This window comes from Netta rufina, assembly GCF_964035555.1.
Source record: "Netta rufina genome assembly, chromosome: 3".
In the NCBI taxonomy this organism is placed as follows: domain Eukaryota; kingdom Metazoa; phylum Chordata; class Aves; order Anseriformes; family Anatidae; genus Netta; species Netta rufina.
Window position 1 is genome coordinate 58469535 of NC_140125.1, and position 144179 is coordinate 58613713.

The 144179-nt window shown below is 37.1% G+C and overlaps 3 protein-coding genes across 3 annotated transcripts; 1 reads left to right on the forward strand and 2 right to left on the reverse strand.

Annotated features, from left to right (window-relative positions):
* Positions 1 to 4262: 4262 nt before the first annotated feature.
* VTA1 (vesicle trafficking 1) lies at positions 4263 to 45011 on the reverse strand. The gene is made up of 8 exons (XM_084285415.1): positions 44830 to 45011; positions 30805 to 30899; positions 27433 to 27560; positions 26694 to 26769; positions 20261 to 20372; positions 13946 to 14119; positions 12743 to 12823; positions 4263 to 6786 (listed from the first exon to the last, which is right to left on the reverse strand). The coding sequence occupies exons 1-8, from the start codon at positions 44939 to 44941 to the stop codon at positions 6641 to 6643; spliced, it is 924 nt and encodes a 307-aa protein (XP_084141541.1). The 5' UTR covers positions 44942 to 45011; the 3' UTR covers positions 4263 to 6640.
* A 13014-nt stretch (positions 45012 to 58025) lies between these two features.
* Positions 58026 to 63861, reverse strand: GJE1 (gap junction protein epsilon 1; the record flags this gene model as incomplete). Its single annotated transcript, XM_084284427.1, is given in 6 exon segments — positions 58026 to 58283; positions 58287 to 58421; positions 58841 to 58996; positions 59000 to 59018; positions 63436 to 63534; positions 63827 to 63861. Coding segments are annotated over 6 exon segments (702 nt in total).
* Positions 63862 to 65886: 2025 nt separating this feature from the next.
* Positions 65887 to 84928, forward strand: NMBR (neuromedin B receptor; the record flags this gene model as incomplete). The annotated part of the gene is made up of 3 exons (XM_084283508.1): positions 65887 to 66302; positions 81893 to 82241; positions 84527 to 84928. 3 exons carry the CDS (start codon positions 65887 to 65889, stop codon positions 84926 to 84928), a joined length of 1167 nt encoding a protein of 388 aa, XP_084139634.1.
* Between the last annotated feature and the right edge of the window lie 59251 nt (positions 84929 to 144179).

Sequence of the window (144179 nt, forward strand, 5' to 3'; positions counted from 1 at the left end):
TTTTGCATTTCTCCTTTATAAAGGCTTGAACATGAAATAGCTTTTAAATCGGAAGTCATAAACAGATGTTTTTTTTCTTTGTTGCTCTAGAGACCCCACACTTTGTGTTGACTGAAGATCAAGAAATTTCTAGACAGAAGACTAACAGCAGTAGTTATTGAGAGTGAATGCTTGCATAAAGTCACTTATTATGCAATCTAAGACTGGAGCTGTGTGAACAAAGCAAAAAAAAAGCAGCTGTTTTGTGGCTTGTCCTGAAGATTTGCATAGTGCAACATCTGTCTCTACATTGACTAGAAAGACTCAAAACCGTCAGAATAAGCAAGATGACCTCTGAAAACTGAACTGTGACAGAAGAAGCTGCAGAATAGTGACTTGGATTTCAGTAGTCTTGGTAGATATTTCCATTGTCACATACTAAAGAAATGTGCAGGTGCTAGCTGTGCAGTAGCAGGATGCTTAGCATATTTCAATGTTCTTAAATTCTATGAGCTTAGACATTTAAATAAATATGCATGATCAGTAAATTTGGCATATACCGGAGTAATCATTTACAAACATTGCTTCCCAGAAAGTTGACTAAGCAGTATCAAGCATCAGTTACTATGAAAAGTGGGCTAAAGAAAGAAACTTCACATTTTACACTGTATCTCGCTTAAGCTGCAGCAAGGGATAACTGACTACTTAGTATCCCAGAGCCTGCAGGAGAAATCATGTAAAGCTATGTGGTATAGGGAAGAACATTTCAATAATGCTATCTTCAAAAGAGATTAATGTTCTAATTTAGGTAGGTGATCGAGAGTGAACAAGAACAGAAGTTGCTCTCTTTCATGACCACCTCCTGTATACATGGCAAGTCTGTTATTGCATGTGCATGTTCCTGCAGATGTTGAGAATAAAAATTTCTTTCTAATAGAAGCTGTGTTTAGATATATTTGGACATAAAACAGACAGAGCCCTCAACAGAGGGCTTTTCAGCAAGTCTAGAGCAATTATGTTCAAAAAGATTTGTCATTATTGTTTTATTTAAGTCCACATAAAATCTCACCATTTCCCAACATAAATAGAAAAAAAGTTGGACTTCTGTCTCAAAAATATGTCAGCATAAAGATTATGAGACTGGGACCCCCACACTGGTAGAACTAGAGGTATGCCAGATTTAGCTCCATTAAAGCTGTTGCTATTGTTCTAGCTATACTTTACTGAACAACAGGCAACATGCCTCTTGCCAAAGCTTTCTATCGTAATACAGCAAACACTTACATACACGAGTACTCTTATTGCCTCAATAGGAACATTCAAATGGGTGAAGTCACTCACACAAATAAGTGTAGGATAAAGGCCAGATGTGTGTAAAACTTCTATTATCAAAGGGTTGCTGAGCTGAAGTGCAGTGATCATGAGCACTTGCACACTTGTTGCACAGAGTTTTAATATGTGCACCGAGTAAGGTATATTTCCCAATACTGTGCTGATATATCTGACTACCTTGACTACCTTCAGCAAAAAGTGTTTTTTTTTTGTTTGTTTGTTTGTTTGTTGGTTAAACAAAACAACACAGAAAAAAACACTTTACAGGAATTTTATAAGGAGTAGGTCCTGCAAAGCTGTATTCACATAACAGGTATGGCCTCTATTTTAAGCAGCACTCTATCATGGCAATATGCTATACATCTGAATCTTTGATAAGCTTCTCATATGACTTCTCATATTTCTGCACTCAGACACATGCTCAAATAAAATACTTTGCATCACAGGGATATTTACTCACCATCACAAGTAAACACACAATAGGTATTGAATTCATACAATGCATAAAGATATTTTCATTCTGTCCTGTATTCACTATAAATCACAAAATGCTTCCAATGCACCATAACAAACATTAGATCTAATCAAGACAAAATGATGCATGGCTGGAAGGTACTGAGATCAGGTCATCACAGTATCTCAGATTCTGCAAAACATGTTTTTCATGGGTAACATTTCCAGGTATTTTTGGTGATGGACCATGGTCCAGAAGCCAGGAAGACCTCCAAAACTCAGTGACAAATTGAAATTTTAACCCCAGAATAATTTCAAACTTATAACGCAATCCCATCTATAAAATTAATAAGATGCCTTAAAATAAATTAATCCTTTGTCCATAATGCCTTAAGAAAACCATTCCATAACTAGACTCATTCTATTTTCAATACTTAAGAAATTCAATTTTTCTTTATCATCTACTTAAGAATTTCAATTTTTCTTTATCATCTCAGTATCCCTTCTTTTTATTTCTTGGCAGTTAGTAACTTCCATCAACAATGATCAGAATCAAATCAAGTATTTTAAATAACAGTTTACTCTCTGGACTGAAAAAAAAATCATCCTACGTGTCTACTCAAAATCAAAATGCAAGTAAAAATCATGATTATGTAACAATTGTTAAATCTAAAGAAGCCCATTTTACAGATGGGTTAATTAAGGTAAGCAAAATTGACAATTTCAACAACCTGTTAGCTGGAGGTCTCAAAACTTCAAGAAATCCATTTGTTGAGCTATGATTGAAGAGCTAATTTCCACACAGCCTTCTGCAAATATTATAGTCATATTGCTGCCAAAGATTCTCTGAAGCTCAGGGTTGGTGGAAGTACAATCCCCACTTTTTCTTTATAGCTCACATCAGGTAAAAACCCAGACCTGTTAACCTTCCCAAATTACCTGTGAATGTCTGAATACGTAGGCTATCACTGACACTTAGAACTGTAATAAAGCAAAACAAACTCCCCTGTACCTGTGGGAAAACTACAGAATAAAAACAGCAGAAAAAAATAGAGGTAAACCATCATGCGAAGGACAGCACAAAATCAGGAAACATTTTAAGGACAAACATGCATCTTTGCAGGTCTCTGCAGATACTATGTTGTTATTTATGAGATGTCTTACATTTTCCAAAGGGGACACCCCAACCCAATTTTAATAATTTACTAAACATGATGTACTTTAATGAGCACATTGGTCCCAAGGATGAAAAGTTCTGCTCCTCTCCATTTTCAGAATACTAACGACTTTTTTCCCCCATTTTTCTTTCCTTTTAGAGCTAGACTGTCTCTGCTGTAACTCACCTTTTCCACCCTGTTGCTCATAGCTTCCCCCCCCCCCCCCACTGTCATTCTAGTGCTTACACTTACATACTTACCTATCTTCCTGTAATCTTTTGCCTTTATGTCCAGCTTCTATCCCATCTCTTCCAAGGCCCTGAAGAAATCTTACTGCAGACACTGTGGGATTCTAAATATTTCTTCCATTCTCTTCTCCAATCATTTCTGTGTCCTCTCCAATTTTGTGGAATGTGAGATTCCCCCAATGTAAGAGATACCTCTACTCTCTTTCAAGTTGGTTTTCAATGCTCCTATTTATATCCCATTTATAAAGTTCCTATTCTGAGATCATCGCAAGCATTATATTCAGAAACATCTTTATCACCAGACTGTTCCAATAGACTTGCAACCCCAAAAGAGCTCCACTGGCAACTTCAGATTCCTTTATTTCTTGCTGATAGTGAAATATTTAATATAAATTCACGTTTTCTCCAATTCTCCTGTAACTACACCTGTGCACTGGAAAGCTGCAATGCAGTAAGAAAAAAAACTTCATTGCATCACCTACTAAACTGGGTAAAAATTCCAACTTAAAATTAATGACTGAAGAAAATTGTGATCACTATCGGGAAGCACCAATGGTTTAGAAGCTTAGCACTGAACTTTAGGTTTCCCAAATCCACATATCCGGGCTCTAATTCCATAAACTGCACAATAAAGGGCATTATAAAAGGAAGCAAGAATAATACTTTATAAGTCAGGGAACCTTGTAATCTCAATCGGAACATTACCACAAAAACTTTGAAATAACAGAGTTATTTTTGACCTCTTGTAAGTCTAATTTTCTCTAAATCTGTGTTCTTTCTCTTAACAGGCTCCTATTTTTACTGTTCAGAAGAAGAAAATCAAAGACCACTCATTTGGAACACTGCACAATTAAAAGCTAACTTTTGGCACTATAGTAGTATATTTAAAGGTCATTAAAAACACTTGTCAGAAGTATCTATATATTCATATCTGACATTTTTCCAATACTTGTAAACAAGATACAAGAATCCCTTTTTCTGAAGGCATTCTTATAGTTCACCATTGAATTTACATGCACATTACAGATGCTCATACACATGCACGTTGCCACCCCTTCCCCCCCCCCCCCCCCCCTCACTTTAGAGGGTAAGTTTCTCTGTTGTTGATTTCTGGTAGGTAAGTACCATAATACACCAAATAGTATAACTAAAATCATGATCATACTTAAGTCTGTGCTTCAGAAACTCCATTTACAATGGATATCCTTTAAATATTTCACCTGGTATGAGTGCAACAATTTGGAAAGTACACCTTCAGTATTACAAAACTCAGAGTACACATTTCATGAACAGCAACCTGATCTGCAAGACACTTTTCCAGAAGGAATCCTGAAGTATAATCTGGGAACTTTCCCTGCAGACATGTAAAAGCATAAAGAACTGTAAAAGCATTGAGCAACACCAAAAAGCCTTTTAAGTAACAAATATTGAACAGATTTACTGAAATTCTAGTTTACATAAACAGCACAACTGAACATGGAACATCTGAAAACTATTTTTCTTCTTTGCTAAACAAGGTTAAGATTGAGAGCTCACAATCCAAAGGAGAAAGGTGAGCACACATGGGTTGTAATCATCAGTGAAGAAGAGAGATCTGTTGGAGGTAGGTAGCAAACAACAGAAACAACACTCTCTTTTAGTTACTATTGTAATTGTATGTGTCGGGAAGTGGCTTAAGAGGAATTATGGGTTGGTGCTTTATCATTTAGAGCAGTTGTAAAATGAATCAGTCAACACACAGACAAGCTCACACAATATTTAACAATGGGGCCATAAATTCCAGTGCCTACCACGAATTCCAATTTGGAATAATTAGTCTATCTACCCATGTTCTCCTGACATTTTCAAATAATTACACTTTTCAAACTGTTCTGCAACACTAGTTTGAACTTAAGGGTATCTGTCATATTTAAAGCTGTGCCAGAGGCTGTACTTAATGGAATTGACATGTTTTGCTATAATTTACTTTAGGCATCAGTTTGGACAATAAATACCAAACATTACCAGCTTAAATATGTGGCTTCAAACAAAGTTTGGTGAACTGTTGTAAAACTCCTACATTAAAAAATAAATGATTCTAGCCATTAAATCTTGCTTAATGATACATTACTAAGTTTCATACTACCCTTTTCAAACTTGTTGTCAAATAGGTCTGCACTCAAAATGATACCACCAGTGACATTTCAATGCATGCTTATGTGTGTGTTTTTTTTTTTCCCCACCTTTTTGCTTTGAGTATCAGACTTATTTCAGACACTGAAAAAACAGTGCAGTTACAAAGAATATGTATATTTGATCTGGCAGGCTGGAAAGAAAGATGTTAAAAGTTATTACATAAATCGCACATGCTTTGTGGTGTACTTAATTACTATGTCACACTGGTTAAAAGACTACTTATTCTTTCTTTCAAAGACTGTGGATGAATTTTTAACAATCAAGAGCTCTAGAATTGCAAGGGTACACTTTATAAAGACTCAAAATTCCATTTCCAAGATATTTTAATTAATTCCTAAGTCCAAATAGTCTCCACAACAAAGCAGACAGGAAGAATATTAGCTGGAAATACAAAGTTCTATGACATTAGTACCAGAGATGAACCTGAACTGCTTTAATGGTTGAAGAACTGGTCTTTGATTCAGCCTATTAAAGAGATGGAACAGCCATGAAGTAAATCTCCCTAAAAGGTCACATTGTTTAGAACCTCTGCCTCTGGTTTCAGCCTCATCTCTGATAACTATTAGTACTTTCTCTAATTATCCATACATAAAGAAAATTGTAAGTGTTCATGTAAAAGGAGCAAGAACCAACGATCAAGACTACATATAGCAGCCCATGCAGTTGTAAGGAGTTTGTTTGGAACACTATCAAAATTATTTGCTCTGATGTATGAATAGATGCTTTTCCTGCACGTTTTAAAATTAAATACAAACATCCTCAAGACTCTCTTAACTTTATGTTTCAGATAATACCCAAATAACTTAGATATAGAAAAAAGTCCTTCCCACTGTTTATTTGTCAGTCTTCTCACATGCTCTCATTTCAGGAGGAAGCCCTGAATTTAGTTACCATTTTAAAGCTATTAAAGTTATCAAATAATTGTTTGAAATAATAAAATCAGCCAGAATTTTAACAGAGCATTCTTATGTTTAAGCTTTTAACAGATTCAGCGTTTTTCCATTTTGATAATCTAAATATTGAAACATGAATTCTAACTCTTGAGCAGTGTCCACAGTACTTCTGTATTTTGCTTACAACAAACCACCGCATTCATATGTTTCTAGCTCCACAATTTGTAAAATGAAAACAGAGATTCCTACTGTACTCTTAACTGCTAATCTGACACTGAAACAGTGATTTCATTGTCACAGGTGATGGAATTGAGAACTTCTTTATATTCCCACTCCCCTAATAGGTACAGTAATAAGCTGTTAGTTCTTTAGGCAAATGACATTAATCTGTTGAATAAAGGCTTCATTCTCTGCCCATAATCAGTAACTTGAGGGCCTTCTGTAGATTCTGCACAGCAGTGCTCACATCTTCATATTGCAAAGCACTGCCAGCATATTTGCAGTATTTCTGAGCTCTGGCAAAGTCCTCTGGTGTCAAGTGGACTTCCCCTGCAAAAATATAATTATTAACAAGTTACAAAAAGGGATATCTGAATGACACTTCCCTCTACTTGGTTTCTATGTTTTACTTATATTTGCAGTAATATTACAAAGATCAGGCTGATATCTGTGGCAATATTATGAAGATGAGACCATGGTCTTCTGTTCACTCTTCTTTCCATTCATAGAAAGCTTAACTTCTTTGCTGCTGGCATTTGAAAAAGTATAAAAGAACCTTTCAAAACACTGTTTTTTATATGACCCAGTGCCTTTCACAGGTAAGTCAATACCTTTGAGAAAGATCTGCTCTTCATCTAAGGCAGCAAAAGAGAGCATTTTAACAATAAGCTAGCTGTAATCATATCACAACTTGCAAGAGAAAAGGAATGTTTTTTGTGCTTACAGTATAATTACTTTGCTCTCTTCTTCAGGAATAATAAAATCAGTTAGAAACTGTTCACTCTCAACTGGACTGTTTAAGATTTAGAAGTATTTCTAACTGGGGTGTTTCTGCACATATTATATTTCTGTTTTTCTAAGTAATGCTTATATTTCAAATTTTATGTAAGGTGACCGCAAATGATAGTTTCATTAAGTTACCCCATTTTTTTCATATTGGCGAACTCTAGTAAAAATATTCTCATAATAAAGTATAAAACAGTTGTCACTTATTAATCAGTGTATTTCCTTGACATAAGGTCCAACATAATGACGTCTAATGCTCACACACATGCATTCAACATTCTATAAAGTATAGTGGAGACTTAAGCCTTAACTAGAAAACATTTAGTATGTAATCACTGATGTGTGCATAACATAAAGCACAGTTATGTTAGTATCCCACCTCCCACCCATGAATTCACTGGGAGTTTAAAGGCTAATTCCATGCCACTCCAATAACTTCTGGATAAATTATAAAGTCTTTACTCAAGTACTTCAGAACGACTTAATTTGTAAAAGACAATTTTTATGAACACAGATAATTATATGAAATAGTAGAAACTAATAGACATTTATTTAGTAGGTTTCCTACACTGCATTTTATAAGCAATAAAGAGATTTCATAGACTGTGAACAAATGAATTTTTAAAAGCAAATATACTTAAATGCATTTTACAGGGTACAATTCGAGTTAGCTGGATCAATTTCTTTCAAAATAAAGCTCTACTGTTGGTAATACTATGAGAATGTTTACTAAAGAATCTCAGTTCTTATCAAAAAATGTCTATTATATTTGCTTTTCCTTTCCCCAATCTTATTATTAAGCACAGTTCTTGAACAAATAAAATGGAAAACCTGGGAATATAAAAACTAGCCTGATTTTCTGGTTTTCAAAACAACCTTACCTGAATAAAAAGCATGAGGGTAATTGCTTTTAAGATTAATTTTATCCATTTTTAAAATACACTCTAGAACTTTATTTTCCCTTCAATAAATAAATCTAACCACAAAATAACTTTTCAGTACGTGACAATTTGCTGGCCTTGTTTACACTGCAATGTATATTAGTTTACTGTTGAATAAGTGAAACCACATTAAAATCTCTTAAAATACACAAACATGAGTAAATACGTGTGAGGGAGTGCATAAACATAAGCATATGCTTAAGTTATTTTGCAACCTAAATAAAGTCACAGACTAAAAGCAGATGGGGTAAATCTGTGACCACATTACTGAACATCTTTAAGAAATTTGAAAGACCAAGTTCTCCTCAAAGTGGCTTTATGCTATGATGCCAAAAGAAACTACAAAATGATTCTTTAAAACCTGGCCAAGGCATCAGTCCACTATTCAGCTAACTTACTGGAAGGAAGCCTAAATTCACCAGTCTAATCTTATTTTTACAGTATGAGCCCTATTAATGTTTTGCTGGCATAAAGCCTTATTTATTATGAAATCTACTTTAGATGCTATTATGACATAACTTGAGGGGAAAAAAATAACAATTTTAAATTTATAAACCAAAGTTTACACAGTAAGGGTGTTGCTCTTTTGATGTGTTCAGTGGGCTCAACTCCTATTGAAGTCAGCAATTCACAATGGACAAGTAGAATAGAAATAGAGCAGCTGTGTTGTAAAGTTTTCAAAATAATGAGAAATTTAACTATAACATCTGTGTATATATATGTGTGTGTGTGATATATATGTGTGTATATATATATATATTATACATACATATAAAATGTACTCACATCAAGAGTGTCACCTCAAAAGTTGGTAACTAACTTCAATTTATACTTTCTAAGGGTTAATTAAGCAGCTTTGCAGAAAAGGAAGGACCTGCAAGTCTTGGTGGACACCAAGATGATTGTGAGATGACAACGTGGCCTTGCAGGAAAGAGAGCTAATGGTATCTTGAGCTGCCTTAGAAGAAACATTGGCAGCAGGTGATCCTTTGCCTCTACTCAGCATTGGTGAGGCTACACATGGAGTACTGTGTCCAGTTACTGGGCTCACCAGAACAAAAAGAGCTAGTGCAAAATCCAGAGAAGGGTCATGAAGATGATTATGGGACTGGAGCATCTCTCATATGAGGAAAGGCTGAAAGAGATGCAACTCTTTAGCCCACAGAAAGTTCTTGGAGATCTCTGAAGGAAATCTGTAAGGAAGGTGGAGCCACATGCTCTTTTGGTGATGTCCAGTGACTAGACAAGAGGCACAAACTGAAACATGGGAGGTTCCATATGGAAATCAGGAAATGCCTTTTTGACTGTGAAGGTGACCGAGCACTGGAACACGTTGCCCAGAGCAGTTGTGGAGTCTCCCTCCCTTGAGATATTCAAAAGCCGTCTGGACATGGTCCTGAGCAACTGGCTCTAGGTGTCTCTCCTTGAGTGGGGGGGTGGGACCAGATGAACTCCAGAGGTCTCTTCCAACCTCAACCAGTCCGTGATTCTGAGCTCTAAAATTACTAACAATATTGAGATGGGAAAAAGTGTACTGAAACACACCACTCCTACGTTCATCTGAAATTATTAGTAGTTATATTTATTACTGAAATGTGGCAGACATGGAATCCATAACTAATGTCAAAAAGCATCATTCTTTTAAGAGAATGATAAAATAAAAAAACGAAAGATGATTAGACTGGTGATGCCAAATATCATGTTAAGAAAATAGTTTTAGAATAAAATGTGTATTTTACATATGCATATATATATACATATGTATATATGCCTCTCCTTGATATCCTTTTATATTTGTCAGATGTTCTTCCTTTTTTATGAAATTGCCCAAATACAAGGCAGATGATTTAAGAACAGTGTAATAAAACCAGTGCAAACTGGTATATAAAAATGGAAATGGCAAAGAATAAAAATGCTTTTTAAGCCACATGGTTCCCCACCTCCCCCTCCCCCCATTAAAGCAGTTATGACATTCAGGATACAATTCCTTAAAGATTTTTTTCTTAAGATTGTAAAAACATATGAAATGTGAAATTATTATTTTTATTTTCTGTGTGGAAAAACAAACATTATTATGAATGAACTAGAATGAACAAATGGTTTCTCTATACTATGCCACCTGTGGAGGGGAACATATGGTAATGTAAGAACATTTTATAAAAACTCAGTGTAATATAGCTATGAATGAATTTAGTGTTAGCAAAATCTAGAGGTAATAAAATTTTTAAACACCCTACCATCAGAGAAGTACATGAACTCACTATACAAAGTTGCTATATAGCTTTACATTCTGCTAGTAGACATTAAGCAACGCTTAATTGCATATACTTTGACACTTTCAAAAGCCAATGTTCAACTCTGAAACCTGTTCCCATAGGACAGGACAATTACTGAAGGTCTCGTGCTCACTAAAATCAAAGGACTACTCTTATTTTAACTAAATTTTCTTTTGATGAATATTCCAGTCTTCTCCACCAAAAGTTTCTTTCCCATCATAGCATTAATCAAATTGCTTCTCCCATGTAATGGGAAGCAAAGAAAATATATAATTTATTTTAAAAATATACATTTGATCTTACTACCACAAAGAGTCTTGCAGGAATATGTGGAATATCCTGTTTGGCTATGTCTATACTAGTACATTAAACAGTGCCAGGGAATGTGTCTCAACACTTAAACTTGACTGTCTACACTGTCAAAACTACTGGAACAGATTGCAGTATGGTTTTAGCCCATGACAACTACCATTTTCCCAAACAATTCCTGGGCACGATTCGTGGTTAGAGCAAGCTAAAGACCATTCAATATTGGCAGCCGTAATGAACTACCTTGTTTAAAAGGTTTAAAAGTTTAATAGTATGGATGTGAGCAGTTCTGTGCCATCTGTTCTCAGTGTCAAACAAATACTTACAGGCATATTTACTACTATAGACACAGACATTGTGTCTAAATCATGGAGTAAGTGTACTCCACACTAAGCTAGCTGTATCAATCTGCTGGAAAGCTATACCAATCCCTCTTTCCCTCCCATAGGAAACTTCAGTTCCATAGGAACAGAGCATACCAAGACTTAACCTCAATATGCAGTCAGAATATATAGCCTGAATATATTTTGTGACCCAGAAACTGGGGAGGACTCCTGGGTCCCACAGCTTAGTATGTATGTTGTGAAATACAGCCATTTCCTAATCTACCTACAGGACAAGGCTATTCCACAGCACAGTACTGGAGGTATAAAAAGGAATCCTCAGCAGTCTAGGGAGAATGAAGATATTATTCTGACTAGCTGAAGGGAGAATGTTTTAGGTAATGATCATGCATGTATGGCAGGATGATAATAAGATAAGGACCAATGCTTTTGACTTCTCATATGCATACAAAGAAAATGTTACTGTACTTCTACTGACTGACATGTCCTATATACCCTCTCAAGCTCCTGCATGACAGCTTATTTTCTAAGTTTTCAGCTAAGTTTTCACTTGTAGCTACCGAAACTTATAATAGCCGCCAAACTGCAAAACCATCACTCAGATTAAATGGTTCAGTAACAGGTTGGACTTTTTTTTCCCCAGTAAAAGATAACTGTAATAAGAGATGTTTTATTAATATGCCAGACAGAAAAATTAGGATGCACCTTTTGTTCTTCAAGGGAACACTAGAAATGGATTTGTAACTATCAAAGATGATTTTTATGATTTTTCTTTTTAAGACATCATTGACAAAATTGGCTTCTTAATATATTATGATGGACACATCCTTCAGGATTCTTATTACAACAGACTAGAATCAAGCTAAATACTAAATTTCTATTATAGTATTCCACTGATTAAAAATGCTTTTTCAGTAAAACTTATTTTAAAACAGAAGTAAGACCAGTGACATTTTAGAAGATAAAAGCCTTGACTAAATGGTAAATCAAAATAACATCACTAGCAGTGGTTCCTTATATTATTTCATTTAATACAGGCACTACTTACAATCAACAAGCACTGCTGGTATGTAACACAACTATGCTGCAACAGAAAACATCACTGGAATGTGTTTCTTGATTATTTATTGAAATGAGTAAGTAACTTACAGACTAAGCCCAAAGAAGAAATTTTAGGGAAAGGGAATGTGTGTTAATTACTGAAAACAGAATTTAGAAAGGCTATCAGGAATACAGACTTTGTTGAGTATACCAGAACCTCATCTGAGAAACAGCTATGCAAAAGCTTAATACAAAGCTAGCTCACTGGCTAAAAATAGTAACAATAAATAAAAATAAAAATCACACATTAAAAAACCTAGACAACACTAAGCACACACTATCGGAAAGATTTCAGTAACTATTAAACTTTCAGCAACACAACGTTGATGATGTCCATTCTTTTTAAAATCTGTGAATTTATAGTGTTCTGATAATAGTTATCATTATTATGGCATTCTTCTAATGGTAATGATTACTTCTCAAACTTCTTAAGTGCTGCAAATTAAGCTATGAGGAAGCTGCAGGGGACAGGGAGAAACACACAGGACAGGACATCCATGTGTGGACAATACAAATGCCACCACCTTACCTGCAGACTGAGCACTGTAAAGGGCAGGATCTACTAAAGGAATATTCTGAGGAGCAGGTTGAATGGTATTACTTGTCACTCCTGCGAATCAATGCAAACAATTGGAATTGGGTTATTTTTGTTTATAGGCTTCCACTTCAGATTAGGAATGTTTTATTAAATAATACTGAAGAATTTACAGTCTCATTTTATCACTACAGTACTTCACAGAATTTTAAATTTCAAGCATTAAACAAATTCAGAAAATACTAGTCCAAAAGACACCGTCTACCCTATTGTATCGAGGAAAATCTGCTAAGGAAGAGTATGAGTAAACTTTTTACATGGAAACTTATACTCTGCCTCTTCACATTAGAGTCTCTATTTTTAAAGCCCCATGTCTGCCATCTAACACTTGCAAGCTGTGCCCTTCCTAATTCCTTTGAAAACAGTTGGCGAGAATAAATAAGATAGATTTGAAAAGGAAATGCTGATGCTAGAAGAAACAGCACAGTGGGGTTAGAACTAAGTAATACACACAATTCATGTACTCCAACAAGCTACATATTCTATAATTTTCAGTTCTAGCAAAAACATAGAGCTAAACAATTTACCTAGTCTGAATATAAAAAAATAACACAAGCACCCCTGCCTCACCCCCCCAACTATCTGAAGGATTTCCCCTTGATAAAGCTGAAAAAAGAACATCCTGAATTTTCACAGATTGTTTCAGAGAAACATTCTTAAAATAAGAAAGTAAAAGAAGGGGAGGGGATGTGTGAGAAAAACATCTCATATATTCCCTAATATAAAAATACATCTGAACAATCAAATGATCATCAGGATTGAAGACAAGCTTCTCACTCGGTAGCCTTACATAAAACTATAAAAAAGGCAAAAGGAAGTGGAAAAGGTGTGGGTTCACAAATAATCTAAAAATACAACTTTTTCTTTTTAATGCAGCTATTGGGAAGAACTTCACATTTTTAAGAACTTCGTTTTGGTCCAAAAATTACAGAGAATAAGAAGGATGTAGGAGCCAATATATTTAGCAGTATTTTTCCTATGGTATTATTACAGCTTAAATTTATGAGGTTGCATCTGCCATAAAACATAACACATCTAAATGTTTTTTCTTTATATTTAAATGGAGGCCTATCCTAGCTAATCATAGAATTTGCTCCTTAATAAAGGTATGTTTTTTTGCATGTGATTGTGATATACCTGTGTTATGAGGTACTTCAGCTGGAGTGTTGGCTGGTGCATGGGCACCTGGTGGTATATGTATGCCAGTGAAATTAGTAGTTGGTGTGTTATTCGCTTCATATGTAGATGATGATGTTGGTTGAGTTGTTCCACTATGGAGAGATGACGACCCTGCTTCTTCTCTTTCAAGATCTGTTAATACAACACAAAAAAGGAATTACTCTTTTGTAAAAAACACTTGAAAAGTTAAGTGTTTCTTTTAAAATCTCTTATCAACTTTTCTTCGTAGAAAAAGTGCTACCACCACATTGTGATACAGAGCATTTAAACAAAACCACTTACCGCTGATTTTAACAAAGTTAAAAAAGCAACATAACACAGGATAAAGATCTAGAAACTCTCACACTCTCAAAGATCTCTTCTGTTTAAATTAATGAATCATTTCAGTACTGGTTGGAATATGAACAGTTTGGCTCATTAGTACAATCTTCCATGTACGACTTTTATACTTCCTTGTCAACTGATGCAGTTACTCCATCATAGGAGGCCACCAGATTGGTCAGGCATGAGTTGCCCTTGGTGAAGCTGTGCTGACTGTCTCCAATCACCTCTTCATGTGCCTTAACATTACCTCCAGGAGGATCTGTTCCGTGATCTTCCCAAGCAGAGAGGTGATGCTCTCTGGTCTGTAATTCCCCAGGTCTTCCTTTCTACCCTTTTTAAAAATGGGACTGATGTTTCCCTTTTTCCAGTCACTGGGGACTTTGCCTGACTGCCATCATATACGATGGAGAGGGGCTTGGTAACTACATCAATCAGCTCACTCAGGACCTCAGGACCTGGGATGCATGGCATTGGGCCCCATAGGCTTTTCAATTTCATCAGGTGGTCTCAAACCTGCTCTTTGCTTATAGTGGAAAGGACTTTGCTCCCCCCGCCCCTGCCTGAAGGTTCAGGGAAATGAGAGACATGACAAGCTTCATTGCCAGTGACGTCAAAGGCAAAGAACTTGTTGAGTACCTTAGCATTCGCCATGTTAAATTCCATCCATGCCTTGGCTTTCTTGATTTCATCTTTACACATCCAGATAGTATCCCTGCACTCTCCCTGACCACATGTCCTTACCTCCACTGCCTGTGCATTTCCTTCTTGCACCTCAGTTTGACCTTTCTGCAGGTCAAAAAAGTTGAAAGAGGCAACTGCACCTCAGTTGGTCATTTCTCAGCCATGACAGTTTCCTGCCTTCCCTGCTTGATTTCTTGCACATAAGGATGGAGAGCTCTTGCACTCTGAGAAAAGTGTCCTTGAAGAGCTGCCATCTCTGATCTGTTCCTCTGTCCCTACATATAGCATCCCGGAGGATCTTATCCACTAGGTTTTTAAACAGCTGGAATTTTGGTCTTCTGTTCAGGATACTGAGTTTGCTCTTTGTGAGGCCCATATTCCTTGACATCACAAACTCAACCAGGACGTGGTCACTGCCTCCAAACTTAATCTGTTTCATGAGTTTATCCACATTGGTGAGCACGAGATGAGCTTCTTTACAGGAGTGACTAATTAATGGTTTCTAGGCACTCCTGTAGAAGTGGAATGCTACGCAACAATTGTTCATTCCCATCACCTCCTAATTTCCTTGTCCAGGAACACCTAATTGCAATGGTAGCCCTTTTCTCCCTGTCCCTCCTGGTTCTCTGTCCCAACTTACCCTCCCCCTGCCATACCTCTCCCTCATTTTGGACTCTGCCTTTGAATCTGGAAGTTTTTTTCTGTGCCAAGCCAGTATGGAGAACACATAAAGCTTCCTGCTCTTAATTGCCAGTTTCCCACCCACAGCAGCTCTGAGATACAACTGTAGAAGCAGGAAACTCCCCTCAGCCTTAGGATTCTCCATTACATGGAACCTTTAGGGAATTCAGCTGTAAAATTCTAGCAAGCTCAAGAATTGAGCAAAGAAATTTGCTCAATTGCAAACTGCAATTTCTCAAAGGTACAAAACTTGGGCCAAACACAGTCAGATTTTCTTAGAGACAGGAAAAGCCCATCCCTGGGAACTAGGGAAAGAAAAAACATCAACTAATCTTCTGCCAACTTCCTTCTCCAAGTTTCAAGCCCTTGCTGTCCATCTCTTTCTCTCTGATCTCTTTTCAGAAACAATTCTGACTAAAATTAATAAAATGAAAAAAATCTAAAACAAACAAAAAAACCATCAACTATAAAGAGCTCTGGCCATAGAAGATAGGAATTCAAATGGTTAAAAGTCCAGCAGTGTTAGAAAGAAGCCAGAAGAAAAGTGTTGGCCACCCTTAACAGCAGTCCATGTAAGAGGCAAATTCACAGGAGGGCAATATACTTTTATGCAGGCACAAAGAGATCAAGCTCAACTGTTTGCTCATTATGCAACTGGCAAATGTTAAACTGTATTAAACATAAAAGTAGCTTTGTTTAAATTAACGCTTATTAAGTGTTTACAGTAGCCAAGTGTCAACAAAACATACTAAGTATTCTTACTGCAAAGAAAATATTTAAAATTTTATTAAATCAAAGATTAAATATTAAGACTATGTTGAGATATGTGCTTGCAGTATTCCTGAAGAGTTTTAATAGTAGTGGTGTAAATAAAAGGATTTCAGGCTGCTGGAAAAGTTTAATTCAACAAACTGTTTTATAGTTCTGTGATCAGAATATCCATAAGATTATTGAGAAATACATACTTTTCAGGGAATGAATGCTAAAAAATTAAAGACTTCATTTCTCATAAAGCAGTAATTACTCCAGAAATTTGAAAGACCTTTAAGTTTACTGAAATACTGTAAAAGAAGCCTGTAAAAAGAGTAACATTCACATTCATTTTTAGCTCCAGCCGAGTTTCTTGTCTTGGAGCCTCCTAAGCCTTTGTGCTATGATCTTAGTAGAATGGATCAAATCGGCTCTTTAGATTTTCCTCAGAAGCTGCAGTACTATGGCTATCACCAGCTATCTGTTTTGCTCTTTGCTTATTTTTTTACTGAGGGTAAGACTTTCTGGAATAAGGCTGATACCAAGCATTGGTGCTAAAACCATGTGTCCAAAAGATACTTATATATAAATAAAGGATTCTCAAGGCTTAACAGTACTCCTTGTTAACCACCTAGATTACATCTACTAAATTTCTGGTAACACAGGATGTTAGTGATTTTGAGATAAACCCTAATACACAGAAATAAGCAGATGCTTGACATGTAGAACTGTAATAAACCTCAGGAAGTTAACTTTTATGAATTGATATGAATTGTGCCAGAAGTTGCAGCAAACAATGTTTAACATTCTCAGGAAATCTTTTTTTTTTTGATGCATTCTGCATCACTTTAAAACTATCATCTAAACTAAATTATATTTTTATTATCTGGCAACATGCACATGCAACAAGTAACTTTGATCAAGACACTTACAGATCTAAAATTAGCCTTAGTAAAACACTATTAACATTAATAGTTGCTTTTTTTAAATTGCTATAGGAGGTTTTGCAACCACATGGACAGCAAAATCCATGAATTCATAAGTTTCGAAAATCTGTAAAGTGACTTCTTTCTAGAGTCTATGGGTTGACTGGGTAAAGTATGTAACTTAACCTACATTATCACTACAAATGGGTGCATGCTTTATATCAGAATACTGCATACAAATGTTTTCCCAATATTAACTTGATCACAATGGCTTTTTAATGTTACAAAGTATTATGCATTAAGATGTCAAGGAAAAACAAGAAACAGTGTATGGAAATGTACTGTCTAGTGTAAGGAAGTGGCAAACATAACTGAAATTCAACAGCCCAGAAGACTAAATTGAAAATTAGCATAATTTTTAAAGAGTCCAGAGATTTAAAAAGATAGTATTTTGGTCATCATCTTATAATTTTAATGTAAAAAAAAAATCAAGTCTTTCCTACCTTGAGTTGCTAGAGAGAAGGCAAGGTTCTATTGGAACACTGCTTATTTTATATATATATGTATGTATACATATATATTATATATTTTTTCCACCCCAGCATTGAGAAATAAACTATAAAAAAAAATCCACTGACACACTGACAGCTCACATACTGATCTTTCAGCTAGTTGGGACTATAAATGTTTCTTGGAACTCTGCAATATAAATGTAGAATATTTGTTATATATTGCAATGAAAGTAGTGACAATACATTTTACTGTAGCTACACTGTGATTATTCAAGAACTTTTTCCCATATGAAATTATACTTTTAATTTTTCCATTAGTATTAAAACTTGTTGGATGACCTGGGGCTACTATTAAGTGACCTTTATGTGTACTCTACAACTTGTATTCCAAATGCATTAATAAATAACGCATGTCACTTTAAAGTTTCCATGGTGGCAACTTGACAAAAGCATCCATAAATCCAACAGCAGAACCGCATAAAGCATGTCTATGTTACTGTAAAAACATCTCTAAGCGTTACAGTATAGTTTTCAAGGAAAATAACACTTTGGAAAAAAATGGTAATTTGTCAAGCTACAGAGACCTAGTTTCACTCTGTTTAAACAGACATTTTCCACTTGCAAGGGAAGGAAGAGAATGAGCAAGCAGAAAGGAATGGGGAAGGTCCAGTTGTACATTCAAACAATGTTTCTTTTCTTCTTATGATGCACAAAGCAAGTACTGACACTTCTTTATTAAACTGTATCTTCCAGTAAAATATAATTTCCAAGTTTTTTTTGCCTTTGTTTACAATTCATTTTGTATCAGGAGAACTTCGTAAATATTCCTATAGCTATGTGCCCAATCACTAAAGAATATTCATCTAAAGCTATAAACATTTAATTGGGCCATAATTAATGACATAATTCATAACATTCACTCTGAAAGATTTTTTTCCTCACATCTTCTTCATTGAATTCCTATCAAACTGGTGTAATTTGACTTAAAGATGTGGCAATACTTGCAGCTGGAGTTGCAACATAATTCTCTCCTTGCAGCTGCACCAGTAGTTAAAAAACTACCTTGAAAAAGATCATATGTTAAAAAAAAAAAAAAAAAAAAAAAAAAAAAACAGTTTGAAAATGCTTACAGTGGGTAAGATAGCTGTTCTAATGATGTAGGGCATCTTTAGGTACGCAAAACAAGAAGAATGATGAAACAGTAGCTTGGAAATCAGACTAACATACACATTACTTGCTCACAATTACTTGAACTTCGGCTGAATGGCTGAGGTTGGAAAGAACATCTTGAGATTATCTATTCCAACCCCTGTTCCAACAGGGTCATTTAGAGGAGGCTGCCCAGGACTGCGTCCAGCCAGATTTTGAAAATTTTCAAGGACAGAGATGCTACAGTCTCTTTGATCTTCTACCAGCATTTGATCAGATTCATGATGAACATTATTTTTTCCCCTAATAATTAATCAGCATTTTCCTTATTGCAACCTGTCTTGACTTTCTCTACACTTTCCCATGAGGTAGTTAAAAAGAGCATTAAGAACTCTGTTTAGACTTCTCTTCTAAAGACTGAAGAAACCTGCTTAACTCCTTGTACGTCATATTCTCCAGTTCACATTTGGAAGACAATAGAAAGAAACCTCATACCTCAAGTGACACACTACTTTCTAGCAACGGTGAGCTTGGAGGGAGTAGACTGCCTATCTTTTTTCTATATTGCTCACTGTCAGATAAAGGTGGTAAGCTAAATAAGTCACTGTTTTCATTCAAGCTGCTTTGTCGTTTTTATCTTCTCCTGTACATTTAAATTCTGATAAAGAATCAGCTAGTGGCTGCCAATTGGAATACGATGATATACCTTCTTGGAAGGGACAACCAGTCTGTAAAGAGTAGGTTATGCTCATCCTCTTTACTCACAGACAAACAGGAAAGAAGCTTCAAAGTGTGGATTGCATGACAAAAATTTGAGAACTGGAAGAAACGCCAGTTTTCTAATGTTTTGACGTGTATAAAACAAAACCAATGTAAAGGTGATTACAAGTCTATTTAGAACATATTTGGAATTACAGGTTCAGATTTCAAAATCTACCAAAGATCCAGGTACAGAGCCCAGACATGAATGAATAACAAATAAATATTTAAGTGTGTGTGTACACATGACATATAGATCATCTGTACCAATCAAAACTTTATTTACCAGTTCACTAAGTCCCATTTCATGTTTATCTCCGATCTGGCAGAAAGAAAAAAAAAACCACAACACTGGATAAATCAATCAAATACTGAAGTCCAATTAAAAGAGAAGATGACAAGAGAATGTAGAAAAGGGTTCATCATGAATGCAACTCTGCACAGGGAAGCTATGCTTCCTGTTGATGTTCATAGAAAAATGCAATACATACCAAAGCTCTCTCCTTCCATTCCAATAGGTCCAGGCTGAGGAGTCTCTCCATTCTTTAAGCAGTTATGAATGTATGCTGCCTTCCACCTGGCATACTTTCTGTGCTGAACATTCTGAGAAAGGTAAAAGGCCAGCTATTTTAACCACTCACTTCTGTGAATTAATGCATTCAAGAAAGAAACATAAGTAGGTTTTCCACCCTGACAAGAGATTTCTAAGCTGCTATCGTTTGACGCTCATTTAAAGATAAGGCATGTGAATCTAATCAGTGAATAAAAAAATATAAAAAGAACATCTCTAACAGGATCTCAGCATGAAATGAAAATGTAGAGATCTTCAATTAGTGCAGCATGTCAGGAAAAGGAAAAGGAAATAGTTATACAAGGACTATCTACTGTGAAAGACAGACCACCATGTAATTACTGACGTGAAATAATAAAGAAAACTTCCTTAGATGATTATTTACTTCAGATTAAAAAATCTGAAACAATGCTACTCTTTTTGATCAATAATATTATATTTTTTCTCATTATATTACTTTAAATTACTAATAGGTATTTAAAAGCATGAATAGAGAAAGGGTGGTGTAGTTGTGGATTAATGTGTAAGATATTCTAGACAAAATGTTTTAATTTTCTATCTTTACAACATTGCTTAAAATTAGATAAAGCACTTTAGCAATATATAAACTAACTGCAAAGAGACGGCTTATCATAATAATGACTTTAAATAAAACAATATTGCCAGGTCAATAGTTCAGTTATTTGTAACATGAGTATTTCTCGAAAAAAAATTACTATATTGGTACTCAATTTCACTTTTGCCAATTCTTATCTTGTGAAGCAGTATATTTATGAAATAATAAAAGTGAGAAGCCAATCTGCTACTTGCCTTTCTGATTCTACCTCCATGGTTTGAACATTAAAAACTCTGGTAGTAGCCAGATTTTGGTATTTTAAATTATTTTAAAGAAAACAAATAGTTTACAGTATTTTAAAGAAAACAAATATTTTTCACTATTTTCAGTTTCTGAAAAAAAAAAAAAAAAACACTGAGGAGAAGCATTTCACTTGGGTTTTCAGAGATTATTCTCTTCACGGGGTGGAAAACGAGTGACAAATAAATGTCAGAATCTCACCTAGTCTGAGGTTTTCCATTTCATTTTTAAAAATATACTTGACTTTTTTAACATACAACACTAACATTTCAAAACATGACAAGAGGATTGGCCATTTCATATTTCCTGGGGTTGTTACGCTAGATTTTTTTTTAACAATTGAGAACTCTTTCTGGATTAAGAGAAATCTTAAACTGATTATTCAAATCAACTACTCTGTCAAAAGTTGTAACAGTAGCAACCAGTCACATGTTCTGACAATTACAGGCTAATATATTTCATGGGATATAACTGAATGTGAACAGAGATGGGAAGTGTGGAAGGATGAATGGAATAGTTTAGCCATATGAACAACGCAGGTTGATAGTGTGCCTCATACCAACAGTAACATCTGCAAGGCACTGTTGAACTCAAATTTCCACAGTAACAATCACAGGTAGAGTCGTTTGGAAGCAGGTAGACACATTCATTTCTCTTTAAAAGTCCTGACTAAAATTACATCTGAAGTAAGAAAATTAGTAAACTGAAATGACAGATTTTACTTTACAAAGTCTACTGCACTATTACCTATGAAGGGAGAAAGAGCTATAGCATACTGGATAACTCCAGCAAGCTCCCTTGTTATCCACCAGAATGCTTATGCAGCTTAGTAGAAAGATATGCCCTTTTGTTTTTGCAGATGAAATGATCTCCAAAATAGCATACCCTGATGGCAAATGTTTAAAAATGCGTTCACTATACCTCAGAAAGGAAAAGCACAACTAGAAAGTATAACTTTCTGTTATGTACTTCCTTTGAAGCATCTTTCCTGGCCAGGTAGTGTTGCAGATTAAATTCTTTCATCATTCACAAATACTCTGGAAGCCACCAAATGCAGAATTATGTGTCCAGAACATTGTGCAATTCTTAACGGCCTGTACATCTCTCTTCTGTTTTCAATACACTGAAATTATTTCTTGATAATGTGTTCTATAAACATTATTATAGGGGTGTGGAAATGCTGTTGTACTGGGTGCCTATGTTAAGGTTTTGGCAGCTGAGGGATCATCTTTGAGAAGAGGCCATGCCAGACCAATTCAGAACAGCTGAGCCTACAAGCCACAGGCACAGCACCTTTAGGCCAATGTATTTAATGAAGGGCAAAAAAGCCCAAAGCTAAACCCAAAGAAGAGGGAACAATCAGAGTGAGAAACAGCGGGGGAACACCTAGGTCAGAGAAGGAGGAAGAGAAGGTGTTGCTCCAAGCACTATAGCAGGTATTCTCTGCTGCCTGTAGAGAGGACGGTGTCAGAGTAGAGATTCACACTGCAGCCTATGGAGGACAGGGGAAAAGCCTATGGAACAAGGGAAATGTGAGAGGGAAGGAGAAGCAGAGAGGAATCAGCATGTGCTGACCATAACCTGCCTTATCCACCTCTGCAGTATTCAGGGCAGAGCAGAAGAGGAGTAGAGAGTGAAAGCATACATTAAAGCCTGGGAAAGTAGGGATGAAAGGGATTGTTTTAATGTTTCTCACTACCTGAATTTATTTCATCTGGCAATAAATTAAATTAGTTTTCTTCAAGTCTAGCCTGTTTCTCTAATGGTAAGCTATCTCCCTGTTTCATCTCAACCCACAAGCTTTCTCACCCTATTTTCTCCATCAGTATTGTGAAGAAGAGGCATTGAGCAAGGGGTTGAGTTGGAGTTACACTGTTAACTAAGGTTAAGAACACCACAGCTGTACAGATGTAGTTTTCACTTATGTTTTACCTATAAAATTATATATGAAATGTTATTAACAGACTGAAATAAGAATATAAAAAAAACAAAACAAAACACTCCAAATACCAATATAAAACACTGCAAAGCATACCAGACTAGATTAGATTACACTTTAGGATCTCAGGAATTAGATACCATTTTCTTCCCTGGAATCTGCTTTCCTTCGTATAGGTCTGAAACCAGATCATCTATTTTCTGTTCTTTTATTAAATGGCCATTAAGTAACCATAAAATTCAACTGCAACAGTATACTTGTTGATGATCTTAAAGAAGTTATTGAGCAACACTGCACAAAATGATCGATACAGAGGTTTTGAAAAAACAGTTGAAAAGCTAAACTATATTGGAATTCTATCCTACTTTTTCAATATTGAATACAACATTTTCAGCATCATTTCTTGAAAATTAACTTTACATTTTTAATAAAGAGGTGTAATGTTACACTACAAAATATTTGACAAAGTTCAGTAATCTGTATTAAATACCAAAAGGACGTTCTAAAGATAATTTACCTAAAGAAATTTAACTGGAGTGTTCTGCCATACTGATGCAGTAAGACAGAATTCTTCAAGATTCACAGTTATGGGCTAGGAAAAACTCTTCCAAACGCCATTACTATTTTTAACACTCCTTTGAAACAACCTGAAGTTTACAGAAAACTTCCCTGAAAAAGTAAAAATTGCATTTCTCAGAAACTGTGAATGCTTTATTTTAATACAGTCTGTGAATGTTTTAAATACAGTCAACTAATTAGTTTTCAGTGGATGCTTTTCAGGAGTGCACGAAACACTGACATGCCCACTAATAATTTATCTGAGATTTAAATTAGTCAAAGTTATTTCCATAAGCTTTCTCCAAAATGAATAGAAGAAAATACCTAATTAATGGAAAGAACAGCTAGGGACATTTTGGACAGCCCACAATCACTGACTAAAATTAGTATTTTGGTAATGAACATTTCAGTTAAAGAAACATTAAAAAAAAAAAAGCATAATCTAGATTTTTTTTTTATTTAAAGGCATTTTTTTTTCTGGCAGTGATAGCAAGGCAATTTGAAGAATCTATAAAAGATCACAAAATTTATAGGCAAGTAAGTGAACCCTGTTTGACACATTATTATGCACCTAGATGTGTAACTCTAACGCCTGAACCCAGATGTTGCTTTTAGTCTGTTTTCAATGTGAATGTCTGTTTCTTTTCAGGCTGCCCTCTGAACAGCATTACTGAGGTAAAGGAAAATAACTCTATTACCACACAACTTCTTACCGATCTCATATGAGCTGTGTAAAACATGTCTTCTAGAGAACCCTTTTGTCTAGCTCTAATGCTGAGATATGGAATATCCAGCGTTTCCTTTAATATAATCCATTCCTACTAACCTACAATCAACCACTTGACAGTTAGAAATATACACATTATTTAGAATACTGAATTTCTAATTTTAGGTGTCAAGTATCTGCTTTCTATGCTTTTTGCTGTTGATTTAAAAGCATTTTAATAGTCAACATTCCATACATGTGAAGGCAATTACCTACTGAAAAGAAACATGGATAGTCTGAATAGTAAGAAAGGGTAGAAAAGTTAGATATCTTGCTATATAACCAGGAGTCAGACTGAGACTTCCTTCAGGCTAAAAGAGGCTTTTGAAAAAATCTAAGACAGTCACATCATACTTGTTCCACCATTCCTTCATGTGACACTGGATAAGGAAAATGGTGAAACTTAATGATGCTAACCAGAAGTGCAAGCCTTTTACTGTATTTCTTGTACACACTCTTTTAATGTCTTCACTAATTAAACAATCAAAATGAGGTAATTCTTCTTTCTAATTACAAAGCACTTCTGTACTTTCAACATAAATGAAAAAGCAGCATTCAGCAGTAAACATATCACTCCTAGCATTCCATTTCATTAACATTTTATTGTTTTTTCCTATATACATGACGGATTTTTTCAGGACTTCTGAAAGCTTGCTGAGTATTGGTAATGCACTGGATTCCTACAGTCTTTTTGGTCCATTACATTACTCACTCTCTGGCTCTAGGGACTGTTATTATTTCATACCATAAAGGATGTGAGTGTGCAGAGCAGCCAGTTTAAACAGAACACATGAAACAACACTCGTACTTGTTGCACTTGATAGATGAAACATTTAGATTAGTATATTCTCAGGTTATAGATGTAGAATCGTGAAAGAACATTTGTGTAAGTGTCCCCCTTCCTGCACAACAACTCGATGATTAATATGAGCATGAAGCACACCACCACCAAAACTATTCTTTTACTTGCCTTCCAATGTTTACAAATGAAAGTAGCCACAGTTACTGCATTTTACATGTAACAAATATGCCTGCAGATGAAAAATGTTTATCAGACCTGAAATCTACATACAGAATATCTAGTTTGTGTATTCCTAATATGGCATGGAGTAGTTTGGGACCAATATAACCACAGGTTTACATGATCAGTCCTTGCTGATTTTGTCACAAATTGTTTAGTATCACTGCTGTTTCTCATTTAAGGTATTTCAACCTTCCTTTAACAGCCTTTGAAACTTGCCTTCACCAGTCAGTATCATTTTTCTGTATATTTTTTTCTTTGTCAGAAGTTATCAACTATATCATTACATTTCCAAAGTGAGTTTATCATTCAATTAAAACCGAAGTGTTCATTGCTAAACTAATTCTCAGAACAAGAAATACATTAAGAGTAAAGTATCTTCTCCACCATACTGGAGAGTAACTCTCCTGTGTGGCATGAATAAACAGATAGCTGACTATACACCTAATTTAAAAGTTTTCTTTAAAACAGACCAAAAGATTGTTTTGGTATACCTTAATAAAATCATGATTTTGTTCAGCCAGTTCTGGAAAACTTGGTTGATCGCACATAATCTGCCATAAAGAATACTACAATGTGTCTGTGTTAGTTACTTTGGTAGACAGTTTTTAAAAATAAAATATTCATTTCCAAATGGTCATACAGCAAGCCTTTTTTTTTTTTTTTTTTTTTAAAGTAAATTCATATCCTTTCAACTTAATATTATCACCTTGTAAAGGTGAAATTTGTTGTGACAACAAAGATACCCATCGTAACTAAAAGTGTGTATAATTCCAACTCAAATGTTAGCACTGAAGTTCTTGCAGGGTGAAAAATAGGAAGATGGAAAAAGCCAAGAGCCTTGCATCATTTTTCCTATAATCATTCTCATTTGCCTGATATAATACTGCTGTTCCTCAGTAAAAATCTGACTTTGATATTCTAACTGAATACTTGTTAAGTCTTGCTTATTTGCTAAGTCATCTTACAGCAGATATCTAGTATTTCACATTATTTCTAATATTGTATTGCTAATGTTTATCTAATATTTTACATACAATTTGAAATGGCTATCACAATTCCTTACCATTTAGTGATGTGTATTTGACTACACAATTAGAACCTATGTTCTCTGAAGCTTGTATTCAAAGTTATATTAAAAAAAATATTGCAGAACTAGAAAAGTAACTTGCAACTCTGCTACGAAAAGCAATCATACATCCTTAGCACTTACCTCTTCAGAGAGCTCCCCAAATACTGTCAGAACATCTATCAGGAGGCTTGCAGTATAAAAGGACTTTATCATGTTTCTATTAAAAAAAAAAAAAAAAAAAAAAGAAAACACTTTGCTATCTTGGCAATGTCTTGTCCTAGGATCATGTTTTAACGGTTTAGATTACACTGTCTTGTTTCAAACAAATCTTCCCTCATTTCTTCTTTTAATCTGATGCTACAGAACTTCACAATGTTAAAATTCAGGTACATATTGACTAATACCATGCATACTATGCAGAAAGTCTTCAATATTTTTTCAAGCAGAACATGTGTTCTACACTTAGTTTCTATTTTGGAATGTTCAATACAGGACACCCGACATCCTGTACTATCTTTAAAGGGCCCAGCCAAATCATTATCATGCTGTAGTAATCTCTGTAAATCAAACAACATCATGCATCGTCACAACAATTTTGATATCACTGGACAGTAAAAAACATAATACGCATGACGGCAAGTTCAATATTAGTCTGAGAAGGCTAATTAGAAGGCTTGACAGAAGGTGAGCAACCACTTAAAGAGCACAAGATGGAATATACCAGTGAAGTTAGACACAGAAATAGTAACACTTGGAGTTTTCTGGAAGATGAATGCATTAAAGCACAATTCCTGCTTATAGTCAAATTGAAAAGAGTTTAAAATTCAAATTTTCTGACCAATATCTTAATTCAGACAACAAAGCAAAGATTTTCACGTACTTATGAAACTGCCCAGCTCTGTCTTCATTGTCTGCATACAAAAACATCTTCAAAGCATAATTCTCCACATGAGCAGAACCAACAATATCCTGAGTAATTGCTTCATTATCACCAAATTGCTTTTTCATCTGAAAAAAAAAAAAAAGTTGAAAAAAATACATTCATTACCTTATTAGACCCTAGGACTTCAATCTAATTCAAACACAAGAAGCAGCTGCTGATTTAGACAAACCTGAGTACAATTTAAAAAAGAAACCATATGCACTTCGATTATTTTTTCAAATCTCTACCTTCTAACGTAACAAACACTAAAAGCAGCATGCCAGAGAGAAGATACACTCTTTTGGAGAGAGAAATGTTAAGAATAAGTAGATCTTAATACTATCTTCTAGTAGAAAATACTTTTTAAAGAAAAATCACCTTAAAAACAAACACAAAAACATACAATTGTAATATTCTGAAGGAATATCTGCAGATATTTTCCCCTTTTTATCCAAAAGACAAAGCACTCTGAAGCATGCACTGCAATTCAACACAGCTCAATTGATAAAGTATTGCATACATTATTAAGGTACTGTAGATCAGAGTGATTAAGCATCTTCTTTCTTATAATATATTTCACTGCAGTGCATTACATCTTTCACCAAGTTTGAGCCCCACCTTAACTGGTCTAGTGACTTATGGATTTACTGGAGTTTTCAGTCTAAGCAGTGTACTGCAATTGAAAGACCTCTTTTCAAAGATGCTGGAGTACAAGAATCCTCGGGTTTCCTAATAAAAATCAGTAAAGCAAATAATCCACTAACAGTTACAACAGGTGGACTTACAGCTTCTGAATAGGCTTACTGTTTGCACATAAGGAAATCTCAGGTTATCCTTAGAGAACAAAAACAGGAACACGGCATGATACTAACCTGCAGCCTTTATTTTGCCAAAAGATTTAAAACCAGCATCTGAATGGCTGTTATTTTTCACTTTGAATGTGTGAGGAAAATTTAATCACACAAGCTACATTTCCATAATATTTTTTACCTTGCTGCCAACTTTTTAATACACAGAATATTTTTTTAAAAATGATTTCAGTAGTGAAAAATAAACTTTCTAAATAGTTCTTCAAATCTGCAGACTTGTCAAACTCCTACATATTTTTCAAAAAGTATTCATTTTACAAGTTATGACACACATGAAAAACAAAAGTTATACTTTGTAAACTGCAAGATATACATCTGAAATGAAATACTGAAGTTCACAGAGAAATCAAATTGCTAATATGTATTTTACCAGCCTATATGCATACCTTACGCTTGGAATATAATTTATTGCCATACTTAATCTAGTGTTCAATAGAGATAATTTCAAATGCACAAACGGCACTCAGATACATAAGCTCCTCAAAAATTCAAGTTAACCAAGTTATTTACTTCTGAAATTATCCTTCAAACATCTGAATTTGTGATTGAGTACAGTAGTGCCATTTTTTTAAAACTGTGATTCATAATTTGACCCTAAAATCAAGCAAAATTGTATTTACTAAAATTAAACCATTTAAATGAAATAGTTACCTATTGAAAAAACAAAACAATACAATCATAAATAAAAATATTTCTGACTGAAACAAGCATATTATATCTAAAATCACTGTATTTAATTAATTACACATACTTGAAATAATATGAAATTGCCTGCAAATTAACACACTTGGTAATTTCGAGATAAACCTATATTGATTTGTTCTTTGCTAATAAAAAATTCAGGATCACTTGTAAATTTCTGTCTTAACCTCTAAAATAATTGCGGTGAACCACAGAAAGCTGTGTGAACCATATAGCACAGACCTGTAACACTCCTTTGTGCCCCCTGGTGGTACGGGTAGACTGACAATGTTTGCTATTAAATTACTGCAGAGGCATTCACACACCAACTTACCAATACACTCAAGCTTCCTAGCCCTCAAATACTGTATTACACCTGCTTAGCACTCTCTCCAGTCTTCCACCACCTGGCTACATAAAAGGAATGTTGATACCCTAGCATCAGTTGTCACAGAGAGAATCTTAAACTGACAGATTAACCTGTGGGTTTTGCTGGTTTTCTATTTTTTCCAAATTTGAAACAAAAGGGGTAACTGCACACTACAGACAGATTACCGCAGTACCACAAGGGATCCAATACACCTTCAAGAATCCTTACGGAATGAAGGTGAACACCTTTCAGAGAGCATAGAATTTTATCTTATTTTATCTTTATCATAGAATTTAAATCTTATCTCATGCTACCTCTTCCCTTTTCAGCATGAGAACCGGACCCACTAAAGATGTCAAAAATTGATGCAATAACACACCAAGTCACTGTACACAAGATTTTCCATTGCTAAAAAAAATCAGTAATAAAACATAACATGAACAACAAGGTACGAATACAAGGCAAATGGTTCAAGTCTCATTTTTTCCCTTGAAGAAATGAAGGCTGTTACATTATTTTCACACCAATTCTTCAGGTATTTCTATGGTTAGTTTGTGGATGGAATCATTAACACCAAACACAAAAAGAAGTGCCACTTCATTTTTCAGTGTTACTTTCTGCTTCCAAATGAGCACTTAAACCTTAAAATCCATGCTCTACTTCCTCCCAGGCTATTGAAAACTACTCTACAGAACAGGAACACAAACAGCTCCTGGAATTTAAACCATCTGTACAATGACTACCTTTCTTACCTTAACTCTGTTCTTTTTAAGACTGTTTGCTTTTTAATACTACCAGGTCTGCTCAAAAGAGCAAGGCATAACTACCTCTTAACCACAACAAGTAAGACTATGCTTACAAAAAATTATAGTACAAGATCCCTAATCTCTAACAGAGGATAACATCAAAAGTACCTTTATCTTTTAGAGAACATTAAAAGAAACTCCCAGGATACAACTTAGGTCAAAGATTTGAAAAGCAGTAAGGACTAAGCTAATCACTCCTACAGCATTACAAATAACTCTTACAGACTTCAAGGAAAGGCAAATCAATAAAAAGGTCTCCAGCATATATTTCATATTTAATTATGATTTCTCATGATAATATAAAGTATCATAATTCACATTGTCTAATCAAAATCTTATGGTAAATGTCCACTGCATGAAGCTACAGTTATGCTTATGCATGCATATATATATACACACACACAAATACACACACACAGCTTTATCTCCTTCCAACCCTTCTACTGATTTATGACAGACCACTTAAATTCTTACATTAAGCCTGCATACAGAACAGCTGCTTCAAAGAATGATGATAGAGAAAAGACAGTATTTACAGAAGCTTAAATAGAAATTAAAATAACATCATGAATAATTTTAAAGGACAGCAATAAATTATACTTACAGCTTCCAACTGATCCATAAGCTTAGATAAAAATTTACGGCATTCTGGGGTTTTACTATCGATCTTCATGCCTGTTTGCATTGCATACAAACGACCTTAAAGGAAACAAAACAAGAAAAAAAAAATTACGTATCTAAGGCAAAACCCATAGCAATTCACCCCCCTAATATATCTGAAAGACAAGCTCATAAATCCAATACTATAGTGCTACTGAGCACTGACAGGTAATTTGAGATCTACTCAATCTTGGATAAATACTAGGAAATATTTTTTTCTAAGATTTATGCTTTATTTTTCACAATGAGTATCTCTGCTCATTTCAAATCGATGGTTGTATCACTGTAAGTGCTTTTCTAAATAATCAACACGCTACAATGCAACTCTCTAATACGAGCTTCAAGTTGATTTTTTCCCTAAGTGTCCACAAATAGTTTTCACACAACTCATATATAAGTACATAGTGTATGGATATACCTAAAAAAAGATGAAGTTTCCTGTAGCAGGAACTAGTAAACTTTAAAACCATTACTTCAATAAATGGAATTAACAATCTGTTGTACCCACATAAATGCATACACATCATCAAAAGGCAAACAAGACACAAATCTGATCTTCAAATCAGACAAAACAGACTTTATTAAACTTTCCCTACAAGTGAAGTTTACAGTTCTTTTGTGTGATCTTGAAAAGCTTATGATTACTACCCTCTGGTTGAAAACAATGAACAGAATTATCAAAACCTATGAATTTCATATATATACATGGCAAAACTTCATATGCTTTAGGAAACTGTGGATGTAACCAAACAACTAATATTTAACAGAATTACTACACGCAGAAAGGATAACGGACAGAAACATTCAGTAACCCAATGGAGACAGTAACATTTTTCCACAAAAACACTCTATTAACTCTCATTTCTGACCATCAGAGGTGTCCTGCAAAACACCTTCAAATGCAGAGTGGAAGATCTATACATTTTTTTAACTCTCCTGAACATTATCATGAACATTACAGCATATCCCAGTGCTATTTAAATTTAACGAGTTTATCTAGGTTTTAACAAGAGTATTTCCTGTTTCGTGTACAACTGATTATTCAAACCAGACAGAGCATATATATATATATATATATATACACTCCGTATTTAGGACTGCAAAACTGACACATTTTTGAATGTTAAAGCTGTTGGACTGCCCAACCATTTAAAGACCAAAACAAAACAAAAACATACACCGAAGTATGTTTTCTCTGTGTCCTCTCATCGAAGTATGTTTTCTCTGTGTCCTCTCATGTCTCTCTGCTCTTGCATACATATCTGATAGAACAACCTAGCAACTTTCTATTTAAGTTTCCAATGAAGGATGAGAGAGAGTGAAGAATGGGGAGATGAGGAGGGGGTGTTGCCCTTTATGTCAGTGAGCAGCTGGAGTGCATGGAGCTCTGCCTGGGATGAGTATTTAAGGGTCACTTCCTCAAAGTTCAGGAGCAATGCATCCCAACAAAGAGGAAGTCAGGCAAAAATGCCAGAAGGCCTGCATGGATGAATAAGCACCTCCCGGACAAACTCAAACACAGAAAGGAAACCTATGAAGGATGAAAGCAAGGACAGGTAGCCTGGGAGGAACACAGAGACACTGTCCAAGCAGCCAGGAATCACGTTAGGAGAGCTAAAGCCATGACAGAATTAAGATCTGGCCAGCGACATCAAGGGCAACAAAAAAAGCTTTTGTAAGAATGTCAGTGATAAAAGGAAGCCTAGGGAAAATGTTCACCCTCTCCAGAGGGAAACAGAAGACCTGCTTGGTTACCTGGGATATGGAGGAGACGGAGGTACTCAATGGCTTTTTTGCCTCAGTCTTCACCAGCAAGTGTGCTAGCCAGCCAAGGCACAGAATGCAAAGACAGGGATTAGAATGAAGAACCACTCACTACAGGAAAGGATCAGGTTCAAGACCAGCTAAAGAACCTGAAGGTGCACAAGTCCATTGGACATAATGAAATACATGTACATACAAAGATTCTGATGGAACTGGCAGATGAGGTTGCTAAGCCACTGTCCATCATATTTGAGAAGTCATAGCAGTCCAGTGAAGTTCCACTGACTGGAAGAGGGGAAACATAACCCCCATTTTTCAAAAATGGAAAAAATGAAGACCTGGGGAACTACAGGCCAGTTAGTGTCACCTCTGTGCCCTGCAGGACCACGGAGCAGATACTCTTGGAAACTATGCTAAGGCACATGGAAAATAAGGGGGTTACTGGTGACAGCCAGCATGGCTTCACTAAGGGCAGATTGTGCCTGACAAAGTTGGCAGCCTTCTATGATGGGGTTACAGCATTCGTGGACAAGGGAAGAGAAACTGATGTACTCTACCCGCACTTGTGGGAAGCATTTGACACTGTCCTACCTAACATCCTTGCCTAAATTAGTGAGATGTTGATTTGACTGATGTACAAGCCAGTGGATAAGGAATTGGGTGGATGGTTGCACCCAAAGAGTTGCAGTCAGTGGCTCAATGTCCAGGTGGAGACCAGTGACGAGTGGTATTCCTCAGGGGTCAGTAATGTGACCAGTGCTGTTTAATTTCTTTGTTGGCAACATGGACAGTGGGATTGAGCACACCCTCACCAAGTTTGCCAATGATGCTAAGCTGTGTAGTACAGTCAATATTCCGGAGGGAAGGGATACCATCCACAGGGACCTACCTGGATAGGCTGCAGAGGTGAGCCCGTGTGAACCCCATGAAGTTCAACAAGGTCAAGTGCAAGGTCCTGCACCTTGGCTGGGGCAATCCCATGTACAAATACCGGCTGGGAGAATAATGGATAGAGAGCAGCCATGAGGAGAAGGATTTGAGGGTGTTGGCCAATGAGAAACTCAACATGAGCCACCAATGTGCACTTGGAGCCCAGAAAGCCAATCATATCCAGGGCTACATCAAAAGAATTATGGCCAGCAGGCCAAAGGTGGTGATTCTCCCATTCTGCTCTCATGAGACCCCATTTGGAGTGCTGTGTTCAGCTCTGGAGCCTCCAGCACAAGAAGGACATGGACATATTAGAACAAGCCCAGAGGAGGGCCACAAAGATGATCAAGTGGCTAGAGCACTTCTCCTATGAAGACAGACTGTGGTAGTTGGGGTTGTTCAGCGTGGAGAAGAGAGGGCTCCCGGCAGACCTTCTAATGGTCTTCCAGTGTCTAAAGGGGGCCTACAAGATGGAGAGGGACTCTGTATCGGTACAGTGATAGGATAAAAGGTATTAGCTTTAAACTAAAGGAGGACAAATTTACATTAGATATAAGGAAGAAATTCTTTACTATGAGAGCACTGAACGTGGTTGTCCAGAGTGCAGTTGCCTAAACTGTGGATACCAAGTTGGATGGCCTTCCCAAACCATTCCATGATACTATGAACAACCATATAAAAGTCTACTCTGAGTCAAAATTCAGGAATGAGTAAATGCTATGAACAACTAAAATAACTGATGCAGACAAATTTTAACAAAAATTGTATTTGTTATGTAGTTATGTGACAACACTAAAATTAAACTAATTACTGATATATACGCTTAAACTCATTTATCTTTATGATCCTGTCACGTTAACATTTAAATTCTGAAACTACGACATGTAAATTTGAAATTATATTGGAAATAAATCCAAACAGAGAGATAAAGAGATCTTTATTTCAGGAACTCAAATTAATTTGAGTTTACTGCAGATTAAAGTCTCGTGATCTTACGTTCGTACTTAGTCTTCAACTAAATTGATCTTTAAGTACATATTTGATTGCAAGCTTCCCAGAACACGTTTCATGGCATAAAATCATAGAATATAATACATGCTCTACCTATATGAACACAGACATTCTACAGATTACTTATGTCATCTGAGCTAAGGTTAACTGTGCTCCACCTGTCACAGCAATGGCATTTCTGTATTGCACAACCAAATACATAGAGACATTTACCATACCTAGCCATCAAACTGTCTCACATTTACCAGCATCACAAGGGAGAACTCCTGCATCTTATTAGCTGGCAAAAGGTCAAAGCACACTTAAGTTAACTTAGCAAATTAAAAGAGTTTGTGGCAATCTTTAAGAACTTTCAAAGTTCAGAATTTTTACATGTTCACCTCTTCACACACAGTAATAAGTTCAAAAGGAATACTGCATATCAAGAGACACGCCTCTGATGACACAATCACTGAGGTAAGGGCAAAAGCTTTTCCTCCTTTCTCAAGAAAGTGGTGACCAAGATTATGACACTTATGTAAACTACTGTTGATGCTTTCCATTCTTGGAAGTGTTCAAGGACAGGCCGGATGGAGCTTTCAGCAACCTGGTCTAGTAGAAGATGTTCCTGCCAACGGCAGGAGGGTTGGAATTTGATGATCTTTAAGGTCCCTTCCAACCCAAACCTTCATCATATAATTCTATTAAAATGCTGCTAAGTACATTTTGGTGCTCTAGTCAAAATTCTGTTTGGAGGTTGAAAAACTATTATCAATCTTTCGATTCATTATGCAGAAATAAAATGAAATAGTTGAAAAACTGAAAGAATACAGAATTTCTGACAAAAACTGAATAGGACACAGAGGAAATAATATTCTTTTTGCCCCTACCGACAGTACTGAAATAAAAATAATATTCTTTTAAAATTTTGAATTTTTGCTTTTAAAATTATGTGTATAAAGAGCAACGGACAAGTAAATATGAAGACACTAATCACTGAAGTTGTACTTACTGCATTTTGACCTAAATACCTTACCTTGTAGACAGTGACGAAGTGCTCAGTTGTTCTACTTTTTACATTTCCTACAAGACTACACTGTTTTCAAAACTACTACTTTTGCCAATTAAAGTGACAGAAGTCTTAAGTACCTTTCACTTTTACATGTAGTTTATCACACAAACATTACTTTTGGTAAGCACAAACAATAGTAACTAAAGATATGTTTTGATCTAGTATAGGAAATCCATTTACTGTCCTTATCCTATCTGACTTACAGCAAATAGGTAAATTTACTTCATTGCTGAATTTTCAGCAGGAGTAAACAAAACATTTTTTCTATGTTAGTATCCTCAGCGAAATTTTAAACTAGTAATTAACGTTCAAAGAACTGTCCTCTATGTTTATGTTGACAAGTAATCTCCTGAGCAAGAAGCCAACTATTTATCACCTCCAAAATGTTTGCTGTGAAGGCCAAACACAAGTTAAGATTTTTTTTCTCTGTTTCTGAAAGAAAACAGAGAAATTATTTACATTCCTTTAAATACAGCTATCTTGGTTTCTATAATACTGTAAAAGCAATAGAGTGCATTATTACTGTGATTGCTAAATCACACATTTTTTCACATTTTAAAAATACAGCACGTGAATTTTTAAATGACTTGAGATTTCATTTTACATCAAAATGATTTTGGAGCACTTTTCTTCAAGAACCTGAGTTGTAAACGTTTAAAACGTCCTTAATGACCATAGTAATATTTCATAAAACTAAACAACTTGACTTATATTACCCTATGCTTGGTAATATTTGATATTAGGTTTCTTATGTGAGAAGCCAAGCCGCTAAAAATGTTGATATAAAAAGACAATGAAAACTACATCGTAGCCAGAAAAATTTCCAAGACTTTAAAGCCTAAACAAAGTATTTGGAGAACGCAGCCACTCTTGGAAATAACTGACCTATAATTGTCATCTCTATTCAATACTGTGATGAAGATCTGGAATACCTGCAAACACACCAATGAATGAAATTACTTGGTCTTTTTAATCTATATTTACAATCTAAGTTTTTGTCTCCTTTACCCAAACCAAGCAGAAGGAAAGATTTTTAATGTGACTAACAACAGGAGTATATGCAGAAAGTGAAGCACAAAAGAGGTAAAGACTACATCGTGCTTATGTCTAATATTATTAATATTTTAAGTAGGGCTAAAGTCACTTGTAATCTTTTATGCACAAAGACAGGACTGTTTAGCCAATTATTAACTAAAAGAGGGTTTGCTCTCAGTTTGCAGACAGGACATTTATCTTCAAAGTCATAAAGACTTGGCAAGCAATCATTCTCAGAAAAATGTTTTGCCAAGACAACGACAAAATTTATGTCTTGATTTGTTGCCCTTAATCTTTGTTCAGTAAATACTAAGTGTGGGTGTACTGGAAGGAATTATACAGTGAGCTTTACAGAAACTTCTCTGCTTTTATTTATGTCACGTAATACCACGTTATTTTTCCTTTGCTAATACACAGCACAATTTCAGAGCGAGTATTTCGTCTTCAGTATGTGCCAGGCATTCATTCCTAATACACAGTAAGTTATTCCAGATTTATGTTTGGATAACAACTGAAACTCCCCCTGCTCCCATTTTAAACTAACTCTGTGCCAAGTAAAAATACTGGATAACCAAGGTTCTAGCCAGCAAGTATGCACAATACACCGATTCTGTCTTCTCAATTCTGTCCTACTTATCTATCTTGATTTTTCCTGGTCTACCAGGATCAAAAGATTACAGTTCTTTTCCCCTAACACGTATTTAATTTTCTTCCAGTACAGAAAAATAAATTAATAAGAACTGGAATACTTTTAATACTTTTCATTCACATGTTCCACAATTAACATTAAATGGTAACAAAAACATTTCCATAACCTTCAGTCATATTTTGATTCTGATTAAGAACTGAAAGCTTTTTCACTCTGTAATTTATTATTCACTGATATTCTACACCTTCTTCTTCCCACTGCCAACGAACCCACTGGCAGAAAAATGTTTGTTAACTGCTTGTAACAGGAAAACAATAGCTGGAATACAAATGCGGGGAGTAGGGGGACACAAAAACATGAAAATTAGATTGTACTAAAACTACTGTAAAAGTATTTTCCTAAAGAAATCTGCACAGGAAACGAATTATTCTTTCTTCCATGAACATTAACGTATCATACCAATCACATAATTTTTGCATGCATATCATGAATATATGCTATTTCTACATGAAATGTTGGAGGGTCCTATACCACTTCTCCATTATACGATGCTGAAGGAAATTGGCACAAGACAAGAAACATATTAGGCTAGTAGCATCCACTCAAGATCTGAAATTTTCCACAGAATACAAATTATTTATAAATACTTTCAAGTAAAATTAGTTTAAGGAGAAATGCAAGAGAAAAAAAAAATCTTTCTTTCTGAGGAGAAAGGTCTGGTCTGGGATGAAGACAACACAAATTTCACTAGGAAACCCAAAACAATAAAAGGCTTGACACCCTCTTCAGTTCAGATTCTTTTATAATATTCTAAATCCTATATAACAGAATTTCAAGGTTATGTTACATGCGAGACAAACCTTGTCAGGTCAAAATAATCTCAAGAAAAATGTTTTAAGAAAGAAAACTACTGAAAGTTGCAGTGAGTTACATTAAAATTCACCATTATTCCAAGAACAGCAACTTGTAAACAAGGTAAATAATGAAAAAACCTGCAATTTCAAACAATTGCGTTAATTGTTAAGGTCAGATGCGACAACCCAAGTAAGCTAACAGTATCTATTATCTATGCTATGACTCAGTATTCTATACTTCATGCCATTCTTCACCACAGTTTAAAGACCACCTTTGCTCTCAAAAATTTGAATAAGTGATCTATATGTGGAATCACCACGTTTCTAAACTTTTGCACAATATTTAAACAATCTGTATTTTTAAAGCCTATCTAATATTCTAAAGCCTATTCTAATATTCTAATACAGATAACAAAACATTTATAATTGAAATAGAAGAACTACCTGAACTGTAGGATGTAGTAATTGAGCTCTCAAGAAGGCAAAAAAGAAGGCAGATACTCTTCACTTACGGACAAGTTCATATGGATAAAACAGCTTGTAGCTATTCGAGAGCAAATTTGAAGCATTCGTGTGGAACACCTTCTAGTTAAGTTTCAAGTGGAAGAAACCCATTTTGCGCTCTCAACTACTCTGTGAGGTGAACCAAAGCACTCTAGGTGAGCACGACTCAGATATGCTTCCTAACCTTAACTGCTAACAGCATCCTGCACTGCATTAGGAGAATGCCAGCAGGTTGTGGGAAATTATCGCTCTTTCCTACTCAGGTCCAGTGAGACACACCTGGAGTGCTGCATCCAGTTTTCTGCTCCCCGGTAGAGGAGACATGGGAAGGACCACAAAAATGATGAAGGACTAAGAGAATTTATCATACCAGAAGAGGCTGTTTGACCTGTGACTGTTTGGTGTTGATGCACAATAGTGCATCAATACCTGACCTGGGAATGAAGGGAACAAAGACAAAGCCAGACCCATCTCAGTTGTTCCCAATGACAGGACAAGTGGCAACAGGTGCAAAATAAAATATTAGAAATTTCACTTAAATATAAGAAAAAAACTTCTACTGCAAGGGTGGTCAAACAATGGAATGGGTTGCTCCCAGAAGTTGTAGAGTCTCCATCCTCAGAGACATTCAAAACCTGCCTGGACACAGTCCTGACTAACCTAACTAGTGACCAGGAGATTACACTAAAGGGTGTCCACAATTCTCTTCAACCTCAATGATTCTGCTATTCTGCAAATTGAAACGTTGACATTGATGCACCCCTTCTTCAGAAGTGCAGCAAATCTCAGGCAGTTCTTCATTCTACTTTCAGAGGTTCAAGTTGAACAGATCCACCAAAGGCATGTGAAATATTTGGTGGAAAAATGCATGTTAGTATATTCACACCATACAACTGAACTTTAGGATTTTAAGATAAATACACACACCTCAGAAATTAAGTTTTAATCTCTGAAATGCACTTTTATATTTTCATTCCTCTCTCTGTCAGAGTAGTTGCTTTTAAAATACTACCTCCGTAATCACAGCACATGCCAGAAACACTATACAGTAGTTAACATCTTTACTATTTAGTTCTACATACAGCTTGTTCTGAGGTCTGTGGATTTCATGTATTTATCTTTGTTATTCCCATCAGTTCTGCCTGTTCTTCTGTTTCTACAGAAAAACAGTGCACAATGTTCTGAGTACAGTTTTCCTACTGTCACAAAACAGTTTTCTCAGTACATTTTTCCTACTTACAAATCTCTGAAACAAATCAGAGCAAATAAACTAAGATTGAAGACAAAAAAAAAAAAAGCAATGGAAAAAAAAAAAAGAGAAATACTTTAAGTTTATACTCATAGCACAATCAGAAAAATTCTCCAGTACATTATGGAGATCTACTTCTTAAATATTTGACTTGATCAATTAACTTCTCATGGGTAAAGAACTGAGTAAATCTATTCTTCAGTACCTGATCTCTAATAATAGGTTTTAAATACTTTGTACTATTAGTAGCAAGCAAAACTGCTTTATGGCAACATAAGATTATGGTAAATGTACCCTTACAAATGGATTATATAAAACTAGTACAGAAGTATTTAAACCAGAAAGCTACAGAATTTGATTTTAGTAGCTAACTGATGTTAAGAACATTATTTCATGCATTTCAATTCTAGAATGTCACAGTTAAACCAAGTCAGTGAGTATACGCAGAGCCTCTCCAGTGAAATATAGCAAACATTAGTCAATTTTATTTCCATTTAATACTTATGAATTACATGCATCTTCCTAAATAATCATTCCAAATTAGGTCAAAATGCATCAAGACAAGTAAGAAGTTGAATAAAATAGAAGTTCAATATTGATTATTAGGGTTCTCTGCTTTGAGGAAAAATCATTAGACAAAATAGTGTTTAAGTTGTAAAATTCAAAGGTCATTTTATATTCCTAAAGTTCTGATTCAGGACATAAGTTCTACTTTGTCCTTCTCCCCCACAATATAAATTATAAAATTATAATTTATAATAAAATTATAATTGGTTTGTACTGAGAACCTTGCTTCACTGATGTCTGATTAAACTTGAAAGTAAAAAGACTGTCAAATTTAGCAGATGGGTATTTCCACTATGAGCTGAATGACTTCTGATTCAAGGGACTGTCAACTAGTTGTGGGGGAAAAAAATCACCTCTTTTTCTCTCCTGCTGTATCCCACGAAAACACAAATGTCAACACAAAAGTAAGATCCTTCTGAAATAATTATCTTGCACTTTTCTATTTGAAGAATTTAACAATTATGGGAGATCTTCACATCTTCTTAAACAGATCCAGTCTACTGATTTCACGTTAATGCTTTCTGATGCTTAGCTGACTATCAAAGACTTTCAAAAGCTACTAGAATCATATGATTTCATGCTGCATTTACTAGATATCCAAACACCACGTGGGTTTTAGGATGTCACTTCGAATATATATTTTTCTGGCAACTCACTAGCACTCTCTCAAAACGTTTGAATTAAAACATCAAGGAGTAACAGGTACAAAAGAATAAAATTAATAGCACTACCAACCATCTTTAAAAAGATGTACTACTGCAACACTACCGAAAGCCTGAAACAACAACTATTAAGGAAAAAACTGCTTTAAACATTAAAACAAAAGTCTTTAGAAGACAGACCTACCTCGCAAACAATGCAATTTATCAAAAAGTAACTTCGCAATATATCTGCCTATAGCACAACTTAGATTTCTTCAACTACTAAGCAGGCCAAAGATTTCTTATCAAAGCCTGCCTCCTTGTGTTTGCAATACAACATCTCAAAGTAGCCAAAGAGTCAAGTTCATTAAAGAGTCAAGTTCATTTAAGTGTTTTTTTTTGTTTGTTTGTTTGTTTTTTTGTTTAAACAAAAACAAAAACAAGAAAGTTACTTTATTGACCAACAATCACTTCCTTTCCTTTGCTGGGCAACCTATGTAGCATTCTTTACTGGTATTCTCTTACACCTATTGAAACAACTGCCCTTTACTGAACACAGAGTAACTACAGTAAGACTATAACAAAATTATATGAAATGTGGAATAATAGGGAACAATACAGATTTTAAAGGGAGGTAGTAGAGTATAACAGGCCTGAACATTTTATTAACTATAAAGCATCTCCTAATCTCTTTAAAAGGAGAATAGTGTCGGAAGATAGTCTTGTATGAATTAAAAAATAAGCATGGTATAATTGTTCTTCTTAGAACATAGACTGTAGAGAAACAATTTTTACAGACAAGTAAATTTACAGTACATGCTGTCAGAAACCAAATATATTTTTATTGTTTCTACCAAAAGTTGAAAGTTCTGTTCAGCTATTAACAGTAGCTATGACTAAAAAAAGTCATTATTTTCATACAACGTATAAAGCCGATTTGATCACATACCAATCTGAACACTAAAAACTGAGTGAAGGGCTTTTAAGGAATGTACAGAAACACAAGAAATAAAATCAGATCTCAATTTCTGTGGATTTTCCAGCAAGCACCACAACAAATACCACTTGTCATGCTGCACAAGGGCACCAATGCTGTTCAGTAACATTTGATTTTTCATGTGGAAAAGTACGTGCTTCTTGAAAAACACAAACCATCCCTGCTGCAGCTATCTGTATTGTGTAAAACAGAGCTTAACATCCATCAAATTACATTTTCTTTAAATTAACATAAACCAGCAACATCAAAAAAAGTCCTGCTTTCTCCCCATGTTACTGCTATTTATTCCTTGCCTCTGTGCATGAGCACAGCTGTTTAGGTGGTAGCAAACTGGCCTGGCTGAAAATGCCTGCTGTTCCTGTTCACCATACAATTACACCAAGGTTTGCTTCTGAAGTATTTTTGGTGTGTGAATGTGAGACCAGAGACAAACTACAATATCTTCTTGAGGTAGCAGCACTGGTTTATACTAGCTTCAGGCTTCAGATGAACTACATCTAAAAAAAGTAAGAGAAGAAAATTTAAAATGGGATATGCAAATGAAATGTGCAACTGCCATTGAAATTCCAGACTTTAAGAACACACCCCTGCCACCAGTAGATGCTGAAGAAACACAAAATATTAACGTGTAGTAAGTGGTTCCCTCTCACAATTTTATTGCTAAGGCACAGGATGTAATATTTTAGGCTGCAAACACATCTTACCAGAATCCATCTGTTTCTGGTATTCAAATTAGAATGTGGAACAGCTCTTACTATCGGAAACATGTAAGTGAAATTAAATTAAAATGCACGTAAATCAAAATCCTAGCCAATATATGTCTGTGTTCAAAGCAACAGTGCCATGAAGATGTTACTATTAGGATGAAAACTTTTGGCTGTGGACGAACCACTTCTGGCAATACACCAAAGCTATAAACACCTTCCTGGCATCTCTGCACTGACAGCTATTCCCATCATATTACCAAATGGCAGATATTCCCCCTCACACAGAGCTGTGCAAGCAGCCCCGTGACAGAACAGGCAGCACTGTCCCATCTCGTGACCACAGGCCCCCCTGGCTGACTGCTGCACCACACCACCAGCCTGGTCCCATGACAGGCATGTTTGCAGGCATACCTGTACAGACAAGGGCAGTGGAGGTGTGCCAATGTGTTTCAGCACACAGGAAGCTTTTCTCACACAATCCATTTCGCAAAGTATGTTATTGGAAATGCACAGAGTTCCTCTGAAGCGTATTTCAAAGGCTCAACAATGAGATGCTTTTAAGTGTTGTTTTTTTTTTTTTTTTTTTTTCTTTTCAGTAAAGCATCTATTAAGAAATATTGCTTTCTCTGAACACTAAATAGTATGTGTTGCTTTCAAAACATTACCTGAAAAACATCTTGAACATTCTTTGCATATCCAGTTCTACCTTTTTAGGAAAACCTTTGTTATTTATAATGTGGTAGAAGTAGACATTTGGAACTTTACATTTTTCTTTTGACAATAGACATATTTAATAATTATGCTTTGGGACCCCATACAATTGTTCCAAAGCCACAATGTTTAAAATTAATGGTTCATAAACTTACTTCAGGTTCAAAGCCAGAATTAAAATAATGTGGCAGAGACCAGCCACAAGAACATTTCAGTTTAAAATAAAAATAACAATGAACATGTGTTGCCTTTTTTTAATAGCCAGACACTCTGATAAAAAAAAGAACAAATAAAAACAAAACTGCAATGCATCTTGACCTAGCTGCTGTTTCCTGTCACACAAAGAACAATTTGTCCTATGTTCTTCCAGTAAAAACATGGCAAATACTACTGAGAACATCCAGGGTTCTCATATGTGGCTATCTGGCTTCTCTAGTGGTACTTTTCTGCGTTAGTTGTGCAATTAATTAATTAATTAGCTGTGTAAATTAGCTGTTCCTGTATAACATGTGAAAATTAAATCAGTCTTCTGACACATTTTTCAGAGCTTTCTAAAGCCTGAACTCTGTGAGTTCATCCTTTTAAAACTAAGACTGTTTATTACAAATCAAGCAATCAGTTCCACCCGTATTTTTTTTTTAACGTCTTGAACCCAGGCTATTGCCAAGTAAGCCCCCCAAATGATGTCCCAACTCAAAAAAAAAAAAAAAAAAAAAAGGTAAACAACATAAAGACACATTTCTAGTCAGTGCACTTTGTAACTCTTCATAATCTGTTTGTTTTAGGGATTGCCCAAGTGTGGTGGTGATCAACCGTGACACTAATTGAAGCTGACTAACAGGCTGCCATTTCTTAAACGGCAGCAGGAAGCTTTTAGAAAGGGTGACAGATCAGAACCAGGGGAGCAGACGGGTTTGTCTGAAAGATACATTGCTTCGTGCAGTTCAAGGAAACACAAACAAATGAAACAAACAAGAAGAATCAAAGCAGCCTCAAGAAGCGGCAACACGAGCTCGCTAGCAAATAAAGCGGACGTTGCTATGCAGACTGCCAAACCCAAACTGCTTCATCCGACACAGGACGGAGAGGAGGGCTTCTCAGTGGCAGGACAACCCTGCAGAGCCCCTCGGATGACAGCTCCGAGCGATACCCGTGGGCAGCACCCCGACACCCCACCGGGCCGGGGGAACGGGGGCGGCGGCGGGGCGGGCCCGGCCGGGAGGGGACGGGCCGGGATGGGAAGGGAAGGGATGGGAGGGGAGGGGAGGGTATGGGCGGCGCTGCCCCCGCCGCACTCACAGTAGTACGCCACCACCGGCTCTCGCTTGTCCAGCTCCTGCGCTGTCCGCAGGTGGTGCTGGATGCTCTTGAACTGCGGCGGCAGCGGGGGGAGCGCGGCGGCGGCGGCCATCTCGCAGCAACGCCGAGCGGGCGGCTGCCGATCCCCGACGCCGGCGCCGGAGCCGGAGCCTTCCGCTTCCGGCCCGCTGCGGGACGCGGGGCGCTCCCGGCGGCGCTAGGCCCGGGGAGAGCGGCCCCTGCAGGGCGGGAGGCCGCCCGCGGGACCCCTGAGCCGCTCAACCGGGGCCCGGGTGGCTCCGTCCCCCGTGCCCACACGCTGCCCCCGTAGCTCCCTGCTCAGAGAAACCCCCGGGGCTTTTCGTGGTTTTTTTTTTTTTTTTTCGAGAGGGGGTGAGAGCAGCGAAAGAAAGGGGAGCTGTTGGAGGAAAGTCGTTCAAAATGGTGCTCCCCCACGTTGTGATACTGTCGCACCTGTTGTCTTCTGGCGGTGTGGTGAAATGTTTTTTTTAATTTTTATTTGTTTTAAATAGCTCTGGTGCCAAGCTTCCCCTGGGCTCCAAATGGCTGTCTGCGAGGCAGGAGGATGTCAGTGCTCCAGAGCATAAAGAAAGCTGCGTGTTGGAGGGAGCCACGGGGCAGGAGAGATGGCGGCGTTGCCTCATGGCTGTCCTGGGAGAGTGCCGAGAGGAGACTGGAAGGGAAACGATGGCTGAGCAGAAGAAAGGAAGACAAAGAAACCAAGAGAACAACGAGTGGTTATAGGACTGGGATGTTGTGGTGGTGTAGAAGCCAGCTGGCCCAAAGCAGCTATGCCTTTGATGTAAAGGCAGCCACGTCACTTGATGGGTGTATTGAGCTTGTTTCGCTGAAGATCATGGAGGGAACAATTACGGCTGTTTGTTAAGAGAGAACTGAAATGGGTGTGATGTCTGGCTAGAGACGAATCTGACTTGCAAATGCATGAGCTGGGGATTGCTTTGAGCGCTGTCTGAGAAAACGAGGCAGCTAGAGTAGGGTGGAAAGCAATGAAAAAGTCAAAGAAGCACTTAAAATGTGTGCTTGATGTAAGCCACAAAAATACTTTGTATTGTGTACCGGGAGGCAGGACTGTATGTTAATTCTGTAAAAAAGTAGAACTGAATCAAAGAATCCCCAAGTTTATTATGTAATTCCTTTCATAATGAGAATAAAAGCCTCCAAGATCATCTCAAATAATTGCTAAGCATTTGAAGTAAAATCAGCACAACATTGAGAAATAAGCACAGGCATGCTATAAATCTCAGAGGGTGTGAGGGTGGAGGGAAGCTGATAGAAAGCAACATAAATGATGACAAAAGTGATGGGAATTGGGAAGAACGGAAGAAAGAAAAGTTGAGAGGCACTTAAGGATACGTTAAATGTTAGGAAAACAGATGACAAATATAGGAAAGAGAAGTTTTGACAGCCATGGGGAAAAGGTTTCTTTACATGGATGTAAAATCACAATCTGTTTGTTCAAGAAACTAATGATGGAATCAATAACAGAAAAACATTTGCACTAAAAGGCAACAATGCACATTTTGTTTGCCAGTGAAAAACTGAAACTGAGGAATTTTCATTTTACTGGAAATGTAGAAAAAAATCTACATCTGGTCTGATTTTGAACAAGAACAGGTTTTGAAAATTTCCAGACTTTGACCACTAAAGGAAAGGGCATGGTGATGGGTAGTCCAGCTCCTACACACGCCCAAAGGGACCTCAGGCAGTCCTGTGCCAGTCCTGGCTCTGCAATGCTCCTGGAGGTAATAGGAAAGTTCCCTGAGGGGCTGGGGACTTTGACACTCTTCTAACCTTTCTGAAGTATTTTGAAATCTGCAGAAGAACAACAAGCAATGGAAATATGAAGTACTAGGAAAAATAATGATGGGGTGGTGATAAAGCTACTTTCTTATTGAATGAAAGTCTGATTAAGTGTGATTTGAGTACAATATTTTGCCACTGTACTTAAAACATAGAAGTAATTCTTTTTAGTAGATGGTGTTATATATGTATATGTATACATATGTTATATGTATACATGGTGTTTTATTTATAAGTATAAAGTTTTTTTTTTTTTTTAACTGAAATTAAAAGTTTAAATTGCAAAAAGTAACTCCAGATGGATACCAATGCATACAACAAAAATTTAAATGTATTGACCAAAGCACATGACATATTATGCAAATAAGAAGTTAGCACAGTGATTGTTATTCCACTTGCAATGCTTATAAATATCAAATAACTAGTTTATCATTGCACAGATTTGATAGTGTTGTCTGCACATATATTTAAGACAACATATAAGTTATTTCCACAGGGAAAAATGTCACAACATTAATGCCCTAATACAGTGAAAGTACTGAAATGTATCTTGTTCTTGACAAACATATTAAAAAAAGACAGAGCTAGTTTTGAGCTACTTCAATGTCCATGGCACAGAAGCAATCAATTCCTAGAAATCTAAATCATGCAATTCCGTTTACATAAGGAGGACTACTTTTGTGGATGAGGATTACAAAGCATTTATAACCCAGCCTTGTTTGAGACTGCTTAACTAACAGCTGGTGCTAAAAGGTTTTCTTGTAAATTTTCCAGAATTTTTCAAATATTCCTAAAAGGACCCTTCCTCTCAGCAGGATCTCAACTTCATCTGCTTTTCTACTGGATGAAAGCATCTTAAATGCTTCTTTCCATTTCCATTTCACATTTTAGTTTCCTTTTCCCTTTTACCTTTCCCTTTCCATTCCCTTTCCCTTTTCCTTCTCTTTCCCTTTCCTTTCCCTCTCCCTCCCTTCCCAAAGCTACACTTAATTCAAGAAGTAATGCTGTTCTTATTTCCTTCAGTGTTACAGGCCTCAGACTGTGCTGAAAGACACTAATGGATTCTGTTTGACTTTGCTGGTTCCTGTGATAAATTAGTGGGGGTTTGTTCATTGTCTTTGAGGAATTTGGAGAATCTGCTGAGGGGATAAGGTTGCACAATTTAACGGCCTTGGTAAGGGGGAGGATTAAGCGAACAGATAGCAGGAGGGGGTGTTGGGTAAACATCCTTGAGTGAAACAAGACTCTGTGAAATCCCTTACCACAAGACATCCTGTCGACCCCCCTCTCAACAATAGACTGCGCAGCCTCAGCCAGTTCGACAAGTCCCGATAAGCTGGAACTCGACTGCTGTAAAACAGCAACCCTGGAAAGGGAAGTTGTGTGCTGTTGCGGAGCGGAGACTCCCCAGCCGCCCAGCGCTGTTTTGCTTGTGTCTGCTTACTTGATTAATAAAATAATTTCAATAGACCAGAAAATTGTGTGGTCTAATTTATAACAATTTGGTGCCGTGACTCAGATGAAGGCGGATTGATCAGGAATCCCTCTAGGGGAGGCGCCCTGCCGATTTCAGGGGCCCCAGAACCGGAAACTCCTGCTCGACCCCTTCACCGACGAACCCAAAATTAGAGACAAGCAAATAAAACCGGTAAACCCCTGGCAACCTTTGTGCACAAAGACCGAACGAAGACCCACGGGGTGGGTAAGTATAGGCCGGTGTTCATTTTGGTTGGGGTTGGGTTCCCGGAGCACGATGTGTGAGACGTCCAAGTGCGGACGAAGCGAGTGCGGACCCCTCAGTAGTGCGGTTCCCACCTCCCACGAGGGACTGGGCCACGAAAAGGGGGAAGCGTTGTGTGTGTGTGTGCGAAGGTGTTCCGGAAGATGGGGCAGAAGAAAAGTAAGCCTTCTGGCCCCATGAGGGGGGAATCCAGTGCTGTAGGGATACCCTCTGTTCCTTCTGATAGTCCGTTAGGACAAATGATTAAGAATTGGAATGATTCCCCTTCTAGGCGGGGAAAGAGTAAAGTTAAAATGATTTATTATTGTATAGAAGTGTGGAGCAACAAGCCCATCAAAGGGGACAGTGTTTTCTGGATTGGGTATGCCAAGCCCTCAATATTTATGTTAACTTTAAGAAGCCCTTTAGTCTGGAAGAAAGTGAGTATGCGCACCTCTGGATAAATTCAGATACGAGGACGCATCTATGTCCTCTAAAAGAAAAAGGAGGGCGTGATAAAAAGAGAAAGGACTTAGAAGTCCCGACACCGCCCCCGCCCTATATTCCACCGCCCGCACCAACGGCTCCCGTCCTTAATGGACTCCCCGAATTAGCAAATCCAGGAGAATTGGAATTGGATCATGAAACACAGGGGCCGGTAACCAGAAGCAGGGCAAGAAATCAGAAATCTGCTTTAAGGGAGGGATTATATCCCCTATGAGAAATAGCGATGGAGGGACCCCAGCCAGGAATGGGATATGTGGCCATTCCCATTAACTCAGGGGATGTGAGAGATTTTAAAAAAGGAAATGGGAAATTTACTAGAAGACCCATTGGGAGTGGCGGAACGAGCAGACCAATTCTTAGGCCCAAATATATATACCTGGGAAGAGTTACAATCCATCCTGGGAATCTTCTTTACATCAGAGGAAAGAGGAATGATTAGGCGTGCTGGGATGCGAATTTGGGATCAGCAACACCAGCAGGGGCTAGCTGCAGATATAAAGTGGCCAATGCAGCAGCCTAATTGGAACAATCAAGACCCCATACACCGGGGACATATGCAAGATTTAAGAACAATCATAATTCAGGGGATACGAGAATCTGTCCCCAGAGGACAGAACATAAACAAAGCTTTTAATGAACAACAGAAAAAGGATGAAACCCCAACAGAATGGTTAGAAAGATTACGAAAGAATTTGCAACTATATAGTGGTTTAGACCCTGGAACCCCGGTAGGGGAGGCATTACTTAAAGCCCAGTTTGTGGCAAAATCATGGGTAGATATTAGGAAGAAATTGGAAAAAATAGAGGATTGGCAAGATTGAGGTCTGGACGAATTATTAAGGGAGGCACAGAAGGTGTATGTTAGAAGGGAAGAAGAGAAGGAGAAAAAGCAAGTACGTATGATGGTGGCAGCAGTGCGAGAAGGACAAAGGGGGGCTGGACCGAATCTAAGGTTTGACCTGACGCATGGGAGACCTAGGAAGGAGGAAAGAGGCAGCCAAGAACGGAAAAACGTGACCTGTTTTTATTGCAACAAGAAAAGTCACATGAAGAAAGAATGCAGGCAAAGAAAAGAGGATGAGAGGATGTTTAAGAGCGAATAGGGGTGTCAGGGGCTCTATTTGCTGGGGATCCAAAACAAGACCGAGCCCTTGATAAAATTAAAAGTGGGTCCCCAGCGCGAGGAGGTAGAATTCCTCATAGATACAGGGGCTGAAAGATCAACAGTCCAAACCTTGCCCACTGGATGCAAGGCCTCCACGGAAAAAGTCCAGGTAATCGGAGCAAAGGGGGAGCCCTTTGGGGTCCCTGTTATAAAAGAAGTAATAACAGAATTAGATTCTAAAGTGAGTAAGGGGACTCTGCTCCTAGTACTGGAGGCTGAGTATAATTTGTTAGGTAGAGATTTAATAATAGAATTAGGAATAGGGTTAGAAGTGATAGGAAAGAAATTAGAAATTAAATTGTGCCCACTCCGAGTAGAAGATGAAGCAAACATCGATCCTAGAGTCTGGTACACGTCAGAAAGTGTAGGAAAATTGAAAATAAGGCCTTTCGAAGTGACCATAAACAAACCAGAAACACCAGTAAGGATAAAACAATATCCCCTCTCAGAAGAAGGTAGGAGAGGGCTAAAACCCAAAATTCAACGGCTACTACAGCAAGGGCTATTAGAACCTTGTATGTCTCCCTTCAACACTCCTATCTTACCAGTAAAGAAGGATGGGAAGTACATATTGGTACATGATTTACGGGAAATCAATAAGAGAACTGTTAGCAGGTTTCCCGTGGTGGCAAATCCACATACACTGCTCAGTCAATTACACCCAGAGGACCAATGGTATAGTGTAATTGATCTAAAAGATGCATTCTGGGCATGCCCCGTGGACTAAAAATCTAGGAATTATTTTGCCTTCGAATGGGAGGACCCAGACATCTATAGAAAACAGCAGTTAAGGTGGACGGTCCTGCCCCAGGGGTTTACAGAATCCCCAAACTTGTTTGGGCAAGCACTGGAGCAAATTTTGCAAGAGTACAACAGAGTGCTGGGCACAGCCCTGATCCAATTCGTAGATTATTTACTAATAGCTGGAAAAGATGAAGACATTGTAAGACAAGCTAGCATTAGCCTATTGAATTTTTTGGGGTCACAGGGATTAAAGGTGTCCAGGTCAAAACTACAGTTTGTAGAAAAAGAGGTAAAATATTTGGGTCATTTGCTAAATAAAGGAACTAAGAGGCTGGATCCTGAAAGGGTTAAAGGGATCCTAGGAATAAAGGCCCCAACTACCAAAAGGCAAGTGCGGCAACTGTTAGGGTTAACTGGATATTATAGACAATGGATAGAAGATTACAGTGGAAAGGTTAAATTTCTATATAACAAATTGAATAGGGATGGATTACTCAAATGGACAGAAGAAGACGAGGAACAATTAGAGAAATTAAAAGAAGAACTGATGCATCCACCAGTTTTAAACTGTGCAGCATTAAAAAAAAAAAACAAAACATTTTTCTTGTTCGTAAATAGCACAGAGGGGACTGCCTATGGTGTACTAGCTCAAGAATGGGCAGACAGTAAAAAACCAGTAGCCTATTTATCTAAGCTATTAGACCCCGTTAGTAGAGGTTGGCCCAGCTGCTTGCAAGTAGTGGTGGCAGCCGCCCTACTAGTGGAAGAAGCACAAAAGATTACATTAGGGGGAGAAATAAAGGTTATATCCCCTCACACTATACGTGGGGTGCTGCAACAAAAAGCTGAAAAATGGATAACGGATGCAAGGTTACTAAAATATGAAGGGATCCTAATATCCTCACCCAGATTAACATTAGAAACGACTGCAGCACAAAACCCTGCTCAGTTTCTTTATGGTGAACCAAATGAGCAGCCCGAACATAATTGTCTTAGAAACATAGAAGAACAAGTGAAATTGAGGCCTGATCTGGAAGATGTAGAATTGCCTTTAGGGGAAAAGATATTTGTGGATGGATCCTCAAGGGTAGTCAAGGGTAAAAGAAAATCAGGGTACGCATTGGTTAAAGGAAAAACATTTGAGGTAATAGAATCAGGCCCTCTGAGCCCGAGCTGGTCAGTGCAGGCTTGCAAGCTATATGCCATGTTAAGAGCTCTGAAATTATTAAAGAACAAAAGCGGAACAATATATACAGATTCTAAATATGCTTATGGAGTAATACACACCTTTGGGAAAATATGTGAAGAGAGAAGACTTATAAATTCACAAGGAAAAGGACTAATTCATCAGGAGGTGATTCTCCAAGTTTTACAAGCCTAAGGAGATTGCGGTGGTGCATGTGAAAGGACACCAGCGAGGGCTGAATCCCCAAATCAGAGGCAATAACTTAGCTGATCAGGAAGCAAAAAGAGCAGCCCTCATGTGCATATATGAAGTGACTAAGAGAGCAGACTGCCCGAGTTGTGGCAAAGGGAAGGATTTAAAGAAATTTCCATGCTATGATTGCTGGAAAGACTGGGGAGTAGAAGGGATTGAATGTAATTGTTCGGAGGAGGAGAGTCCGCTTTATAGAAACTGTCACAAGCATGGCCCAGCCAATTCTTTATGGTCTGGTGGGCACGTCCCCCTCCCCTTGTTTTGTTTTACTACTGTAGAAAAGGAAAAGATGACACAAATGGGGATTCGAGAAAATGAAAAAGGAAAATGGGTACTACCTGACGGACGAGAAGTGTTACCAAAATCAGTAGCTATGAGGGTGCTATGGAGATTTCATGAACAAATGCATTGGGGCGCTCAGGCGTTAGTAGATCAATTTGCCATTAATTATATGTGTATAGGGATATATAACATAGCAAAGGGAATTGTTAATGAGTGTATGACTTGTCGGAGGGTAAATGCTCAAAATATGAGAAAAAGGGTTCCGGGAGGACGAGAATTAGCCCACCGACCCTTTGCAAGAATTCAATTGGACTTTACTGAACTTCCCAAAACAGGAAGATACAAATATTTGCTGGTAATCATAGACCATCTGTACTGGGTCTGTCTGGAATGTTAACTTTCCCGGCAGCAGCCCATACAGTGCTGTGCTCTGCACTTGTAGCTGGAACAGCAGTGTTATCACACCAGTGTTGTGTCTACCGCTGAGCAGCAGTGGCAGAGCATCGGGCCTTTCTCTAACTCTCCTAGGGGGTGGGCAAAGAGTGAGGAGAGAAACATCACTAGGGCAGCTGACCTAAACCAATCAAAGGGATATTCCATACCATGTGATGTCACACTCAGCAATAAAAGGTGGAAACAGGAAGAAGAGGGGAGGGGTGGGCTCTTGTTGGGAAAACGTCGGTCCTCCTCTCGAACACCGGCTGCGTGCGTTGAGGCCCTGCTTCAAGGACGTGGTCAATCATTGCTCATTTGTGGGAAGTAGAGAGTAATTTCTTTCCTCTGCACTTCCGTATAGCCTTCATTTATTTTATTTGTTTGTTTTCCTCCCTTCTTTTTATTTTTCCCTTTCCCCCTCCCTTTTCCCCTTTCCCTTTTTATTTCCCTTTAGTTAAATTGTTTAGTTCATAATAATCTTTATTTAATTATTATTATTATTTCCCTTTAATTAAATTATCCTTATCTCAACCCATGAGTTGTTCTTTGCTTTACTTCTCCCCCTCCTCATCTAAAAGAGGGGGAGTGAGAGAGCGGTTGTGGGGTTTAGCTGCCCAGCACGGTAAAACCACCACACCATCTTACAAATTTTGTTGAAGCATTTCCCACGACAAGGGCTACAGCACAAACTGTAGTGAAAATATTGTTAGAAAACATAATTCCCCGATATGGGATTGTAGAAGCAATAGATTCTGATAGGGGACCACACTTTGTGTCAAAAGTATCCCGTGACACAATGAAAGCTTTAGGAATCAAATGGGAATATCATACTCCCTGGCACCCTCAGAGCTCGGGGAAAGTAGAACGGATGAACAGGGAAATTAAAAAGCAACTCACCAAATTAATGTTAGAAACAAAAACCTCTTGGGTAAAGTGCTTGCCGCTAGCTTTGTTAAGTATCCGCGTGAAGCCCAGGACTGATCTGGGAATCTCCCCTTTTGAAATGCTGTATGGTATGCCTTATGATCTCGAGATACCCCTTGATCATCCCCACCTACAAGATGATCAATTAAAAACTTACCTCACACAATTGATAAATAGACGCAGGGAATTACAGAAAAAGGGTTTAATTGCGCAACATCCCCCTTTGGATATGGCAATCCACAAGATACAGCCTGGAGATAAGGTCCTGATAAAAACTTGGAAAGAAGTTACATTAACACCACAATGGGAAGGCCCCTATGTTGTTTTGCTTACTACAGAAACAGCTGTCCGGACTGCGGAGAAAGGATGGACACATGCCAGCCGTGTTAAAGGACCCGTCTGTGATGAGAAGTGGGAGATCGCTTCAGGAGACAAAGGCCTGAAGCTCACATTGCGACGGAACCAATAGATACCGTAGGATAAGGTAGAGGCTCTCCCCTGAAGAACACTACTGCTGCTGAGAAGAGTTGAAACCTCGTAGTTGGCTGCAACCCAACTGACGAGAAAGGCAGAGGAGTGAATAGGTGGGGAAAGAATGGGCCTCGGTCGTCCCTACTGGTATTTGGGGGTCCTAGCAGTGACCGTATCCTGCATAGCGACTCAACACCACCCCCACCAACCTTTTAAATGGACTTTAAGTCGATTCGAAGATCAACAGGTTATTGCAACCCAGATAACATCAGGGGGGCCAAGCTTTACTTCTACACTATGTCAGCTGGTCCCGAGGCCCCGATGCTGGGAATATATGGGATTTTATATGTGCCCGAGTTCGAATCCTGGAAAGGGGTACTGCAACTCCCCTAATCAATATCACTGCAGCTATTGGGGTTGTGAGACTATAGCCCCTAGTTGGATACCGGGATATGGTAGAGATAAATACCTAAGGGTCCAATGGGGTCCATATGGGTGCATTCCACCACAAGGGTGGGGAGGACGTGGAAACTGTAAATATCTCTTTTTAAATGTTACCCAACCCACGGATAGAGGGTGGAACATGGGAAGAGTGTGGGGAATGAGGTATACGGAACCTGGAACTGACAGGGGAGGACTCATACTGATAAAGAAGGAAAAACCCGAGACTTCCAAGGTAGTCGGGCCTAATAAAGAGTTATTAGGGGAAAGTTAGATACAGTGACTAAGTTGCGGGAAGGATTAGAAAAACGCAAAAGGGAAAATGAGGCTCATCAGAATTGGTATGAATCCTGGTTTAATTCTTCACCTTGGCTTACCACACTATTGTCAACTATAGCGGGACCTTTATTACTAATAATAATAGCATTGACTTTTGGGCCATGTATTTTCAATAGGGTAACTGCAATTGTAAAAAGTCGATTAGAAGCTGCTCATCTTATGCTTGTGCGTGCTAAGTATGAATCTCTTGAGCAGGAGGAGGACGCCGCAGAAACTTTGATGCTCAGCAAGCAAATATTGCAAAAATTCAATGAACAAAATATGTTAGAAAAAGAAAAAGGAGGGATTGTGATAAATTAGTGGGGGTTTGTTCATTGTCTTTGAGGAATTTGGAGAATCTGCTGAGGGGATAAGGTTGCACAATTTAACGGCCTTGGTAAGGGGGAGGATTAAGCGAACAGATAGCAGGAGGGGGTGTTGGGTAAACATCCTTGAGTGAAACAAGACTCTGTGAAATCCCTTACCACAAGACATCCTGTCGACCCCCCTCTCAACAATAGACTGCGCAGCCTCAGCCAGTTCGACAAGTCCCGATAAGCTGGAACTCGACTGCTATAAAACAGCAACCCTGGAAAGGGAAGTTGTGTGCTGTTGCGGAGCGGAGACTCCCCAGCCGCCCAGCGCTGTTTTGCTTGTGTCTGCTTACTTGATTAATAAAATAATTTCAATAGACCAGAAAATTGTGTGGTCTAATTTATAACAGTTCCCAAATCTTTGTTAAGTAGTGACAGAGTCACTGCTCAGTGCATCTGGGGGAGGAATGCCCCTGGGTGAGTAACAATCCCAGGCACCAGTACACATTGGGGACCACTCAGCTGGACAGCAGCTTTGCAAAAAAGGACCTTGGAGTCCTGGCAAATATCAAGTTGAACTTAAGTGCCCTTGCTGCTAAGAAGGCTAACAGTATTCTTGGCTGTATTAGGCAAAGTATTGTCAGCAGGTCAAAGGAGGTGATCCTTCCTTTCTTCTCAGCATTGTTGAGGCTGCACCTGGAGTACTGTATCCAGTTCTGCCACCCATGCAGTACAAGGGAGACCTGAACGTACTGGAAAGGGTTCAACACAGACTCACCAAGATGATCAGGGGGCTGGAGCCCCTCTCGTATGAGGAGAAGCTGAGGGAGCTGGGTCTTTTCAGCCTGGAGAAGAGGAGGCTCAGGGGGGATCTTATCAATGTGTATAAATACTTGAAGGGAGGATGCAAGGAAGATGGATCCAGGCTCTCCTCAGTGTTGTCCAGTGACAGGAAAAGAGGCAATGAGCACAAACTGGAACACAGGAGGTTCTGTATGAACATCAGGAAGCACGTTACTGTGCAGTTGGCTGAACACTAGCACAATGGGCAGCCTAGTGTGAGTATCTCATCTTGAGCAGAGGATTGGAACAGAAGGCCTCCAAAGGTCCCATCAAAACCAGCCATTCTGTGATTCTATGTCTGAGTCTCTTGGCATATTGAGATTCAGAACAAAATTGTTCAGTTGCAGAAAATTATTAGCAAAGAAGAGGAGATTTTTTTTTTTTTTTTTTCCTCTTGGAAATTGAGGGTATTTGAAAAACAAATGAAAAATAGCCGATTGTTATGACTGTAATTTGTCCATATTTTATGCAGGAAGCTATCTCCTCCTTTCCATTTCTAAAATCTGATTTTTTCCATGACCTCACTTCAGCACAAGGAATGAAATTACTTCTAAGCTGAGGTACCTATTAGTCCTTAAAATGAAACTGTAGCACAAGAAAACATCTTGTTCTTGTCCAAACCTAGAAAAATACACATATTTCATTGAATGATTTCTGTATGCAGACTTCTTTTTAATTGTTACACTAGCAACTTAGTCAAAACAATAGCTAGTCAGATATGACATTGCAGAAAATTTGACGGGTCTAATTCTGCAGTCATACACAGGCAAACCTCTCACTGAAATCATGACTGGACCAAAAAAAGACTTCTTTTTTTTTTTTTTTTTCACACTTTTAAGCTTCTTGTGCAAAATGAAGTCATAAAACCCCTTTACTCTTTCAAATTGTAATTGTACAAAATTGGTAAATGCTTTGTGAAAGTGCTCCATTTTTCCCTTTAATACTGCATCTTAAACCATAAGTATATGTTCCAGCAAGTTACACACACACATAGAAAAAAAAACAAAAAACAAAAACAGAACAAAACAAACAAAAAACAACAAAGGAACCCTAAAATTTATTTTAAATTCAAAGGATAATGAAGGCAAGACATTCAAATCAGCATGAAGAGTACCATGCCAGTCTCTCACTTCTAAAAGGAGATTCACAACTAGCGGGTGACTACAGCTGGAATGCTGCACCCTAGGCTGATACCAATGAATGTGTTGTCACCACAGTGGATTGCAACAGTGGTGCTGCTTGGGAAAAATGTTTGAACAGTTTCTGATACTTAGAGAGTATCACATATTACTGATTAATTCTCAAACCATATGAACATGGAAGGAATTTGGAATAGCTTTTCCTGGCAGGCTGACAACCTTATTAACCAGTAACAAGCAAATTCAATTGCATATGTTAAGAAAAGTACCATATTCTATGAAGCTGTCAATAAAAATATGGATATAAATAACCTCCTCATCACAAAGACATACCTCTGGAAGACAAATTACTGTAGGCAGCAGGTCATAAACATATTACTTGTGTGAATGTTATTATTACCTTTGTCCTATACATAGAAACAAAAATTATTCACATAATGAGGTGTCTTTTAGATTGGAATTAAGTGTTAGATGACTTCTCTTTGGCAGTAATCATGAGTGTGATTCTCTTCTGCAATGCTGCGTAGAGGACAGGAGATTTTTTTTGTTATAGCTTTAGATCTTTATAAATATGCAGGTGGACAGGGTAATAAATGACTAAAAATGATTGACATCACTGACTTTTTATGAAACATAGCCTTCTAAATGTGATCTCAAAAAATTCAGCAACACACAAGACCAATGTAATCACAGTGAATGTGTATATAGCAGGAAGGAAAATTGTATTTTCAATGCCCTCTGGCACCATGCATGAAGTAATGTTAGATGTTTTATCAAGTGCTGCCACATTACACATGTATATTGCATTCACTTCAAAACCAAAAAGTTGAGTCTGAAGCCTAAAAGCCACAACTTCAAGAATAATCCTTAACTAAACAGAGAAGATATAAAAGATAGTGTAAAACATCTTCTGGAGGATGTTTTCCTGTTTGATGCTCTTACATGTGGCATAAAGGTGAAAAAACGCTCTGGGTGCCATTACAATCACCAGCTGTAATGCCCAGAATACCTAATCTGTAGCAGAAACATTGTTAGGTCATTTAAAACTGCATTAGGATAGCTAAAGTTGGCACATGCTGGAATAATCTGCAAATCTGTTTTTTAAAAAAATCAAATGTATAAGAACATAGGTGACACAGTAAAGGTAGAAATCACTGTTATGTTTCAACTGGAAAAGCTCACTTGCTTTCTGAAAGGTCTGGATTGTTGTTATGAAGGACAGAAAGTACAACTCCATATTTAGTCACAAATGCAAGGTCATTGAAAGGAAAGTATCCATTAAAAAGCTAAGTGATAATTAGACCAATCAGTTAGTGCTTCTTATATGGAAAAATTATGTTTGATTTTTAGGAGTTTATTGTCTTAGTATTGGATCTCTACAATAAAAAAAAAAAAAAAAAAGAGAGAGAGAGAGAGAGAGAGAATTACATGAGGAATTTTAGGGCTGAACTGGTTGTAACAGAAAAGATTAACCTCCCTGTCATCTGGGTCACAGCTGAAATGCAAGGCCTCATTTCCATAAACAGCAAAGCCCAAAACACCAAGGAGAAACATACGGACTGAGCCAAAGCAAAGGGTGTGGAACTAGCCAATTACCCTCGGTGGCCTGAGTTGCACATCACAGAGTTATTCAACATGAAAACAAAAATGAGCACAATAATTATTGTTGGAGGCCTACTTGCTCTTTATCACTATCCAAAATATTTACTTTATCCTCCCTGTTTTAAAAGGAAAGAGTTTGCCTGTGAAGGCAGTGGTAGCTCTCTAACAAAATAATGGCTTAGAACAAGTTATTTTTGCTGCATGTTTTCTATAAACACTCATTTATCTAACCTTTATCAACTAATCTGTCAGTTTTACTACCCAGCCCACTCAAGTCTTTCTCCCCTGGCTGGGGGGACCCACAGCCCTAGTTGCCAGGTACCGATGGTCACACCTCAGCTGTGGGAGTCCCCCGGCACCACCACTTTCCCACCCCAGCTGGGATGCTGACAGGTTCAGTTTGCAGCATCTGGGGTTATTAAGTTAAAAGTATTTTATGTTTAAAGTCCCATAAAAAAGAGGGATGTAGCCAAACTTGGAAGTTGTTGGTCCAAGATTAGCTGAGTGCTCAGTTATGAAGACGGTGAAAAATGCTTCTGTGACTGTGTTATTTACTACACGTCCTTTGTCAAGCAGTTAATTAATGTCTATTTATCTCTTGGAGGGCTGTAAAAGGTGTGTTAGTAGTGAGACTGGGTTTTTAAATTTTTTAAAAGTGCTCTGCTGCATATAGAAAATGCTAATGCTTGTGTATATTACATCAGTTACAAACAATATCTCACAGTGGTATGTGATCAGCAATAAAATATTGTGCTTCTTAGGGTATGTGATGAACCTTTACATTTTAAAAAATGCAGTAATTACAATTGCTGTGCATTCTTTTTCTTCTGCTCATAATACATGTGGAGCTTAATTAGCATCCAAAGCAATTTCTATTGTTCCTGCAATACTATAAAATCACTAAATTAGCTCAGCATGCTGGACATATTTTTAATATCAGTAATATTTTAATCATTTAATTATTTTAAAATGTCAGTTGCCATTGAAAACCTATGGTTGAATGTACTTTAAGAATATATGTAGTGGTATTTTTTTTGCCTTTTTAAGCAATGTTTAAAAAAGCAGTAATGGAGAAATCTACTAGTTTCTAAGCTGAGATAGATCTTGCAATGCTTTTTATTATGCTTTATATATAGTAGCCATTATTTTCATGTTAATCCATGAACATGAATCTTCAGTAAACACTACATTTGGTTAGGATGATTTTGATTTCATTATAGATAGAAGCAATATTTAAGGACACTTTCTGGGTAAAAAACTGCACTATACAAATGTTACTCTATAGCTTTTTGTTGTTAGTTGGAGATAAGATAACTACTTATCTGACTGAGTCACCTAATCTAAGACAATCAAATCATTCTTTGTATGACTGCAGTAACAATACGGAAACTTGGACATCTGTCTTGTGATAAAGATGCTAAGAGTTAGCTGGCAATGCTCTGCTCTAGTTCTGATAGCACATAATGACTACAGCTGAACTGAAATTAAAAATGAATTTTGGAGAGGCTGTCAAATAAGCCTGATACAAACCCCATGGGTGTCTGTGCTCGAACCCCACTGACTGTGATGAATGGGTCCATAATAAATCTGTCAGATTCTTAGAAGTGGTTCAAACATGTGTCGTATGAGCTAAAGTACAGGAAGCCCATTATCTTCCCACTAGGAGGAACGGAAAGCAGTGATTTTTCTTTTGTCTTGTGTGTTCAATAATGTGTTTCATAACACTGCATTAAGAGGATGACTTGAGATGGGAGTAGTGTAAACTGGCATTGTGCCTTCTGAATACTGTCTACTAAGGCAACTCAAATAGTTCTTTGAGACTTTCTTGACAGAAAATCTTTTGTTGTTGTTGTTTTGAATTTGCAGGAGAGGCTGCCTGTTGGTTGTCTATTTCACACAGATAAGACAGAAGATGTTGGTATCCTTGTTTCTAAGTGTGTCTTTACCCTGTCTTGTAGCTTGAGGTTGCAACTCAGCAGTGTGCTCTTTAACCTTTTAATGAGTTTAAGTTCTACTGAACAATCACAGTTAATTAAAAAAATTGCACGCATAAAGATGCACTTTTGCTTGAAGTTTGATAGGGATGAACTAATACTTTAACAGTAAGCAACCAGTTCATTGCTTTATTAGTGTGTTTAAATGTAATGACACATATTAACATTATGAAATAATAATTACAATGAAAGAAGACTTTTTGAAAATAAACTAGTAAGATAAGATTTTGTCTGCCAAAAGAGAACTCTCATGGCTAAATCTTGTAAAATAGCCTCTTCTCTCAGCTTTGGTTTGCAGAGTTCCCTGTGGATCAAAGCTTAGGGCCAGTGGAGGCCTCTGCTAGGTACAGATTAGTGCCTCCACTGCAATTCTGACCTGAGATGGAGGCTGGCTCACCTTCAGCTAGGCCAGGAGGCTCGTGGTATCAGTGACTTCCTCATTTCCTCCTGACTGTTTTATGTTTAGCATGAAGAGCATTGGGCAAGACCACATGCATCTTACAGGATGTGTCAGGGTGCAAAGGCTGAGAGCTGAGAAGGATGGACAAAAGAGAGCCTGGGTTTATTACAGAAGGGTATGGCCTTAGCCATGGCACTCAGTCTGGGAAGGTGCATGTCATATGTTAAGTTTCTCCATCACAGCTTTTTTTTTTTTTTTTTTTTTTTTTTTTTTTTTATGAATACAAAATTTGTAACCGAAAAAGCATATTTTAAAAAGTTAAGAAATAGGCACAAAGAATCACTCTCTTGTTATCTTTTCTACAGTCCTCATGTCCAGTAATCCAGTGTGGCTACTTCTTCCATTATCAGGAGTCTCAGGAGAACAAAGGGCTGCATGGCACATATCTGACATCATTTCTATTAATTAGCTTGCTGTTTAGAGCTTGTCCCTGGGCAGCCATAGTTGTATTTGGCATTTCTCTTTTGAACATAAACAGTTTGCTAGCTCACGCTGTTTGTGACGTTCCCTACACAAAACCACAACAATTCTTTTTAGAGTAGTTCTTCCCACATCCATTTCTCCTAGGGAACCCATTGGCATTGCCTATGAGATGATTAACTTTCAGTGCTGTTTTACTAGTAAAAGAGTCATAGGAGTTTGATGTTTAGATGTCTAACCTTAGAGTTTGGATTCTATGCTAAGAGATGCAGCCTTAGAAGCTGAACGTTGTCCTTCTTCAAGGTTCCCCAGTATAGAGTATTACATATCCAGGGAGATCTTTGTCTCCATCCTCTCTCAAAGTCCAGCTACTGCTTGAGCTCCTTGAGATCCTGCTACCCACATAGAAGCAGTGGAAAAGCCTGTTATCTGTTCTGAAACCTGGGGAGAGAGAAAGTGATCTATTTCTACCCTTTAAATCATGTCCTCTTACTCCTTAAATAGATCCTCTGACTCAAGAAGCTGGAAGGTAATGGAAGTCTCTGCCAAAACAATCTCCCAAAAAAGAAAGAAAGGCTATACTCATGTAACAAGAAAGAAGACATGACTTACTTAAGGTTATTATATATCCAGCTGTCTGGGAGAACTCACTCTGCACTACAATGCACTTTTCCCAACTGTTGGTCTAATGTCTGGTGCTAGAAACTTTTCCCAAAGGTTTGGTCCTTAATGTTCAGTGTTTTAAAGTCAAATAATAGTTGTTGCTTGTTTTTTTTGTCTTGTTTCTTCTTCATGTGACTGATGATCAGGCTTTAAACATGATCACTTTCAAGGCTGTATTTAAATGCAGCTACACAGTTCTCTCACTCAGTTTGCAAGCCTGCATACTTAATTACAGGCTACTTACTGTAGGTAGTTTTAGTGGCAGATATACTTGGATCTTTGTGGGACTATGCAAAGTTTGTTTTGATGTGCAAATCCGCAATTAGCCCTTGGAGTATAAAGTGCCTCAAACTGCCTGAATACATGGGAAGGGAACCCTTTTCCCTGCTGTTAGCACGTCTCAGTAGAGGGCGTTTGTGAGATGCGTGGAGTTCTTCATTCCTACACAGACTTTTGGCATCCCTACATTTGGGAATTACTGATGAGGCAGATTTGCTTCCCACGTTTCCCAGTTGTCACAGTCCCTGCCCTGTGATATTGCACTCCCAGATATGCTCCCTCTGCGCTGCCTGATTTCAGTTTGTGCGCAGATTCTTTCCCACTAGGGAGACACACCTGCACTGCTCATTCTCTCCTTTGCTCTTGTGCTAAAATTTGTGTCATAGCTGCAAGATGAAGTTGTCTCTAGACTATAATCTGAAACAAAATCCAAAGAGATGGATAGATTTTTTTGTTTGAAAAGAGAATGACGAACAGTTTGCCTGTGAGGATCTAAATTCCGGCTGTTTTATGTCAGGGTCTGTGGAGCTTTTCCCTCTTCTTTTTGCCTCTGCAGGAAATTATATTCATGCTGTTTCAGTATATTCTCTTGCCTTTACACAGACATCCGCTGAATGACATTAGAAACATAATCTAACTTTCTGTTTCCTTTGAGCTGGAGACACTCATAGTCTCCAAATGTTATTTCCTTGCTGTTTAGAGTTCTGAAAACACAGAGTAGATACAATCAAGTGCTGGTGAAAATCAGTAAGGTATATTCCTGCTGAAAATGTTCCTAATTCTACCTAATTCTAAGGAATTCCATACTTCAGTCTGGATGATAGGTATAACTTACTTGGGTAGAAGAAATTATCCTGGAGGACAGCAGTGGGAGTGTAGTTTCAGTGCAACAAAACCCAAGGGGTCTCACTTTTTTCCATTCAAGCTGCAAGTGAAGTTTATGCCAACAGAAGCTTTAAATTGTTCTTCTGTTGATATTCATGTAAAAAGACTCACCTTCTGGTGTTTTGGTAAATTGATATCAGATACATGTTGACTTTGAACTATGGGATATGGGAGTTACACTGATTGTTCACATACAAGCCCATTTTCAAATAATTAAGTGGAAGAACAACAGCTCATATTCTGGGCTTACAGGGTTAAAGACAAATATTGGATCCAACCAATGGAAATCAAAAAGAATGGTTCAGATTGCTTGCAGAAGCATGAATATTGATGTTCCTAGCAAAGTCTATGTGCACTCAAAAAAGCAGAGGATGCTTTTGTGATAATTTCCAAGCAAATTGGAAGGCTGCCTCAGAGGGAGTGTAGATGAATTTAATACAGTGTGGAGGAAAGCACTGTCAGTGCCAGGAATCACTTATGAGGGAGATCCATGACAATTCCTATTACCTGCCTAGTAAACATGAAGTCTCTAGCCTGATTATTTCCAAGCACTAGCACTGACTTTCCAGAAGATAAATCATACGCAGGCCATGTGTAACTGCACATATGTGGTACACCACTTCCGGTATTTCAGTGCTCATACTCATTCTCCCACTTCAGCAAGCCATCCATGCATTCATTTTATTTTTCCATATACCTGTCATAAACCTCTAGGGCTTCAAGAGAACTATTTCAATAATATGAGCAAGCAAGGTCACTGCAAACTTACACATCCTCCTTCCTGAGAAGAGGAAGGGCAAAATCAGTCCATGGATAATGTAACTGGCAAATGCCGTTATTCCTCTGTGTTAACTCTTTATCTTGAAAACTTGAGTGCAGTAGAACTGTTTGTCTTGCAGCATAGTTGCACTGCTACCTGAATTCATGGCTTCTGCTGGAAATAGATGGAACTGTTTGTAAAGTCAATATATGTACATGCACTAGGAAATAAAATATACTACCTCAATGAAAAGCAAGAGACACTTCATAGAAGAAAACGTTATTATCCATTCAGATATACAATTTGCATAAAAAGTGATAGATTATCTCATCAGCTTTCCCCATGTCCCTATCTGAGACTAATATGTGTTACAGTTTGTAGAGTAAACCCCAAAACTTTAAAGGTAGCTAATGTCTTTCAGTAGGAGCTGTTCAGAACCCACATATGGGTGACAGGAAGAAATCCCCTTCATCTCCAAGTCCGTTGCTCCTCGGTACCCTGCGTTTCAAAGTGCTGTGGTTTCAGCTGCGTGAACTGGGAAGATCCGTGCTTGGAAGACGGGTTTCCGAAGGCGAGCCCACCTCTCACCCGACGCCGTGGCCAGCTCTCCGGCTTCCCCAGGCGGCGCCTCTCCGGGATGGCAGCGGCGGGGAGCACCGTCCCCTTCGGCCCCTCCGGGGACATCCCCATCGCTCGGGGACGGGGACCCCCGCGGCTCCCCTCCACGCAGGGCCCTCCTCGGCGTCTCGGGGCTGGGGCGAGGGCACGAGCGCAGGCGGGAGGGCGGGGAGGCTCCTCCCAGCACCGGGTATAAATCGGGGCGGCGGAATAGGGAGCGGGGCTTGCTCTGCGCCTCGCCCCCCGCTAGGGAGCCAGCCGCCCGCCGCCGCCGTGGGGACAACAGCACCGGCGCCACTGGACAGCTCCGGAGGCTCCGCCGCGGCCCCGGGGGGCGGCAGCACCGCGCGGGGGGGCCGGGGAGTCCGGAGGGGCGAGGGCAGGCTGCTGTCGTGATGCCTCCTGCTGACCCCCAGGCTCAGGATCTCGCCCTCCTGCACCCCCGGGGAAGGGCTCGTCCGCAGAGCTGAAAGGCAGCGGCGTAGTTCTCTCTCTCTCTCTCTTTTTTTTTTTTTTTTATTTTCATTTTTTCCCTATTCCCCCCCTCCCCTTTTTCATTTTTTTTCTCTCTCTCTTTTTTTTTTTTTTTCTCCTTTCTTTCCCTCCCTACTCTGCTGGCAAATGGTGTGCCCTTCACATTTCTGAGCAGACAAACGCCGACAGAGAAAAACGGGAAGGAAGAAAGGCAGAAGGGAAAGGGAATAAAGTTAGTTGACTTGCAGAGAGGTGAAGATTCTCAGTGACTCCCACTGCACTTTACACAGGAGACCTCCACTCTGCCGGGAGGTGAAGGATGGAGGCAGAACTGCTGTCTGAGCTCACGGCTATGTTCCTTGAGGGGAATGGGAGTGCCCAGCTGGTGCCAGATGCAGTCCTGCTGCCCCCGGGGCAGGGCACAGCCATGTTCACCATCCGCTGCGTGATCCCTTCACTTTACCTGCTCATCATCACAGTGGGCTTGCTGGGAAATGTCACCCTCATGAAGATATTCATCTCCAACAGTGCCATGAGGAGCGTGCCCAACATCTTCATATCCAGCCTTGCTGCTGGTGACCTGCTGCTGCTGGTGACCTGTGTGCCAGTGGATGCCTCCCGCTACTTCTCCGAGGAGTGGCTCTTTGGAGAGGTGGGCTGCAAGATCATCCCTGCCATCCAGCTCACCTCTGTTGGTGTCTCTGTCTTCACACTCACGGCCCTCAGTGCTGACAGGTAGGAAAGCTGGGCTGCCCTTCCCAGTCCTCTGTGTCTTGGGCTAAAGCTAGCCAGTGCTGGCACGAAAGGTAAGACACCCCTCTCATGAGCTATCCTTGGTTTTCAATCCCCTCAATCCAACCTGTGTTTAACCCATGGGTCTCCTTCCCTCACTGACTGAAGGCATGTCTGGTACTAACTGAAGTTAAAGTGTTTCTGGACATGGGTGTGCCTGTGGCTCCAACTTCCAGGGTGCTGGAAGCAGGAACTGGAATTTAGTCCTGTCGTCTGTACCTCTGAGATAACCCAGAGCCATTCCAGAACCTGTGTATTGAAATACAGCCTGTGTATTAGAGGAAAGATTTAGGTCCTAAATGCCAAGCCACAGTGGTATGTCAATGGTCAGCAAGCAGCTTAAATCAAGGAAAGCACAGGGTGATTTTCAATAGATTTATTTCTTCTTGCTGGGAAAGTGTGTGTGAGAGCATGTGTGTGTCTTTGTGTGCTTGTGCCGTAAGAGAACACCAGGTTACCTGAGGTGACTGCCAGAAGTTGTGCAGCCCTCTGGGAACTTGGAGGCACCAAACTGTTCTATTGGAATAGTCAGTCTTAAACTTTTTATTCAGACGATCCATTTTGTCTTCTTTGAAACTTAAGAAAAAGGGGTGGAGGGCAACAAAACTAGCAAGGAACAAATCCATCTCTAGTAATTATCAGTTTAGGAAGAAACAAAGACCTGGACCCAAAACTTTTCCTCACAATTAGTTTAAACAGATTTTTAAGTGATTTATAGAAACTGGGTAGCTGTTGAACTGTGCTTCAGGCTCTGAAAGACCTAATCTGGCAGCATAATTGGCAACCTTAAACTGAATTAAATTATCCTACCCCCCCCCATCTAAACACTTTTATTCAGACAGAAATGAAAATGTTAAATTCCTTATTCATAGGAAGTACCCTTTTTTTTTTTTGGATTTTAAGCCAAACATCTGTGTTACATTAGTGCATGAAGTAAAGTGACATATCTGCAAACTTATAGTAAAGTTTCCTCAAGACTTTTAATCTTCTCTTCTCTTCTCTTCTCTTCTCTTCTCTTCTCTTCTCTTCTCTTCTCTTCTCTTCTCTTCTCTTCTCTTCTCTTCTCTTCTCTTCTCTTCTCTTCTCTTCTCTTCTCTTCTCTTCTCTTCTCTTCTCTTCTCTTCTCTTCTCTTCTCTTCTCCTCATTGTAAATGTAATTTATTTATTTTTCCCAGACAGTTCAGTAAATCATTTGATTCCACTTAACAATACTCTTCAGTGGCCATCAATTTCACTGGTATTTGAATTAGGACCTGAAATGCTTCTGTATAAAGACTTTATAACTTATGAAAATGTTCTTGTTCTTGTTCAGGAATGTTCTTGTTCTTGAACAAGAGCATGCAAAACATACTTTAAGGTGAACACCTGTAACTCCCTGATTAGCTCAGTTAAGGAATATGTCAAAAACTGTCCTCAGAGAGACAAGCAGACCTTTCATTATCCTTTCTGCTCTATTTTCACCGTTTAAAAAGAATGAATGTGGCATATTACTTGAAATGGAAAAAAATTATTTGCAGAAGAGATATCTCTAGTGAAATATAATGAGAAGGAATGTTGGTGGTTTAATGTTAAGGATTCATTCGTTTACTTTTTATAGTTTTGGAACATTTTTTCCCCATATAATTTTATATTCTTTTAACATCAGAATAAATTCAAGAAGTAATAATGCTTAATCTGTTTGCACTGAATGCATTTAGAATTACACATCCTACCAAACAGCTATAGATGGTGTGATGTGACCATATAAGCTCATAATAAATGCATTCCTCCAGCAATTTGAAGTGCACATTATATGCAAGTATCAGAAATGGTTATACAAAGAATTCAGCAACTGTTTCTTTAACCCCTGTAGTACATTTTCAGTTTTTGAGAAAGCAAAACAAAAAACAGAACAAAACAAAAAATCATCACTTATTTTTCAGTCAGGAAGAGAAGCCACTGACTTCATAAAACAGTCTTTTATCCTGGGGGCCCAGGTCATCTCTCAGTGAAGCTGGGATTGACTCTTAATGGAATTTGAATTGGACTCAGTTCTACTTTTTTAGTACAGCAGAAACTTGTATTAAAAGATTAGGCATTGGTGTGGAGGGGTTTTTGTTATGCTAATTTGTGGCCAGATCCTAAGCTGCATCATCTCTACAAGATTCAGTTATGGAGAAATTATGTACAGGCAATTATGTTGGCACATGGGAAGCACTGGAAGCATTCTTCAGCTAAGAGCTGATGAGGAGGCAAGGCCTGGTGGGGACAATATTGTCTCCAGATAGGCAAAATAGGATTTTAGCAATTTGGTAACTGTGATATGGCTAAAAAGGCTCTGTTATAATCTGGTACGAGTTTGATCCAGCAGACTATATTGTCTTCACAGTGGCTTCTTTCACAGTTAATATTCCAAGCAGTTTCCTACTTTTTACTCAGTATTACCACAGAAATATATAGAACTGCAGGCAGTGATTGCATAAAGGAAGAGACTTAAAAATATTTACAGTTCTTTATAATTTGCCTGCATGTATTAGGATAACAAAGGATATCTTGGTTTCCACAGTGAATTTAGCTTTTACTGTTTATGTGGAAATTTGGCATAGCAAATTACATCTATGTGATACGTTTAGCAGTTAGAGCTATATTAGAAATAACCTTTGATATATCACTTACTACAAACTGAAGCCACAAGGAAGAAAAAAATAGCATACATTAGGTATGCCTCTTTTCTAAACTTTCTTAATTTCATATGGCTTTTTGCCACAGAAGCCTCTAGTCAATAGCACATCACTAGTGCTTTTAGTTTGACACCTTCTGTTTTTAAGCTTCATTACCTGATACTGAGATTTGTTTATTTGTTTGCTTATTTATTTATTTTGGTGTACATACATTATATGAAATTTGTAACAGTACTTCCTAGTCTTCCCTAAAGCATGCTTTCAGGTTACAGTCAATAGCACACAACAAATGTGCTCAAGTTTGTCCGTACCCATCCGAAGACTAGCTGTGGGTTCCAAAGAGACATTTTGTCAGCCTTGGGTTTGTGCAAGCTGTCTCTCCATGTCTGTATGCTGTGGTGAGCACTAGTGCCCTGCTGTGGCCCCACACTTTGGGGCACGGGAGGGTGGCAGCAGAGACAGTACAGTGTTGGAACTGTTGGTGCAGTGTGTTGGCATAAGAGGTGGGCACAATCTCCACCTCTGGCAGAGGCCTGGGGCTGCAGAATGTGATGAAGGAGCAGTATTGCTGAGCCCTCTCACTGACACAGATGAAATGTACAGGGACAGCACCCCTTCCTCTCATGGCCATTGCTCCTATTGATTTTTCTCTATCACAGAGAAACCAAACCAGCTCTAGGTAACTTAACAATTCCCTATTTAAAACAACAACAACAACAAACGCAACCAACCAAACCAACAACAAAAAAACAAAGGTGGATTACAGAAAGAGAAAAAATAATAAGTAGAGTGGATGAAAAATGAAAAAAGGAAGGAGACTGAGGTGCAAAATAAATAAATAAAAAATAATGTAAAAGAAAAACAACAACACAAGAGAACCAAGGGGCAAAACAACCCCAATAGCACTCAGCACACCCTGAAGATACATACAGATCTTGTGCATGATGGCCAGGGATGCACTTACTAGAGGAGTGGTGGTCTGAGAAAATGAAAACGGGACCCTTGCAATGCTTCTTCTCCATGGGCCATGGACCAGTCTTTGACTGGGCCTATGGGTGTTGATGAGGAAGTCCTAGGACTCAGTGTGGTCTTGGATGAGGATGTTAAGGATAAGAGGTGACAGAATTGTAGCCAGAGGGACTGCAGCATGGCATACATGAAGAAAAGTTGTGCCAGCAACTCCTTGCTTGAAAAAGGACAGAAGTCATAGCTCACCTGACCTGAGCTGTGCCTGTCTTGATCTATAGCATGAAATTGTTCACTGTGTTTTTCCAAAACACATCCATGGTAGGACACAAAGTTAGCTCAGAATGTAAACTGGGGCCATGGGGCTCTTCTCATGGGACTCTTACCCTCTTCTCAGGGTAAGGGATCTTGCAATGTTGTGCCTGGGAAGTACTCTAGGGTAAGGGAGTGAAACACCAGATAAGTGTTTCCAAAATGCCTCTCAGAGCTAAGGGTGCACAAATTTTGAAAGAATAAATGGCAGCCCCTTACAACAGCTTTAGAATTGTCCCTTTCTCTTTCGCTGTCATTTATGCCTCATTTATGCCTTTATGTGAACTATAGAACTAGGATTAAATTTAACTCTGCTACTTTTTCTAGATTTAATTTTCTTTCTAATGAAGGTTTTAAATGTGTTAACTCAAATACAGTCCTGCTGCACTCTAATAAAGACAGTGAAGCTGAACAGTGAAGCAACAGGCCCTACTGCAATTCAAATAACATCTTAATATTCTTCCCCCAAAATATGGCCTCTGATGAGACATTTACTTGAGTAACCAGGTAACAGAATTATTTTATGAGTTGTATGACACCTTTCCTATATTTTAATAAGAAAGTATTTTAAATATTTAAATTCATACTTATATAACTAGGGTGCCTGAATTAAATGCTTACAAATAAATGCTATAAATGTGAATAGCTGAAGTATTTGATTCTTTGATGATGATTATTATTATTTATTTGATTTAATTTTGGAAGAATGCAATTGGCATTTTTAAAAGTGTACAGAGATTCAAAAACATTCTGTGCAAGTTTAATATCGATGTGCTGACTTCTGACTGCAGCAGATGACAAAAAATGGTCTGGCTCAATTTGCACACCTTGTCTTCTTTTTACTTTTCTTCAGAACTTATTTAAAGTTTCTTCTTTTGTCAGGTGCTGATTAAAGCTGAAACATAGTGATTAGAGACCTCTAAAATCCTCATTTCTTATTACAAGTTGTGGAATAGGTGAAGCAGAAAAGTGGATATGATTTCCTTTTGAGTTCTAATAGCCAACATCCAATGACTAAAGCACCTTGACGAGGAAAGTAGCATTAAATGACATCCTGGAAATGACTTTAAATAATTAAAGAAGAAGAAATAAAAAAGTATCCAGAAGTAGAATAAGAGTGTATAAGAGTCTATCGGTATAAGAGAGAAAAAAAATACCTATATATAATAGATACAAAACAAAATTATGTGGAGCTAGGAGAACTATGAAATCTGTACGTGTAAATCCTGGAAACCCTAACATTTGAAATTAAAATATTGAATGAATGACTTATATTAAACAAAATTGATGGTCCAGATGTTTTTCACTGTAGGCTGTAGCAGTATGGTTATAATTATGTGATAACAAGCAAGGCAAAATAAGTTGAAGAAAGAATGGGCAAGCTTTTACTTTTTTTTCAGCTCACCTTTTAATTTATATGTGCAAATGTGATTCACAAAATAAAAGTTTCCAGACATGAAACTCTGGTTTATTTTGTAGGCATCAAAATGTATCAGAACAGCCTCAATCCTTATCAACCTTTTATTTATGAGAGACGTGGGGTTGGGACTGGACTTTTTCTCAGCTTTTCATACAAAGAAACTCCATCTGTTCATGTGGCTTCTGTCTTGGGAGGCTATATGAATTAGAAGAAGGTAGTGTGAAGCTCATGTAGCAGCAGCAGTCATGTAAAACAATTCCTTCCATAAAATTCAAGCATTTTGGTCCAATGAACAATGGCATGATATAAAAGTATCAAATCACAGCACCAGTGAAATGGGAAGGATCCTCTGGAAATTGCCTAGTCCAAACCCCTTCTCAGAGCAGAGTCATCTAGTGCAGGGTGCTCAGGACAATGGCCATCTGAGTTTTGAATCTCTCCAAGGATGGAGGCTTCACAACCTCCCTGGGAATACCTTTTTGATCACCCTAACAGTAAACATTTATTTTCCCTATGTTTTGAAAGAGATTTTTCTTGTATTTAATCCATAGCTCAGTGCCATCACACAGGATAAAGGATGTGTACAGGAGAAAACCCTCTACCTCCCAGCTCAGCTGCTTAGAATGAAGATGATGAGTGATGGGACAGTGTAGTCCCAATCAGAACAAGGTGGTTATCATTACTGGAGCTCTGCCTCTATGACCACCTTTGTGTGTTTACAAACCCGGAGGGTTCTTATTGGACAGAGCTGGGCCTACCCTCTTCGAAAGCTTCTCTCCTTGCTGTTACCATACATATAAGACAAATATTTGTGAAGATGAGTAGCCAGCATGCTGAAAGTGGTGGTCCAAGTAACATAGCATGTTACTAATTGACCAGCTTTGTGGTTGCACAAGGCAAGCAGGGGAGTGGGATATTTGCCCTTAGCAGGGCAATTATCATATTAGTCTCACACTTGCCTGCATTACAGTTCAAGAGAATTTTTATAGATGTTCAGTTGTAAAAGGAAGTTCAGTTTTTACATGTATTGGTCTATTTGCTCTTCTCTGCCTTCTTGCATATAAGATGTCCTTAGGTTGAACTTCACCCAGAAACAGGAGCAATCACTTTTTTCAAGTTAACAGTGAAACCTGTTCTTACCTTTTCCCACCCCAAAATGTTCTAATTTGTTTGTAACCATTCCATACAGATAAAATGAATACAATGGAAAATATTTCAGAAAGAAAAAGAGGATGGGAAAAATGCAGGAGAAATTTTATGTTTGAAGTAGATTCAGGAATTACCTATTCTAGGATAAGTTAGTCTAAGCCAGGCAATTCAGATCATCTGTTAGAGAAGTTCATCTTTGCACAGCTGAAAGTGATATCTCAAAAATAACATTTTCTACCCACATTAGGCAAACTATGTTTTTCCTATTCTCAAATTTCTCAGACAGAAGCATCTGTTAAACTATTTTCACTGTGTGTGTGTGTCTTGTGTGTGCTCTTCAACTCATACAAAAACAGATTAGTCCTCAACATGGCAAAGTGAGAAATGGCTGTGTTGTTTATCCTAGTCTGTGATCAGTGCAATGCCTTTATTGTGCTGACAGCAGCCAACCTAGCTTTGATTAATGTAAATGCCAGTGTCCGATAGCCTTTTGTAGGTTGCAGCCTAAAACCTGGAGAACTGTTACAAAACCATTTTGTCTGTTTCCTGTTTCTTTGATCAGTTCAGTAAGAGCCTATGCCTCTGATGGGTAAAATAGCTACTGAAAAGCAGATCTAGCTGAACTCTTACTAAGCAGGGCTGAACATAGATCTCCATATTTTGTTTGTTTGCCTTTCCCACCAACATGGTGAACATGATTCCCTTATATACTTTGTTGCAATGTGTTTATCTCAATTGGACTGTTGGAATCCTCAAGTCTGCATTTATCAGGTGCTGAGAAATAATGTGGAAGATCAGATATGCTTTACCAATTCTACCCTGAGGGAAAAGCTTTCACTTGTTTTCTGTGAAGATAAATTTGTTAGAGAATGAGTAATAAATATACTTGTCTATTATAGATGTGCAGAGTGATGGATCACTCAAATGTCCTATCCAAAAGGGACAATTTCATTGAATCCTTGTTTTAAATAGTTTAATTATAGAAGAACTGGTGTATTTCTTACATAGGTTATTGCTGTAGGCCCATTCTTCCAGACTATATATTCTAGTGCTAAATTTTGCGCGTGTTTTAGTATGTACTAATAAAAAAAAGCATGTGCAACCACAATTCCTAAGCCCGATTAAGTGTCTCCACTATTAACATTTAGTAGTCCATGACAAGACTGAGCCCAGTTTGACAACATGATCACAAATAGCAAGTTCTTACAAGTTCACAAAAAGTTGTGGAAGGCAAGAAGCAAATTTCTGTCCCTTAAAGAGAAGTTTGTTTTGTAATTATGTTGATAGAAGTTGTCAGATGTTAGAGAAAGTAACAGAGACAAATAACCTGTATGCACCTTGGTGCAATTAATTTTGCTGTGTGTAGTATTAATCAAATATTTCCAGCTTTGCACAAGCATACTTACAAATAGTATTATGGTGTGTGTATGAATATGAAAGAAGTGGATTATTCTAATATGTTATCATATCATATTCTAATATCATTTTTCTAATATGTTATCATTCTATCTTGTATGATTCTCTTCAGTCCTTTACATGTCTAACCCATTTTTTTTCCCCCAACTATTTTTCACAGTATTTTTTAACTTAGTGTTATGTTGGTACTTTGGCTCAAAGTTTGTTTGACTGTAATTTAGAGATTTCTATTTTAACTTTTTTTCCCCCATGATTTTTAATGTTTAATGCCATCTACATTGATTTCAATGCCAGTTTACAACAGAAGTTACAAATTAAATGGAAATGGAAACAAGCTTTAAAGTGCCGGAGTGGAGCCTCCTAGATGATAATACTGGAGCAAATCTATTAAATTGTAGTTTTTTGAATTTAGAAATCAGAGATTTTGGGTCTAGATTTTCAAATGGTAAACTCTAAATCTGTTCCAGATCCATTAATAGATTTAGTTATTTAATTCTTCATGGCTTGTATCATTTCTAAAAATCACCTGACAATATAATGTTCTCCTCAACTGTTATCTGCCATAGTCATGAGATATTACTGAATTAATCAAGGAAATAGGTTTTGTAACAACAACAATTTTATAAGGGCAAACTAGCACTGAGCATATTTTACATGTGGGATTTCTGCATCTGGGCAGAACATTTCTTATTGATCTTCTGCTCCAGCATGAATGATTCTATGAGATAGGACTCATGCTTTTATGAGATAGGAAATGATCTTTTTCATTCAAGTATCTATGGATATCATTGCTGCAAGACATGCAATAAACATAGTTGATATGCAGATAAATGCATCATCAATCTAAATCTGTCATCAATCTGTCTCATCAATCTAAAGGCACAAATATCAACAGGATTTGGACTGAGCCTCATTTGGGAAATGTTTCTTTCCTGAAAATCCTTTGATCTTTCAAGGTCCAGAATATAAACTCAGAAAGAACAAGAGAAGGTTAGGTGTGATTTTCTATTATTTATTTTATTTTATTTTATTTTATTTTATTTTATTTTATTTTATTTTATTTTATTTTATTTTATTTTATTTTATTTTATTTTATTTTATTTTATTTTATTTTATTTTATTTTATTTTATTTTATTTTTTTAAGAAATGGAATTAGAGAAAGGTAGAAGAAATATCTAAATAGAGAACAAAGCACTGGGAGACAAATCCAAACAGCACTAAGGGACAAACCCATACAGTATGTGAGCTTGTCTAGGCTAAACTTGGCAATGCCTATCCTCTAAATTAGGCGTTGATCTTCCTGCCTAACCCTCCCAAGCAGAATCCAAAATCCAAAATTCCAATTAATGTTTCACTGAGGTAAGGGCTCCAGATAGGCACCAAAAATCAAGAGAAAATACATACTGAGTTGTTTCATACTTCCCAGGGGGAAATGCAAAATCTAGGATTTGTATGACACAGCCTAGTAAGAATAAGGTTCTCTTGTCATTGATGAAATATTACTTTTACACCACTGTCTGGCAGGCCTGGACAATGAATCTTGGATATGCTGGCTGAATGAGTGCTCCATTTTCTTCTTGGAGAGGCAGGTACCAGAGTTGCCTCTGTCACAGTCACAGCTGTTTTATGAAAGCTGATGCCTTTGGTGGGCTCCAGGCATTATTTAAACCCTACTTTGAGCTCAGGTTCCTCAGCTTCGCTGGGCTTAGTTTCAGGATCCCAGTAAAGTTCAGATGCAAACTAAGTAGATCAGAGTCAGGGGAGCTCTGTGCATGCACAGCAGGGGAAATAACAGCTACTTGCCTAATTTAAAATTCAAGAAAGGAGGAACAGAGTGGAAGAGGGTAGGCCAGCCATTGAGTGAGTTTTTTGGGTGGTTTTCTTGGGATCCAGCACTGGAAAATATATATATTTTGTTGTGCATGTATGTACATGTGCTCATATATGCATATAGACATATATACACATACAGACATATTCAGCTGTGCCAAAACATAAACCTGAGTGCTGGAAGTCAACTACCTTGTCGAACTGTTAGAGCAGCCCACAGTGTGGGCTTCCCTTCCCTTCCCTTCCCTTCCCTTCCCTTCCCTTCCCTTCCCTTCCCTTCCCTTCCCTTCCCTTCCCTTCCCTTCCCTTCCCTTCCCTTCCCTTCCCTTCCCTTCCCTTCCCTTCCCTTCCCTTCCCTTCCCTTCCCTTCCCTTCCCTTCCCTTCCCTTCCCTTCCCTTCCCTTCCCTTCCCTTCCCTTCCCTTCCCTTCCCTTCCCTTCCCTTCCCTTCCCTTCCCTTCCCTTCCCTTCCCTGCCCCTCCCCTGCCCCCCTCCTCCTCCCATCTCCTCTTCTTTTTCCCTTCCATTTAATTTGTCTATCTTAAAAATGTGTAAAAATATTTTCATCAGTGACTCTTTCTGGGCATTATCAAAGTTAAATATTAATCTATCAGAAATACTAATATATACCAACTGAATAATAGTCAATGCAGTACTTTACTATTACTCTCCTCAGGAGGACAACTGAACAAACGAATGATGGTGCTTTTAACTAGTGCAGTTACAAGTAAATGGACTTACACAAGTAGAAGTAAAAAGCCAGATTGCAGGCAATGAGCTATCACTGCAGGATTTGTACTAGGTCATAATAAATATAGCTACCTAATGTGAGGGGAGTAGCAAGAGAAAGAAATAGCAAGAGATGGGAAAATTAAAAATAAAGATAAAACACAGACAAAAATCAACACTCTCATCTGAAATGGTAATTTGACAGGGCAAGTCATATTTCATGTGGAAAAAAAACAACACAGAAACAAACAAAAAACCCTCCAACATCCTGAGAATCTTCTGTTTTCATTATTTTCTAAATCATCATTCAAAAGGCTAAATAAGACTTTTTGTTGAAGTATTACTGACAGTTTTTGTTTCAAAAGAGTGCATTTCTATAGAGTGGAAAAATCTTTCCCCTTCAAAAAATCTTAGGAATTTACCCCTGAGAGATACAGAGCACATGCCATTGAGATTCATTTGAATTGTGTTTATATATGGTCTGCTAGTCTTCACTTCAAGCACTGTTTATTATACTAAGCTATCAGACCTTATTCCTGGTGAATGCAATTCTCTGCACTTAAGAGATAAACAAAGAACAAAAATGTTAGCACTAATTATATATACATATATATGCACTTTAAATTGCAAAAATGTAAAAAGAATAAAAGAGAATACTTGATAATCTCAGACTTCTTGTATGTTATCAAAGATGTTCCCACAACTCTGGACACCAAATGGTTCCATCTTTTTCTCAACTAGTTATATTGTTCTGCTCTTTAATGATCAACTATTTAGTCAACAGAACTGCTAATACTAGGGAAAGGGATTTGACCCCATGCAAAACTTCATTCTACTTTAGTGGAGTGGACAACTACTGGACATAACTTGAAGGCTGATGTTTATGGAAAACTGCAGAACTGGGGGTTTTCATTCTGTCAGACTGATGGACTTTGCAGAATGTGAAACTTAAAATGACATTTCTTAGAGATTAATATGAAAATCACTGTTCTTGGTGAGTATTGCAATTGTTTTCTTGTACAATTAGGTAAGATGGTTTTAAGGTTCTACTTGTGTATTCAGTTACTCCCTCAGTCTTCAGTGGTATGAATTCAAGACCTACACATGCCAATTGTGTCAATGATAGAAATACTAGGAAAATTTTGGCATTGCATTTTTGTGACAAATATTTCCTTAGGCTGTTGCTACATGAAGCAGATATAGCTGGGAAACAAGAATGAAAAGAAACATCACAGACAGGTAGAGTGATATTTTCAGTTTGTTCTTCTGTGTTGAAACAGGACACTCCAGATGACTGAAGAACATTGGAAAGCTTGAGGTTAGTATGCTTGAGGGCTTTATGAATAAACAGTCTAATCCAGCAGTTAAGAAATGGAAGTGAAGCATGTAAACCAGCTCCATAACAAGATCTACTATATATCTTTGTATATGAGAGTACTCAGAGCAGCCTAGGGCACAAGCAAGGCATGAGTGCACTACTAGGAGAGGAGACAGACCCTTATGTAGAAGGTGGCTGCAATCGTTGAACCAAACATTTGAAAATGGCAGTTTTTGAAGGAATATATTCCCTTTCTGCTTTATCTTCAGCCAGTTAGAAACTGTTGCTTGGTAAAGAGTTGAAAACAATTAGGAGGAAGAGAAATAGATGTTGTTTTGTATTCAGATTTACTTATATTATCTGATTGATAATATATTACCTTCCACATTTGTTCTCATGGTTTTATGAACAAGAAGAAGAAAGTCGCTGACCAAAAAGGTTTTTTTTTTTTGAGTAAGAGAAAAAAAGATACATAAACAAGAGGACAAAGAAATATTGAGGCAACCCAGGTTATTATGGTAAGTTGTAATTATAGTCCAGTGGCTTCTTAAGTATTGTCTGTTATTAATTAATTAATTAATTTATTATTATTATTAATGTGTTTTTGAAGGACATCACAGCAAAGCACTCTAGAGAAAGAGGTCACAGTGTAATGGAGAGATGGCTGAGGATGAACCATGAAGCAACTTCTTAGGAGAGGGGAATAGCATTATGGACTCAGTACAGACAAGTGCTTTTCCCAGTTAGCTTTACATGCTAATTGGGAACTGAGACATACATTTATGAAGGTCTTTGAATATACAGATAGGGAGGAATAGATAACCTATACATATATACCTATACCTATATAGTTTATAAGGTAGCAACAAGTTATAACTCTGTAGGAAGAAGATATTCTTTCTTTCATGATTCATGATTTTTTTTTTTTTGGGTGTGTATGGGAAGAGATTGCTTTGGAGTCAAAAAACACTATACAAATAAAAATAGTATTTGCAGAATGGGCAAATTTTTGCCGGTGTCCATTGGCAGAAACCATAGCTCCAAAGAAATTAAACTCATTGTAAAAATGTTTCCTGAATTGGGATGCCTTTGTCGGCAGCAATAATAACAGAGGATGTAGGAAGACAGAATTTACATGAAAGCATTTAATTAAAACCAAATGCATACTTATAATTATTTCCTGATCCTCATGACAACCTATAATTTTATTTTTTCATCAGCGAAGTAAAGAAAAAGATGGATTTTGCTTACTAATCTGACTAAATAATTTGCTCCTTACTCTGGCTTGCTTGGTTTTATCATTTATAGAAAATATACACTTTCTAATTTCAACAGTAGGTGACAAGCTTTAGCTTTATGTTGTTTTTATACAAAGAAAGAGGCTTGGTATTCATTCTGGGAACACTTCTAAGTTCACCCAGTTTATAATTGATTTCATCTGTTGCCTGTCTCTACTCTACATCTTTTCAGAGATATAAACAACATGGCAGATTTTGTAAAGTGCTTAGTGCCTTTCTATTCCCATTGACACAGACTACCAAAACCTTAGAAGAAGAGTGCTGTCTTGCAGTTGGCTGGTCAACTAAAGTACAATTTTGAAATTTTTTGGACTGAACTGTTTTTATTTATTTATTTTACTTTTATTTTATATTTGCTGAAACAGCAGTATCTACGAAAGCACAGATATATGCCACCTTTTTTGGTATTATAAAGGCTTCTGAAAAGTCTCCCATTTAGACACTAACCAGACAAAATGCTGCTTAAACAATAAATTGTGACAAGGTCACTATCTTGAGTGATAGGACAAAAGAGCATGAAGTGGTCAAAATAGCATGAAGTGGCTGGTCACTTGGTTTGTGCAGATGAGAGAAGAGGAGGCTGAGGGGAGGCCTCACGGTGGCCTACAGTTTCTTTATGAGGAGAATGGAGAGGCAGGCAGTGATCTCTGCTCTCTGGTGACAGTGACAGGACTCAAGCGAATGGCATGGAGCTGTGACAGGGGAGGGTCAGACTGGGTGTTAGGAAAAGGTTCGTCACTGAGAGGGTGGTTGAGCACTGGAACGGGATCCCCAGGGAAGTGGTCATTGTACCGAGCCTGAACCAGAGTTCAAGAAGTGTTGGACAATGCTCTCAGATATGTCTGATTTTTGGGGCGTTGTGTGTGGAGCTAGACTTGATGATCCTTGTGGGTCCTTTCCAACTCAGGATATTCAATGATTCTCTGATTCTATGAATCACTACATTGCAAAAAGAGAGAAAAATATTCTAGTACAAAATAGTATACATGTATATATATTTTTAATCCAATGTCCTTCCCCTCTAAGTTCCCAAACCAGCTCTTCTCCATCAATATAAAGTTTAAAAGAAATGAGCAGGACTTGACGTCACCTAAGTTGAATGAAATGAAATAGAAGGTCTGCCTTCATGTAATGAAATCAAGGCAGACAGCAATAGGAAGCAAATTATTGACTAACAAGGTCACAGTTTATGCTGGGGAGACTGTGCTTTGTGCAGAAGTTTCTATCCTTGCTATGACAGTATAAAGGATTTCTTTACACCTTTGTGTCCAGGGAGTTTCTCACTATGTATTAGAAGAAATGCTAAACAGCATTTACAGCATTAACAGAAACACTTTCCTGAGTTTAATTTTCTATTTTTTATTTTTTTTTCTAATTTTCTAAACTTCTAATTTTCCACAACTTTTCAATTAAAATGAAATGTTTTATTAAATGTTCAGTTTTTAATAGAAGCAAAAACATTAATTTACTTTTTGAAAATAAATAATTTTCAAAATCAGAATTAAAAAAATAAGCAAAACATTAAGTTAGTTTTGAAACATTTCTCTCAAAATACATCTAGCCTTTTAAAACAGACCTTTTCTTGTGGAAAGTATCCCTCTGTGTCAACTTCTGCAACATTTTTTTTTTAATAGAATTCCTAACATGTATCTACTTCTATTATTTTGCTTTACTGTAGTGTGATATTTCCTTCCTACGCAATGTTTCCTGTTTTCATTGTAATGGTCATGAAATTATCAATACTCCCAAAGTTTATGTGTAATCATATATTATGGGACAGTTTCCCAAAATGTGGAGGCAGCAGTTTCCAACTATTTATGTGAAAATGTTTACTTTATTTAAGAGTTTAATATTTCTGCGCAGGCTTTTGGGAGTCATTCCTGCCTGAAGAGGCTTATATTCTGAGTGTTGCAGTCAGGACAGTATATCCACGTATACAAAGGTCCTGAGGTGAAAAAACAAGGAGGGGGCTTAGTGCAGTGGCAGTGATATTGTGAGTGGAAATGAGGTGGTGTCAGGCAGGAGTCCTGGGCTGGAGGAGCTGATGAAGAAAACAAACCCTGTCACGAATGTGCTGGTAGGAGACTCAGTTGTAAGTATGGAGGTAGGCTGTGCATTTGGGGATTTGCTGGGACAGTCACAGGAAAGGAAAAATGGAGTGGTGCCTGCTTCTGTGTTTTCACAAGGCTGGCACAGAATGGGTTCCTACAGCCACAGATTGCAACCAGGGCTTCATTTGGCACTTCTAAAATGGGTATATATGAACTGGAAGCTTAGAGATTTAGAAAATGTAAATTTGTTAAAGATTACACATGCCTTGATGTTTCAAAGAGGAACAAAAAATGACCTTTTTTTTAACCAAAGGTATGAAGTGGCCTTATGCATCATACAAAAATATACCTATTAATTTACATCTGCATTTTTATCACTTTCAGGTACAAAGCAATTGTAAATCCCATGGACATCCAGACCTCCAGTGCAGTGCTATGGACCTGTGTTAAAGCCATTACCATCTGGATAATCTCCATGCTCCTGGCAGTTCCTGAAGCAGTGTTCTCTGAGCTGGCCCATATCAATAACACAGATAATGCCACTTTCAAAGCATGCATACCATACCCCATGAAGGATGACATGCACCCGAAGATCCATTCTGTGCTGATTTTTCTAGTTTATTTTCTTATCCCTCTGACCATTATTAGTATCTACTATTGTCACATTGCAAAGAGTTTAATAAAAAGTGCCCACAACATCCCTGGAGAATACAGCGAGCATTCCAAAAGACAGGTAAGCAGTTTTCTATTTACTTTCCAATGAAAGATTTATCTGCTGTGTACACTTATAAAAAGCAAAAAAACTTAAACATCCAAATTGTTGGTTTTTGCAGAGGATTAATTCAGTCTCCACATGTATGAGCTAAGCTCAGGATTAGCTGAGAAATCTCCTTGTTTTCACAATTAATTAATATTAGGACCAGTATGTAAATGAATATGAGGAAAAACATAAATTCAATGCCATCAAAGCATATTCCTAAAAAGAAATAGGGTTGGTGTATGTATATGTATGTGCTGCTAGTGTAACTGTTGCTTGTGTTCTTACTGAATTGTGTTCTTACTTTTATTTGTACTTGGAAATTTTAAAAAAATGACATAGAAAGGTAAATATTTTCTTAGGGTCTCTGAGGTTCTTCCCAGACCAAGGACTGCTGAAAATATCAACACAGAGCATGAAATGATTATTTTTTATCTTTCTGAGTAGATCTTTCCTAGATACAATCCTGAGCTAACAACTGAACTTTTCTTAATAGCCTATTATATTTGCTATAGAACTTTCAGTATAGATTCTGTACATCTTTGAGACAGAGCATTTTAACAGCCAGCTTCCGTGTAATGAGTATCAGGCAGTAAGATCTCAACAGGCTGTTCATTAGCAGGAACATTTGTATATGAACCACAGCTTTTGCAGTAAAGTACCTCAAACAGTTTACAAACACATTGGTATTGAAAGAGAAAAATACTTATGTCCATTAAAACAATTTGGAAGAGTTTTCTCTGACAATATTGTAGAAAACACCTTTTTACTCACTGAGACTTCTTTGCATATATAGAACATACACATTCTTTGAAAAAGAAAAACCACATTCCCTCATGCCCTTTTTGTTCAACATTTCATTTCTACTCTAGCCTGTTTCTTGTCAAAATGCAAGCATATTAGCACTTCATGTACTATTTTATTTTCCTGTGAGATATAGAGAGAATTTTGGCTGAACCCTCAGGTTAGAAAAAATATTTAATTTATATCACCTTTCTGAACTCACATTCTGAAATGTATTTTCAAATTTTTTTATCATTCAACTTAGGTTTATTTATTTATTTATGCATTTATTTAATCTATGAGACTCAGGAGAGTAGAAAATTCCAGTGTACTTCCACATCTCTCAGTAAGAAAAAGTAAATTCAGACTATTGTTTTCAACTCAAGTTTCTTTAGGCACAAAAGTTTAATATTCACAAAATACCTCTATACCTTTTAGTCTGCTGTTGCCATCTGATATACAGTGCAAATCCTACAGAATTGAAATGTTTTTCCATCCTTTGAGAACTCTTCACTTTTTTTTTTTTTTTTTTTTTTTTTTTTTTATGTGGAGCAGAGAAAACTGTACTTTTTTATTTTTTTATTTCACAGATTTTGAAAACCTATTAAAAAAATCACTTGATATTGTTCAGGTCACATTTGACAGAAAATTGAGGAAAGTCAGAAAAATTTCCTTTCTGGGAAAGTTTGGTACCTGACATACATAGTAAATATTTTGGAGGAATATATAGAAAGGTCCTGCTTCCCTTTTGTACCTTCTACCTGGCCCATTTCTCTCTTTCAGTTTTGGAACCACTGTGTAGCTCATTTCCTTTCAGCTCTTCAACCGCTCTAAATATTTACATTGTAATCCAATTATATTTTAGCATTGCAATTAAGGTACATTTCTTTCAAGTCATTATTGAAGATTGGTCAAGCTTTTCAACTTACCCTGGAATTAAGATGCTTCAGTGTGTATGATGCAAAATTTTACTCATTTCCCTAGGAGACAGGTGCAAGCTGAGTCATTTCAAGCAAAATAATGGGATGCACCTTATAGCTAAAAGCTAAAACCCTAGGTGTCAGACTTGCAATGTCTCTACATTTCAAAACCAACAGTTTCTAAATAGCTTTCTAATTAAAGCTAAGTTTCAAGCCAAGTACTGACATCTCATCAGAAAATGTTATATTTTATGGCACCCTTCGGTGCGTGCTTTCAGGCTATACACCAATGCATACTTGGGTCATGAATTGCTCTTGTTGAGTAAAACCAAACTTCTGTAACTGCAGACATCTAGGATATTTCTCTGTAAATAAACTGAAAATGGTGAAGGAAAGTAAATAATATAGAAAAATAACTGAGCCCTGGAAGGAAGTATTTTTACTTATGATAATTGTTAAAGTTAATATAAAGGGAAATGCTACATGTTTTAATTGTCTGTTATATGCAATAGTAGTTCTATTCCTTGTTGTTCATTTGGGTTCTCTTCGTCTTTTTAGATGGAAACTCGGAAACGCCTGGCAAAAATAGTTCTAGTTTTTGTTGGCTTCTTTGCTATCTGTTGGTTTCCTAACCATGTGTTATACATGTACCGGTCTTTTAATTACAATGAGATTGATTCATCAATAGGTCATATGGTTGTTACCTTAGTCGCCCGAGTACTAAGCTTCTGCAACTCTTGTGTCAATCCATTTGCACTGTATTTTCTCAGTGAGAGTTTTAGAAGACATTTCAACAACCAGCTTCGCTGCAGGAAGAAATCTCAGCAAGAGAGATCTGCCAGTTACTCGCACAACTCTTCTGCTGTTCAGATGACTTCCCTGAAAAGTAATACCAGGAACACAGTGACTAGTGTGACACAACTGAATGGGCACAACTTGAAACAAGAAATGTCATTATGATTTAATAGGTGTGATCTTTTACTGTGGAACAAATCTGAACTTTTTGTTTGTGGCTTGTAGCTCAATTTTGGCTCGCATATGCTTAGATGGTCTAAACAGAGGATCTACTGAAGTCTGTCCAATACAAGGTTGTTTCACATTTTGTTTTACTTTTAGACAGATGTGAAGAGAAGACAAAGCTGACTGGCTCCATTTTGTATGTTAAAGGAGATGACAGTATAGAATTAACATATAAGAAAAAAAAAATAATGGTGTGAATATTAGTATAGCTTATTAAATGCTTGGAAAAGTACAGATTTTATGATCTAAAAAATATGTATTTTTAAGCAAATATTCATCCAGGCTTATGTCTTACCCCAATAGACTGTTGCATGATTTTAGCTGTGTTGTTTATACAAGCATTTCTCATTGAAGACTTTTAGGCATTTTGGGGCGAATTAAGGAGCCATTTGAAGGCATAGATTCTAGTTTCAGATAAAAAATATTAAAGCATCAAGTGCCAGATCTGTGCTTTATTTAAATCTGCCTTGTTTATTCATTTTGGCAGATATAAAGATGAGAATTTACTTTTTGGGGTATTTGTTTACCGTTTTCTGTAGTGGTGTAGTTTATCTGCTAAAATTTCATTCTTGTCAAGAATAACAACTCAGAAGAAAAATGTTGTGTGTGACATGCAGAACTCATTGTCTGAATCCTCATTTCTCTAATTTGTCAATTCTACAACAACCTTGGCTTAGAGTAATTACGTGCTTTATATTTGCTACAAGCTACAGATCATTCTGATATCACTACACAGCTAAGAAGGACACTAAATGGAATGGAACATTCAGAAACGTAAAGTTCAGAGTGGCTTTTTCAAAGGGTCTGTGGCAAGGCTTCCTACAACTACTATAAACTTAAACCAATATTAAAATTAAAAAGCAATAATAAGATTGTTCTGAAATTAATTGGCCTGAGGACCAAGTCTAATTTAGGACAGTTATAACCAGGAAGTTAGGTACTCACATGCATGTCTGTGTTTGAGCTGAAACAAGAGAAACTCCTTTAAAGCAAATTTCCCGGTCATCATTTATTTCTGGTTTTCAGTTTACATCTCAGAGTGGTCTCATTATGTAGAAACCAGATCACATCCAGGCAAAACCAAATTAAAGGATGGCCTGCAGAAACACACCTACATTCTCTGACCATTAATGGTCATCCAGCCCATGGGACCAGACAAGCTCTAATATGAAATAATGCCCAAGTGAAACATAAACAGCCAGCATTTGATGGTCAGTCCTCTTGCACAAGGTGTTTACCAGTCTAAACAAAATGTAAATACAGTTATAAATCTCACCTTTAAAAGGCATTTATTTTCCTGAAGACCCTTGTGTATAAATAGCCAATGCACTTCTGAAAATTCTAGCTGGGTGACCTATAATAAAGATGATGATGATTGATGATGATGATGATGATGATGATGATGATGATGATGATGATGATTATTTTGGAGAATCATTTCCCAGTGCCATGAACAATGCATACCATTTTGTGGTTAGGGAAAGCTGTTCTTTGTTAGTATTCTGAAAATCACCTCACAGGTCATGACAAGTAGCAAAATAGACACAATGACTGAAGTTTGTTGCTGCAACAAGTCATGTAAGGGCATCTATATATCTATATGAACATTTCTAAACTGTAACATGACTGCACGAAATCTTGTTCAAATAGATGATGGGGTAGGAGTTGATTCTCCCCTTACACAGCTATGTACTATCATTCTCCATCCCACATAAAAGGTTAAGGAGACACTTACAATGTTCTTCTTACAAGAGGATTCTGTAGTGGCAAACAAAGGCACTTTCTGGAAGTGTTTTTTTTTTTTTTTTTTTTTTTTTTTTTTTTTTTGTATTTTGTGGCTAGTTCATGAGGCAAAGGTGATTTTAGCTCTTCCTTTCAAATTGGACAGAACTGCTCCATCACAGATCTTCTGTTGCAACGTTTTAACCTGCACTTCTGCAGCAACTTTAAATTGAATAGTAGAAATGACACCAGAAGTTTTGATTGGTTTCAAAACTTGGTTTCAAAAACCTTATAAATTCGAAAGCTGAAGTGTTAATGCAGTGTAGTAGCTTACATTTCCTTTTGTCCTTAATAGTGCACTTGCTGTTACTTCCATCTGTAACTCTGTGGAATGAGCTGAAGTTCAAAATTTCTTTACTAGATCCCATACCTTTAAGGATAGTCATCATCCAACTGCTATTTTTAAAACAACAAGAAGTATATTGTTATAACCTTCACATGCTTTGAGCTGGCAAAACCTGTAGTATGTAACAGCTGTAGCCAAAATTGTGCCCCTAGTAGACAAGCTCTATACTGCTTGCCCTACCTGACTGCAGTATCTCAATAACTACAGTGGATCCATGGGAGACTTTACATGAAGATCCAGATTGACAAAATCTTGTAACTCTATCTGGAATAGTTAAGGAAACTGCCATCCATAATTGTGTGATACTGTTTCATCCTCCCAATATCTCCATTTCTCCTCTTCTCTCCCTCTATGCCTTAACTCTGCATGAGCTAACACGTTTTCAGGACTTGTCTTTACTGCACTAATTCCTGGATGTCAGCCAGAGTTTTCAGTTCCCCTATTATGGTCAGTCTTGAATAAATTTTTAGCTCCAGATATTTTCCACCCACAAAACACAAAAGCTTGAAGCCTTCCTTTCTCAATTTTCAATGGTTGCCATTGACTGTGATTAAGTTTCCCTTTTATTTCTGAATTTTATTTTTCTGGTTCTCTGCCTGTCATTTTATTTGGCAATCGCTGCACAATATAACATTTCATAGGACTTTTAAATCCACTGTGGCTTTATTTATTTATTTATGTATTTAATTTCCTAAAGGCATTTATCTGATATAGACATTCCCAGATGATACAGATAGATACCCTACCAAAAAAAAAAAAAATCTAATTTACAGTAGATCTGATGTTTATGTTTGATTGATATTCCTTTCACTCAGCACCTTAAATTGTTATGTGTGGTATGGACAGTGTGACTGTGCCTTCTGGCAGAACTGCAAGGTGCAACCTGTTCTTTTTAATTGTGTGGGAAAGGTACTCCCAGGTAGACTGTAATTCCTTCTTGTCAGGAAATCAGAACATAATTTTGCTTCATTATTTCCTAAGGCTAATATTCAAAGCTGGTTTTGATTAAGTAATCTAAATTGTATATGTCTCTTCTCAAATTCCTGTAGCACAATGTGAGAGAATTATTTGATCTGTCTGGAGCTTTGCTAGGCATATTGCTAATACAACTTGAATATTTTGGAAGTTACTGTTACTGTGCTTTCATACACACTGAGTACAAATACAGCTGTATATATGTTGCTATTATACTTCCAGAAAACACTGTTTCCTAACAATGAAAGAGATGGTTGTAGAATGGAGTACTAAAAGGAGTATTTTCTTCTAATTTTGAAGTCAAACAAAGGAAATCTGTCAATCAGTTAATGGCAATTTTTCAGGTGTTACATTGAGATCTATGCCAAAATAGTGGTTAAAAGGCTATCTTATTCTTCTTCCACTGTGATATTTTTCCTTATTTCAGAAACATCAGTTCTCTTTTTGTCTCTCTCCTGAGTTTTGCTAGCATCTTTCACTAATATTGTTTTCAATTTTTGACAAAACTACCACACAGTCTCTGAAAAATAAGACAATAGAAGTAATTACTCTTTCCTCTGTGTAAGACTTTTTTTTTTTTTCCCAGACTAGAACTAGTTCAAGGTAAGTCTGACAGCATGTTTTCACCCCACCAACTTGTAATAGAAACACCACAATGCTGAATTCTGAGGATGGCAGTATGGTTAAATTCTCAATAGACCTGAGACCTGACAAACCTCAGGTATGTTGTGAAGCGAAACTGTCTTCAACAGAACCACTTTAGTTATAATACAGAACAATGTATTTCTGTTTCATAAGACACCTGACCCATTTATATATATATTTTTTTTTTCTCTCATTGAAAACAGATTAACAGAAACATAGGCACAAAAAGAGTAAATTTGGGAGTAGGAGAGAAAAGATATTTTCTCATAATCTAAATAGACTCATATTAAGTTGAAGACTTGCAGTGTTGATTTCCAGTACCATTTGTTTTGTCACTTATTTCTAAAATAAGAGTCTGCCACATATAAGTCAGCCTTTCAAAGACATTGCAGTTGAAGCCTAAAAAAATAATTCAAAAATCCACCTGAATGCTTTTAGTACTTGCAACAAACACAGGGCTCTACACTGATGCTAAGTATTACCTGCTACTGCTTTCTTCCCTCTTTCTGGTGCCATGATGAGTCTTCACATTCTCCTCCCTGAGAAAGACTAAAGGGACCCTATCTGCCAGGCCAAAAGACAGTATGGGAAGAGGAAAGAATGAGAACAAGGATAGACCAAAAATAAGCCTTCAAGTGGCCTTTACTGGTTCTAAGACTGCCAGCATGACCACATCTTGGCAGACACAGTTTGAAAGCATAGAAACTTTTAATAGTTAGGGGACCCTTGGGATCTAGAAATTATGAACAGAAAGAAAGACATCTAAAAATGTGGCTGCTATAGCTCAAGAGATGTATCTTTCCAAAAGAGAATGAAAGTTTTATATTTCAAGTTGTGGAAATACACAATGAAGGTAGAACTAACTACAATTCACTAGTTCATTCAGACACTTCTACAGCTGGTCTTGGTCCAGTGGAGAGGGGATCTTTAAAAAGCAAACTGACATCACAGCAATAAGTCAAATCTGTGAAGGGAGAAGTCTGAGCAAAGAACTTGAGTCCATACTATACATAACAGTGTGTTTTGTAGCTGCTAAACTGGCAGCATGACACCAAAAACATGGTTTAGTCAGATATTTTTAATTTAGACAACAGTCTAATTAATTTTGGTCAGGTTACCTTGATTTCTGGTTGTTTCTGACTTATTTCTGTCTCCAAGTACTACTTCTATCTTGGCAAATAGCAGTAATGCAAAAGAATTTTTTTTGCTTTTAAGAAACATCCATTAATGACCTTTATGACCTAAGTCAAAAGGAAAATAAAAATATACTGGAGCTGAAAATGTTTGTTTGTTTGTTTGTTTGTTTTTTACTCTTCTTTTTGTCTTTTAGGATGTACAGTTGGGGGATTGTCATTGAAGAAAGTAAATTAGAGAAGTTTGGGTTTTATATTATGCTGATACACTTAGTAAATTTCCGTAGCATTGGTTTTGAATAGAAAAGGTAGAATCTATGCCCTTACTCAACTAATATGTTGAACTGTTTTTAATCTATCAGTCAGGAGAGGGATTTTATTACTTCATTCTTTAAACAAGGGGAATCATGTGTAAGTCAGAAGCTCTGTGTCATTACTGGGTCAATGCACTACAAAGTTACCTCATAATGGTATTTTATTCAGAAAAAAAAATGTTTTGGAGTGAACACAAAAAGGTCTTGATAATGCCTCACTCCCATGAGAGCATAGCATAACAGTTTTCAACACTTCCCACTTTTGAGCTGCTGTATGAACCAGTGTGGAGGGCTGTCTGTATTACTACTGCCCCATGCCTACAGACTGCCAGTGCCATGCATCTCCAGCCATCCACCTCCAGCAGAATCGCTGTGCCACAACATTCTGCCCTAGTTCTCGTAAAGCTGGAGGGCCCCATCTGCGTCAAAAACTGGAGACTGCTATAGAGTAGAACAATTATTTCCACATAACATCAGAGACAAGACATCCTGGTGGACATTAGCAATTTTGCAAGCCCTGGCTCTATAGCAGGCAGCCCCTCTAGCATTTGTGCCATGTAATACTTATCTGCCGGTCACATAACGTCCCTCCCATTACAGTCCTCTCACCATCCTCCCATTTCATGGCCAAGGCATGCAGCAGCCAGCTTCTCACAGTAGCTGGGGACTTGAAGGAGAGAGCAGAGAAAGGATGAGAGAGCAGTGCTTCAGCTGTATCTTATACATGTTTGTCCACTTCCTATACGCATACAGGAAAACAAGTTCCAACATGGGTGAACATCTTTGGAAAGCTAGCTATGCTTGATGTCACTAACTCTGTTACATCTGAACTACTAAAGAAATTCTTGTATTTATATAATAGGCATAAAGGGTGAATGCGTGAGAGTTGTTTGTGTCCTCTCTCCATGCATTGTGACTGTCACTCCTCACACTGCAAACCCCAGACTGATATGAAACCTATAAGCTTATCCAAAGATTTGTCTAATGGTGTTGAAAATCTTTGCAAAAGCTGGCATGGAAAACTAGTCCTTGCCTGAGTGCCAGGGCTGTTGCTTTTGGGGTCCTGCTATTCACAGTGATGGTACTGTCTTTTGGCATTGCTGCAGCACTGCCCACAGCTGTACACGGCCCACTGCCCAGGTGGATCTGCAAATTGCATTCCAGTGTTCAATTACGCATAGCTTTTGACTGTATATATTTTTAGATTTGTGAGAGTCGAGTAATACTCAGGGTAGATGAGCTGAAGACAACAAAATAAAATCAATAAGATAGAAAGCACTGCCAGTTACAAAATGACAAAGTATCCTTATCTTCAAGCATCCTAATGCCTGAAACTAAATACTGCCAAGCCTCCTTCAGCTTTGCCAGTCTGAGAGCCGTTACCTGATTTCTGTAACAGAGCAGCCATTTCAGCAGAGCTCAGCACATCTTTGGGCTTAGGAGTCTACAGCAACTTCTCTGAGTTGATCTTGTAGCAGAGGAAATATCTGTAAGAGAGAATGCCAGCAGTGGCAAACATTATAAATTCTGCTGGGCACCTGCTGCAGTTAAATGCTTCTTCCATGTCTAGACACTGTGTGCTTTCATTTCCTCCAGACAAAGACAGATGTATTCACCATATTTTATTGTTATCACTTTCCTACAGATTCAGCAAAGAAAACACATGGTTTTCATAGCAGCATTTCACTCAGTGAAGGAACAAGTCTGTTTTAAACCACCTTTTTGCCCTCAGGATTTGTGTAGGTTCCCGTGCTTCAATTTGACATGATATCTATCTATGGATGCTCTAATAGTCTGGCTCAGATTCTGGCTGAGCACTGACAAAGAAGGGAAAGCTAAAATCACCAATGCCTCTTTTTTTTTTTTTTTTTTTTTTTTTTTTTTGTGTGTGTGTGTGTGTGTGAGATTTCATTCAGGTAGTTGTTACTTCTAGGACCAGAGATTCTTCATTCCAATGGGATTTCTCTTTACTGATTGCACAACACAGGTCCTGAAGATAGCAAGGATCACTCTACATCCAACATTTCCTAATTTTAGAGTGCTTAACTTTACTAATGACCTTTTACTATGATTTTCTGGAATGTTCTGTGTGATGTTTACAGGGGAACAGTATGTTTGTCTCTGTGTGTGGGGGTTTATCCTTTATTGAAATGAAGTGTCCCAATCACTCTAACAGCTTGTATCATAAGAAGTCAGGCTGCATTTTCCAGCACAATGGCCAATACTAACAAGCTCAAAAACATAATTCAATTAAACATCAAAGCTTCAAGCTAGCCTGTACTTAGGCAGTATTCAGAAGTGCCTGACCATAAAAGCAACTGATAAAGATGCATGTCCAAATAATATTATTAGAACCTGAGCAGAAGCAAATTCAGTGTGGCTCTTTTACCCACAAGTGAAATAGATAGGAGAGAATACATGCAGAGGACAAAAATGGTACTTTTGCACCACAGATACACGAAGGCCAGCATGCCAATGATCACACACTGCAAGATTCCTGAATGGGCAAATATGTGCTCTGCAATTAACCAATTTCACAACTCCTTTTCAATTCTGAACTGACTGTAAAGGTGTTTTATGATGGTTTTATAAGGGCAATTCAGCCTGAACTGGGCTAATAAGAAGAATACACTGCTGTAGTGTTTTCTACTTTTCAACAGAGTATAATCAAATATTGAATGCTGTAGAGTAATGGTTGTTTGCATGGGAGATCATAGAGTCCAGCCTCCTCTTAGTATTCCCTGTTACCTTTTTCTGGCAGTGTTTGGGTTGTATATACAGGTGTGATCTAAGAAGTTACAAGCTGATGTGCCCTGTCAACATCCAGTGAAATTATTATTATTTTTTTTTAGGTCTTATCTTTACAAAACTGTTATTTAGAGTTATTTAGTAGACTAATGTGGTATATTACTGCCATTTAGCTAGCCTGCAAAATCAGTTTTTTATTTTTTTTTTTATTATTTTTTTTTAGATGTAGGTTGTTATCTTACAGAAATTTTGAAAATACAAAACGTCATCTGGAGAAATAGTTTGAATGTAACTAGATAGCCCAAGTCCACTTCAGAGTTATCTCACTGGAAATGTTAAGCTGTAAGTAACTAATTACCATTTGACTATTAACATTTCCTGTTAGACTTAAAAAAATTAGCAATTGCTACTTCTGAAGTTTTGCTGAAAGTCATTTCGAGCATGAGTCAAAAAAGGTAATTTCTCCAGACCAACTTTACCATTTTTAACCTTGCTCATTTTCCATTGCCTCGTACCTCTTATTGTCCCTGATGTAGAGTGAGTACTAAGACAGCTTTCTGCTCTATGTTTTGGTTATGAAATTAACTAACAGTCTCAGATACAAGACCTTTAAAAGTGTTAGGAATTCTCTGAGATAAACATGAAAGAGGGTGAGAAAGTGGTCTGGCAAAATACCTCTGGGTGTTTGTTACTGGCCCAGAAAGAGACAGGGAACCTGGGCAGATGGTTTGATGCTTTATGGCTGTTCTTATAAATTACATGAACCTCTGCAAGTTCTGATCCTCAGAGTTACCTTGATCAGTCCTAGATCCTCATATGTCTGTATCTTACTGGCATTGCTAGTTGCAAAACCATGGAGATCTCAGAGCTGCAAAAGGCCAGATGCTTAGAAGGTGTGGTGGTCTTACCATGCTAGGCAGCTAAACACCAAAACCGCTCTCTCACTCCCCCTCCTTAGATGAGGAGGGAAGCAGTAAAGTAAAGAACAACCCACGGGCTGAGATAAGGATAATTTAATTAAAGGGAAAAATAATAATAATTATGAAGGAAAGATTATTATGAACTAAACAATTTAACTAAAGGAAAAAAAAAAGGGGGAAAGGGGGAAAAGGGAGGGAAAAAAAAAAGGCTATGTGGAAGTGCAGAGGAAAGAAATTACTCTCTACTTCCCACAAATGAGCGATGCTTGACCACGTCATTGAAGCAGGGCCTCAACACACATAGCCGGGATTACGTGCTGCAGCAGGGAAAGTTAACATCCCAGCCAGACCCAGCACAGAAGGTGCTCATGGAAGTTACAACTTGGATGTACCCTCTTCTTATACTATTCCCTTGGCATACTCTTTTGACCACTGCAGGAGATACTATTTTTATAGACTTTTGCTTTGGTCCTGTAAGGATCATATTGTTAGCTATATAGCTTTAGAGATGTTAGACAAAATTATAGCTTTGGAATAACTGGAAATGATGAGTTTGGAAACATTATTTTGGTCTTACATTAGTGTACATGGGTACAAAATAGGAAACCTTACGCTGCATTTTTTAGGAAGACTTTACTGTACTAAAGAATAAAGGTGATACTGTTGATCAAATATACACTTACTGTCTTTACCTTTCTCACATGGTTTATAAGGTTTGGAAATTTAACATAAACTTATGCAAGCTTATTTTTGGCAGTGTAAAGCAATGATAAATATTTAAGAAAGTTGAGATTCTTACATGACTTTATTTAAAAATCTTTCAAATAAATGCAAAGTTGTTCTGTACAGTTATCATTGATATTAATAGGAAGTGCATGTGAATACAGAAAGGACAATAAAGTGGTTCTTCAAATGCCAGTGGACTATAAATCAGACCATATGGGATTGAGTATTTGTTGCACTACCTCAGCAGTTACCTCAATTTCAGTATAATTGGGTTCTAATTAAATTTTACTTTTGGAGAAAGGCTGCTAAAAATTAAATCTTAAGAGCTTTATTTTTCAAGCTGAGAGCATGTTGGCAAGTGTTCACTGTAATAAGCCTGTTAAAAATCCGTTTATTTATCTCACTTGGCCTCTATAATTCCCATGGAAGTAAAAAAAAAAACAAACAATGAAGAACATCTAAAAACCAAACCCAGGTGTCCTGAGCTATGATTTTCAATAGGATTGTCTGAAAAAAAAAATAAAAAAAATAAAATCCTTCCCAAGAAAACAAATCATACAAAAACAAAACAAAACATTTTTTTTTTCTTGAAAATGTCACAATTTTGTGTGATAATAAGGTAATAGAAAGTCCATTAAAGTAAATGACAAACTTGTTTGAATCTAACCAAGAAGCAGAGAAAAATGAGATTTAACTTCAGAGAGTCTTTGTTTTTGAGGAGAAGAACAAAATGCCCAATTCATACTCTCTGGTGTTGGTTTTAAATCTAAGGAAGCGACTGACAGTTCCCATGCAGCCGTGATGTGCAGCAAGCTAAATAAAAAATCAAATTTTAAAGGGTCTGTCCTGTCCATAGAGAATTTTTACTAGAGAATCCCCTTGATATTTAAGAAAATTACACGTCTTTTCTTTCATGTGAAAGATATTGATATGAACAAGCACAATATAGCAATTTGATGAAAAGTGCAGAAAGTTAGAATGTTGATTCCATCAGTGTGTAAGGTGAAAATAAAGATATTTTCTGACAAATTCTTGTATCAAACACTGCTCAGCTGAAGACAGGGTAGACCATAACACTTAATCTTTTTCCCAGAGCTTGTATAATGGCAGAACAAAAAGAAAATTTTAAATGAAAAAACATTTTCCCTTCTTGCTGTGACAAAAATTTACACAACAGATAGAGACTCTTCCATTCCTATTAAATATATTGAAAGTTTTCCTGTTTTGTAAATCGTCTTTCATGAAATTTTGTTGGTTCAATGACTGTGCAGATTGCTCATAAAGAACATAGAAAATATTGTAGGTGGTGTGAACAATGGGACAATGCTGATTTTGTAGTGTATTTATTATATACTTTGCTTAGTGCCAAACATGTCTAGATGGATAAAAAACCCTCACGATTTGTAAACACATAGAAGACCAGAGTAAGTCATGTAGCTGATACTGCTGAGTAGACACACACATAGTCCTGCTGAGGTCTTCAATATTCTTCAAAAAGTGTGTTATCTTAGGGGACTGCTCAGAAGTGGGAACAGCTAACAACACAAGACTTGTCAAAATCATAGAATCATTAAGGTTGGAAAAGACTTCCAAGATCATCTGGTCCAACCATCCCCCTACCAATATTGCCCACTAAAACATGTCTCTAAGCACCAGGTCCAACCTTTCCTTAAACAACCCTAGGGATGGTGACTCCACCACCTTCCTGGGCAACCTGTTCCAATGCCTGACTGCTCTTTCTGAGAATAAATGTCTCCTAATTTCCAACCTAAACCTCCCGTGGAGTAACTTGAAACCATTCCCTCTAGTCTTATTGCTAGTTATCTGTGAGAAGAGGCCGACCCCAAATCCCCACAACTTCCTTTCAGGTAGTTGTAGAGAGCAATAAGGTCTCCCCTGAGCCTCCTCTTTTCCAGACTAAACAACCCCAGTTCTCTCAGCCACTCCTCACAGGACTTGTGTTCCAGACACTTTGTAGCCCTTCTCTGGACCTGTTCCAGGGCCTCAATGTCCTTCTTGTAGTGAGGGACCCAAATCTGAACACAGTACTTGAGCTGCAGTCTCGAGAATCCTGCAACAGAGAATCCTTAGGGGTAGAGGGGGACGATCACCTCCCTGGTCCTGCTGGCTACACTATTCCTGAAACTGGCCAGGATGCTGCTGGCCTTCTTGGCCACCTGGGCATGGACTTGACAAAACCCCATGAAATCAGACAAGTATCAGTCTTCAGATGATGTAGTAAATTAACATTTATATTAAAATTAAGTTAATATCCAATATATGTTAATTATGTTGATAGAAATATCAGAATACTTCATCTGGCTGTAAGTATTCATTCAAATATAGGCTAGACACATCTTCCTGCACTGGTGCTCCTTTTAAATCCTAACCTCCCCTCCTAGCACAGATGTTTAATTCACCTTCTATGGAATGTGTTCCACTGTAGATGTTTTTGCCCTCATTAGAATAACGCAGAGCCTGAATGTCTGGTTGGTTATATAGTACTGCAACTAGAAAGTAGGTACTTGCTGGGCAGTCACAAGTGAACACTGGTTTCTGTACTCAGTGCTCCTTTGTCATCATCATAAACATAACTCTCTATTGTAAAAAATGAAATGAAATGAAATAATAAATATAAAATAAAATAAAATAAAATAAAATAAAATAAAATAAAATAAAATAAAATAAAATAAACCCTTTTTGCTTATCAAAACCCAATAACAGAGGAATTCTATGACCTGACCTACAAATAATAGTGGTGTGGTTTTTTTCTTTTCTTTTTTTCTTTTTTTTTTTTTTTTTTTTTTTCTTTTTTAGTAGAGGAAGGTGCAGCCTCTATAAGACCAGTGCTGAAATTAGAAGTGGTGGGATTTCTCAGAGAATACTGTAACATGACCATGATGACTGATTCATTTTCCAGAAAGAGAATTTTCTCTGACATGGGATGGGGAAATAATCTAGGAGAAGACAGTGGGAAGGTATCAGAGAAGAAACTCCTAAGGATTCCCAAAACAGTAAATAATACTCTGGAAACCTGACTTGGTTTCATCCTTGAAGTTACAGTTCAGAAGGAAGTTGTCATGTACCTCATCAAGGACCTCAGTGTACCTCAGTGTATTTTTTGGGGTATGGTGGACTATAAAAGGTTAATGCTATGAAGGTAGGCATACATCTTCCTGGTAGGTGTATTGAAGTGCTCTCTTTCAGTGATCACTTCAATGTCATGCTCCACAGATGGATTTTTTCATTTTATTGGATATTCTGATATTCCATACCGTAAGAAATATCTAGACAATTTTGTATACTGCAGTATGTTCTATAGCGGTTGAGAGATTTTTTTTTTCTTCCTATTTAAATTCAGTGAGTTTTTCAGTTCCAAGAAAGAAGGAAAAAAAAAAAAAAAAAAAAAAACAAACACCAGAAATTAATATTTCATATAGTAGTGTGATAGAAATGCCTTAAAAGAAAAAATGAGGAATATGATTTTCTCAGTCTGTTGTTACAGCCGCAGGGTATGGTGATAAATAACATTTTGCTTTTCTTCTCCTCCCCATTACTGTGGCAGTGCTAGCATTGTTCCTTCTGGAAAAACTCCATGGTACAAATAACAAGATAAAACCACTTTCTCCATGTTGTGAGCTGAACATAGAACATTAACTTGAAAAATCAATGGTCCTCATAAGATTACAGTTTTCTGGGATGGGGAAAGGAGACTTTTGAGACCAGCCTCAAGTCTTAAGAAGTAATATATGAGACTTCACAGGCTATGCAGTACTAACTTTACCTACAGAAAGTTTATGGTGCTTAGGAAGGCAACTTAAGCTGGTGCTTACATACATCTGTGCTTACAACTCTCTGTGATATGCCCTATGTGGCGACCGGAGAATGTAATATATGCCAGGGTCTTGTGCTGTTATAAAGTTGGGATAAGTGTAGGGCATTCACTCTGACCTGGAAGCTGGAATGTGTCAGGTAATACAAACATACTCTTACAGCACTGGTATTTTGGTATTTATTATTTCAGGAAGAAATAATACAATGCCATTGAGGCTGGTCTCTAAAACACTAAGACTTTATACATATATATATATATAAAGAGGGAAATTCTCTTGTTTTGTGATCATGTTAGAAAGGAATGGTAGGTATTTGTGGTAGGACCCTTACTGTAATTTGGATGAGAACTTTATTGTAAGTATGACAGAAGGAGAGAAAAGTAGCTGAAAGGAATCATAAAATAGAGTCATGGTAAAAGAATCATAAAATACTCTTACTTAGTTTTGAAAGTAAATCCTAGCATCTTGTATCAACAGAAGAGATCTTATATTTGTTTTAAAACCTTGCTGAAATAAGACAAAGCAATCTCAGCCTGAGCAGATAAAGAAAATTTCAAGGGAAGATTGCATGTCTGGAATAACTCTGAAACTATTGCTGAGAAAAAAAAGCTATCTCTTTTCTCTCTCTCTCTTTCTCTCTCTCTCTCTTTTTTTTTTTTTTTTTTTTTCTCCAGTCTTTACATCTGAAAACTGACTGGTACTTGAGGCACCACAAAAAGTTAAAGATCCTCAGGCTCCCCCCCCCCCCATGTCCGTGTTCCAGCACGAACATGGACATGACAATCACAGCAGTGCAGTTTTTTCCTGGCCATGACGTGTTTTAAGTGGTCTTCCATTTCATTTCCTCTTCTTTCATTGGCTTTCATATTTATCCTGCAAATATGTGTGTATAAATAGTGTTTTTGAAGGTGCCCACTCTTTGTTGGCATTTTAAGTAGCACTATGAAACCTCTGTTAATAAAAATAATGCTGTGTTATCTGTTTCTGAACTCTGGGTATAATGCTAGAGGAATGTTTTTGTTACATCCTACTTAAAATACCTCTTCACAACTCTTTTCATATCTGCAAATGCTGATGTATAAAATGGCTGCTTTTTGTGTACTCTGTGACCCTTGATGTGTGATGATGTGCTCCTCCCTGACATTGATCTGGCCATTGCTTTGCTCAAATACTGGCCTTGCTCAAGCAGATGGTGACTAGTAGATAGAGTACTAGTTATGCTTGAGGCCTTGCTCATACAGAGAGTAATTTCCTGTGCATGCTTTATAGGGAGATCTTAGCTAAGCAACATAGAGGACTGCATATATAGAATCCTTTAGACATAAACTGTTGACCAAGTCTGGGACTGAGATTGGATTCAGCCACACTTATGCTCCTTACCTCCTTGTCTCAAGGAGTTTAGGAATCAAGGGCCAACGGGGGGAGGGGAGGAGGAGGGGGTGGGGGACGAACAACACACACAGACATTCTGAACCTTGTGGCTTAATGGGAGGGCTTCCCTAACAATCTTATCTATCCCTATCCTCTATGCAGTAAATTATCAAATGTGCACCTTCCCATCATTGAATCTTTGTGAACTCATGTAAGCTTTACTAAATCAATACTTCAAATAAATAAACCATATTGCTGTTTCTGTCTTCTGAGAGAACTGTGTTTCTTGTCTGTGACACAGTGGCCCCATTTGGGCCAATAACACTGAGGATTGAGAGGCTGAATTTTTCTTGTCTTGTGGTTTATTTCTGAAAGAACATTTAATAAACTCAGACTTACTGTCTCTTGTACTAAACAGACAAGTAGATGTATCATTAAGTTGTATAGACATTGGTTTACATTTCTTTTCTGGGACATTTCATTTTTTTTCCCCTACCTTATCATGATAAATACAATCTTAATTGGAAGAAATAATGTTGGCCAAACTATGCAGCTTAGCTATCTTTTGAAAATATTTTTGATAAAGCTGACACAATATGTGGTGCTTGATTCCCCAATTCTCTCTAAAACCATTTAATATGTCTGTTAAAAAAGGGTAAGAACAGTGTGTACAAAGATGATTATTATGGGAAAAAGAAGGGGATAAATCAGAAGCCTAATCACTAGTTTTGTTTTATTAGCCTTAGGCGAATACTATACTTCTCCCCTAATGACAATATTCAATACCTAATACATATAGAAAAGCATTTGTCTCTGGTGTACTTTACAATATGCATATCCCCAAATTGTTAGCAGCTGCCTGGTTCTCAGACTTCATGTTCATTCAGCTGTTGACTTATCTGTAATGACTGCCAAGAAGAGGATTAAGTAGTACATACTGTAGTAGCTGTTCTAATGAAGGCTTTTCTCGCCAAGATTTTGAATTTCATATTTTGGTTGTAAACCATAATGGATTGGGCTCTTTGGTGACACAGCTGAACAGAATGTGAGGTTACTTTAAATCCCCTAATGACTGGCCTCTCAAACTTTTGCCAGTTAACTTCCCTAGAATAATATTTCATGATACACAATTTCAAACCTCACTTTTTCCAGGTATTTTCAACATAGAAGTACTTTTAGGCAGGGTTGTTACTTTGAACTGGTTCTTAGCAGATATTCCGGTTCTGCAGAATCTCCTGAGATACAGGATGTCCAAAGGATTCTTACACTAGAAACTGACCAAATAGGTATCCAAATATGTATTTCTCTCGCAAGTAGTTCTTCCTCTAGCTGTTTGCCTAAGACCAGCTATCTTGTTATGCAAATGATGTCACTTTAATATAAACGCAGAGAAGGCTTAAGCTTATTGGGAGAAAAAAAAAAAAAAAAAAAAAAAAAAGTGAGGTTGAATGGTTGAATGATAACCCTTGCTAAAAGAGAAAAATTATCCTTCTTGGATAAATGTGTGCTCTTTAGGTATGTCTACAACAATGTGATTGACTTAAAGTAGCAATGGCTCAATGCAGCACTCGTGAAATGAAGTGGCTGCAATTCTGCAAGCCACACACAAAAGGACTGTCTCACTTGAAAGAAAGTATTCTCTGAATGACATATTTGGCATTTTGAAAATCAGGAAAACATAAGAACAAGTATCAATTAGGTAAGTAGACAAGAAGTTGAAACCTATGAGCTGAGTTTCAACATCTAAATCTTACTCACTGATATACCCTACCAACCCACCACTTTCTCTGGGATTCACAATGAATTTAAGTATGGTAATTCTGCTGTTATATTCCTGCTTAATGTGCATAGCGTATGCTCCCATTTTATCTTCCATCTGCTGAATTTAATTTAGCTTTTTAAAAGTGTGTGTTTCACAAAGTCTGCCAGAGAAGTCAGTAATCCAAGCAGAGTGTGGACCACCAGCAGTTTCCATGCAATGTACTAAACAGTGTATCCAAAATTGGAAACAAGACATATCTGCTAGAATAAAGCCAACAGTGTGTTCATGATCATCTTGACCTTTGAGAAAATGACAAGAGAAAATGGGATGAGAAGGAGAGTGAGCAATTGATTAATCTGTTTGCCAGCAGCTACCTAAAATGGAGCAGAGTAGGGTTTAGAAGACAGGAAAACTGCGGAGATTGAGGAGATGTCAGGAGTCTGTCATACAGTAATGAGGAAAAAGCACACAGGAAACCCTGGGCTGGACAGACAAACCAAGCAGTGACTTATCATCTGTTGGCTTGGAAATAAGGTACCTCAGAGGGAAGAGGCAGCAGTGAGCTGGGAAACAGGCTAAGGAATGCTGAAGCTACTCAGTATATTTGTCAGTAGGCTGCAGTCTCGTGTCTTTTGGCCATGCAGAAGCTCTCTTCAAGGAAGACAGCTCTACGAAGAGATCATGGCTCAGTGCTAAACTGTGTAGCACCTGTGGGACTTCTGGCAGCTGCTGTAACAGCTTGATTTGTTTTCAATTTACTGTATATTGCGTTCTGTGAAAGAGGTCTAGCTGGGAAACAAGGAGCAAGGTTGCTTATTTCTAGGTGATGCTGTCTGACTCCTACACCACTCTATGGTGTAGAAAGAAACTTTTCTTTCAAACTCTCTTGAAAGAAACTGGGCAATGCCAGGAAAGAAAATCTGTGTGGGTCAGAAAAGCAGACTGCAGCTAGAAAATAATTCAGAGGAGTGAGAGGAGCTCTTACAGCAGAGGGCAGACATATAAGTGACAGAGAGAAGGAAATTCAAGGGAACAGAATGAAATAATGGCAGCTTCTGATGAAAATATCCTGTCCTTTAAAGAAACAGTGGGAACAGAAGACGTTTGCTTTCACGCAACTAGTTTTAATTTGCTTCACCTGACCTTTGATCTGAGACTTTCTCTGTATGAAGAAGTATTTTTTTTTGCAGCGCTAATGTTTCCTGCTCTAATAAAACTTAAGTATAAGTGGGAAACACTAATATAGAAACATATAAAAATATATATTTATGTTATATATATACATTAATCAGCAAGTCCAAACCCTCTGGGATCCATGCTCCAGGTAGCATCCAGGTATTTTCCACAGCAGCTTCCATGGTGGAGACAGAGGAAAGTGTGTCAGACAATAATCCTCAGAGAAGAAGGTTCAAATAACAAATTGGACAGAAATCTTGTATGCCTTTGGTATATGCTTTAAATCCTGACTCACTGGCAACTTCTCACTATTAGTGCCTCCTACTCATTTCCCCTGCAAGAGGAAGGATGTGTTCAGAGAAAGTCTCTTGGATGAGGCTCCATTTAGAAGAACAAAAATAGCCAACTGGCAAATCTTTCAGATGTTTAGATCCTGATCATTTTATTGTTGCCAAGGCATTTACTGTTGGAAGGTCCCAGACACACTTCACAGAAGAAGTGTAGATACTTTGGAGTTGAATGGTGATCTGAACTTTGTGATCCTGGGACCAAAACTGTAGGTAATTTAAGTGGCAAATTTGGGTTCCCATGTCCCGTCTAGGACTTAACCTTGAAGTTTCACATTGCCTTTTGTTCCTGTACTAGCAAGTTGCAAAGTCATTTAAATAGCATAAATTGGTTGGCCTTGTACTCATCTGTCTAAAAAAGGCCTGCCAAGCATCTAGCTAATAGCTAGCTCATAATCTTTGGATGCTTTGCAGGATCTCTTTTCCATTTCAGCTCATTTGTTGAAGCAGTACAAATTAGAAGAAAGAAGCTTCAAATGAAAATTAGTTTAAACCCAGTCTATGTAACATCTCTGCCACTGCATTGAAAGAAGGTTCCAGCACAGGAGACAAGTGTGTTGTGCCCTAGGAGTTCCTACCTGATACAGCCTTAAGGCCAACTGACATCAGCTCACAGCAGCCAGGAACCATAAATGACACCTTATAGCTTCTAGTCATAAATCCCTGAGTAAACACTTCTCTGTGCAAGAGGAAAAAATTCTTCTAAGCATAAGTGTCAGGAGATTATTTTTACTAAAATAATACATAGTATATTCTGGCAGCAACCCAGCAACAGTTGTTTCCTTTTACTTAAGAAAAGAGTATTATAAACACAGAATTATTTCTAAGGTTCAGCAAAAATCAGCACACTAATTAAATACCAGCTTATATAAATTATTTTTAAGGTTCAGCAAAATTCATTTGACTAATTAAATACCAGGCTATGATCATTATGGTATTAATACTGTAGTAATGAAATTTTCTAGTTATCAATCTAATGTCAGTGTGAAAAAAATATAAACATTGTTGAACAGAGAAAAGTGAGCTTTTATCAGAAAAAAGTATGCAAAACAAAGGATGTGGTGTCATCAGTGGACTGGCTCAATTATTTAATAGAACAATTCATTTGAAATGAGCGTTTGGGAGTGCCATTAAAAAATTATTTTCTGTGTATCTGCTGTGTTGAATTCATTCACTCTAAAGCTGGTGCTGTCATCTGTGACCATGAGACTCATAAAATAATAAGTGGATAAAAATTATCTAACAAGTTATTTTAATTCCGTGCATCGATGCTGATATTTCAGTCTTCATTATTCCAGTTTTGACGTTTTAACACCTCAGACAGAGGTTTCAATGAAAAAAAAAAGTAATGTTATCAAACCTTAGAGAAATGACTGGAAATGAAGACAGGTAGTTGTTTGACAGAACTAAATCAGGCCAATTATTTACTTAGAAATGAATTAATGATTTTGCAGGGAAGTCTTTCTGCCTTCATGGAAGACAAACTTCATCTCTTAATAACAGGAAATACATTTCCTTGCTCTATTTCACTCTAGCTACTTTATTTATTTATTTTCTGTTGTGGACACTGAGTTGGGGCCAAGGACAAAACCTCTAAATGTTAAAGAAAGCCATGTAATTTTTACTAAAATACATGGCATATTCTGACAACAACCCATGAAGCAAGTAGTAACATACTTAGTTACATAGTAACAAGCTCCTGTCAGCATATCTGCACAAGGTATATGCTTGGTTTCCTATCATTCTTTACTGATGATTCATATGACAGCTACAAAACCACTTTTCCTTCACAAGGATTAGTCATGTTTCAGCTGTGAAAACTGTGAAAATGCCTTTTTCTCCTGATCAAAGCAAGGCTCAAGGAACTACTAACTCAAATGAGAACTTAGGTGTTCATTCCTCACCAGATTGCTTGCAAATGATGACAGAAAGATGGGAAAACTCATTTTCAGTAATGTGATAAGAAAGAACTAAATTAATGGATATACAATTAGAGAAAAGAGGAGATGATTATAAACGAAATATCTTTCATTTAGATCTGAATATGTAGATCTGCTTTGATGAGTTAACAAAATGTATTGCCTTTTCAGCACAATATTTGTTCATAATAATATTAAAGGGATTTGATTTCTTTGACTGGGAAGAAAGCCAATCCTAATCACAGGCACAATAAATTTGCTCTAATCCCTTTCTCTGCTTTTTTTTTTTTTCTTTTTTCTTTTTTTCTTTTTTTTTTCCTCTCTCAGATATTTATATAACAACATTTCTGCACTGTCTAGTCATTTATATGTATTGTTAATCCAGCACAATGTCCTCTACAATGAATATTATTTTATTCTATACAGGCCCTAAAATGGCTGCAGCAATCATTTTCTTAATTACATTACTAACCACAAGGATACCACGTTTTTTTTCAGAGAGCATGAGTTTCTATTACTCACTACAGTTATTGTAGCCAATAGTGAATAGAAAAAGATGAAGGAAAGGGGAAGAATTATCAGAAAAAGGGAAGAGAATGAATTAGAGAATCATCCTAAGGGAATGAAAATAAAATTGATTTTAAAAATCTGTTTTATCTCTTTTCTCTGTTCTTTGGCTGGAGGTAATCATCGTAGCTACTTCAGAAACAATTGAGCTATATCATCTTATGAGAATTTGGGCATAAGGGTAAATCATGAGCAAGAATGATTTGCTTAAATACATTTAATGAACCTTTTAACTTCCTGAATGATTTGTGCAGTCAGGAAATCTCTAATGCAGAGGCTGAAATAATACTGTTTATGTCTTGGGGTGAGAAGAGAGACATATAGGAGAAATCTGAAATAACAAAAATTAAAACGAACTTTAAAGGACTTCTTAGTCTATTATCTCTAGCAGCAAGTTTAACCACTGATATTTTATCTCTGATAAGGAGATACGAAGTCTAGCTTGAAATAAAAGGATGAATCCACTCACTATGATTTCATGATCTGCTTTGCCAATGAGCACCATTGACCTGATGGTTGATACACCGCCATTATTGAACTTTTCTTTTGATATTTCTTCCTTGTATGAAGAGGAAAGTAACTTATTTTAGTCTCTAAAGTAAATAGAAAAACTGGTGTCTGTTCTATCTCAAGCACTGAATCACATGACCTTTGTCAGATTAGTCTCCATTCTTTTGTCTCTGAATAAAGAAATAGATCAAAGAAGTGTCACTGTAAAACTCTTTGATTTATTTATCACTCCTTAGGAAGACATTGTTAGCTTTCTGAATTATATTCATTAAAACATCAGCTTACATTCCTCTTCTATATTCTTGAATTTAATTGAAAAAAGGAGTTGATTTAGAGGAAATTAAAACAAAACAAAACAAATCAAAACAAAAAATCTTATCATGATTTAGCTTAGTTTTCATGCTGGAAGATCCAAAAGTGGTTTTCATGTTGTTTTTCTAGAAGTCCCTTTTATGAGTAGCCAAGGATTAGGACGCAGTCTAAGTGCCATTAAGCATTTCTACAATGTCACCCCATCCCACAGCCTCACATAGCCTTCTCAAAGGAGATGTACCTTAAGAAAGAAAAAAAAAACCAAAAACTGGAAACACTGCTGAAAAAGGACTGTCCTATTAAATGCCCTTCCATTCTTAAGGGTTTCTTTCACTGTAGTTGCAGATATGCTCACAGCTCCTACAACTATGTATTTCCTTGTACAAATCTGCTGATAGCTTTTTGCATCATGAATACATGAAAATGGAATTCCAAGGAACTGCATGTATGGAAGAAAAGAATATTAAGGCATGAGAGATTATCTGAATTAATCATTATTTTCTGTTTCTCAGACAGTGAAATGGAAGTCAGCATGGACTTAACATGCATTTGGCATCTCATGTTAGAGCTAAAAAGCATTTGTGAGGATCCAAAACAGTAACTGCAGAGGGAAGCATGCTGTGGTGTGACACAGGCCAGCCTGGTTTCCATGATGGATGCATTTCCATGCATCTACCACCACCTAAGTAAGGTGAGAAATGAAGGTCGCTGTACTCTTATTCAAGAGATTAGATTATATTTAAGTAATATATGAGTATTCCCATCCAGTGTGCTGGGTCTGGCTGGGACAGAGTTAATTTTCCCTGTAGCAGCCCATATAGTGCTGTGCTCCGCACTTGTACCTAGAACAGCACTGGTATCACACCAGTGTTGTGTCTGCTGCTGCACAATATTGACACCACATCAGGACTCCCTCCAACCCTGCCAAGAGCCAGCAGGCTGAGTGTGAGCAAGAGATGGGGAGGGGACATCACCAGGGCAGCTGACCTAAACCGACTAAAGGGATATTCCATACCATATTATGTCACACTCAGCAATAAAATGTGGAAAAGGGGAAAGAGAAGGTTGGGATCTCATTATGAAAATGTTTGTCCTCCCAAACAACCACTACATGTATTGAGGCCCTGCTTCCCAGGACATGGCTGAACATCGCTTGTTGATGGGAAGTAGAGTAATTTTATTTCTCTTTGCTTCTGTGCTTTAACCTTGTGTTGTGCTTTGCTTGTGTTTAACCTTGAGTTCTTTTCATTGTATTTTCTCTCCCTTCCCTTCTGAGGAGGGGGAATGAGAGAGCAGCTTGGCTGCCCACCCAAGTAAAACCACAACACACAGTAACAGGAAAGATGTAAAGTTTTAATCATGATTTTAAAGGATATGTCTTATCTTCTCTTGTTATTTAGTACTTTTTTTTTTTTTTTTTTTTTTTTTTTTTTTTTTAGGAAAGCTTTACTCATATGATTATGTTAAATACAAAGACAAAACAAATCATGTGGGTGCTCTTTCTGCTCTGATCATAAAACCTGTGACTTCCAGAGATACTTATGTTGAAATATGACAGGGATGCCAAAGAAAATAGACTCATCTCTAGCTTTCCTCACTCCAATAGACTCAGCATTTGTATTTGTCTTGATAAAGAAATTATTATTATTATTATTATTATTATAATCCCCATAGGAGGCGGTATCTCCAGCAGCAAAATACCTTTTAATCTTTTTTTCTGAACACGTTTGTGTGGAGTTTGAGGAACTGAGTAAGTGGAGATTTTTCTTACAAAATTAAACTGTGAATAATACCTAATGCCAAATCAGACTACAAGTCTGAATTCTGGATTACACTTAATTACATTAATCACTGCTGTTTCATTACTCTCTACAACAATGATAAAATCTTGACTTATCTATAATAATAATTGCTGGTTGTGATCAAGCATTTGACTGAGCTTTTAAAGAAGAATACTCTTGTACATGAAGCTCAGGTGGATGTTGGCTCTTATTGATGATCATGCAAAGTTCAGCTCATGAACAAGTGCTCTCTGATTTGCTTTCTGACAAAGGAACTGGTCTTAGCAACAAATGCTCTAGCAATGCTTTCTAATACTGTGGGGCTTGCAGGTGTTATGAGTCTAAGTCTAGCACTGGAAATTAATTTCAATAACTCACATGGACAATTTAGTTATCAGCTTTTCTTGTTATGACTCTGAAGACAGCATCTCTTTCTGATAGCATGGAATAATAAGAAGATTCATAAGCTACTAGGAAGACACTATGAAGAATGATTTTAAACATTTTGGAATGCAGTAATACCTCCCAAATTACATTTAGATTTTTTGCTTTTCTACTTAACAATCAAAATGCCAGTCAGTAATACAGCTTTTCCTTTTCTGGAGATACCGTCTACCTTCATCCTGTCTAACTTCTTTTGCATGACTGTCTATTAGAAACAACATTTATCTCACCTCTAGATAAAGGTTGCAACTCCACATACTAGCATTAGGACCTATTAAAATCAGGAGCAGTGCTTGCATTTTACCCTGTGATCAGCCGGTCCTTGCTTCCCCATCTCCAAAGGAGAAAGGCAGAGGGAAGACAAGGGCAGCGGAAGTGGGACCCAGTCACTCAAAAGTTTTTTTTTTTTGTTAAGGCACGGGACTCAAAATGCTCCTTTATGCTTTGAAAAAAGCAGAAGAAAAGGGCTTTATGCTTTGAAAAAGCAGAAGAAAATGGTTACCTTGTGTTTTCTTCCTCATACTGTTATTCTGACCATTTTTAGGTGCAACTACAATAAGTGCTAGCATGTTTGAGATATTAATGTGTGAATGGAATAGGTGGGTGTGGCTTGAAATATGTGGTTGTAAAAATGTGATTAATTTGTGGGGTCAATATTCTCAGCTAATGCAGCAGTAACATTTTCTCTACAATATGGTTTTCAACATGAGCAATTCCTTCACCAAAAGTAACTTATTACAAACTGAACCTAATACTTGCTAGAGTGCAGGAGCATTAATTTGCAAGTATTAAGCATCAAAAAGTGAATGAAATTCCTTAGAGTATCATTCAATTATTTCCCTTCCTTTTCTGTATACCTGGACATCTGTTGCTGCCTCCTGCTGTAGATGACATAAAAAGGAGAAGCTGTCCTTCTGTTCAAAATATATACACACCTTGTTATTTCCTATTTATGACTAAGTTCTTATTTGTTGTAACAAACAAACAAACACAAACAAACCACCACCACCAACAACAACTTGAAGTGAAAATAGAACTATACAATCATTACTGCAGATAACTAGAAGGATGCCCATTGATTACCTGGAATGAGCAATGTGAAGCTCAACCTTGATGCAGCTCAAGGACATAGTTTTAGTGCCTTTTGCATTGTTTGCACTACCAGAATTATTAGCTTATCAAGATGACATTTGCTGTTAATCTGTGTTTGTAAAATGCCTTAAGTTGTGCCAGCAACAGCATCCCAGTATGTGTGGCAGTATGCACAGAAAATCCAGTGTCCTATGAGCTCCAGTTCCAAATCTGGTCATCATTTGTTGAGGTCATCTCTCTGTCTACATATACTACTTATATGTCTACATATATATATATATACATGTAGATGACTTTGCATCCTCACCTGGATCCTGGAATGAACATAATTTAGATTTCTGGGTTGCAGCCTTTTAATTCTAGGTTGAAGAACTTCTCTATAGCAAAATCATACCCCAGTAATTTCAACAGAGTAACAAGCACCACATTTTTTTTGCAATTGCAACATTGTTCTGTTTCTTGTTGTTGTTTTGCTGTTTTTATTGTTGTTTTGTTGTTTTTATTGTTGTTTGATCATAAATTCGGTCAGTTCATGAGATGTAGACATGTAGACATTTCACAAATGTTATTCTTTAGTCCACAAATTAAACACTTTAGTTATATCTGATCTTATTAATGTTAAGTATATCAGATGTTGATGTAAAGTGTTGATCTACAAAATATTGCATAGCAACAATAGCCTATTTTTGCATTTTGAAGCTTTGAAATGGTCAATTTCAGGTGAGAACCTGAAATATTTGAAGGTTTTTCCTTGACATCTGGGTGATTTTTTTCAAATAGTGAAATGTGGAAACAAAAACAATTGGAAAGCTTATGTATTACATCACACCTACTCTAATGCCTTAGTTCTTTCCTTCTTGTTTCTGTAGAAGTTAAAACATGGTGGAGAGAAAACTATATTTAAGGTTTTAATACACCTTTATAAACTGTTAAATAGTATGCTGTGCTTTGTTTGATTCTTCTTGATTTTGTTAATTTGGTGATATATTTATTACATTTCACTACAACACTTTTATAAAGAATTGTACTTGTTTGAAGAACAACCTTTTATTTTTTTTTCTTTGTTATTGTCCTCTCATGTAATGCCATAATCCTCTGTGATTTTAAGACAATGTTCTCAGCAAGAGACCGAAATATCACAAAGAATAATCTCCTGATAAGCAAAAGCAAAAGACCGATTTCTCTTTGCAAAAGGTAAATTCTTTTCATGGGGTTGTGCTTAGCATAACAAAGGAAGCCATAGCAACATAAGTAAGCATAGACATTCTTGTTGTTTCAAAAGCTGTAATTGACCAGTAGGGTTGAGACAAAATTAAAGACCAAAATCACTAGTGTTCAAAGTTTGCAAGCAAAAAATGTGATGTTACGTCAAGGTTTGGATTCAGACTTCACAAAAATTCAGGGATAAGGATCACAGATAAGTACATTCGAAATCCCTGGGATTTATGTCTACTTTACAGCAGACTTAACAACTAGAAGGGTGTGTTGTGAAATACAAGACTTCTTGCAGAGTGCAGGATATTTGGTGATAACTTTCCTAACTTCTGGAGGTTCAATGAATTAGAAAGAAAATCTCCCATGCTGGCTATTATTGCTTATATTACATTTCTAACTAACAATCCTGTTTTTTTCCTATAGACAGGGTGTCATGACACCAGCACCAGCATCAGTGTAAAACTACTGTTTTACACCTCCTGCAGACCAGATGATATTTTATTTGGATATTTTATTATCCGCAGGCATGGTCTGCCTGCGGATAATAAGAGAAAAATTTGGCCTAGATTCAATCCATAAAGACTTAATGGGAGAGAATATTATCAATGGCAGCCATTGTAGCTTCCAGTAGGGTGGTAGTGGTGAGGAAACAAAGAAAACACAACCAACAAACACACACAAAACAAACAAAGAAGTTGGAAAAAATAAACAAAACAAACAAACAAACAAAACAGAGTACTGGAGTATATCAATTTTTGCAATATATATATATGATACATATCATCTTCTTAACTTGAGATAATAATTTTGTCTGATTAAGGAAAAAATAATCTGTAAAACATAAAGCCTTAGGTAATCAGTTTCAATTGTATTTATGACCTTCAGATTGAAAAGTGACACTTCTTATGTTTGTGATAATTAGATGAGAGCTGACATGCAGTTCTCAAACCCTGTCATTAATAAGAAATAAGCAAATGGAGTTTGTAGTGCTGGAATTTCCACTGAGGATTTTCAAGGAGCACTTTTTAGCATAGTGCGACACAGTATTTTCATCAGTAATCAAGAACCAGATTTAAAATACAACAACAAAACAGAAAAGAAAAAACAATGTACATATTACACAAGGCTGATTCTGAGTGGTAAATAATGATAGCTAGACAGTCATACTTACAAGTTTTGTTAAATAGTAGCCATCCAAAGAAAAAGATGCATAAGCAATACCAATTGCAAATACAGAAGTTACCACCATGATTCTTTCATGGCAAAATGTATTTTCTAAAAAGATAAATAACTGAGGATAAAATTACAATGTTATGGTGTAACAGAAAGTCTAGTGTCACCCTTAGTGCCATGAAAATGGAATTATTGAGTAGAAGCATGGCTTCACCTCTATAAAGGGCTTTGTTCCTACAATATGGGTGTACTTTATGCTGTGGTTATCCACGCTTTCAGAAAGATGTTGAAAAATTGCACAAGACTAGAAGTGATGAAAGGTCTGTAACATATGGCTTTCTTTTAAAGAATGGAAGAGTTCACTTTGTTTAGTATATCAAAAGGAAGTGTAGTATATCAAAAGGAAGAGTGAGAACTGGCATGATTCAGCTGGAAGTTTTTATCCTTCAGAAGGTGAAAGGACTGGGATTATTAAAATTATTTCCAGCTCAGTAAAACAGAAAATGTGAAGAAAGTCAATGATCTGGAATCAAAGCTGAATAATTTAGATGAGAAAATAAATACATTTTGATGAAAGACATAATCAATTATACAAATTACCAAGATACATTAAATATAAACATTAACAAGAAACAAGGAAATATAAGCAAGAACAGTATTTTTATAATCAGAACTATTATTGATTAAGGTCTTTTGATTGGAATTAAATACTTTATATGAAAACATTTGGCTTAATATTAGAATAACTATGAGAAATTCAAGATGTACTCTCAATCAAATAATATAACAGTTCTTCCTGGCCTTCAGGTTTTGCAGGTTTTCTATCAACATTTCTATGTCTATCTTTTTTTTTTTTAAAAAATACTGTATATGTAGTAACAATGCATGAAACAAGCATAAGGGATGTGTATAAAGAAGTAGTGATGGAATAGGAAATCTGCTTCTGTACATCTCCTGCAATGCCTTTTTCTTTCCTTTTCTCCCTTTCTTTAAAACTATCAGGGTTGTTTCCTGATACTGAGGTTGTATAAAGAAGGATTTATCTTAGAAGGATAAGAAAGCTCTATAGAGATAATACTTAGCAAAATGCTTTTATGTCTCAATTGCACTTTCCAGTTCAACTGATAAATCCACAGAGTGCATTGGAGGAGGCAGGGGGGAGGTTGTTCCACATAATCGTTCAAAACTGGCTGTGATATCTAATAAAATCTGGAGATTGGTAGTAAAACCTACCTTTCCTAATTTCTGTTCCAACACGTAGTAAAATGTAACTTTCAGAACCAAAAAATGACCTGAAAAACAGTTCAGAGAGATGAAATAAACAGATGAGCTTCAGAAGAACTGAGCAACAGTTCAGAACAACACTGTAGATGATGTAAAGATCAAGCCATAGGAAATTGTGTGACCGTGGCTTGCTAAGTAGAATGTGTGCAATGCAGAGTTAGTATTTATTCCCCCCAGAAAATACTTTTAGAGCAACCTTGGGCTTTTATTTATTCTCTCCCTCTCTCTCTCTTTTTTTTTTTTTTTTTCCAAACAAAGTTTCAGTATTCTAATCATTTATGAATTCCTTTAGTTTCTGAAAGTTTTGTACATGAAGGAGGGCAATCATTTTGCAATGTCTCATCCCAGACTCATACTGGGATACCTCAACCACGGATACCTCACATGTTTCTATGATTGTGATGAAACACTTGATTATCTTAATATCATTATTATCAGTGGATATCATGGAAAATTAATGCTTAGGATGCCTGAGAACATGCTTGCACTACAAATGTAGACCAAGGCAGAGAGTCCCTAATTTAACAATGGATACCAAGGTAACAAGTTACAACAGAAATTCTTTGTGGTATAGCAGTTCAGATCCAGAAATAGTCAGGAGGTGATGTCTCTTAGGCAGGGCAAGGCAGGCTTAGGTGAATACGTCTTTTAGGAATAGCTTTGGTGGACTGGAGTATGGTAGCAATAGTCTGGTGGTTCTGTTGACATGAAAGTTTTCTGGAAAATTTTACCTCAACAGTATACTATATTGAAGCATCAGAATCAGTGCTATACCACCTACAATCTTGATAATTATGGTGAAATTAACCTCCTAAATGTGCATGTACATAAAATGTGTTATTTATAATGCGGCTTTTACATGAAAGCTCCTTGCCTTTATCGCATGCTTTATAATATAAATGTTGTTTCTTTTCAGATCAGTACCAACATTATTTTTTAAGTGTGTTTTCCTTCCTTTCTTTCTTTTTTTCCTCTCTGTTTTTCCATAGCAGAGCCAATTCTAAGCTGTATGAAGTCAGTAGAAAGACTACTGTAAACTTCAAAGGAACCTGAATGTGTTTTTAAGAACATTTTAACATGAGCCCTCTCCTGTGTTGAAGGATCATTTAATCAGTAGCATAGGAAATACAAGCTGACAGCTCCAGGCTCTGTCATACTCCACAGAAAAGGACAGCTCTTCTGAACAGAGTATCTCATTAGTTCAGATCACCCGTCATGTTTGGGGAGGCATGCTTAGTATGGCATTGAGTAGTCTTGAGAACATAGAAGACATTTTCTTGACTGGTGACAAGCCAAGACCAGTTTATACAATTAAAAACCTGCTGGTGGAAATGGCTATACATTTTGTTCCCAGCACCTGTTTGCACTGATACCATATCCTGAATTAAGTCTGATTTGATTTGATTTAAGTGAATCTGCTAGTGTTAATTTGTTTGTTTCGGAGTCCCACACTTTCCCACATACAGCCTGACTGATTTCCAAAGCAGACACTAAACACTTCTGTTTACCAATGACCTATTTTATAAATCAGTGTGAGACAGAAATGATGTCTTAAATAATGCTTTGCTGGTAGAGGTTCTGACTGTCATATCTGGAATTGAAGGAAACATTGACAAAACAGGCTTAATTTATTATTACTACTATTATTTTTTATTTTACTGTGCAAAGAATGATGGCTGTTTATGTCTACCTGCTTTATGCATTGTTGGAATATCCAGATATAACATGTTTTTTCTCATGCAAGGGAAGATGCTCTCTCACTGTGCTCTGCAAAATACATCCAGATCAATCCTCTCTGCAAGGCTAAAATTCATGAAAATAGGGGCTTTTGTTGATTGTCAACAAAACCAGATAGATTTATCCACATTTCTCTTTTGATTATTGATTTATCTTTTATGATTGATATAAGTAGCTTTGCACATTTTGCCTTGTACTTTCTTTATCATTTGCCATTCATCCTGTCTTATGCAGTCTCAACTTAGATCTACAAATGATTTATGAAGCAAGATCCCACTAAGAGTACGTGCATACTGATTTCCTTTCTTTCTCATCACGTCTCCATCTCATAACAAAAGGGCACAGACAGTACTGGGAGGACTACTGTGTAAATTATACATACATGTACCTGAAGGTAAATAAAACCTTTTTCTTTATGCACACGGAGAATCTTCCCTCTTCTAAGAATGCATTGGAACTTCTACAGAAAGGATGTCTTAGGCAAAGTTAGTGAGTATTTATGTTGTGAACAGAATTAGTATCTAAATGAAACAAACAGAAGCACAACTTGCTTGAACAATTAGCATAAGGATAATGTGTTTCCCTGACTGGCTATGTGACTCCATGAGCTCTGTGTTTTAAATGATATTATCCGTATAATTAATATAGATTGAGGAGATGTCCAGAATTATAATGAATATGGTAACTCTTGAGCTAAACAGATAATTATATCAGGAGGAAAGAATTAGCCAAATTGTGTTGGGTTTTGGCAGACACTAGCATTGGATAAGTATATTCACTTTCATTTGTCCCTAGCTGATACAAGCAACCCAGTCTCCAGAGATGAACAGATGTACAGAGCTCACTCTGTCACCTGGTTCACCATCTTGTCCTTTACTGTGTTCTGTCAATGGCAACAAGCTGGTACTGGCAACAATTGGCATGGAAATTCAGGAATGAAGCATCTGTATGCTTCATTCACAGAAAGCATTTGAATTATAGCAACACCCTTCCATCCCCCTGCCCCCCCTTTTTTTTTTTCTTACTTTATGTTCATTTTAATAAATCAAATGTCTCAAAATCCAAACCATTAGGGCTTAGCAGGAAGCTCATTATTTTGGATTCAGTGACTCTAATTTTAGCCTCTTGGAAACAGTTAAAATTACTGTAACTGCTCTTCATTTGGAAAGCTTTTGAGACTGATAGTCTGCCTGGTGTCTCTCACTTCTGCCTTGGCAAAGTATATGCCAATTTAGTCCTTGCCGGTGTGCCAAGTAACTAAAGATTATCACCAGTGATAATGTGAATTATGATTATTCTTAAAAACTATGCCAAAAATAATCGTTATTGGTCAAAGACAATGTGCATACATGTTATAAAATTATAAAGGTCTGAACCAACATTACAAAATCCCTAGGATATGGGATTCTAAACAGAGTCAGGTCTTTTCCAAACAAAAGTTTTTTAAAAAGAATTTCATAGATGCTCAAAACAAAAATAGTCAAGAAGTAAAATATTAGAAATGTGTTACCTATACATATGAGTATATACATGACTCTCTCCTCTCTTCCCTCCATTTGTATATCACATATATTATGTTATTGTATATTATTTGTTTGCAATGTTATATAGCATATAACATAATTAAATTATATATATACGTGCATACAAACATATGTGCATGCATGTGTATATTATGTGTGCACTTTGTATGTAAAAACATAGGATGAATAATATATACTATATATACCTACTTATAATATTATGAACAAAACATTAAACTCTGAATATCTTTAAGGTTTCCTAAATTTCTTGACTGTTTCCATTTTTGTATCATTTCCTAACTTTATTCAAAATCACCTATGAAGCTAATTTTTCTACCAATCCTAATGAAAATATATTTTATTCTCATTACTATGGACCACTACATGACCTTCTAAAGTCATGACCTTGTCCTTTTCAAATGCTGATTGTGGGGTGCAAATTTATGCATGGAAAAAATATTTGTATTAAGCTTACACTCATCTTCTCCTGTTTATGCTTTTACACCTTATTTGTTGACACAACTTTTGTGGTGTTAATTTTCCTCTTACTACTTGTATGCTTTCCCTTCTAATGTCTCATATCTTTATTTATAGTGTGAAATAGCTGTAGTGTCCTACAGCTTCCTTACTTCAGGAAACTGCTTTTTGTGGATTCATCTTACTTGTTCCGAAAATAGAGATACTATGAGTGAAAATGAAAACAAAATTAAACCAAAATCTGAAAATGAAAGCAAAAAGGAATTATCCATTTGATACATGCAAAGAGTCATTCATCCTTGGCAGCTGTTAATATGAAGTAATAATATACACGTGAAACATGAGCCCCCCTTGTGGCATATTCTGTTTCTGTCAGGTTTCTATTAGAGCAGTGTATACATGTATGTACTTTCTGTAGGCAAAACAATGTGAACTCTGTTTTGTTGCTTAAGATTCTTATTGCATCTATGAAAAGAGTAAAAAGAGACAGATTATTTTTTTTACATTCTCAAAGAATATTAAAAGTTATTCAGAGTAAGAAATGGTTTTATTAAACATTTTCCAAACTAAAATTAGTTTATCATGTTATGAAGACTTTTTTGTAATTAATACTATTCTGACATCTCTTGCTTTTATTTTCTGACTGCAGCATTGCAGGTAAGGCAGAGCTGTGATTTAAAACACTTTGTAGATGAAAGATTTATCTTCCAGGACAGTACCACAGAGCTCTTATTGAGTGTTAATACTGCTGAACAAATTGTCTCTTAGAGTGTTAAATTCTGTGTTTTCAGACAATTTATGTGATTGAAGTAACAAGAGGTTCAATTTTGCTTTTTAAATATAAAGCAACTGTGTATAAATTACTGCTCACAAGTTATAATTCAGTAGTTAGGACTTTTCTGCAAGATGAATGCAGATAATACAACGAAGCCATAGATTGCTCATTTAAATTTTATTTTTAATTTTATTGCATAAGATAGTATATAACATAATCCACATGAAACATACTTGTAACAATACTAGGTCATTTTTCAAATTTGTAGAGCAAAATAGAATTATAAAACCATGCCACATGGATGATGCTAGAGCACTTCTATATATCTTGTACTTATATTGGCATTCAATATATGAGTAGGGAAAGGAAAATCATGACTTGTATAAAATCTTAGACTTCGGCCTGCCTGTCAAGACTAGTAAATGACTGTTGACTTATATTACAAGCCACTGAAAATAGAAAGGCCCCTATTACACCACAAAAGTGTATTGTTTCTTGCTATGGAGGTGTGAGGCCCAAAGGATACAATGCAGCTCTATATGATATCCTCTATGTCCCAAGCAAACAGAAAAGTGTCATTCATGTGTTCTTTTCATCTTTTTTTTTGTTAAATTATTATTTTTATTTATTTTTTTAATATGCTCTATATTGGCTTTTAAATGGAAAATATTTTCAATTTCTTTTTAAAAAGAAAATCTATGACAAATGAAAATTCAGTATTATGTCTATCTACAATTTGTAACTGAGAACTGTGACATCTGTTTTGCATGGGTTTTCATGGATTCTGCAGAGCATGCCTGGAGGTCCCTTTGGACGTCAAGACAGTCACTGATATCAGACTCATTAGCCTGTGCCTGGTTCAACAGCTACCACAGCTGCTGATATGAACAACTTGGCAACCTGCTGTCACCAGATCTCATTGCTAGTTGCGTGACTTTGCCCTGGGCTGGGAGCTGCTCGTGAGCTATTCGTGAGCCACAGGATATTAAAGGGCCACAGAGCAGCTGTATTGCACCGTATCAATCAGTTGCCCTAACTCATATCTTCATCTACTTTCCTTGGTGACTGCTAATGGGAAAAAGGAGTGTTTAATTCCTAATCCTCACTTGATGGAAATCAGTGTCACCGATATGAATAGAGCTGCACCAGTATGTGCTGGCCCATGCTGTGTTCTGCTCCTTAGAGTGTATTTTTCTCTACATTAATTTTTAGGGAGTCTCACCCCCAAGTAGTGTTGTTATACTCTACATTACTAAAGGCATGTTTTATTTATATGATAATATTGTCCTAGATAATTTAATATAATGGATCCTTAACTTGCAGCACTGGCTATTTAATGCAAATAATGTAACCATCATAAAGCAGCAGACATAATTTTATGCAAAGAACACTCTAGCTGGCTATTAGTATCCACATGAAAAGCTGTTACTACGATAAGTATTTCAGGCTAAATTTTGTTATATATTTCAGAGTCACTTGTAAAAAAAAGGGCAATGAAATATATTTCCTAAATTTAGATCAATCACACAGATTTTTCTCAAGATGATTTTAGAATATACAGCAAATTTGTGATGTTTGGTATTTTAAAGGGTAACAATGATTTTTAAAAACTTTATATTTCTTTACTGTTTTAATTTGTAAACATATTGTGTATCTTGAAAACATTGTCTTGATTGTACAGGAAATTATTAATTTCCTTTGTCTGTTTCAATTTTTTATATGCTTGTTCCGTCATTTTCAGGCTCTGTTTCTTCCTTCTAGTTTCTTTGTCATTTGCAGGGGAAGAAGGGGAAAAAAAAAAAAGCTCTCTTGTTCTTATATACTTTTATTTCATTATCTCTGTCCTGTTACCTTTGTGCATCTCCAGCCTCATCAGAGGTTCATGATATTTCTATCAGAATTTAATTGATATAAATGTTATAAGTGTCATTTCAATATTTTTTTCTTAAAAGAACAGATTTATTGCAATGTAATCCTTTTACTAGTGAAGTAACAGGCTTAACAACCAGGATCTGGTCTTCAAACGTACTTTCTAACAAAAGGGTCAGATTGAGGGCAACATCCTCACAATAAAATCTGTAACAATGACCTGTACTTGTTTCTCACTAAAAACACTACTGCAGAAGAATGAGTAGGGGGAGAGTTTAATGTATTTCCCCTTACCCATTCCCAATTTCTGCTACAGCGGTGCTTTGGAGCTGATCCTGACAAAAGTGATGGTGATGAAGGATATATTAAGTCAGGCACCCTGACTGAATGTACCAGTGTGCAGACAGCTGATTGAAACTGAGCAGCCATAGAAGTCTTAACGCCAGAACTCCAGTTGCATTTTAACTGCTCACACATGGAAAAATGTGTTGAGCCATCAAGGATGAGATCATATTTAGTTTTAGTACAACCATTGTAACAATGTTTTATAATGCTGACAATCCTATGTAACTGCAAGTAGTTTGTATAATGTTTTACATTGTTGTTATGCGAACATTTTATTTATCAAGACACTTTTTCAAGAAGCCAAAAGAAATGAGCTTTACAGAATTTGACTCGTAAGGCAAATGTTCCAGTTTGTAACTGTTAAAGAAGAAATGATAAATACATGTGCAACTTGCATCACAAACACAAACTAATTCTTGTAAGTGTTCAACACATTGGGTGATTCACTCTTGGACACATACAACATCAGAGTTGTGGCTCTTATTTTGTATATACTGAGGTCTACCTCCACAAAGAACTTCTGGGTAACATCTTTCTGAAGCTCATTTCCCACCTGGCCATCCCAGCACCCAGAGAGCCCCCACTGCTAGAAGAAGCAGTGCACTGCATACATGCAGCAGACCACCACTGAGGGTTTGCTGGGCAACCTTGCAGCTGAAGGTGTGTGGTTGTATGGGCTAAGCATAAGAACATTGTGTATGAGAAAGGTGTAGGGCCTGAACAACCAGCCTCCTTGTCATCTTGTTCATAAAATATGTAGTGAGGACTTACGATAGAGTTGTCTTTTGATCCTGCATTTTACAAGGAAGTTTGTTTAGTGAGGCAAAGGACAATGACTTGAGCTGCCTCCTCCAGCTTCTCTAGTCCAAGACCACTCCTGTTCAGCTGCTGGTGCCCAGCCCAGTACCTGCAAACTGTGGGTCTCTGACCAGGCTGGGGGATACAGCTTCTGCTTTTCCCTTTGTAGGCTCAACCAGTAGCAAAGCTGAGCATGTGTCCTAGAGACAGGACTGTGACACGACTGGCCATACAGGCAGCTCTAGCCAAAGGCTGCCTTCAACAGGATTCACATAAAACATAGAAAGATAGTTGACCCTCCTTCCTCCTCTCTGGCTGACACACAGACACCAATCTCTAGGCTCAAAAGCATGCACATACCCACGGATCATTCAAGTACGTGGCATGGCCCCTCTGCCTGTCCAGCAGCCCTCACCTGGATTTTAAAGTACCAATGTGACCACTTTGTCAGCACAGCACCCCTGCCCAGTCCCTGGCCGTTCCAGCTTGAAGTTTGCTGCAATGTGCACACACTCACACACTTGACCCTCATGCACACCACATTTATAAGTCCCCTTGGGCATACCATCACAGACCTACCACCCACCTGATACTCTGGCCAGGAGCCATAACCCCTGCTACTTGCTGGCAAGTCCAGCTTAATGTTTGCTAGTGAATACACATACACACCCCGTGCACACCATGTTGAGGAAGATATACTCACCCCTCCTCAGCCAGGCACATGAGCTATGACACATGGCCCTGCTCCAGCTGCTGGTTCAGAGCTGGTCACTTGCCTCACTGATGCCAGCCTCACCCCTACAGAAGTAGCTGAACTGCTCCCATCCCAGGTGGATGGAAGTAGAAGACACTGCTCACTCAAGGAGCTGATGCTAGGACCCCACTCACTCTAGTATGCGACACCACAGTCTGTGGGCCTACACCTCCTGGTCTAACTCCACTGGCTGTCACCCAGTAGCTGGCATTCTGGGCATAAAGTCTTTGGAAACCTGTGTAGGTCTAGAGAAGAACCTTCAGATACCAATGCTAGGACCCTCACTTGCTCCAACAGCAGACACCACAGGCATGGGTGCCTACACCCCTTGTTCGATTCCAGTAGCTTGCACTAGAATTCCCCTCACACCAGTACCTCCAGAAGCTAATTTTCTGGGCTCAAAGTCTGTAGGTCTCTTCTTAGATCCAGACTGCTACATTCCCTCCAGCTACTGACGCTAGGACTCCCACTTGCTCCAGTAGCTAGCACCACAGCCCGTGGGGCCTACACCCTCAGCCTGACTCAGTAGCTGGCACCAAGTTCACACAACAATTTACCAGCAGCTGTTTTTCCATGCACAAAATATGTAGGATGTTTACTAGATTCAGAGAGCTATGCCCCCCACCCTCACTACTGACACTAAGATCCTCACTTGCTCTAGTAGCTGGCGTTATAGTCCACAGGCATCTACACCCCTGGCTTTACCCCCGTAGTTAGCAGCAACTCCATTCACACAGGTTGCACCAGTGACTGATTGAGACCCCCACACTTGCTCCTGAAGCTGGCAACTCAGGCCCTTTCCTGACCCAATTCCAGTTGCTGGCACCAAAGTTCACTCACCCACATCCAGATTTCACCAATAGCTGGCACTTAATCCTTGCAGCTCAAGTACACATAGGAGAGAAAGGGCAGATATGCAAAGAGATAGCTAAGAAAATATTTAATGAGAGAAAAACAGAATACAGGACAGACTGTGGTGATTAGGCAAACAAGCATACTGACCAGTTGTGCTTTACATGTGACTGGCCCTTTTATACACTCTTCTACCTAGCAGCCCTCTTTGTTGCTCTTGCGCCCCCTTCTACGTGCCCACCTGGGGTCTGGAGGGCTCTGCACCCTCTCAGCCCTGCCCCTCCCTGGCTCAAAGTCTTATCAACTGTGAAGCTGTTATTATCAGCTGCTGATCTTCCTAGAAGTGGTGCCTATAGCTTGATAGCTCCTTAACTAAGTGTGACTGGGAGGTTTGTTTCTTGTTATTGTCTCCATTTTTGCTTTGTCAGGTCTGTGTCTCAGCATTTTGGTTATTCTTTCCCCTTCTTTACTTCTTATCATCCTGATCCATGGATTCTCACTCAGAATTCTCACTTGCTTGAATTAACAATCCCATATTCCATCTTTCCCTATCAATTAGTACAACTCACTGGGCTTTTCTGCCATTGTCTTCCAAATTAGAAGTCCTCAAACAGATAACCCAGCTGGAAAGACTGGGTTAGATGAGGCCCTGAGCAACCTGGCATCCCTGCCTATGGCAGAGGGGTGGAACTAGATGATCTTTGAGGTGCCTTCCAAACCAAGTCATTCTATGATTCTATGAATAAACACTCTCACATTCTCACATGCCCTCATCAATTAGTGTGACTGATCAGACTTGGTTCCCATCACTTCCTCCTCTTCTTATTAATCCTTTGTTGCACTGGAAAAGGTTCTTGACCAGATATTCTTAAAATAGCAGACACTCTCCTATACGCCTTTACAAATTTAATGAGGTAGGCTTTTTGACATCTCCACTGTTGAAAAAGAATTAAAGCTGCTGCTGTGCTGAAAGACTGTCTGCAATGGAGGAGGCCTGTTCTTGCCTGGAATCAGAGAACTGCTAATATCAGGAGTGAGACACTTCATCCTTGTAATACCGAGGATGGAAATTTGAAAATTTCTTATACAGTTTTGTATATGTGGATCTCAAAGATGCAGAGACATTATAGATCTTCCTGTCTTCTCATCAGAATGTGCTTTTTTTTTTTTTTTTTTGTACAACTTAGACTGAGATTAATGTGTTTGACTATTATGAAGTCAAGATTTTTATTATGCATTAGCAGTTAATAAAAACACTATGTTTTCTAGATCCATTTGAAACTCACACATTTCTCTCAGCTTCCTTGTAATTGCTATGAAATAGAGTTTCAGATTATTATTTACCTGCTGTGTTACAATTAGCATGTTTCTAATAGCTTCAAGATGGAAAACTAAAGCTGAGCATCTGGGTCTAATTATAGTCCTTGTCACCCATTACAGGAACTGATACTTGTTGCTCTTGACAGAGTTAACAGCCAATAGAATAAAACATAATGGTCTTATCAGGGTGCCAAGCCTAAAACTCTAATTAGTCAAAAATGAATGTAATTTGATTTGTGGAGAAACATATCTGAGGAAGATGGGGATGCTACATTATGTTTGTGTGTTTGATTAATAGGACAGAAAATGAGCCTGTTTTCTTCAAAGTGCATATTCAAAACCAGAAGAAACCCGATTCATTTTTTATTGGCATTATTTATAAAGTTTATAAACAGGGTACATCAACAGAGCATGAAAAAGCTATCGTTTGGATTTCTGCAGCCATAGTCTCTCATCCTCGTGTGGAATGATGGTACAGATGTCTCTCTGGGCTGGCTGCCAGTTCCCTACTAAGCCACTCTTACACTTTTCCTCTTCAGCAGGACAGGGGGAGAAAATAAGATGAAAAAAGTCATGGGTTGAGATAAGGTTGGGGAGATTGTTTTGCCCATGAGAGTACTTGGTGAACAGACTCAACTTGGGGAAAATTAATTTAATTTATTGACAATTAAAGAAAATTAGGATAGTGAGAATTAAAACCAAATTAAAACACTTTGCCCCAATCACCTGGTTCCTAGGCTGAGCTTCAACCTCAACTTCTTTACCTCCTTCCTGCTTGAGCAGTGCAGAGGGATGAGGAATGGGAGTTTCAGTCAGTCCATAACAAGTCTCTGCTGTGCCTTCATTGTATCTCTCTTTGCCTGCTCTGGTGTGGTGTCCTTCCCACAGGATGCAGTTCTTCAAGAATTGCTCCAACGTGGGTCTGTACCACAGGGTCTTCAGGAACACACTGCTCCAGCATGTGTCCCTTATGTGAAGCAGCTTCTTTCAGAGTTTATCTCCTTGCTATAGTGGGGGTTCCTCCATGGGCTGCAGAGTGGAGATCTGCTCTGCCGTGGGACCCATGGGCTGCAGGGGGACAGCTGGCTCCACCAAGGGCCTCTCCATAGGCTGCAGGGGAGCTGCTGCTTCACCACCTCCTGAACAACTCCTCCCCTCCTTCCTCACTGACTTTGTCTGCAGAGTTGTTTCTCTCAACATTTTAAATCACTCCTCTCTCCCAGCAGCTGTTGCACAGCATTTCCCCCCCTCTTAAACATGATCTCACAGAGGCACAACCAACATCACTCCTTGTTTTGGCTCTGGCCAGTGGTGGGTCCCTTGGAGTCACTCGGAACTGAGTCTTATATAACAGGGGGAAGTTTCTGGACTTCTCATAGAGGCCACCCCCACAGCCTCCCTGCTACCAAAACCTTAACTTTATAGATCCAATACACTCATGTATAAAATACTTTGGCAAGGCTAAGTAGCTTTCAGTTAATGTTGATTTTGGGAATGAAAATCCTGATTCTTACTTATCTCAGGGTTTCTTAAAGGGTTAATTAAACATCATTGAAGATCATCTAGATATCTGTCTGGGAATTGTCAGCCTTGTTCTACTTAAACAGGAGCCTTGAAATAACATAATCTTGAAAATTATTATGAGTGATTTTTTTATTCCCTTTCAGCAATAGGTGTTCTTGATCCTGGCAGAAACTCTTCTGATATCCACACTGCAGTCCATGGAGGAGCCCACAGTAGAGCAGGTGGATGTGGACTGAAGGAGGCTGCAGCCCATGGAGAGCCCCCACAGCAGGAGGCTCTGTGCTGGACCTGACACCTGTGGGGAACCCAAGCTGGAGCAGTCAGCTCCTGAAGGGTGGATCCTGTGGTACGGACCCATATTGGAGCAGTTCTTGAAAAACACCAGCCTGTCGGAAGCTCACATAGAAGTTTCTGGGACTTGTTCTATTTTTGTTGTTTTTGTTTCCCACAAATGTATGCTAAGTCCTTCAGCCAAAAAAGAAATAAAATAAAAAAATGGAAATTCATCAAAATGTTTCAAGTACTTACGTGCCTAGAAAACTCTATGTTTATCAAATAACACATATTTGATCTTGTTCTCAAGCTTACACTTTCCAGTCAGTCACACATTTACACACAGGCAAATGAATGGCACAAACTCCAGAAGAATTCTGGATTTTTTTCTGCAGGTGTAAGTGAGCTTGGCTTGCCATAGCCCAGCTATTCTGGCACTTGCCTCTTCATGAGCACAGTGTGAAATCCTGTTCTACAGTCAGCTCATCAAAATACAGGACAGTTTAGGAAGGAGGTCTATTCACCTCACAGTTGTAGATAGCCTCTTTCCCTCTACAATTACTTTGGCCTTCAGCTGCTGTTCCAGACTCTCTCATACCCCTCTTTTCACTGTCTATCCTTCCAATTTTGAAGTTTGGCAAATCCATAAACCTACATGGCTTATCACTGATGTACAATGAAGATTACTGCATTGAGCTGCCCATTCATTGTGTTTACTATTTTAAGGAGGCCTAACTTTTCCATCTCCTGAGCCAGAAACACAGTTTTAATGTGTTTATTGGTGTTTATTGGGTTAAGTCTCTAAACCTCTTAGATCCTAGTGAATCTTGGTTTGCAGTCATGAGCAGCCTGGAGTATAATATTATTTATAGAAAAGTTACCTTTTCCTCATGTTTTTTCCCCCAAGGAGCCATCTAATTAAGGTTTTTATCGTTATTATTATTAATTTTTAACGAGGGCTTCAATAAACTTCAATTGTTATTTAATTTGTAAACCTACTCAGATTTGCAAAATGGATTAAAAGAGAACATTTTAGTTCAAATATCTCCCAGAGAAAATTGGAGCCATTCCAATCCTCCTGGCTTTCCCGACACACGACAGCTTCCATTACGTTGTTTTCAATTCTCCACAACTGTTATGACAAATTGTAAAGACTACATTGCAATGCCTGTGTTATACTTGCCAAACTTTTAAGCAGAACTGGTTTATCAAAAAATAGGCAGACATATTTAATATAATCAGCGGCTTTCTAAAGTCAACAGGCTTTAACCTCTGACAATGTAGCCATGGCAACATTTTGTGAAATGACTACTAATCAGTAACAACAACTAAAGAAAAGCTGATATGCCAGCAGCTTTAATGTGGGTGACATTACACAGGTCTGTTTTGATGCTGGACATGAAATATACAGACACAATAGGGAGAGTGAAGGAAAGAACTTGTAGTTCAGCTGTAATTGTCACAGAAGGTGAGGTTTGATTCAGTCATTGCAGAGATGTACCAAGTAGCTGCCTGCTGGAAGGCTGCACCTCCATGTGTCTCCAGTGGAAAACCCACCCTGAGACTGCAGAGAAATTACTCTGGATTCCTCTCCCTGCATAGATACAGACTGGCATGGTAAGGCAGCCACTGAATATTTCTTAATCTGTAAATGAATGAGTAATTTACTGCTTATGCACTTACCATGGCCTGTTTGCAAGGTTTGTGACTCTTCTCTACATTAATCTGCTTCTCCCCAGTGGTGCTTTCCAGCTTGGCAGCTAAAGCCACACCCCTTTCAAGTATGTTCCTTTATTGTAATACTCTGTTGAATGCCAAAATGTTGAAAAGAAAAATCTGTTGTTTCTGTACTCATCCTCATGAATAAAATGCTCCCTTTTTTCAGTGTGGTTTTCCTAATTCTTCCACAAACTAGTTCTAGAATATCCACAACAACACATTTCCACTCTTTCTGAATAATACCATTATAATACACAGTAGTTGCACAGAAAACACAAACAAAACAAAACAAAACAACAACAACAACAATTCTCTAAAGGAAAGAAAGACAGCATTGTAATGCTGTCAGAGAAGAGCCTGGGGTAGAGCCAGGGCATCTCAGTGCTGTACCAAGGTGAGGCAGACTTCCCTTCCTACCTTTCCAGAGTCAAAGGCACTCTTTCACCGTTAGCATGAAGAAAGGATAAGATAGACACATCTCTCTTTATGAAATAGTAAAAAAGAGCTGCTGTATTTCTTGTTTTTCCCTAATTTCTTTGTCATTATATTACTGAATTTCTCCTCTGAGTCCTTTCTCTGGATTAATATTTTTAGTTCCAGAAGTTTCCAATAGCACCTGCTGTGCTATTCACCTCAGGAGTAATCCTTCTCACCTCAGATTTTAAAGCAGGTGAGATATCACTGGAACACTAACTATTTTTTGCCTTTCAGTATGTAGGTTAAATGGGTGAGAGTGAGTAAAGAGGTCTTTCTGGATGAGAGAAAAACGTTATTATGAACATGACTATGGCATGGAATATATCATGGTGAAGATTTCTTTGTAGTGGATAGAAATCTAAGGTAAATATGTCTCTCTCCCCTTCATGTGTAGTGTGACACAGCACTTTGCGGACTCACATGCTTCAGGCTAGAGGCTATGTACTTGCAGATACATGATGACAGGTTAGTAGGTACTACACAAATATAAGAATATACAGGATTCAGACCACAGATAGTTAATGTGCATCCAAAATGAATATCTGCAAAGCAGCATCCCCATTTGTTGAATGTCAGAAGAGCCAAACTGGTTCTATATGTGTGGGTGCTTCTAAGAAGAGCCAAGGGTTTTTGTTGCTTTTCTTGATCAGTTATTTGGATCTCTGAAAGTATTACTGTATTTGATAATCCATGAATGCTACAAACATCTTCATTTTCATTTTGATTTTATTCCACAAAATGGACTTGGTAAAGTTTTGGTCAGTTAAAATGATTTCATTGGAATAATTACACAATATTTCTGTAATCTTTTAATTAACAAAGTTGATACAATTCCTGATAGTATATTTATTTTCATTTTATTGCAAGTAAGGCATATGACTTCCTGAGTGACCCAGGCAATTGAATGGAACACCTAATTTTTGTAGTTTTAAACTAATTGAGTTATTTTGTAACTAAATAGCTGGGCTTATTTTAAATAGATTCTAAATGAATTTTATTTTCATATAATAATTTACTTTCAATAATGATTGCAAATAAATAAATACATGGTTCAACCTCATTCCCAACAGATTTTCTGTTTTGCCAATATTGGATTAAGAAGTTCCAATTCTTAAAAATTGTTAACTACCTTTGCAGACTGTCTTTCTCAGATTCTGGGAAACACAATTGTTTGTCATACTACAGAAAGCAAAAACTGCTTAGATTTTGACTAACACAGGCACAGCCAGAGTGTTTGTTGGTGTCAGGGAGGGGAATATAATTCCAATGAAAGCTTTAAAAGTCACAGTAATACCAGTCTTGCAGCAGTTTTCCATGTCAGCTTGCAATTTTCTGAGCTTCACAAAGATCAATGCACATTTATCTGAATCATGGGCAAAATATGATAGTAAAGATCACCTTTTATTGCACTGAGTTGATCTCTGATGAAATTTTTGCACATTATAAGAGCTGTATAAGGTATTGCTCCAATAAACCTAGGACTCACTGTGATATTATAAATAACATGACACTAGGCATTGGTGAGGACACTTCCCATTGGCTTTCAACTGTCTCTGTACTTCTATGTACAGTATTCAAATAAATTCCTTTTTCTTGAATAAAAGCACTGCTGATGTATTGAATACCTATTTAATTATCTGGATATAATAGACCTAAAATTACTTATGCTTTATACCTCTTTTATACCAGTTCAATTTTAAAGGGGGTTAATTTTCAAAAGTAATGGTAACACCATGTTTCTTACTCCATCAATTTAGCTACATAACTTATATATAACTCATTATAACTGAGAACGGTAAAGTAATAAAGCTGTTTGCTGAAAACAATACCAGTATAGATCAATGCCACAGATCTTATAGTCACTCAGCTATTGTACTCAATCAAAGTAAAAAATGAAACATTCCAGTGACCCAGTATAACCTTAATATGCATATTGCTGTAACCAAATCATTCAGGTCTTATTATTTATTCACAGGACACCAATATCCCATTGTGCTAAGCAAGAGTGGAGACATAGAAACAGTCTCTGCTCTACTAGAGTTTCTAGTCTGAATTACAGTTAAGTCTATACGTGTTGAATAGAAGAAGAAAGGTAACAATACCAAATACATTTCTTGGTATTTTAAAAATGCATAAAACTGTAGTTTCATTCCCTTGAAAACATGAAACAAACAGACAAACAAAAAACTCACCATGAGCTGTATGAGTTTCCATATGGAAATTCATTGTAAGGATGCTAGCATTTCATTTTCCCTCAGTATCTCTGACACATCAGAATGACAAAATGTAAATTCAGCTTTCATTTCAGTTCTGACATGGATCGGATAGGAGTCCTAAAAAAACCTTTACTCTGCTTTGAAGAGGGGGGTGATATAATCATAATACAGACTGGTACATTCCTGCCCACTATCTTTGCTCATTTAAAAATTAATTCAATTAGCTTGTCTCAGTATTAAAGAGAAGAAATTGAAAACAAACTGAAATAAAAATATCCATTGCACCTTCATAAAAGGATCAGGTGATTTGGAATTAAATAGTTCATGTATGTATGAGGAGCAAATAACATTAGAAGTAGAATCACTCAGATATTTAATTTTAGTAGGATTTGTATGATGAAAAGTAAGGTTAAAATATATATTGGCATGCCAGTTAAGAGGTTAAAAATTTTGAAGGCCATTTTGAGAGATATTTTTTTTTTTTGGTCTTCTGAATGTCCAAAAAGCCTTCCATATTTTCTTTTTCACATTTTCCCCTTCATCTTTCTTGGTTCACAGAATAGACAAACAACGTAAGCATAACACACAATAAAGAAACATGACTAGATCGTCCCTAGAGGGAAAAAAGTTTCAGTGGAGTCATTTTAAAGGCCAGTTGTCCTTTCAGAAGTAGATTAAATGGAATAGTGAATCTGTATTCTATTTCCACTTCAGCATCAGCCCAGGCTGTAAAAACTAAACAGTATTAAAGGCTGCACTATCTGCCGTGTGCACAGGGTAGGAAAAGAGATGAAAGGAATGGCAAAAATTTACACTGAAAGGCCAGAAGAATCAACACTATGCGGAATGGCCTCAATTAAATTCTACCTGAGCTAAGAGTTCTACAGTTAAGTCCTTTTTGACCTCATCCTTCCATGATTCTTCCAGAAGGATCCCCATGATTCTTCTTGCCTGATATTGGCCTAGCTTTATTTGGAAGTAGTCTATCTGGAACACTATACAGAAAAAGGATAATCTTCTGGCATTTTGAAATTTCACACTCCTCCACGGATCCAAGCTCAGCCCACGTTTCTCCAGTGAGTTTCAGTTTCTCCAACCGTTAGTGTTTTGTGCAATAGTCAGATGTTTCTTCAACACCTCTGCATTTTAAGATGCCATTGTCTTACATTCTGGATATATGGAATTTGGGTGACTAAGCTTGCATTGTGAATGAATTTCAGTCCTGGAACTGAATGTCTAACTTTTCGGTGTAGCAGTGTTGATTTCCTCTTTGTATTTGGCTCAATGTGATTTCCAGGTTCTCCTAGACACTACATCTGAATCTACCCTTCATTAGTTTTGTTATTCTAAAAAGAATGTACAAGTTTTACAGTCCTTATTAGATGTTTAGGTGCTAGTAATTTATTGCAGAATGGACACCAGATCATCCACACTGCTGTTTTTAAACCAGATTGGTGAGCTTCATAAAGTCACCACTATACTGAGTTCACCCCTCTATATTTAGCTATAAATTTCCATCTTAAAAAACAGGCAGTCTTGTCTAAGGATAGCAAGAGACAGAAGCAGTAGTATTATCCTTGGTAATTGATTTTCATGGTTTAATCACTGTCAAAGGAGATTATGCTTAATTTGTTAGTTTGAATTTGTCTGGCTTTTACTTTCAATCATTGGTTTTATCATGCCTTTCTTCACTAGACTAAAGAGCTGTTTAATGATTGGTAGTTCATCCTTGTAAAGAATCATATATCATATATATACATGTATATATATATATATATATTTTTTTTTTTTTTTCCAAATTTAAAAACATTAATAATCTCTTCAATCCTTCAGTAATTTTTCTATATTGTTCTTATTTACTTATTTTACTACCCTTCTAAACTTATGGAAACCAGAAGCAGATATATTACTCTATTGTCATCTCATTAAAGTCCTGAATTTGTTGTAGTGCTGCATGATAAAAGCATACTGCCTTTTAGGACACAGAATGTAGTCCTTGTCATAGATCTATTACTTCACATTTGTTGTACTGAAAGGCTGTGCTTAAGCAGGTTTCATTTGACCAGCATTTCGGAGCATTCTCTGACTCTCCTCATCAACATTTACCATTTTGTCAGCTCTGTATCACCTACAAATATTACTGGATTGTGTTTAAATGCTCCTCATCATTAAGGTACTGAAAGCTTTCAGTCCATTATCAGGCTCTTCAAATGCTGGAAATACATCTATTTTATGATGATTCCCCTTGAGAATGACATTTTTTCATCAGTTAATTGTATAAATTTTAATCCATCTAACTTATGCTTCATGGATGCTGTGTCTACTTATTTTTAAATTAGACTGTTGCTCAACATGAAGTTGAATGCCTTACTTTATCCTACACTGTGCCTCTGTTATGTCTTTATCCACTTAAGTGAAATCCTCTCCACTGATATCCCATTTGTTTGACAACACTGTGCTGACTGATATTCCCTATATGCTTTCTCTCAAATTCTTTATACTTTTAATTCTTTATACTTTTACAGGCTTAGTGGCTTGAATGTTGCCTTCAGGTGGCAGTGGCGACCTGGTTCAGGAATGGCACGGCGACCAACCCCAGGCCACTCGGTCCATTGGCTCACAGACACCAATGTGGTGGATGGCAAATGGCGTTTATTGTCGAGTCACATGGGGTTATATACCCGAGGCCCATAACGTCACTTCCGCTTGCTTACATCACAGACCACACGCTACTGTCCATCAAGGGAGGGACTCCACCTTTCCATACAGCGTGACATCTTCCAGCCGCCAGACCCTAACTACCCACACCTGAACAACAAGCTTACAGACTGACCAGTCAATACAGTCAACAAATGCAATACTATCAATACAATACAATACAATAAAGCCAAAAAATATCAATTATTCCAGCTTCAGCTGCCGTAAGAGCTGGATCCAGGCTTTTCTCAACAGAGAATCCCATAGCAACAGTCTTCACCCACCCAAACCAAGCCCCCTTGGAGGGCAGCAGCACATGTTGCATGTTGGCACATAGCTCTCTGGGCAGTGCTGGATGCCTAGGAGCCTGTCATCTATTTTCTTTCCCAAGAAAAAGCAGTGGCCCAGGTGGAAGCAACTCATGGGTCAGCTTAGAACAAAACTGCTAAATAGGCTGCTGGTTCTGGCCAAAGACATTCCCAATATTCCAGATTTTAATAAAAATAAACATCAACAAGCTAGCTGTCTCCCCAGCCAATGCTTTCACTACTCTGGGTAGTTGTGTGAACTTCCTTAGTTTACAATATTTCTCCACCATCTAAATAGGCAATTAAAACATTACTCAATTATTAATATAACAAAAAGTACTTCAACCTTGTTTGAAGTATCTCCATGTTTCTTCATGAGTATGAATCAGAAATATTCATTAAAGACTTAATGACTCTATATTTAATGAAGTTTTGTTTGTTTATTATAGAACAGTGTGCTGTAGAAGTCTAACAATTAAGTCCTTGACTATGTATTCATGGTAATAGTCTGAAACAGCTCCTCTCTCTCTCTCTTTATTTATTTATTTGCTTCTCATGTGTGTGCTTCTTTATGTCTCTTCTTTGAAGGATTTGCCAATTGTTATATTCATCTCATTTTAATTGCTACTTTATTTTCCAGAGCCACAATAAAAATATAACTCATAATAACTATCATTTTAATTCTCTTAGCGTGTGAAGAGAAAACTTTCATTCTGAAACATTAAGAATATTCATTTTTTTAGAGAGCTCTTCCTTCAAAACACAACAAGCCTTATTTTCATTTAACTCACATTATGAGGAAAAGAAGAACCTGGAGTGTCTTCTCTATATCTTTCTTTCATAAGATGAAAGGCAAGGATATGAACTGAATTCACTGGAAGTTTTACAACTTTCTGTTTCAGGTGGGAGGGTGAAAGAAACATTCACATCTGTCTTTTGGATTTTATTAATAAGCTGGATCTGAAAACATGCACAGAGACAGTCAGGGCTTTTCCAGTGCCAGACTGGTGTGCCTCTTTTCTTGCTCTTCCTGGGGAAAATACCCTCTGGCATGCATTTGTAACTGGATCCAAAATGTATCCAGGACACACTGTGTAAGAGACAGCACTGTTTATTTGTGCAGTAGTATGTCAATGGCTAGAAAGATGTTTTTCTGCACTGTGTATTGCTATTGACTCATGATGTTGTTTCTGCACTATGTACTACTAGTGACTCATAGTGAATGACATAATTATTTCTCTTGCACACCTTTGCATACAAATGCCTGTAACAAATGAGGAAAGTGTCCTTGGCAAGTGGGAGAGCATGGAGCTTTACATGTCTCAGGACAGATTAGCTGGGCCAAAGGAGTCTGACCACAGAGATGTTAATTCTAATTCTGTTTTTGTAGCACTGAGGCCACTAGCACCACAGAAGGTTATTAGATTTTGTGTCTTCATTTTATATCAGTTACTGTTGGATAGGATGTTCAATCATTTTAAGCGGTATTGAAATGATGAGGATTGTCCATAGCAAGCAGAATCTCTCAGCACATCCTTGAAAGTCTCTGACTTCCATGTTTTAATCTCTTCAGGAGACTTGTTCCACAGCTTAACTACTCAGAGAAGAATACTTTATTTCTAGTACATTCATTTTCCTGTACTTTCTCAGCTGCACTACCAAAACCACAAAAGTCTAATATGAAATAAAATCTAAGGAGTGAAGGTAAAAAACAAACAAACAAACAAACCAACACCCAACCAAACAATTCCCCCCGTAAAAAATATTAGAAGAGAAAATTATCACAAATGGCTTTCCTGAACTTTGATTAAACTGAGGTATTTCACCCACTCTTTGAAAGCCTATTCTTTGTGATATTCATAAGTACGTAATATTTTATGCAGGTCTCTTCCCCTTCTCTCCTCTCCCCTCCCCTTTTCCTTTCTTTTCTTGTACCCAAAAAGGAAAAGAAAAATGTAAAATGCAATGTATATAAAATAGCATAAATAGCTCTTTATACTGCATTGCTTATATTACACTTGCAATACACCTCTATTACACTAAACTTGGAGAATTTTTATACCATTTCACTGGTGTTAATTTGTTTCTGCTGAAACTCACTTCATAGTACAATGCAATCAACAGCAATAATCATCTGGTATTTTATCCTTTGTTAAGATACTACTGATCCAAGTTATTCCCAGATAACATGAATCTATCAGCAAGGATATTTTTCACTTTTGAACTGCTAGTTTTCAAGTTGCAACACTGCACATGTTACAAACTAAATGTAAAGAGCTGCTTGTTTCCATTTTGAATGTGGAATACTGATTATTAATTGAAGCCTGGCAAATCTCACAAGGACATGTCTATATTTATACTTACCCTGAAAAAGATAGCCTTTAATACCAGATCAGAAACAAATGAAAGCAAAGTTCAAGTAGTAAAAATTACTGTGACTTTAAATCTGTGGAAACAAGGAAGAAAATTTAAAGAATTTGGCACCTAAATCATATTAAAATTCAATGGGAATTGAATTTCTCAGATTCAGCTAGAAATCTTAATTTGGGGGCCAGATTTTGAAAAGATTTTACATATGCAGTGCAGATGTGCATATAGTCATATACTCAGAACAATACTGGCTACCTAGCCAGTGATGTCCCCACATTATTGAATACTTAGATATCAAAATATTAAATATTATGCTTTTGTGACATGCATCTGTTGCTGGACCCAAATAATAATTTAAATAGGTTAAGTGTATGAAACTCTTTACTAAATTTTTCTTATATGTTGCTGACTAGTGATGATAATTTACATTTAAAAGTACTTTATACTTACATTTATCCTTTGTTGGCAGATGAAATATTTGATAATAAATTATTGTCCCGAGACTACTATAGTCATCATGAACAGTCTTACTTATCCAAATTCTACTGAAGCACATTTTGCAGAAATTAAAGTGAAAATTTTCCTTTATAGCCTCTGCAGAGAGATTTAATTTTTTTTTTTTTTTTCAGTGATAATGATTAAAATATATTTCCAATCCTGTGTTATCTAGGTAAAAGATTGTCTTCTAAAACATTTTTATGTCCTTATTATTAGAAATCTGCACACAAATAATTTCAGAGAACATTGGTAACAGAAAAGTTTTACAATTAAAAAAGTTCTTATAAAGAGGCCAAAATGAAAGACTACACATTTTTTATAACTCAATAATGCCAGATACCTCTAAAATTAATCTCTTTCCAAGTAGTACTTGAAATACAACAGCAGGCACAATATAAATTGTATGAAAATCTTAACAGAAAATGAAACTATGATCCCACCACAAGTTCTTTTCATAGTAGAGAAAAATAATTTACAATTTTTTCTGCAGGGAAGATAGGAAAAGACAGACAGATAAAAAATTAAAAATCTTAGTGGTTTCTGGTCCAAAGGCATAGTTACATATCTCTTTGTTTTTCACTTGATATGATTCTATACTCATAATATCTCTTAAAATATAAGAATTAACTTTAGGTCAAAAGAGCTGCATTAATAATAGAATAAGTTCTGTCACAGTCCATAAAATAATTATTTCCTCTACATTTGTTGGTTTTCTCATAAATTCAGCTGTCTATCTCATACTTCTATGGAGACCCCACAAATTTCACTGCTGTGTAAAACAGCCACTCCGCTCCCCATGAAAAAATGAAGCAGGGGCTCTGTCACTGTGTCATTGCATCCAGATAAGAAACTTGAACTCAGGAAGGAAGACAGCTTTCTGATCTAGGAAATATCTTACTCTTGCTATACTGAGCAAAGTCCCTTCAAACATGCTGGTGAAGATCCCTAGAAGTGCTCTTGTTGGCTGCTGCTCAGAGGCTAAAGCAGCCATCAGGCAGCAGGCATGGAGGGACACAGAGAAGGAAAATTATGCCTAGGGACCAGGGGAAAAAAAAAAAAAAAGGAAAAGGGAGGGAAGAACTTGAGAAATATTGATGTGTTATATGCTGCTTGTAAAAGGAGGGAGAAGAGAGACTCCAAAACTCAGAAATCTGTGGTAATCCTAGTATGAAGACTCCCAGTTAAAGTAATCCCTGTAATTTACTTTCCATACACAATATTTTTTCCAGTTATAATTTTATAATCTTCCTGACTTCTAAATTCATAGTCTTTTCTATATCAGCCCAAAATCTTGAATTTCCTCCCTTCCAGTAGAAGTAGCTCCTAACTGAAGTAGTACAAGGCAGTAATTATGGTAAAAAATGACTTAATAACACTTCTGCCACTTTCCAGCAATTGTCAAATGGCTCCTTACCACATTATCCTGCTGTGATAGTAGCTGCCTAATGAAAATTCTATGCAGCTCTTTGAAAATAGAATGTGTTTATATTAGGATGATATGTGCTTGAATGTCTCGTCCCTCTTGGTATTTACTAAATGCTACATCTATTTGATACATGCAGTGCTATATATAATTGCTAACAGTCTCATGATGCCTATTGACCATATACAGTTACACCTCATCTATACAGTTTTCTTGCAGACAACTAGACATCTTGTTGTAGCCACATCTAGCAATTGTGCTCTGGTGTAAACTTATTTGGAGAAAAGAGCATGAAGGCTGCAAACAATTGTCAGATGCCATTTGCACAAAGTATCCTGAGCAATGAATTATTCATCAGGGAAGATGTTACATTGCTTCTATCACAGGAGATTCTTGCTGCAAAAGGAGACAAGCAAGGCCACCAGATCCATGCTCTCCTGTGTTATTATTAATAGAAAACATCTGAAAAACACTCACTGTGATTTGTCCATAAGTATGAGCAAAGATCTGTGGGGAATTGTGTCTCTTTTAAATACATAATGCCTTCCGTTGCTTAACTGGAATGACAGAACTATAAATTGCTAACACTGCCCTCTGTGTTTAACCTGTCTTTTCATGAATAAAACATCTGGGAATGGAGCTTCAACAATTTTTTATTTTGAGTCTTTATTGGCACAGAGTGAGATCTTCGGAATCTTTCAAGTGTCATTCATGAAGTCTAAGACAGGGCTCTTCAGTTACTGGTTCCCCATAAGCCTGAAACTTCATAATTCCTGGGAGCTTTTCCTTGAAAAATGCATATTTAAAAAACGAATGCGTCATCACTTCCATACATACCATGCAGCATATAGTTATATTGCCTTTAGAATATTTAATTTATTGTGCAGTTAGGGCTTGTTTATAATTTTACTTTCTTTTTCTCACCCATTGTGCAATTAAATATAACCTTAAAGTAGTCAATTAGTTGAGATTAAAAAAGTTGGCTACAGTCCAGATCCCTGGCAGTATGATTTCACTCAGCTTTAAGTTTATCTTTATGACATTTTTAAAGCTAAGATCATTCCTGGATTTGTAGAAATTACATCTTTATAACGACATCATTGTAATTAAAATTACAATTAGAGAGAAAAATTACCTTGAATCTGGTAGCTTGAAGACAGAGCAAATGCTTTGCAGATATTGTCTAACAGGTAAAAAACAAACAAACAAACAAACAAAAGTTATTTGGGCAAGATCTGAATCTGCAGCAGGTAGTCTCTTTCAGTAAGTAAGCAGCATCTATTTTCCTTCAGTATCATGGTTTGCTAGGAATAACTATTCTAACATTAACTAATTCAGAGGTCTATTTAGACTACAGTATTTAGACTACAGTGAGAGCACAGAAACTGTTCTGTGCTTGGTGGTTCTTGGCCTACTCTGTTGCTCTCTTTTACTTTTGCATTTACTGTTACATTCTCTAGTTAGGGTACATAGTTCTGTATTCTTGTTGGTTCCTGTGACAGATATCAGGAATGAAAAAAAAATCCTACATCTTTATTTCAAATGTCCACCGTTAGGTAACAATTAAAATGTAATCATTAATTGAAGAAAAACTTTTGTGCCTCAAACACAAAAACTTTTTATAAATATATACAAATATATAGATTTATGCATAATTTATATGAATACTAGCAGATATTTGTCTTAAAATATATAATCCTGCTTTAGAAAGTCAATCATTTGATTGTACACTGTCATTTTTTAGTGTAATTTTAGTAATATGTGGCCCAAAACAGTGTATTGTGTGGGAATGAATGACTAGCTAAGGGAGATTGAAAGACAGACACTGTTCACAGGTGATAATGATAGCTCAGCACTATTTCTCTTGCAATTATCGAGAAAGAGGTTATTACCTTTAGAAATGGGGAAAAAAAAAAAAGCCACTAAAGTGTTTTATTTATTTATTTATTTTACATGTGCCAGTAAAGCTGGTTTCAGTTTGTACTGAAACACTGCTCACTGTTTACTCATTTTAAAATACAATCTGTGTTACATTTTACTTGCTTATTATGGGGAGCCTTGAAATTTTTACATTTAGCTCTATTAATGTTCAAGATGGAATGAGATACAAACAGCCTTCTCGTATGTATGTGATCAACACTTGCAGAAAAAATTTTAGAGTATTCAGTTACAACTGAATACACATTTGGATCATGCTACTATGATGAAGTTCAAATGTGGGAAGGGAAGTCAGGAAACTACTTATCTTGTGTGCATATAGCAAGTTTAGTCATTGCACAGGTGTTGTTCATAGTCCTTAGTGGTCAAAATGATGACTACAGGGCTACACATAGTACTGAATTAAAGGTACTGTTACATTTTTGGTTTAACATTTTTTAGTCATCAGCAGAGATTCTTACTCATATGAGCTGTCATTCTTTTATGAGAACTTATTTGCTTAGTGAGAAAAACAGGAAAAAAAGGCAACATGAAAGGGTGTTACAGATCACAGTGTATGTATCATTTCATCTCTATGGAGCTGAAACTAATGTGGAATTTTAAAGTGGTTTCCAGATGATACAGAAATATCCACCAGAATTCTGGCAATATCTTAAAATCTTGCAGTTCTTTGTAAATGTATTATGAATGACAGTATAATCTCAGTGGATATTTGTAGCCAGAGGTTTTTCTTGAACTTTCTACTTTTGGAAACAGTATTTTATTAACTTTCAAACATAAAGAACTACTTAAAAATAACACTATCTACATCTCTCAGGAGCAAACATATGACGTAAAATTTCCAATGTCATTTTACATCATGACTGTGCATGAATTATGGCCAGAAATTGGTTGCATTCAGAAAATAGATATGTTATGGTTCAGACATTAAAAAACTACATAAAAAGAAAGTGACAGCATTCTAAACAAACTGAAGTCTCCAAGGTTTTGCTGTGACATATTGTCTACCTGTGCTGTGAAAAAAGAGCTTTGCAGCAAATTTTGGCATGCTTGATGATTCCTCCACATTTTATTGATGTTGCTGGCTATTGTTCATCCTCATATCATTCTTATTCAAGAAGAGCTAAACTTTGTATAACTATGTGCATGATTACATCTGTATCTAATCTGACTAGATTATGCAAACCAGAAATAAAGTTCAAAGCATGTCTGGGCATTCACTTTTTGAAAGCTAGAATCATTCCCTAGGCCAATTTTTTGTATGAATAGCAGGTTAACACTACCGCTGGTGGGTAAGTCTGGCTTCACAGACTAATGCTAGTTTGCTTAATTGACATTTTGCATATAATGCTGATGGCCTTTGGAATAGCACTATATCAGAAACGTTGCAATATGAGTCAGACGAATATAGCCAAGACTGTGTTTCCAAGAAACACTTTTAGCTTCTAATCGGAGAATATGGCACTTCTGTAGATTTACAGGATGATGTGAAAGGTTGGAAGGCATGAGCAGAGGCCATCCAGACCACCCTGCTGCTCAAGGCAGTTAGACCATATCGTGCAGTGCTATGTATGAAGGATAACCCCTCTTTTTCTTAGAAACTTCCTTTTCAATTTATATAGAAAATAAGTGAAATAAAAAAAAATATTTTTTTTTTGTTTTATTTTGATGCACCCCTTCTACTCAAGTGAAATTCAACCACTGTGGTTGGAAAAAGCCCAATCTGAAAAAACAGGCACCAACCTTGATCTCTTAGTTTTACACCAGGCTCTGAATTTTGAAATATCATTTTATTTTTCAATGATGTTTTTCTTCTCCCATTTTATCCAGGGGTTCCTCTTAACCCTATGAGATATCTGGTGAAAGGATTATACTCTTCTGGGCATGTAGAAAGAGTCTAGCACATTGGGGTCCCCCTCTATCTTGACCTCCTGGATACTAGTTTAATATATAACAACAACATAATAAGCAATAACAAGACTGCAATGGAGGCAGAGGCACAGTGGAAAGCTAACTCTGATGAGACATCAGCTCACTGCATAGAACAAAACACTGGGTTCTATTTAAACACCGTGTCTCCATTCACATCAATTAAAATGACAGGAAAATGTATATATATAGAGAGAGAGAGAGAGAGAAAGAGAGAGTAAATGATTTTACAATAATTAATTCCTGCTATTCTTTTCCTTCTCACACTTCTGTGAGAAATTTAGACCCAAATAATTTCTTCAGACACTGTTCATGTCTGAAAACCAGAGGTCAAATAATATAGAGGAAGATACCCAGTTTGACATGAGGTCATATATAAACCTAGACGTGTAAAAATGCCCCTTATGGTCCAAAGGACACACACAAATATTTATAGGGTGGTTATAAAGAAGGAACAAATTAAAACTGCAAACATTTCTACAGTTGATTCACAGGCATAAAAACGGCCAAAGGGAACTGTTAAATGAATAGTTTGATAAACTCCCTTTCCTCCCTTGTACACAAACATACCTACTTGCAGTGTGTTATGAAAGACACTAATTATTCAGTCTGTGCAGTATTAGTTAAGGCATTTGCAAAATGACATGCAATAAAACCTGATGTTTCGGAAAAAAGCTATTTTGATTTTTTTTTTTTCCCCAGCCATATTATTTGTGAATATACAAGCTGACATATTGTCATAGAAATGACTGATTACAGCAAAGAGAAAGGTGATCTTTGTTTTTGTAGATTTCTTCCCTCATAATTACAATTCAAATGAAAGATAGCAATTAAAATTGAAAGACTTTTTGTTCTTATTTTCTGAATTATGAAAAGATGCATTAAAACATATTTAGTAGGTGCTATTTATTATTGGAAAGACATGTAATTATTTTGTTCTTCAATAAAATATTCACTAAAATTGCTGTGGTATTGAATAAATAATACAGAACATCCAGAGTGGTAACATAATTGCAAAGTAAGCAGACTTCTGATTATATTGCTTTAGAAATAATGGGAAGTAGAACTGCTGATATTTCTCATAATTATAGGTCCCTTAGGTATTTTCTTCTCCCTAAAACAGAGGAGTAAACAAATGCACAGTCATTATATTTCTGTAATGATTTGCAAAGTCTAAAGCTAAGAAAATTTTAGGAAAAAATGTTCGTTGAATGAGCTTGAGCTATTAAATACATTGCAAGTTTAATGAAAATCTATTTTTTAATGTAATCTGGGAATTAATGGACTTATTATTATTTTAAAATTTATCTGTTTATTTATTTATAAATCCTTATTGTTTTTAATGGAGAGCACAGACTTAGAAGTGTTTTGGATCTGCTTTACAGAGTTGTAGAGCAATAGCAAGAGAATTTAATACACTGGACTTTTGCTAACAGTCTTGATAGCAGTACTGGTTTGTAACACAGCAGGCCTCTTTCAAGGAAGACATAACCAAATATCACAGATGTAATTGAAATGAGTTTGCAGCCTTAAGGGGATGTTACAAGGAGGATATATTTATAAGAATTTAATTCAAATTACAAACAAAATTAAAGTAATAATTTAGATACAATATGGTTTATGTGATAACTTGTAGATTATGCCATAAGAATATGTGATATCTAAAATCCTGGATTGAAGATACTTTTAACTGTATTTTTGGCAACTATTTAACTTTTTAAGAATGATGAAAATATCACATTAAGTATCCAATAAAGAATACTTTTTGCTGAATGGCTAGGTCAAGATTTTTAAAGACTTTGGGGTAAGCAGTATTTATTATTTCCCTGAATGAATATGAATGTCTGCAGGTAAAGGAAATACTTTTTTTTATTATTTTTTTATTATTTTTTATTATTTTTTAATTTTTAATATTTTTTATTTTTTTTTTCAGTTTGATTGATATTATGTATTAGATCATTCAAATTTTCAGTCAAGATTTACTTTCTCATTCAGAGATTAAAGAAGCATACTATATAATCAAAAATGCAACATGAGAAACTAAAAAGTTTCAAATACTGATCCCGCCAGTGGTGGCACTGCAAGACTTAGCTGACATTTCAGGGATATGGCAAGCCAGCCTTAACCAATTGTTTTCATAACCAATCAAGAAAGTGTACATGACGTCATATTGCAAAATAAATGTATCTTATTTTACCTAATTTAGAGCTTCCTAATAGCTAGGCATGATAGGGAACAGACTTGCTTACTCCTCGTTGCTAGAATGAAATGACATAAAAATATATAGTCTCTAAGATTCAGTGATTTTACAATAGAAAACCAAAAGAGCCACTTCAAAGTTCAGCCTGGAGAAGAGGAGGCTCAGGGGTGACCTTATCACACTCCATAGATACCTTAAAAGAGGGTGTAGCAAGGTGGGGGTTGGTCTATTCTCCCATGTGCCTGGTGACAGGATGAGAGGGAATGGGCTAAAGTTTCACCAGGGGAAGTTTAGGTTGGAGATTAGGAAGAACTGCTTTACCTAGAGGGTTGTTGAGCTGCCCAGGGAAGTGGTTGAGTCACCATCCCTGGAGGTCTTTAAAAGATGTAGAGATAGTGATATGGCTTAGTGGAGGACTTGTTAGTGTTACATCAGAGGTTGGACTAGGTGTTCTTGGAGGTCCCTTACAACCTGTGACTCTGTAAAAGAGTAAGCAAAGCTAATTCAGATGTATTTGAGTTTCTTTTTCCTACCACTAGAAATGAGCTTGCTTAATACAACAGTTTCCTAAATTTATATTACATATATCCTATATGTATAATACATACCCACTTTAAGTGTATCTGTATCTTTACATCTACACACATAAAAATATTTTTGTGATAACTCAATTAAATGTATTTATGTATATATGTAGCATCTATGCATCTATACACATTAAAAAAAATCTAATTGCAACATACTGGATCATACGGGATATGTATGTGCATGTATATATATGTAAGTGTACATAT

Bases quoted from the DNA above. Each gene is read 5' to 3' on its own strand.
- VTA1 (XM_084285415.1), bottom strand. From the start codon at position 44,941: ATGGCCGCCGCCGCCGCGCTCCCCCCGCTGCCGCCGCAGTTCAAGAGC. The intron at 26,770-27,432 runs GTACGTGAAAAT...TTTTTTTAATAG, and splicing joins AGAGCTGGGCAGTTTCATAA to AAACATGATAAAGTCCTTTT. The intron at 12,824-13,945 runs GTATATCACAAT...ATTGATTCGCAG, and splicing joins TGAAGTACCTCATAACACAG to GAGTGACAAGTAATACCATT.